The following is a 101461-nucleotide window of genomic DNA, read 5'->3' on the forward strand; positions in this document are numbered from 1 at the left end:
AAGTCATGTGTATAACAATTAGAATTTAGTTCAAAAAACTACTAGTACGAAACACTATTGACTATCAGCCTGGATTTGTTTTTCCATTCTAGCCAGTTCTTGCTTTCTCACAAATATCTGTCTAATAACTTTGTGCTAGTCGTGAAAATAAAATGGAAAGATAAGTCGACTTTGCTTACCAGTTAAAAATAACGCCCTTTATATCGAACAGCAGAGGTTTAAACAGTAACTTCATTGTAGTCAAAATAGTCTTGGGTCCTTATAAATATATATATATATATATATATATATATATATATATATATATATATATATATATATATATATATATATATATATATATATATATATATATATATATATATATATATATATATATATATATATATATATATATATATATATATATATATATATATATATATATATATATATATATATATATATATATATATATATATATATATATATATATATATATATATATATATATATATATATATATATATAAACCAAGCAAAATTTTGAGAAACCGATTTTGTTCACAGCAATCGAAAATTAAATAACTATGCTCCTAGGAATGAAGACCCTACAGCCGTTGTGTCAAGGGCTGTATATTATATAATATACCCATTATTTACATATAGGTTTTCTTATTGGAAATTAAAGGTAGGTTTGATCCTGGATGTCCGAAAAGGCTAAGTATGTTGAAATGAAACTTTCAGGGAAGGTTGAACTAATTTAAAAGGCACCATATGCATTCAGATTATAAGAAACGAGTTAAAAATGGTTTGTCTGGAATCCTTCAAGAAGTACTAAGGATATTAAGTTAAAACTTTCAGGGATGTTGAGGGGATGTCAAAATGAAATCAAAATATATCTATGTCTATCCTTATTTTCAGAAGGGAGTATCTGCAAAAGGTTAGGAACAATTAAGAGGCTTTACGTTGAAACTTTCAGGGTGTTTTGTTGGGCATGCTGAACTAACTCTAAAGGTGCTTTGTACCATGTATATCAAGTTGAAACTTTCAGGCCATTTTGAGGGGAAGTTGAACCGATTCAAAAGACACGATGTGAATCCAAGTTGTGAACAGGGCGTGTCTGCAAAATCTTAGTAACGGCTAAGGGATATAAACTGCGTTCATTAATTTTTGAAAAGGACGTATCTAAGGTACGTATACTTCAGGAATAGCTAAAGGTATTGAGTTGAAACTTTCAGGACATACTGAGATGGATATTAAACAAAATCAAAATGCTATCTCTATCGCTCAGGTGCTCGTGCCGTTTCCAGATTACATACTTTTGAAACTCTGGGAATCTAGGCGTACCAAACAATTTTAAGAGTTTTTGTACCAAAAGTAATATGTTAACAATGGCTAATTTATATAATTTATGATCATAATGTGGGTTGTGTTGAACCCGGACTGATACTTATTAAAACTTTTAAAGTTTTTAATCAAAACAAGTATCTCAAAACTTGGATCTAATATAATTGGGCTTAGTGACACCGAGGGGGGGGGGGGTGTAGCGGTAAAGGGTAGGGGAGCGATTTTTTTTAGGGCCGTTGAATAATGGGGAGGAGTCACGGACTTTTTTTTCTAAATACATAACGCTGAACGCATCGTAATAAGCTAAGAGAGGATTCATTCGATCGCATATTCTGGGATCTAGTAGCCTTTTTGAGTGATATTAAGCTGAAACTTTCAGGGATGTTGAGGAGGATATTGAACTAAATCAAAAGACATTACATGCATCCAGGTTGTCAAAATGACTTTTCCACGCCACACCAAGTCTATTTTCGCGTCAAAGAGACAAATATAAGAGCTTAACGATTCCAAAATGAAGAGAGCTGAGTGATGCCTCATATACATATGCATAAAATTGATGTAATTGCAATAACAGAGGTTCAAGCACATAATCCTAACCTATTCAAAATTAATAACCACCCCTAGTTCATAAAACTTCGTCCTCATGATCATCCCTTAGGCAAAAAGGGATTAACCGAAATCATAGTTATCATTCCTGAATCAACTCCAGTTGGTAATTTCTCCTCATAAAACGGTTTTCTATAAAAAAAAAATGGCTGTGGTTTGTTCTTTACTAGGTTGCAGCTGTCGCTACAACTTTGAATATCTTAGTAAAGAGCGACGGCGTCAAAAATAGCCTTTAGGTTGCGAAGATACTAGATTCATGCATTTCGATTTCACAAAATCGAAGGGAGAAACTTGGAGAGACGCAAAGATTTGAAAGTCGAGCAAAAACAGTAGCTGAAAGAAAAAAGGCACTACGAGAAAGACAACGACAATGTTGTCAAAATGAGGAAAAAAATAAACAAACGTAAACAAGATGAAAAGGTGGAAAGGGCACTTATAAGCGTCAGGTTTTAAAAAGACATACCAACGACGACGGGTTTCAGAGTTCTACTGTCATATCTGCTTCAGCAACAGTTAAACACAATTATGAAAATGATGAGACATATCAACCTAAACCTATTAAGTAAGCAGCGCTCCATAGAAACGACAAAGCAATCGCCATCGTTGTACTGGTATTAATTTCAGCTCAAGTCACCATTACGTCTATAGACGAATGATATGGTGTATCTGCAATAATTCGGATGTAAAGATTAAAAACAAACAATGTAATGTTCAGACATGACTTTAGCCGTTCTTCAAAAATGTACCTATAGCAAAAATGTTAATTATAGCTTGATTATAACTTGAAACAAGTCCTTGGTTTCCGAAGTTTTACGGAAGAAGGAGCTCAGTTTTACAACTATTTTCTTTTATTGATTAATTGAACTTTATTTTCAGATTTATCCTAGCTAATCTTTTGCCACTTATTTAATTATTTATTATTTTTTCAATGCACACGGTCGCTTTTTCACTTGTTATTTCATGAAAGAAATTAAGTGCCAGAGAAATTGTGTTAATCCTCATGAAATGTTTACTCTAATAAAATGGGATACTTCCAATCAACTTAAAAGCATGGCTCTATACAACTTAATAGAACACAGTTGGGAGGGGGGCGGTAGCCTCCATTATGTTTTGGATAGGTATGGGCATGATTCGAAAAACGATCGAAAATTAAATTATAATTTTTTTTAACTTGTTTAAAAAACAAATAAGGAGCAATATTGAACACTAAAACGAACAGAAATTATTCCGTACGTGAAGGTGCCAGCTGAACCCCCTGCTCCTCACGCTAAAGTTTCACTGTGTCTCTCAGCTCTTTAAGAACTATAGCTCGAAAAGATGGCTGTTGGTGTGAAATAAAAAGTAATCTTACACCACTACACACTTTTTGTAGTTTAGCGGCAGCCTCCTCCTGACCCCCACTCATTATGCTAAATCTTGTACTTTTTACCTCAATTTCTTAAGAATGACTGCTCCAGCACAACCTTACGATATAAAACACAATATAAGACTTCATCGAGAAAAGTTGGGGTTCCAGAGGGGCAGCCACTAATCCATTAAACAACGAAACGTTTCATTTGATTCTAATCTTAAGGTTCTAATGTGACATTTTATCCTTGGTAGTTCTTTGAATGATTGACGAATAGTTCGTGGATTTAAAAGTTGTGTGTGAAATGATTGCATTTAGTGGAAGGTTGCTTCTAAGAGTCCATGACCACTGGTCCTGTGATGAATACTAGAGAGTAGAAAATTGGCTAATTTAAAACTCTATCTATTATGTTTCTGAGAATAGTTTAAGAATATTTTGTAAACTTAAAAAACATTATGAGGATTAAACGCATTGCGTGCAAAAATTTTGATTTGCTTCAGCAGTTTGAGTAAATTCTCTGCTGCTACTATTTACAGGAGGTACATGTAAGAAAGATTGCCCATATTTCATTCGCTTGTCATTTTTTTCCTGGCAAGGAGTTTCAAAATTTTGAATGACTCTCGAAAATATTCAAAGAAAGCTGAAAGATTTTGTATCAGGCCGTAGCAGTGGTTGGAATGGCTTGATACCCATTGAAACTGGTGAATAAATAATTGATACAATAGGACGAAAGGGAACATTACTCTTATGAATCTTGGGCAAACCATAGATTTGTTATGCCGAACAACAGAAGCGTAACTTGCTATGAGGCAGGGGGGGGGGGACAACTGCCTTCCCAGACCTCAGTTTGCCCCCCCCCCCGCTGAAATTTGGTTTCTTCTAAATTCTTGACAAAACTAAGATAAGCCTGCATAAATCAATCATCCATAGATTGATTTTCTTTAATATATCTTTACCTTTATGGTACTATATGGCTAATTTTTAATATTTTCAGGCATTTTCACTTGATTTGGGAAAACTGGCTCCAAGGATTTTGACAAAATTTCGCCACTGCTGAACAACCTCTTGAAAAAAACCTATTGTAAAATTGAATATATTGAAAAAATATTGTAAAATATGTGTTGGTTCTTTTAGTGTCTCTAACGCATTGGGTGCTTCTTTCGTGAATTTCTTGGTTTTACTGATCATAAGCTTAAGTAAAGAACAGACTCTAGCCCATAATAACCAAAACACTAAAATAAAATGCAATTTTCGACAAAACTCAATCATCATACACATGATCCCTTACGAGGTTGCAGCTATCTGCAAACAAGATGATACAACAAACGCATCAAGAAGACAGCGCTACAACAAAAATGAAAATAGGAAACTATAAAATACGAAAAAGAGATTGAAAAGAAATAAATGAGCGGAACCACTGCTCATAGTGACCAAATTTTAAAATCACTTTTGGAAAAAGTGGTTCTCATCAATCAGGATTAAGGTCAAAAATACTTTCACGAGGCTTACAGGACCAATCTACAAGTCCAAGCTAGTCCATCTGTTAAGAAATATCAATGACACCGTGTCTGACAGAAAGAAGTAAGGAAAAAGAAAAGAAAGAACAAGGAAAAAAGAAAAGGAATAGAAACGAAACAGTAAGGAAAAAAGAAAAGAAAAAGTAAGGGAAAATATCTTGGGAAAAGTAAAAAAGAAAATTTTAGAGAAAAGGAAAAACTCTAGTCCATGCTATCTGAAATATTAAATAAAATGTAATTTTCGACAAAAACTAAATCATCATATGCATGAACACACCTATCTTTTGACAAGATAATGTAACACAAGTATCTTTTGAAAAATTTGACTGACTTCGCTTCCTGATTCCCTGTGGTTTGTCCTTTACTGTTCCAGCTAAGAAAAAGTCATAGGCTTTTTCCTATGTGTAATGTATAAGGTAGCATCAAAGTGCAAGATTATCCGGGTTGCAGCGGTAGCTGGCAACCTAGTAAGAGACGATCACATCCCATAATAAAAACAAAATAACCACAACTCCTGAAACTAGAGTCTGATCAAAAAAAGAAGTACACTATTGAAACCGCCTTGTCCAACACGCCTATATAGGAAACTAACTGTACATTGGCTTAAATAACAAAGAAAATATAACGGTTGGAAAATTAAGAAAATTGACTGCCATCACGATATTCTGCATCGAGGGCATCTTTTTCTTTTCTTTTTTTTTCTAGTAAAGAACAAACCAAGAATCTACTAATCGGGATTGCATAATATAAAAGAACCAAACTGGAGCCACTCAAATATGACATCAAACCAAACGTAACATCATTTTTATACGAAGATGCAGTTTTTTGTTAAAAAAAATCCCTTTTTAACACTGTCTTTCATTAATTACAAAAGCATACATGGCCATTTTCTTTAAATGAACCCTTGAAAAGATCTCTATGACGTCTAGTGCCCCGCTAGCAGGAGAGGAAAAAGAAAATAAGATGGCAAATCAATGATACTCATTCAAATAATTTTCACTCTTAGAGTAATAATTGAGAAGTAACCAAGTCATCAAACCTCTTTAGTCCTCAGTTTTATAAATTTTGAGTAAGCGTTTGATTCACCAGAAGAGCTTTAGCAAAGGTTCTATCCTTGTATAGTATCTTGGTTTGCAGAGTTATCTTCCTATTCTTCCAAACTTTTTACAACTGTGAAAAAATACCCTGAGCCTTGGCTATTGTACTTTTAAGTACAATTTTGTACTGAGCCTTGTACTTTTAACATCTCCACTTCTCCCACCGTCTTTACCAATAATACTAACAAGGTAAGTGAAGCTGCCCACCTGATCAATCTTTTCGTTACCCGACGTGACCCTTTCATCTTCACTTATTCCTAGCCTTAGTGACTTAGTCTTCTTAACAGTAATTTTCAAACCTATTCTAGCACCCTGAACTCGCAAAATCTCTGAAAAATCATTCATTTTACTCATACTTTCATCTAGGATGCTTAAATAATCAGCATAATCTAAGATCAGCAGACTTTTTCCTCCCACTTTGATTCCGTGGTCTCCCACTGCCTTTCCTGTGCTCCTTAAGGCAAAATCCATCAAAATAAATCATATAAGGGAGGATAGAACACAACCCTGCTTAACTCCTGATTTAATACAAAACCAGCTGCTAACCTCATTTTCTCCTTAACCGCAGCAGTGTTATTCCCGTACATAGCACTAATCACTTTAATGTATTTGTTTGGTATACCATACAAGGATAAAACTTTTGCTAAAGCTCTTCTATCAACAGAATCAAACGCTTGCTCATAATCTATAAAACTGAGCACCAAAGGTGTTTGACAACTCAAGCAATTCCCAATTATTAACCTAAGAGTAAAAATTTGGTTGACACATCCTCTACCTCTTCTAAAACCACACTGTTCTTCTCTTAAAACTGTCTAGAGCATCTCTCAGCCTAAAAAGTATCATATTGCTAAGTGATTTGCTACCTACAGAGACCAGGCTAATGCCTTGATAATTACCACACTCACTCTTATCACCTTTCATATAAAGTGGTTTAATTAAGGTTTTCCTAAAATCGTTAGGTACTTCCCCTTTTTCAAAAATTATATTCATAATCTTCAGTAGCTTATTTCCAACCTCAGAGCTAGGTAAATACATTAAAGTGATTAGTGCTATGTACGAGATTAAATTTGCTACAGTTAAGGTAAGAAACAGGGTTAGTAGCTGGTTTTGTAATAAACCAGGAGTTAATCAGAGTTGCATCCTATCCCCATTTATATTGATTATCTCGAGGAAGTACGTCCTGAAAAGCAAAGCAAAGGCAATGAGAGGACATTGAATAATTGGGAAAATAAAACCCACCCACCCTTAGATTATGCTGATGATTTAAGCATCCTAGATAAATGTCCTAGCAAAATCAAAGGATTATTAAAGGTTTTGAGTGTTCTGGGTAAAAGAATAGGTTTGAAGATTAATGTTAAGAAGACTAAGGTGCTAATACTAGGAATAATTGAAGGTAAAGAAGCTGGGTAACAAGAATATCAATCAAGTGGACAGCTTCACTTACTTAGCTAATATTAATAGCAAAGACGGTAGGTGCAGTAAAGATGTTAAAAGCAGAGCAGCCAAGCCCCTGGATGTTTTCTCACAGTTTCAAAAAGTTTGGAAGAATAGGAAGATAAGTCTGCGGGCCAAAATATGAATATTGGAAGGTACAGTGATGATAATCATCAAGTATGGTTGTGAAGCATGGCTGCTTCGAATGATTGAGCAGGATTTGTTGCATGTTTCAAGAGAAATTGTCAGCGGGTTATTTCGAGTACCCAACTGAGTGACTGTTTCAAACAATGAGCTGTACAAGAAATGCAGTTGAGTCCTGCTTTCTAGGGTTATTGTGAGAAAAAGGTTAAGCTGTTTTGCAGACTATATTCCTAAAATTACTCCAGCATGCTGTACGTTGTCATTTCTTCTTCTTTTTTAAAATAAAAAAGATGCAGAATTTTTGTTCGGGGGGGGGGGGGTACCCGATTTTTTTCCGTGGACTTTGTCTAACAGCATCGAGTAACATTACGTTAGCTCGAGACCGTTAGTCCGCCCCTTGCGAACGAGGACGCGTCCACTAGGCATACTTTCGTATCTTTAAGGGACTTTTTTTTTTTTTTTTTTTTTTTTTTTTTTTTTTTTTTTTTAGTAATGCAAAAACAAGACATTTACATACAGTTAGAACTACAAACTAATTTTTTTTTTTTTTAGACAGCAAAACAGTTAACCCAAAACGCAGCCAAATAGTAGAAGTAGTCTATTTATTTTTTAGTTGTTTTTTTGAGCTAAAAGTAAGGGTGAAGCGAACCAATAGTACAGCCAATATATATAAAATGAACTCCAGACGACGATTTTTCTTCCCTGCAAAAATGTCGATGACCTTGTCAGGGCAGATGTCAACGTCCCTATGGATTGCAAGGAGATCTATGCCACTCAGTCGTCCTTCTCCTGTTGAATTTCTCAGCCAGGTTTTGAGCCCTCTGAGCGTTGAAAAACTTCTTTCCGGAGTAGCAGTGCTAACAGGTAACGTCGCAAGAACAGCCAGAAGAAGAAAAACATTTGGAAAAAAGGTGGCGTAGCATGCCTGAAGCGAAAACGCAGCACAAGTAGGCCTCTCTGATACCCGAACATTCTCCCACTTGATGCGCCATAGCTCAATCTCTTGCTTCACACAGTCTGGTTTTGCAAAAATATGGCCGTACAATTCAACCAATGACTCCAGGTTTAATGCCTTCAGATCGACAGAGACAATTTTGGCAGGAGAAAGGACGCTGAGATTTGACAGCAGTTTCTGGTGAAGCTCAAATCGTAGTTTCAGCTCGGAAGTGAAGCGATCCAGGAAAGGAATAAAGAGCAAGGTTCTAAAGTGGTTGAGGAAAGGTCTGGATCGTCTGCATGCATACTCCAGCCACCTCTCGTCCTTGGAAGAGTCATCTCTAGTCCTAAGTCGCTGGCAAAACGCTGAGCTTCGTCGAAAATAGACGTGAAAGCAGTAACAGAATTTCCTCGAATTTCCTTTGCTTTTGAAAGGAAGGTTTCCAAGTACCTGCATGCAGCTGCCAAATCACAGTCAACTGACTGAAGAGTCTTACACAGTGGAAGCGCAAGGCAGAAAACCTCTTTGACCACATGGAGACACACAACAAATTGCGACTGGTTCATCGTGTCCAGCAACTGTGCCGCTTTTGGAGACGTTTTTGCATTTCCGTTCTCTTCAAGAGCCTCCAGGGATCGCAGGATTGGTTGGTACAGCTTAAGAAAACACACGACTGAATCATGGCGCTCCATCCATCTTCTTTCGCAGAGTCCGGTTAAAGTGTGTTTCCTCGAATCCAGTAGTATTTCGTTGATCTTTTAAATTCTGTGTCCTGAGTGGGGAAGTATGGTAAAAGCTGCAGACTTGTGACAAGACACCGAAGAAATACTAAGCGCCGGAATCAAGCATACAGAAGAGATGACCAAGTTGAGACTGTGCGCACTACAATGGACGTAAAGCGCCTTCGGATACTTTTCACGTATAACGACCTGGACACCCCTAAGATGCCCACTCATCGCTGCTACATTATCATATCCCTAACCAACCATCTTGTACAGATTAAGACCAAGGCTTTCGAGAAATTGCAGGCTTGATGAAGCCAGACCTTGCCCAGTCAAATCAGAAACTGGGGTAAAACCAAGGAATTCCTCGTGCAGGTTCCCTTTGAAAGTGTAGCGGACGCAAACAGACAGCTGCTCAGTATTCGAAACGTCCGCCGTTTCATCGGCTAGCACCGAAAAGCATGGACTTGCGTTTACTCTTTCCACAATAGAACCTCCCCGGATGCGGCGATAATACCATTCTGGATAATAGAAGAAAGATATGTGGCATTTCCGGCCGCAGAAAGAAGATGGTTCTTCAGAACATCGTCACCGTGTCTCGCCCTCAGCCGCAGTAGTGCTCGGAAGTTGCCATCATTGTGAGAAGGTTCTGGATTCGAGACCAAAATGGAGCCGGAATCGTTGGTACCATGAAGGGCAAGTTGTTGCCACCCACAAAATATCAGCGTCTCAACAATTGGTCACAACTTCTGGCAATTTTCTTGAACCAGCGCTTTCTTCGCCATGTCTAGCTGGTTCACGATATTGACCTGCCTTTTCTCCGAGATAGAAATAAAGTTTTCAGCCGTTACGGTGCAGTTTCTATGAAACTGTGCTTGTTGATGAGCTGTGAAGCACTCTATCGCATCCTTCCAGTTCCTGAATGGTTTGGTGACTAGATTCCCCAAGCGCTGGTGGCAGCCTTTGCCAGCTGTCTCTGACGAGAACAGAACGCAAAATCTGCAAAAAGTAGCGTCCTCAGACGGAGAGTAGGACAACCAACTGAAACGAGCTAGCCAAGTTAACTGAAACTTCAGCTTCCGTTTTTTAGATACTGGAAAAACGTAGGAGATATCTGGAGTCCAAGGGCTCTTCAGCAAACGCAGTTTAGAATTTGCATCGAGACTGGATGATTTGTTGACAAAACGACCGATGTCATTTGCAAACGACGACAAAGACTTGGTTGGTGCAGATGCGTCGTGGTTGGTTTCCATTGTGAGTGATTCAGCAGCTTCAACGATGGCTCCAGTGCCCTCCACATCCACAGGTGTAGATGAATGCTCCGCAGACGTCCCGCTAACACCATTGTCAGAAACAACCCTGGTCCGCTTGGGCACGAAAAACGACGTAATGTCACACTTCCTCTTCATGTTGAAAACCGCTCTTCTCTTATCCAAGTCCGAAATTGAACTGAACTGAACTGACAATCTTGCACCCTCCTCTTATAAAATTTACCTCGACCACCCAATAATCATAATTTACTATGCAAGGTCAAGTGAACATGGGGTTACCTAATTGGCAATTAGGTAACCCCCTGTTCACCTGACCTTGCATAGTAAATTAGGAACGCAATTAGTAATTGCGTAAGCGATTGCACAACCATTTACTTACAAAATGCAATAGGATTTAGTGTGTGAGCGTATTTTGTTTTCTGGTAAGGTTTTGTCTTTACAGGTATTTTTTAGACTAATTTTCGACTCGGTCAAAAAATTTGGGGGGGGGGGAGAGGGTTCAAACCAAGTACACCCCCCCTCCACCCTGGATACGGCCCTGAAAAGATGAAAGCTTTATATAGCAGTTTCCTTATTTACAAGATGAAAATCTTGGTATTTTTTTCCATGACCACACCACCTTTTCTATGACGAAATAAATAAGAGATCCAAATAGCGACAGGTCCTTTTACTAGAAAGTGGAACAAAATATAAAACAAAGGCTGTAAATATTTCTGTGACACAGTCGGTCATCATCATCAAATTTAATAATCAAAATAATTAGAAGAATATTCACCGCAGTATTACTGAATTCAAGAACAATTAATGAACTTTTTAATCAATGGACCGGTATATTGCTTTGACCCTAAAGTGATTATTTTGTTTAGTACAAATATAGTTTCTTTAAGTTTGATACGTTAGTAACTCTACTGATGATGATGACCGACTGTGTCATCGAAATATTTAGAGCCTTTGTTTTGTTTTTTATTTCTCTGTCTAATATAAGGACCTGTTCCTATTTGGAAATCTTATTTATTTAGATGAATACGGTAAAAATACAAAGACAAAGTATTAATAGCCAATAATTGGCAACGAATTCGTGCTGCTACAAGCTTTTCAAACCAACGCAATTTTTCGTTTCTGTACTACAAAAATGATGCTAAATAAAAAAAAAATACATATAATCCATAAATCTTAGCCTTTATCAGCATGCGTAAATACTACCAGGCAGGGGCGACTTATTTTGAAAGCACTGTTTCTAGATTGTAAATAAAGTTTATTATCCCCCTACCCCTTAGCTGTAGCCCTGCCAGTCGTAGAGAACAGTCCATTACCTAATAGTATTCTAGAATGGCTGTGGTTACGGAAATTATTTTGAAACTTTGTTTTGCACACTAGATCCTTCATCCGGAGCAAGCAAGAAACTAAACCAGACCTGGGTCTTCCAAATTGAATTTGAGAATTCCAGAATTTTCTAAATAACTGTAATTAATTTGCATAGGAAGTGATTGATTTATTCAGATAAAGGGTTGAATAATGTTTCAAACAGTATGATTATTTATTAGCTATCTCATAATGCTTCTAGATTACAAATTAACCCTGTTGACTATAAAATTCGTTAAGAATATTTTATCCTCAATATTTTACAGATTTACAATAATTCTAGCCAACTGTCGCAAGCTTAACTAATTCTATAACAATAGTAATATAATGTACCTTCTGTAATAATAACATAATGCAGTTCATGACTGAATTTTTTAGTGAAAGATGGTGATATCAAACCAGATATCCCTGAAAATTTGAAAACTGCTGCACTTGGTTCAGTATTCTACCGCAAAATCTCGGCGGTAAGGTTGCTGTGATATCGTCATTTCGTACACATGCAGACTGCAGCTTGGTTTTATGGTATGAAAAACATGGGATTCTAATAATGTATGTGTTACTTTCGTCCCGAAAAAGCCGGTCACACAAAAATAAAGATCAAAATAGAAATAGTCAAGTTTTAAGCCACAAGCAATTTGTAAAACTGTTTACACCAATCGTATCCAAAATAAGCCAGTTTGACGTAAAATAAGCCAATATGGCAACGCTGTTTTTGTTTTTTTTGCCACAAACTAATGTGAGAGTGCGTATGTTAAAAGCTAGCATAAAAGAAATGAAGAGAGGTATTTCAATATAGTTCAAATTGTGGCAAAAATGTAATTTTCGATAATAAAACCATTTCAAGTTGGTTCCCTTCATGAACAACCGAAATATCTTTGTGAACTCCCAATTTGTTAGGTTCTGCCTATGGAACTTCTGGTGCATTACACAAACCGCATTAATCTATAGACCCCGGTTGAGAACCCCTGGTAAAAGCTTAGAGTTAGTTCAGACGTTTGGGGGAAACGCATGGGATTCCCTATAGGGAGATTGTTCACACGTATCCGAACTGCAAATATTGGCAAAATATTCAAACATCAGAAGCCATGACTGAAGATGATCATACAAGCTAGATGAACTTATAGATGCTAGATGACTGATACAAGCTAGATGACTGAAGATGAACGGATCATACAAAAGTTGATAATTCTGTACAAAGACAATCAAATTGGGTGTTTTATAATGCCTGACAATCGACATGTTTTTCAAATTATAAAATACCACCACAAATTCCCAATCACTTCGGCCCTCCGTATGGAAATGCTGGAAAAAAAACAACAAAAAAAAAACCATACTCTGAATGGGAATTACGAAACTCCCTATCGAAATTCCCATAGGGACAATGGGAATTCCCAAACGTCTGAACTAACTCTTAGACACAAACTTCCGATTTTAAGATTGAATCAAAGAGAAAAACTAATCCAAAGAGTAATTATAGTTCCTTTAATGAAAAATTTATCAAAAGTGAAATGCCAAAAAGCTTGCTGAGAGTTACTTGAAAATCTTCATTAAATCCAGCTTGTAAGTAAAGCTCTATTTCGAACACATCATTTTCACAAAATCTGAAAAAAAAAGAATTTAAAAAGTCTATGTTAAAACCAAGACACTAGCAAGAAAAATCAGACATTTCTGGACATTTAAGCAAATTGGGTAAAGAGTAGCCATTTAGAAGCGGGGATTCTGCCTGAAAGTCCAAAGGCAAACACAGAAATGCCATTTAAGGGACAATACTGAATTGCACTTCTCTCTTGGTTATTGAATATGAAAGTCTTTGAAACGTGTTGTTTTAGCAAAGAAAAAAAGAAAATAGGTGGTCGTATTAAAAATTTCTGTGGAAGGGAAAGCCTGTAAAAATATTCGAAGGATAAGTTTTTTGAAAAAGGTAGAAGAAATGTTGTTTTCGTTCCAGAAAATTAAAGACACATACACAGGGAAGTGGCTTTCAGGTCCATGATCCTCTCATTTCACGTTTGTCCACAATCTCAGTTAATCAATGCAATAATTCTTTTAATTTCTTAGTTTAATTTCTTAATTTCTTAGGGTTAATTTCTTAGATTACCCCCCCCCCCCCGAAAAAAACACATATATATTTCTGCATTCATACCTAGAAAAGCATCATATTAGAATATTACACAATTTTTCACTGCATGTGCTTTTACTATACCAGAGGATCTGGTCAATTTCTAATTCCCCCACACCACACCATTAGCATCAAGGAAATTAGATAACTTTGTGGGTAAAATATTTCTTGATCATTCTCATACTTTTTTAAGTTGGACATCCTAGGTCCCCAGACTTAAATAAAATAGCTTATTTTAAAAAAAAATCAAATAAAAATATAAATTAATTTAAGTCTAGCGGTGGACATGTTATATTCTCCTGAAATCGGTATCATGTGTATATATTCACCTGCATAATTACTGGGCCCAGGGAACTCTCTTTTCTCTTAGCCGTACAAGCAGAGATGTGTCCGACTCTCATAATTCGAGACTGTTCAAAAATCAGACAAATGGCCTTGACTTTATCAGATGACTATCCCAAATCAAAATACAGTACTTAAATATAAATCACATGTTCGAACATATATCTGAATCAAAGATCTGTATAACTGGAGCACCTAAATCAGGTTTGTACGGCCCTCTGGTCCGCTTTGTAATTTTAGGCATGTTGTACATTTTGCAACATGCCTAATTTTTTTCGAGATTTTTGGCAGAACTGAATATCAGTCTTTCAACTAAAACGTGCAATTTCAACGCCCTTGTCGGTTCTTAGATGGTTTACGGAGCTGAGACATGGCATGCATCAGCTACAACCCTAAAGGCCAGCGATATATTTCAGTCAAAGAGCCTGAGAAGAATCGAAGGTCTGCGGTGGCTTGACGTCGTGAGAAGCAATAGCAGCTCACCAAGCAGTATCGGTTTTCCATCCAAGGAGCCAAGCGTACTTTACGATCGTTTAGAAACTTACTTGAATGCCCATGCACTTACCCGCAAAGATGATCTTTGACATTGACTATTAGAAAGCCGGTTGGAAAGTAACCTCGCGGCCGACCGAAGAAATAAGAGGCTGGCAGCATGTCCGAGTTCCTGGTGATGGCGAACATCAGACTGAGCAATTTGCAAACGCTTGCCACGGACCGAAGCAGACGGAGGAGAGAGACCTCACTCTTTACACCGAGCAGCGCCCGGAAGAAAACCTAAATAAGTAAGTCAAGTACGTTTTACGACGCACAATCGTTCAGGGGTCATATTAGGAAGATAATTAGATAACTAACATCGAGTACCGTAAGATCAATTCTCTTACAGCCCCCCTTCTGACCGTAATAAAGAAAGGTATATTAAACTACCTTGGATTCGTAATTTTTTCACAATAATTTAGGATGTGGTGTTAAAAGATCCTATTGCTGTATCAAATCATAACATGGTAAGTATATACCAAATGATGATTGATTTCCCCCAAAGTAATTACAAGTATCGGTCTAGAATTGCTATTTTAGCACTATAATTGCCGCAGCCCCTTGGATGGCGTTCCCACATTATGAAGATAGCTCATTTAAAACAAGGGGTTTATCAGTTACTATGGTAGATCTAGGGGTGTGTTATAATTTTGAAATTGGAGTCATGTACAAACTGTGGTCCTTATAGTTGCAGGACCTTGTAGCTTAAACCCTTTTGTAATTGCTCCCTCCCAGTCAGATCCCTAAGAAAATATAGGTTGTATACCCAGACAATTCTCTGTGGTCCGTCAAAAGTTGAAAGCAGCGTTTCAAGTTGCTAAAAAACCAATTTTTTGAATTGGAAATTTGCGTATTTATGCATCAATCGTCTGGCAGAAACAACACTTAAGATTTTTTAGAGTCTATTTATTGCATTCTTCAAGTACAGAAATACATTCAAAATTTAGTCTGACTTCAGGTTAACGGTTAAATCTGACAGCAATATTTTGCCAAATCTATTCTTTATATAGATACATATCTATGGATAAATCATTTATATAATCATATAGAAAAAACATCCCTATGATTTTTAACCCACTGTAAAATTATGTAACCATTAGAGACTATTTTGTTTGTGGAAAAAAAAAATTAATTTACGTCTTAACCACAGTATATATAATATTTATGCTGCGCTCTTAACACATTGAGAAACGTGGGTTTGCACCTTTATTTGGCAATAATACCTCTCAATACTAATATGTACAATCTGTCATTAACTTAAATCATGTATGAAATCAGTGTCATTCAACAATAATACGCATTTACCGATTTAGTCCCATTTTCATGAAGTAAAAGCCTTTATCTAAACTTAATACAGCACCCGGAGCCAGGGGCGTTACTAGCGAAAATATTTTCCATTTTTCCCAGTAGACTTCGGTATGCAGGCTGCAGAAAACAAGAGTTGTCACGGATTGCATCGTCCAAGCCGTTCATTAGGGCTCTGAGGACGTCTCAAGAGTTCTTTGGCATAGATAAATTTCCAGTCGTCCAGCGGATCGGCTCAGGGATTAAAAATTACCTCTTAATAACAAGCAGGTGGACGCCTAGGATGTTGTTTAAGTTGGAACTTGTATTTGGCTAGTGAACCTACTTTTTTTCACTGCTGCTTTTGGCGTCTCGATTTTTCTCTCTACCTGATCAGTCTGAGAAGAGAGCATATAAGATCTCACGTTTCGCCCTGAGTCTTGTGTTTGCAATCATCATATCAAGCTGTTGAATCTGAAGCTTTTCTGCAAGAATCTACGTCTTAAAGAGAATCTACGTCTCTACAAGAATCTACGTCTTAAAGAGGACATGGCTTATGAACATAGGAATCAGAGTAAAATAAAAGCAGGTATTGTAGAAGTTGGACTTTTTTTTTATTACCTTGTCTTGTCTGTTCTATTAGCTCTTTGAAAACTTCAACAATAGTGTCACAGCTGGTCCACAACGCTATCAAATTCTTTGACCTGGACAACCATATTGTCATTGACAGATTCTTGAGCTTCAATGTCGATTCAGCACTCTCAACTGCTCATTTCTAAGCAATGGCTCGTTTTATTCAACCCATAAAGAAGACGTACAGTTGCTGTAGGATTTCAAACGTTTATCGAACTGTGTAGGTGTTGCTGCGGGCGTGTTCCACAATGAGATTCCCTCTATGAGCCATGGATCAAATTTAGCGTACTCGGATCATATGTGTTCTTGGACACCCTGTCGAATACCAGACATATTGCTTGCATCATCACAGCTCTGAAACATATATACCTCTCTGGTTACGCCCTTCTTTTCCAAGACTTCTAGAATTTTTTAGACAGTAGTGTATGACCAATTTGATTCTTTTGGTTGCTTTTGTGGCAAGCGAGTTGCAAACAACCTGTTCAGCAGCTAAAATCCATTTAGACTCGTTGTTTCTGTGAAAAATGGCATTGATCCGTTTACGATGGTCTTTGTCGAATATTAAATTAAAAAAAAAAACAAAAAAAAAAAAAAAACGAGCGAGTTTAAAAAAAACTCGCTCTTTACGCTAAAGTTTGAATTTTGTTCGAATCACAAATCCCTGAATCACAAAGGTTGTTAATCAGAATAGATAGCTCTTTTGAAAGCAGTAAAAAAAACATTAGTTTAAAGAGCGAGGTATTGACTCATATACGTGATAATTTATGTTTGTTTTTAGTTTTAATGTTGCTCTTTACTTTCAGTTGAAAAATCTTGTTTTTTTAAATTTTATTTCTGATCGTTTTTTAAACAATACTGGGAAATCAGGCGCCCCCTTCATAGAAATGGCCCTTCCCCCAAGGAAACGTCCTCCCGCGTACCCCCCTCCTCCGAGCCTCCCCCCTCCTACCAGAAAAAATCCCTCCTGAAAACGTCTGTATACTTCCCAATAACCAATTCTATATGTAAACAATTGGCAAAGTTCATAGCTTGCAGCCCTTCTCCCGGGAACTATGGGGGACTAAGTCATCCTCAAAGACATATTTATTAGATTTTTAACTATGCTGAACAAAATGACTATCTCAAAATTTTGATTGGGTAACTTTGGGAAAAAAATAAGCGTTGGAGGGGGCCAAGTTGCCCTCCAATTTTTTTGGTCACTTAAAAAGGGCACTAGAACTTTTAATCTCCGTTCAAATGAGACCTCTCACGATATTCTAGGACTAATGAATCGATACGATCACCCCTAAAAAAAAAAAAAAGAAAGAAAAAAAAAAACGCATCTTTCTTCTGGCAAAAAATACAAAATTCCACATTTTTGTAGATAGGAGTTTGAAACATCTACAGTAGGGTTTTCTGTTACGATGACTCTAATGGTTTGATTTTCATTAAGATTCTATCACTTTTAAGGGGTGTTTCCCTCTTTTTTCCAAAAATAAGGCAAATATTTTCAGGCTCTTAACATTTGATGAGTTAGACTAAATTTGATGAAACTCATATATTTGAAATCAGCATAAAAATCTGATTGTTTTGATGTATCTACTGGTATCAAAATTCCGTTTTTTAGAGTTTCGGTTACTATTCAGCCGGGTCGCTTCTTACTTACAGTCATGGGCGCCCATATGGGGGGGCAGGGGGGGGGGCCCCCGCCCCCCCCTGGCTGAATGATGCTGCCTTATTTTTATATTTTTGTTCTGAGATTTCTATTATATAGCATTAAAAATACCAATTAGACAAGGTTTGCCCCCCCTGGAATTCAGCTTATGGGCGCCCATGCTTACAGTTTGTTACCACGAACTGTTTGATATTCATGCACCTTAAAACTTTATTTCTGCTCGATTTGTCCTTAAACTTGACATATCTAATGCGTTTCGTTAACCTATTCCTTTGCACTTGAGATCAATCATCCAACTCGCGTAATCTGTGAATTTTGAAACTGACATGAGGTTCACTTGGATTGGCGTCGCTCTTTTACTATCCACAGCTCTTAATCTACTAACCACTCAGCCAGTCATAAAACGTGACTGCGACCTTAACCCCGTTCTGGAAGTAACTGGTACTAGTTTCCATCGAATTAGGTTTTCACCCATTCTCCCCGGTTAGTAACTGGTACATTTAACGGCTGAGATCGGAATCTTCGAAGATGTCATGTCAGTTTTTTCGTGTTCTTCATTTAGCCGAATGAAAGATAGTGGCGCCATCCGTATAATTAGGGTATGCTTTGGTAAAATCCCTGCATTTACCGACCAAAACTGAGATTTTGGTGGATGTCATGTTATTATTTTCATGTTCATTATGTAACCGAATAGAAAAGTGTGGTGCCGTCCGTAAAATCACTGCACGGGTTGGTGCAACCGCTATATTTACCGAACGAACGGTACACGTAATGTCAGCACTTTCTTGTTCTTTATATGACCGAATTATAAAATATGGCACCGTTCGTAAAGTCACGACACAAGTCAGCAAAACCGCTGGATTTACCGACCTAGATTGAACTTTCGTTAGAAGTGATTTCACTATTTCCATGTTCTTTATTTATCAGAATGGAAAACTATGATGCCATACGTAAAATCACTGCACGAGTCGGTAAAACTGGGGCATTTACGGACCGAGTTTGAAATTTCGGGATGTGTCATGTGAGTATTTTCATGCTCTTTATTTAAACAATCGGAAAATGGTGACACCATCCGTCAAATCACGGTAGGAGTCAGAAAACTGCTGTGCTTACCGACAAAGTTCGAGATTTCTGTAGATGACATATCAGTATTTTCGCGGTCTTTATTTAACCGAACAGTAAATTTTGGTGGCGTCGAAAAAATCGTGGCGAGAAGCACCACGATCTTACCGAGTGGCCAAAAAATTGGGTGGGATCGACCACCTCCTCCCATATGTGAAGGCCAAACCTGGAGTAGGGTAGCTACATACACCCAACTATTAAACAAATCATTGGCCATAAAAAACGGTATAAAGAAAAAAAAAAGCAAAAAAAAAAAACAATCTATCGTCAACCTATGCCATAATAATAATAATAACGACAAAACATCCCTAAGTGCCATCCGTCCCAATTTTCGCTACAATAAAGAACCATACGTCAGGAGTGTCAAAATTTCTTTTCAAAGTGTAGCCCGTGTTACACTTTTATGCACTTGAAGTCAGCGAAATTTATGATGAAATACTAGTCAATATATTGTCAACTATCAGTAATAGCTGAACAAACGTATCAGCATAAAGTGAATTCAAGAAAAGAATACCTTTAAAATTTACTACACCATCCCCGTCAAAATCAGCTTGCTTGATCATCTCAGCAATCTCTTCATCAGTTAAGTTTTCGCCCAAATTCACGCTGACGTGTCGGAGATCTATGGCACTTACGACTCCGTTGCCATCACTGTCAAATAGGTTGAAGGTGTCTTTGACTTCCACGTCACAATTATAGTCCTTGATTGTTTTAGCCATAACAGTCACAAATTCAGTGAACTCAATTGTGCCATTTCCTAGAATTTCTGTTTGTTTAGTGTCAAAGGGGATTTTAAACTCTATACTCTAATTTTTTCAATCACTTTGTATATAATCATGCAGCCTTTGATTAATCAGTTCTCGTCTTTATATCTGAATGTTTCTCCATCTCCCCCACCCTATAACCTCACTAACTACTTCCGACTATGGATTTCTAGCCATAATCTGGTCATTTACTGTAAGGGGGGCATCCACGTTGGCAAAATTAGAAACTGGCTAACGTCCCTGCTTAGCGTATTACTCTAATGTATCTGCAGAATGCGCTAACGAATACTCTATTAAAGCTTCTTTTAAAATTCAGAGCCCCAGTGATTCAAATTCTCATGCATTCTCATAGATTCAAAATCTCACGGGATATGCATATCCTTTTCGGCATTACGATGTAATTGAGTTTTTAAGTTGACTTTTGCTGTTTTCTTTTATTGATATTAGAGTATTACCTTAATTATTGGGAAGACAAATGCAAGTTTGGCAATACCTGCTACTGAGGGCCAATTTTTAGATAGATGAATCAACAAGTATATAGATTTATTCAAGAGCAACAATAATAATAAAATTTAGACGGTAAAAGACAAACTCATCCTCATATTTCTCTGCAAGGCTCTGTGCCTTGAAAAAAGCCGCTACGGCTGAAAACTACATTATCCTATACTATAAGCTTACAGTAGCTTCATTTTATTTTTTATCTATACACAATTTATCGTAAAAAAGTGATGTTTTTCAACCATCAGGCTACTTAAACTAAATTAAAGAAAATTCCCAGATTTGCTGCTCAAATCGTATATATATTTACATAAAATTTATAATAATGCTGATTTCTCGTTTCATGGGCAATTTGAAAAATGGCTTTGTCATAGACAATTTAAGAGAGAGAGATAGAGAGAGAGAGAGAGAGAGAGAGAGAGAGAGAGAGAGAGAGAGAGAGAGAGAGAGAGAGAGAGAGAGAGAGAGAGAGAGAGAGATAGAGAGAGAGAGAGAGAGAGAGAGGGGGGGGGGGGAAGGACAGGGAAAGAGAGAAAGAAAGAAACATGAATTTTATAGACAGATACCTTCAGGAGATGGTTATTGTATTTTCAATGATATTTGGATCAAAATAGGTATGCTATGCCCAAATTATTTAATAAAGCACACTAACAGTACTTTTGATTTTTTTTTCTGTAATAATATTGTATTTAATCTTTAATTTGAATTATTCACAGAAAACCAATTTCTGTGAGAGAGAGAGAGAGAAAGAGAGAAAGAGAGAGAGAGAGAGAGAGAGAGAGAGAAAGAGGTTGGAGGGTGAGAGAGAGAGAGAGACCGGGGGAGGGGTCCAACTACATGGTTTTGCTAATACGGGTTCTTTTTTACGGCATGTGCAATGTACATGGAGTATAATCAGTGTGTTAATAAGTTTATTAAATAAACAGAGTGAAAGAGCTTGAACGCTAGTATCCCCAAACTTTTTTCGTGTGCGTTCGATATGGATAAGAAGCTCCAAATTTTAGAAGCCACAATCTTCATTAGCGTTAAATCAAAATCAACCGAAAGGTCAAGGTGGCTGATCAGCTGCCCCCTCCATAAAAAAAGATTTTGCCATGCCCATTGAAAAGTGTTTGAAAAAATACTTCTAGCTTAGCCATTCTATAAATATTAACAATTCATAATCTACATGTAGGCTAATTCTAAAAGATCTGCTAGATCCAAGAAAATGTCACTCATTCTTCTTTTATTCCAAACAGAAAAACGATCAAGTTAAAGATAACAATAAAGTTTTTTTAATAAATGTCCTTGGACACACAGGAGATAGTGAAGGGACTACCTCAACGAGAGTTAGACCCTAGACGCGCCTATTCCGTGTTTTCATCCCCCGTAAGAATAATGGCCTGCATCCCTCCACATAAGCGATCTGACCTGCCTGCAGCTTATTAGGTGGATACCCCGTGGTTGGTCTTAAGGAAAATGCAAGAAATATATGACTTAAAAGAAATAAATGATGACTCCAATCCTATTGAACAAGAGCCCGCTTTCATGTCACTATTTAGCATGAAAATTGGATATAATAGTCTGGGCCAGAAAGTATGTGGCCATTGGCTCCAGGCTTTGCCAGATATTATCAAATTTGACTACAGTAAATACTATTTTAAACATGACGAAAAGAAAAATAGGAAGAAAAGAAAGAACAGGAATATGAAAAAAAAACAGGGAGCTCAAAAAAGTATAACATAAATCTTCCTACCATCAGTGTCTACTTCTTTTATGATGTCCAGAATTTCGGTATCCGTAGGGTTTTTTCCCAGAGATTTCATAACTGCTGTCAATTCACTGGTAGAGATTCGACCGTTTTCATCTTTGTCAAAAATGTCAAATGACTCCTTTAAATCATTCATTTCTTCTTCGGTAAATTTTTTTGGCTGAAATAATTTGAATTTTTAGCACATCTGATAGAAAATTCATCAAATAAATACTACCGAAAATAGTTTATACAACAATTAAAAGGATGCGAAAAAACAGAATTCTAAGGTGTTGAGTTTGAAGTTGGTCTGAGACAGTTCGACATAAATCGTTTTTAAGTTATCCCTGTTCAGTCCGCTGACGTTTTTTAGAAGGTTTTAATCAAGACACGTCGCAACATTGTCCTTCTATTCTTTTTTTTCACTCATGTAGGCCTATGTCCGAGATACAATTCAGACAATTTAAGAAAACGTCCAAATATGAGTAGTGTAGAGCGTGAGTTTTCAAAATCATCCCTAGGGAAATTAACATAGGGACATTAACATATGTTTGATGGTTACTGTTGTTATGTTATGTTGTTGTTATGTTATTGCTGGTTATGTTTTAATGTTGATGGTTATGTTGTTTGATGGTTATGTTTTTATGTTGATGGTTAGTAGTAAGCTAGAATGCACTCCAGCCAGTGATTGCGTAATATGCCTTACCACGGGCCAGGCATCTATATATTTGAACCCTACGCCTGAGGCATGGATATGTGTGTAGGTTTTAAACGAATTGTACGGTTACCAGGGTCATTTGCATAGAGGTATCATTTCTATAGAAGGTATAGTAATTTGAAATATCATATGGAATTTGCTTGAAGGTATATACTTTGCGTACGTGCCCCTACCAAACAGGTTGGTTATAATCTGTTCTGGTTCAAGTTTTCTCTGGCACAATTAACTGAATTTCTATTTCATGATAAACAAGTTTTTTTTTAGGTTACATCCGTGTCGGAAAAACAGCTGTATCTTTTTAGTTTTCTTTACATTACATATTAGTAAGAGAATTGAATTCAAAGAGAATAGTTTTTATTTGCAAGGATATTAGTAGATGAAAAAAATGAGGGGTGCATTTAAATTATTGGAGATTAATGATGGATCTAACAACAGTGATGTAATTAATTCTTTAGTTTACGAGATTTGCGAATTTTTTGCGAAGAGGTATTGGCGTAAAGGTATTGCGATGGATAAGAATGTAAGGTATGAAATTTGCCTATTGTTATCATTATTTCATTGTACTTTCCAGGATTTGTCGACCTTTCTCTGTGGCGACTCAATTTGACCCCGGGAGATCTCCCCGCGGAAGTGTCCGGGGGAAATCGTCCGCAGGGGTGGCAGCGGCGGGGGGGGTTGTGCGGTGGGAGATGGGGTATTTTCTGCAGAAGAAATTCTCCGCGGGGGAATTTTTCATGGGAGAATATTTCTGTTGGGAGGGGAGATTTCCAGGAAAAGTTTTCAGTGGAGGGGGATTTCGCCAATGATTTGAAAAACAATCACATACTAATATAAAAAACAAACCTTTCTCAAGTGAAAGTAGGCTTAGGAGAATATCCCAGGCCTAATTGTGCGCCTGAAATTTTCCTGGGGAAATTTTAAGTGAAAATAGAATTTTTTAAGGGGAATTTCCGGGGGTGGGGACTTTCAAAGGGGGGGGGACTTACCATGGAGGTATTTTTCGTGGGAGTATTTTTCATGGAAGAGGGGGGATTTCACGGCATTATCTGAAAAACTATCTGAAATCTAATAAAAAGTTTTTTCAACTGGTAGTAAAGAGAAAGATTAAAGCCTGATACGAACAAAAATCATTTCGTATATGAGGAGCGATCCCCTCCTCAATACCTAGCTTTTTACGATAAAGTGTGACACCCAAATTCATTAATAACGACTCGCCTGAAACACCACGCCCTGAAATTAGATTAACAAGCATTTTCGAACTACGAATGTTGCTCCTTAATTTTAGTTGAAAAAATTGCTCTATATTTAATAGATTAACGGTTAACCAAAATATTCTAATTATGATGATAATTAAAAATTGTTTTCTTTTCAGTTTTTGACAAAAACTTTTGCATTTTTCTGTTAACCAAATGGAAAAGGAGGAAAAAATCCGTCGTCAAAATAATACCAAGAGAGCGTACATACATACATAGAGTTCGATGGGACTTTAGGTTTTAATTGACAATAGCTGAATTAGTGTCGACTTAGTGTTTTACCCTCGGCACCAGGGTTGGATAAAATTTTGCACGCTCCTGTTACCGCATAGATTAATCCCACTTGTTTATGGAATAGCAACACGGGTTTTGACAAAGAGAGAAATTGCATTCTAGTATAATTAGACGAAAGATATACTATTTTAAAATGTATTCCTTGATTAAGAGAGTTTTACGATGTAAAAAAACAAACTATTTCGTCGCTTGGAAAGTAAGGGGGAGGGAGGGGGCAATTCTTGGTGAAGACTAATTTTTCGTCTGTAAAAAAGGGGGGTTTCCAGGGGGTGTGGAGGTCAGATAGACATTTTAAAAGTTTTTTTTAAGGAAGCGTGAGTTAAATTTTAAATTAAATTTTAGGTCCTTTGTCTTAGGGATTTGCTCCTCAAATTTTAAATTTAAAAATGAGTATGCTGTTCTATTATTCATTAGAATCTTTAATGCTTTAATAAAAAATAATTTCTAATTTTGTAGTTTTGACAGAGTAGAAGGATTTTGTACGGGAATTAATTTTGCATGAGGAGGAGGGTTTCCAATTTTTTTTTTCCGGAAACGTGAGCTAACTTTTAAAATATATTTTAGTTCTTTTGTCTTAGGGATTTGCACCTCAAATTTTTAAATTGAAAAATGAGTGTGCAGTTCTATTAGTAAAGAGAATCTTTCAAGTTCTTATCATAAAAAATGTGGACTTTTGCAGTTTTGAGAGAGTCGAAGGATTTTGTACGGGGATTAATTTTACATGAGGTAGGGGGTTTCCAGATTTTTTTTCCGGACACGTGAGCTAACTTTTAAATTAAATTTTAGGTCTTTTGTCTTAGGGATTTGCTCCTCAAATTTTTAAATTGAAAAATGAGTGTGCTGTTCTATTAGTAAAGAGAATCTTTCAAGCTTTTATCATCAAAAATATGGAATTTTGCAGTTTTGACAGAGTAGAAGGATTTTGTACGGGGATTAATTTTACATGAGGAGGGGGTTTCCAGGGGTGAAATTTTCAGGGGTAAACTTTACAGATTTTTTTTCCGGAAACGTGAGCTAACTTTTAAATTAAATTTTAGGTCTTTTGTCTTAGGGATTTGCTCCTCAAATTTTTAAATTTAAAAATGAGTGTGCTGTTCTATTAGTAAATAGAATATTTAAAGATTTTATCATAAAAAATGTGTACTTTTGCAGTTTTGACAGAATAGAATTATTTTGTCCTGGGATAAATTATACAGGAGTCGGGGGGTGGCCTTAGGTGAAATTTTCTGGGGGACAATTGAACGATTTTTTTTTCAGGAAACGTGAGCTAACTTTTAAATTAAATTTGAGGTCTTTCGTCTTAGGGATTTGCTCCTCAAATTTTTTAATTGAAAAATGAGTGTTCTGTTCTATTAGTAAAGAGAATCTTTAATGCTTTTATCATCAAAAATGTGGAATTTTGCAGTTTTGACAGAGTAGAAGGATTTTGTACGTGGATTAATTTTACATGAGGAAGAGGGTTTCCAGGGGTGAAATTTTCAGGGGGAAATTTTACCCAAATATTTCTAAAGCACTACAAATAACATAATCAACTTGAGAGGGCAATTTATCTCTAAAAGAGGGGTTATTATTTCCTTACTAAATTTTTCTTCTTTTTTAAGGAGGAGGAGGAAGATTCATACAATAACAGACTTTTTATTTTTACATCTCTAAATCAGATCAGAAAAATAGAATAACATTTTAAGCTTTCATACACAATCATACGTTCACTAATTTCTTTTCTTCTGTATCAGTGAGTCATTATTTTATACTAAATTGTTTCTTCTTTTCTAGGAAATCCCCGATTTGACAGACCCAATGAAAAGGGCAAGGAATGATAATGCCACATCACTAAAATGGTCGACGATGCATAACCCATCTATACCTCATCACCCCCCTTCCAAGCCGTTAATGCCAACGCAATATGCAACTCATCATGAGATGCCTGACCCTTTGGGTGATCATATTGAGTTAGAAATATCATTTGTTTGTGACTGTTCAATTTATAGGTGACATTATCATGATTTTGAGCTTTCTAATGATTCTACTACAACATGCTTAGACAGTGTGGACATAGGGATAGACGAGAAGAATCTGGAGGAAATGAGGAGAAGAATCATACATGATATGGAGAGAAATTTATACAAATTGCAAGTAAGATCGCATAAAAAAAGATTAAATGTGAAAGAAAAGGGAGAAGAAGATCGAAAGAAGAGACGTGGTAAAGAGGGCTATCTTTACAGAGATATCTCAACATACACTTTAAAAGACTGTGATGAAAACCCAAAGAAAAATGCGCTTAGTGCTAGATATAACATTGAATATTATGATAAAGATGATCAAAGAGACGAGAAAAAGTGGTTATTAAAGAGACAACATAAGAGGTTATTCAATAGAATGGATATGCCAGTGATCTATCAAATGACATTGAGAATAAGAAGGAGATCCCTAATATCACCAAGGAAATTAAAGACATTGTGTTATAGATTTCATAAATAAAGTTTCATATATTTATTATTATTATTTTCTTAGGCTTAAGGGTCGAGGTTTGATAATTTTAAGAGACTATTGCCACTATTTTAATATATTGAGTCAGCTGACGACTGACTCACGACGGGGTACACTCAGAGAAACACAGTCAATATTTGTTATCTAGAATACCCTAAATGTAAAATGAACATATCAACAAAAAAATTTCTATCGATTGATCACTTTAATACTGACAATATAAATAGATATAAAAAATTTTTATATATTATACTGAAAAATTTAGAATATAACTTTAAATTTATTTATGTGTTGATGAACTTAAAAACTGATGTGGAAGATTTTTATTTTTCTCTGGAGAAATTAGAATTGAAATGTAAGCTCTTTAATAAAATTCGTAATTGAGTTAACTGGTCATGATCACAGAATAACTTTTTCTATCTTCTACTAAAAATTTGGATCAATACTTTAAATATGTCCATCTCTTTGAGAAAATCTGAAATTACGTGAAAAATTTTTAGTTTATCTGGGACAATATATACTTGATCTGTAAGTTATTTCTTTTTTCATTGAGAAAATTCAGAAGAGAACTTGAACTTTTCTTCACCTCGTTGAGAAAATTAGAAATTAAATGAAGCTTTTTATCTTCCTGGAAAATATTCACATTCATAGTATAACTTTTCGTATCTTCTACACTAAAATTTAGAACATTACTTAAAATTTGTTTATGTCTTTCGGAAAAATTACATAATTATAGTGGATCTAGGGATCGTCTTGGTTAAATATTAATGATCAATGTGTAACTTTTTATATGTTCTACAAAAAAATTTGTATTAACGCTTTAAATTTATGAATTTGGGGTAAAATCTTAATTGAAGTGGAACCTTTTTATATTATTTGGAAGAATATAATTGATCAATAACTAATTTCTTTTTTTTATTGAGAAAAATCAGAAGAGAAGTTAAACTTCTCTTCACTTAATTGAGAAAATTTAAAATTGAAGTACAACTTTGTCTTTCGGGAAAATATTCACACTGGAGTTTTTTATATTAATTTAAAATATTCACAATCAAAGTATAACTTTTTCTTGCAAAATACAAAATACTTGTTACAAAACCAAAAGATTTCTAACAATATTAAAAATAGTTCTTACAGAATATAAAAGTTCAAAAAAAATCCAAAGCAGTTCTTACAAAACAGAAATAATTCTTAAAAAATACAAACATTTTTAAGAAATCCAAAATAGTTCTTACAAAACAAAAATTATTCGTAATAAATACAAAAATACTTTACACAAATCCACATTAGTTCTAACAGAATAAAAAATACTTGGTGCAAAATACCAAATACTTGCTTCAAGACACTAAATTTCTAACAACATCCCAAATAGTTTTTATAGCATACAAAAAAATTCAAACATATTCCAAAAATAATTCTTACAAAGCAGAAACAATTCTTGCAAAATACAAAAAGTTGTAAGAAAATCAAAAATAGTTCTTAAACAACAAAAACTATTCTTAAAAATAGAAAAAATCCTTTACACAAATCCAAAATAGTTTTAACAGAATTAAAAATAGCTTCTGCAAAATATGAAATACTTGTCACAAAGCACGAAAATTCTAACAACACCGAAAGTACTACTTACATAATACGAGAATTTCAAACAAATTCCAAAAATAGTTCTTAAAAAACAAAATCATTCTTACGAAATACAAAAATATTTTAGACAAATCCAAAATAGTACTAACAGAATAAAAAATAGTTGTTGCAAAACTTGAAATACTTGTTAAAAAAAAAAAATTTTTCTTAAAACATCAAAAATATTTTTTACAGAATATAAAAAGTTCAAACAAAATCAAAATTGTTCTTACGAAACATAAATAATTCTTAAAAAATATAAAAAGTTCTAAGAAATCCAAAATAGTTCTTACAAAACAAAAATTATTCATAGTAAATACAAAAATACTTTACACAAATCCACATTAGTTCTAACAGAATAAAAAAAATACTTGGTGCAAAATACCAAATACTTGCTTCAAGACACTAAATTTCTAACAGCATCCCAAATAGTTATTATAGCATACAAAAAATTCAAACATATTCCAAAAATAATTCTTACAAAGCAGAAACAATTCTTGCAATATACAAAAAGTTGTAAGAAAATGAAAAATATTTCTTAAACAACAAAAACTATTCTTAAAAATAGAAAAAATCCTTTACACAAATACAAAATAGTTCTAACAGAGTTAAGAATATATTCTGCAAAATATGAAATACATGTCACAAAGCACTGAAATTCTAAAAAAACCGAAAGTAGTTCTTACAGGATACAAAAAGTTCAAAAAAAATCAGAAAATAGTTCTTAAAAAACAAAAATTATTCTTACGAAATACAAAAATATTTTAGACAAATCCAAAATAGTACTAACAGAATAAAAAATAGTTGTTGCAAAATTCGAAATACTTGTTACAAAACAAAAAGATTTGTATGTCTTTCCTTGGCACCTTTCCAAACGAGCGGGGACTCCCCACTGGTTCCTACACATTGCAAAAAAGTGAGCAGTACGAAAACTCCACGTTTTCAACCAGACTGGTTTTTTAGGGACCAATCAGGTGAGATATGGAAAGTCGACATAGCGTTATTTCATTTTTTTAAGGTTCATTTAGACGAGGTTACGTGCGCGCACGTAACCTCGTCTAAATTAACCTTAAAAAATTAAATAAAGCTATGTCGACGTTGCATATCTCTCCTGATTGGCCCCTAAAAAACCAGTCTTGTTGAAAACGTGGGGTTTACGTACTGCTCACTTTTTGCAATGTGTAGGAACCAGTGGGGAATCCCCGCTCGTTTGGAAAGGTGCCAAGAAAGGCATACAAATCTTTTTGTTTTGTAACAAGTATTTCGAATTTTGCAACAACTATTTTTTATTCTGTTAGTACTATTTTGGATTTGTCTAAAATATTTTTGTATTTCGTAAGAATAATTTTTGTTTTTTAATAACTATTTTCGGATTTGTTTTGAACTTTTTGTATCCTGTAAGAACTACTTTAGTTGTTGTTAGAATTTCAGTGCTTTGTGACATGTATTTCATATTTTGCAGAAGATATTCTTAACTCTGTTAGAACTATTTTGGATTTGTGTAAAGGATTTTTCTATTTTTAAGAATAGTTTTTGTTGTTTAAGAACTATTTTTGATTTTCTTACAACTTTTTGTATTTTGCAAGAATTGTTTCTGCTTTGTAAGAATTATTTTTGGAATATGTTTGAATTTTTTGTATGCTATAATAACTATTTGGGATGATGTTAGAAATTTAGTGTCTTGAAGCAAGTATTTGGTATTTTGCACCAAGTATTTTTTTATTCTGTTAGAACTAATGTGGATTTGTGTAAAGTATTTTTGTATTTACTACGAATAATTTTTGTTTTGTAAGAACTATTTTGGATTTCTTAGAACTTTTTACATTTTTTAAGATTTATTTATGTTTCGTAAGAACAATTTTTATTTCGCTTGAACTTTTTATATTCTGTAAGAACTATTTTTGATGTTTTAAGAAATATTTTTGTTTTGTAACAAGTATTTCAAGTTTTGCAACAACTATTTTTTATTCTGTTAGTACTATTTTAGATTTGTCTAAAATATTTTTGTATTTCGTAAGAATGATTTTTGTTTTTTAAGAACTATTTTTGGGATTTGTTTGAACTTATCGTATTCTGTAATAAGTACTTTCTGTGTTGTTAGAATTTTCGTGCTTTGTGACAAGTATTTCATATTTTGCAGAAGCTATTTTTAATTCTGTTAAAACTATTTTGGATTTGTGTAAAGGATTTTTTCTATTTTTAAGAATAGTTTTTGTTGTTTAAGAACTATTTTCGATTTTCTTACAACTTTTTGTATTTTTCAAGAATTGTTTCTGCTTTGTAAGAATTATTTTTGGAATAAGTTTGAATTTTTTTATGCTATAAAAACTATTTGGGATGTTGTTAGAAATTTAGTGTCTTGAAGCAAGTATTTGGTATTTTGCACCAAGTATTTTTTATTCTGTTAGAACTAATGTGGATTTGTGTAAAGTATTTTTGTATTTATTAAGAATAATTTTTATTTTGAAAGAACTATTATTTGTTAGAACTTTTTGGATTCTTTAAGAATTATTTCTGTTTTGTAAGAACTGCTTTGGATTTTGTTTGAACTTTTATATTCTGTAAGAACTATTTTTAATGTTGTTAGAAATCTTTTGGTTTTGTAACAAGTATTTTGTATTTTGCAAGAAAAAGTTGTACTTTGATTGTGAATATTTTCAATGAAGATAAAAAACTCAAGTGTGAATATTTTCCCGAAAGACAAAGTTTTACTTCAATTTTAAATTTTCTCAAGGAAGTGAATAAAAGTTTAACTTCTCTTCTGAGTTTTCTCAATAAAAAAAGAAATTAGTTATTGATCAATTATATTTTTCCAAATAATATAAAAGGTTCCACTTCAATTCAGATTTTTCCCCAAAGACATAAATTTAAAGCTTTCATCCAAATTTTTTGTAGAAGATATAAAAAGTTACACATTGATCATGAATATTTCACTATGAAGATAAGGAGCTCCACTTTAATTCTATAATTTTTCCGAAAGACATAAACAAATTTAAAGTAATGTTCTAAATTTTAGTGTAGAAGATAAGAAAAGTTATACTATGAATATGAATATTTTCCAGGAAGATAAAAAGCTTCATTTAATTTCTAATTTTCTCAACGAGGTGAAGAAAAGTTAAAGTTCTCGTCTGAATTTTCTCAATGAAAAAATAAATAACTTACAGATCAATTCTATTTTTTTCACAGAGAAACTAAAAATTCTTCATTTCAGTTCAGATTTTCTCAAAGAGATGGAAAAATTTAAAGTAGTGATCAAAATTTTTCGTAGAAGATAGAAAAAGTTATTCTGTGATCATGAAAAGTTAACTCAATTCCGAATTTTATTAAAGAGCTTACATTTCAATTCTAATTTCTCCAGAGAAAAATAAAAATCTTCCACATCAGTTTTTAAGTTCATCAACACATAAAGAAATTTAAAGTTCTATTCTAAATTTTTCCGTAGAAGATAGAAAAGTTTTTATATCTTTTGATCTTTTCAGTCTGAAAATGATCAAGCGGTAAAATAGTTAATGTTGAGCTGTTCATTTTCCATGAAGTTTCTGGTAGATAACAAATATTGAATTTGGTTATCAGGTTGTATCCCGTATTGAGTCAGTAGTCATCTGAATAAATATATTAAAATAGGGAAAATAGACTCTTAAAATTCTAAAACATCGAACCTTAAGCCTAAGAAAATAATAATAATAAATATATGAAACTTTATTTCTGAAATCTATAACACAATGTCTTTAATTTCCTTGGTGATATTAAGGGATCTCCTTCTTAGTCTCAATGTCATTTGATAGATCACTGGCATATCAATTCTATTAAATAACCTCTTATGTTGTCTCTTAAATAACCACTTTTTCTCGTCTCTTAGATCATCTTTATCATAATATTCACTGTTATATCTAGAACTAAGCGCATTTTTCTTTGAGTTTTCATCACAGTCTTTTAAAGTGTATGTTGAGATATCTCTGTAAAGATAGCCCTCTTTACCATGTCTCTTATTTCGATCTTCTTCTCCTTTTTCTTTCACATTTAATCTTTTTTTATGCGATCTTACTTGCAATTTGTAAAAATTTATCTCCATATCATGTATGATTCTTCTCCTCATTTCCTCCAGATTCTTCTCATCTATCCCTATGTCCACACTGTCTAAGCATGCTGTAGTAGAATCATTAGAATGCTCAAAATCATGATAATGTCCTTTACAAATTGAACAGTCACAAAAAAATGATATTTCTAACTCAATATGATCACCCAAAGGGTCAGGCATCTCATGATGAGTGGCAGATTGCGTTGGCATTAACGGCTTGGAAGGGGGGTGATGAGGTATGGATGGGTTATGCATCGTCGACCATTTTAGTGATGTGGCATTATCATTCCTTGCCCTTTTCATTGGGTCTGTCAAATCGGGGATTTCCTAGAAAAGAAGAAACAATTTAGTATAAAATAATGACTCCCTGCTACAGAAGAAAAGAAATTAGTGAACGTATGATTGTTTATGAAATCTTAAAATGCTATTCTATTTTTCTGATCTGATTTAGATATGTAAAAATAAAAAGTCTGATATTGTATGAATCTTCCTCCTCCTCCTTAAAAAGGAAGAAAAATTTAGTAAGGAAATAATAACCCCTCTTCTAGAGATAAATTGCCCTCTCAAGTTGATTATGTTATTTGTAGTGCTTTAGAAATATTTGGGTAAAATTTCCCCTGAAAATTTCACCCTGGAAACCCTCTTCCTCATGTAAAATTAATCCACGTACACAATCCTTCTACTCTGTCAAAACTTCAAAATTCTACATTTTGATGATAAAATTATGAATGATTCTCTTAACTAATAGAACAGAATACTCATTTTTCAATTTAAAAATATGATGGGAACATCCCTCTGAAAAAAGTACTCATAATTAATGTAAAATATAAATCACGTGTCCGGAAAAAAAAAATCTGTCAAGTTTCCCCCTGTAAATTTCACCCTGGAAACCCCCTCCTCTTGTATAATTAATCCCCGTACAAAATCCTTCTACTCTGTCAAAACTGCAAAATTCCACATTTTTGATGATAAAAGCTTGAAAGATTCTCTTTACTAATAGAACAGCACACTCATTTTTCAATTTAAAAATTTGAGGAGCAAATCCCTAAGACAAAAGACCTAAAATTTAATTTAAAAGTTAGCTCACGTTTCCGGAAAAAAAATCTGTAAAGTTTCCCCTGAAAATTTCACCCCTGGAAACCCCCTCCTCATGTAAAATTAATCCCCGTACAAAATCCTTCTACTCTGTCAAAACTGCAAAATTCCACATTTTGGATGATAAAAGCTTGAAGGATTCTCTTTACTAATAGAACAGCACACTCATTTTTCAATTTAAAAATTTGATGAGCACATCCCTAAGACAAAATACATAAAATTTATTTTAAAAGTTAGCTCACGTTTCCGGAAAAAAAATTTGTTAACCCTCTTCCTCATGTAAAATTAATTCCCGTAAAAAATCCTTATACTCTGTAAAAAATGAAAAATTACACATTTTTTTATATATATTAATTTATTTATAAAATTTATAATATAAAAGCAAACTAATTTTTCAATTTAAAAATTTGAGGAGCAAATCCCTAAGACAAAAGACCTAAAATTTAATTTAAAAGTTAGCTCACGTTTCCGGAAAAAAAAAATTGGAAACCCTCCTCCTCATGTACAATTAATTCCCGTACAAAATCCTTCTACTCTGTCAAAACTAAAAAATGCCTCATTTTTGATGATTAAAGCATGAAAGATTATCTTTAATAATAGAACAGCACACTCATTTTTCAATTTAAAAATTTGAGGAGCAAATCCCTAAGACAATAGACCTAAAATTTAATTTAAAAGTTAACTCACGCTTTCGGAAAAAAAAAACTGGTAAAATTTCCCCTGAAAACCTCACCCCTGGAAACCCCCCTTTTTTACAGAAGAAAAAATTAGTCTGCACAAAGAATTGCCCCCTCCCTCCCCCTTACGGTCCAGTCGAGGAAATAGTTTGTTTTTTTACATCGTAAAACTCTCTTAATCAGGGAATACATTTGAAAATAGTATATCTTTATTCTAATTAGACTAGAATGCATTTTCTCTATTTGTCAAAACCCGTGTTGCTATTCCATAAACAAGTGGGATTAATCTATGCGGTAACAGGAGCGTGCAAAATTTCATTCAACCCTGCTGCCAAGGGTAAAACACTAAGTCGACATTAATTGAGCTATTGTCAATTAAAACCTAAAGTCCCATCGAACTCTATGTATGTATGTACGCTCTCTTGGTATTATTTTGACGACGGATTTTTCCTCCTTTTCCATTTGGTTAACAGAAAAATGCAAAAGTTTTTGGCAAAAACTGAAAGAAAACAATTTTTAATTATCATCATAATTAGAATATTTTGGTTAACCGTTAATCTATTAAATATAGAGCAATTTTTTCAACTAAAATTAAGGAGCAACATTCGTAGTTCGAAAATGCTTGTTAATCTAATTTCAGGGCCTTGTGTTTCAGGCGAGTCGTTCTTAATTAATTGGGGTGTCACACTTTATCGTAAAAAGCTAGGTATTTAGGAGGGGGTAGCTCCTCATATACGGAATGATTTCTGTTCGTATCAGGCTTTAATCTTGCTCTTTACTACCAGTTGAAATAACTTTTTATTAGATGTCAGATAGTTTTTCAGATAATGCCGTGAAATCCCCCCTCTTCCATTAAAAATACTCCCACGAAAAATACCTCCATGGTAAGTCCCCCCCCCCTTTGAAAGTCCCCACCCCCAGAAATTCCCCTTAAAAAATTCTATTTTCACTTAAAATTTCCCCAGGAAAATTTCAGGCGCACAATTAGGCCTGGGATATTCTCCTAAGCCTACTTTCACTTGAGAAAGGTTTGTTTTTTATATTAGTATGTGATTGTTTTTCAAATCATTGGCGAATGCCGCCCTCCACTGAAAATTTTTCCTGGAAATCTCCCCCTCCCAACAGAAATATTCTCCCATGAAAAATTCCCCCGCGGAGAATTTCTTCTGCAGAAAATACCCCATCTCCCACAGAAAATCCCCCCCCGACGAGGCCCCCCCTGCGGCCGCGTTCCCCCGTCCGCGTCCGCTGGGCGCGCTCGACGGGTAAAAGTGAGTCGCCAAAGAGAAAGTTCGACAAATCCTGGAAAGTACAATGAAATAATGCTAACAATGGGCAAATTTCATACCTTACATTCTTATCCATCGCAATACCTTTACGCCAATACCTCTTCGCAAAAAATTCGCAAATCTCGTAAACTAAAGAAGTAATTACATCACTGTTGCTAGCTCCATCATTAATCTCCAATAATGTAAATGCACCCCTCATTTTTTTCCTCTACTAATATCCTTGCAAATAAAAACTATTCTCTTTGAATTCAATTCTCTTACTAATATGTAATGTAAAGAAAACTAAAAAGATACATCGGTTTTTCCAACACGGATGTAACCTAAAAAAAAAACTTGTTTATCATGAAATAGAAATTCAGTTAATTGTGCCAGAGAAAACTTGAACCAGAACAGATTATAACCAACCTGTTTGGTAGGGGCACGTACGCAAAGTATATACCTTCAAGCAAATTCTATATGATATTTCAAATTACTATAGCTTCTATAGAAATGATACCTCTATGCAAATGACCCTGGTAACCGTACAATTCGTTTAAAACCTACACACATATCCATGCCTCAGGCGTAGGGTTCAAATATATAGATGCCTGGCCCGTGGTAAGGCATATTACGCAATCACTGGCTGGAGTGCATTCTAGCTTACTACTATGGTTATGTGGTCTGATGTTATGTTGATGTTATACCCTGGGCCAGAGGCATTCGCAGAAATAGCAAACAATATCAGCAACATTTAATTTGCTATTACCAGAATAAGATGACAGATTCAGTATTATTACAATTTTAATTAGAAGAATATTCAACGCAGCATTACAGAATTCAAGATTAGTTAGTGAACTTTTTAAGTCAATGGACCGGTAACTTTCTTTGACCCTGAAGTAATTATTTTGTTTAGTAAAAATATAGTTTGTTTTGATTTTGATACTTTTGTAACTCTACTGATGATGATGACCGACTGTGTCATCGAAATATCTAGAGCCTTTGTTTATATTTTTGTTCCACTGTCTAATAAATGGAACTATCCCTATTTAGAACTCTTATTTATTCAGATCATTTTTTGGAATATTACACCCTCCCCCTACATACTATAGCACAAATCATATTTTGCATACTAGTATACAAGAACGCAAATGTTCTAAAGCTTTTTTGCAGCATATCTATTTGATTTAATTTTTTTTATTCATTTTACTCAGCATATCAACTTTATTTCATTACTTAATGTTCTGTTACCAAATGAAGACTGATTGTCAACAAGAGAGGATTACAAATCCTTTTGAACCTTGGTTTGCTCCAAAGTAAAAATTTACGTAAATTAGGTAGGAAGAGGAAGTACTTCAATTGGATTGTGAAATAAATGGAAAATGTTTAGATTTGTAAAGAAAAATCTGATCACAAATACAATTTCGCATCGGACTCCTTGGAGGCACATGTGCTGGGGTATTCACCCTCGCACCCCCACCTTCCCATGGTCCAAAAACCATAAAATTTTGGTACCCCCATCTTTTAGCGTTAGTGTGGCAAACTTTACTAAACACAGCTTATTTCTACAAAAGGAAATTCAATCCGATAAATTAAATCTTTTGGTTCAAAAGCACAGATAGTACCGTTATAAATTTACTAAAGAAAGGCAATGAAGCAAGGAACATAAGAGAAGATAGAAACATTATACATTTTGTTAGATGACCTTGTCGTCAGGCTTAAAACCAAAAGGCGTATCCCAATCTTTTCCTAATAAATGGACTTATCCCCGTTTTAACGTTTATTTTTACGTCATAAGAAGGCAGTGTGGTCTCGTAAACATGAGGAGATGTGACTAATCAAGTACGTAACTATAAAGTCAACAACATTTCTTTTGCTATTAGAAGATGAAAAAGATTTTGCCACCTTCATTAGAAATTCAACTTAAATTCAGGCAATATTAAAGAAGAAAATTTACAACTCAAGACTTCGGATGAATCTAGTTATTGAACTCTCTCAGACAAATATAGTGAATGAACCAGAAATTTTTATTTTGTTCTTTATAAATATATTAGTTTTAATTTTAATGCTTTAGTATATCTGCTTATGACGATTGCTGTATATGTGGTCGAAATATCCAGATTTTTCTATCTGTTTTCACTGTCTAATAAATCGACCTATCCCCATCTGAATGATAATTTATTGATCCTTTCATAAACTGTTAATTCTTTTTACATGAGTAGCTAAGACATTTGTTTCGTTCTGTCTTATTTATGTGCATCAATCCTTAATTTATATTCATTGTGGAAGGTGGTTTCGGCCAACAACGCTTTAATTTTGATGTTTTTGGGTACCGTACCTTAAAGTAACCACATTCTTACCTTATATCATAAACTCTTCTTCATTTTATGATCCTCTTAGGGCACTTTAGAATTTGACATTAGTTTGTTAAAATAGGTTTCGAAGTTCACTTTTCTTCACTTGCTAAAAAAAACAAACTACAAAACAATGTGTACGGTGGATTTCCCTCTACATGTGTTATGACGAATAGCAGACCACATGGGAAAAAAAGATAAAGAAATACAAAAACAGTGAAAAATTTAGCCGAAGAAGCAATGAAACTTGAATCAACTTACACACAAGTAAAAGGAAAGTAAAAGGAAATTTAAAAGGAAAGTAAAAGGACATTTACAAGTCATAGTGATAAGAATTAACCAAGAAAAGAAATAGATTTTTACTAGTTACTTCCGACTGGAAATAGCGTTGTGGAATTACCGTTTGTCATTTTCCAAGCCAAAGAGTATGTGTAAATCATAAGACTGGAAAATAGTGCTAGGGTAAAAAAAAAAAATATCAAAGCCATCCAGTATTTGCCGACACTTGGCATTTTTTCCAAGCTTTCTAATTGTTTTTCTGTCAAGAACTCAGATCCGACACTTATTACTACACTAATTTTACCAATTACACCAATTGAATTAATGGTTCTTATTAGTACACAGAAAAAAAATGTCAAGTCTCGCCAAACACTAGATGGGGTTGAGGTTTTTTTTCAACACTAGTGCCAGTTCCCACTCTTTTAAATTACCCATACTCTTTATTCCAGCCTTTTAGAACCTACTCGGCAGAAAAACATTAAAGACCTATTTTCTGTATTGTTGAAAGGTACTAGAATATTGGACGCGCTCTTTTTCGATGTGTAAGATAATTTAAGAAGGGTGTAATCTTAAACTTACTTTAGGAATGGGAACGAGCACTCTCCAAAATGAGGGGTCTTCCTCTGCGGCGCTTCGGACTGGAGGTGGACATTCAATTTCAATGCATTCTTCTTCCAACAGGCAGGAGGCCTTTTTGATTATAGGTTCAGTGCTAGTTTTCTTGAATTTCTTAGCCACAGCAGCCACAAATTCAGAGAACTCAATTGTACCATTTCCTATAAAAAGTTCCTTTTTAATACAAATTAACAGTAATATCCCGTCTAATTCTTTTATAACTTTATATGCTTGATGAACAGAATAGCAAATCCAGAATCTACCCCGTATTGTTCCCTGCTTCTCTCTACTATACCCTGTTCTTGCTGTATCACCCCCATCTATTGCTTTACCTCAAAGTACGAAAAAAAATTCGTTTCCTAAGTAACTGAAAACATTCATACTCCATCACCATAGTTTTCCGATTTTTCCCTTTATTTTCCTTATTTTTGTGTCTATTCTAATTTTTTTTTTTTAATCTGATATGTATGGATTTTGTTTTAAATGATTTTTATAAAACATGACATCGCCACACTCATTTGACTTTTAAATTTGTTACGTTTTTTTTAGTTTCTTGTTTGTTTTAGACTTCGAAATGCAATTTTGGCCAGCCAGGGCTGGTATAAATTTTTCGTCTTTTGCCTTTCGTCTCCCTAGTTATACCAGGATTTTGTGATTTTTCAGTTTATACCACTGTTGACGTTGTACCAGTTTGATTGACGTTGCCAACTTTTGTTGCATTTTTTTTTAGTTGTTGTCTTGTATTAGATCTAAAACTGCAAATTCGACCCACATTAGCTAGCGATAGTTGATTTTTAGAAGAAATATTATCTTATTATCAAAGGAAACTTAAAAGTAATGCTGCATAAACTTGGTTTTGGGGCAATTTTACAACAGTTCGTGGAAATCAACTGTAAATAAAGAGCGATACATGCGTATAGTAGACCAAATTCTACAAAACAGAAATTTGGGAACAATATCTATAGGAAATTAATATCTAATATTTATTAAGTTTAAAGGTGCTCACTGAAAGCTACTAGCATATTAAATTTACTAATAATGAAAATACCCTTATTAAGAAGTAAAATGAGTGGAGGTCAACTAGGCCCCTTCTCGTGCTGTATTCCACTCCTTGAGAGCAAAAAGCGGCCAAACATAGCGTCACATGAAAATTTCAAGAGAGTCATTTTAATCAAAAAGTACAAATATAAAAAAAGCACATATAAAGGTAGCGTGACCAATGCAGCCTCAGAGCAATGACAAAAGTTATGAAGAATTTCTCATTACGACCGATAGTCCTAGAATAGAAAACGAGTAAAGAACGACAGGTCTTCAGGGATGTAATTTGCGCCCTCGTATCTCATCATCCCCTTACTCAATAGGAGTATCTCCTTAATCCCCTCTTCTTCGTATCTCCTAAATCCATACTTTTGTGCCTTCTCTACTTCCCCTTATTCTAGTCAGACATCTTACTCAGAAATTTCTTATCAAAAACTCTTATCTCTTCTACCAAGCTTAAAGGATTTTCACTAATGCTTCTAGCTACTCAACTACCTTTCCTCCATCCTCCATAAAAAAACATCTTCTTCTACTTTGCAAACTATCTTTATAAAGTTTTTCAGCACATATTCTCCTTATAAAATTCTAAACTCTCCAATCTTATCCTATCAAACTTTCCTAGCAAACGAAACTCTCATGCTGAAGTCAATCAACTTCACACCAACCTCGTAAGCACTTACCCTCAATAAATCTCAGCTTTGGATTATGCATCAATACTAACTTTTGTGAAAATTCTACTTTCATTACCCTTCTCTACACTTTAAAATGTATGCGGATAAATATATGCGTTTTGCAAATAAATTCGCAAGTGTTTACCATACTTATTTCAAAATCTGCAGGAGTGACAGTGAATAACTGAAAGATATGGCTTTTATTACTTGTTTAATCACATTAGTTATGCTTGGTGTTCTTTGAGGTAGAGATTTCAAAACTTTTTTGGGTCCTAATCATGGCAGTAGATTGCTAATATTGAATTCTATGGAAGCTATACACCTTTCCAAAGAGAGTGAGTATCCCCTCGCAATGTCGTATGGATTCTATGGAAGCTATAGGAAAAAATTTCTATGGAAGCTATACACCTTTTTAAAGATAGTCAGTACTCCCTCACACAGTTTCACGTGAACATTGCAAAAAAGCATACAAAACCTATAAAGTGATTAAACACGTTTTGAAACTATAGTCAAGGTTGTATAAGAGAATTAGACTGTTTTTTTTTTTTTTGGCAATTGACATTTTTTTTTCTGATAACAAGTACCATTCATTGCGATCGTAGCTCTATGGGGTGGATGACTTGAAAATACAATTTTTAACGAGAAATGTCTGAATAGTGCATAGATGCTACAATCAGAATTGTTTGATTGACATTTGCAAAAAGGGATAAGGGATTCGCGAATTGGACTGTACGAACGATCTTATTTGAATAATAGGGGAAAAAACAGAGCTAGATAACATTTGCGAATTGGATCGTATTAAGATGGAGAAAAAAAGGGATGGTCTTATGACTTGACCTAGCTTTACTTCTTCGATGTTTACTGTATAATACACAGGTGGTGTTTGAACAGTGTTGTCAGTTTAAAATTGAGTTTAACGTTATACTATACTAAAAAGTTGATACTAAGAGAGATGTAGATATCAAAAAAAGAATTTTATTAACGTATAGCTTTACTTCTTTGATATGTACTGTATAATACACAAGTGGTGTTTGAAAAGTGTTGTCAATTTAAAATAGAGTTTAACATTATACTAAAAAGTTGATAATAAGAGAGATGTAGATGGCAAGAAAAGAATTTTATTAACGGATAGCTTTACTTCTTCGTTGTTTACTGTATAATACACAAGTGGTGTTTGAACAGTGTTGTCAATTTAAAATAGTTTAACGTTATACTAAAAAGTTGATACTAAGAGAGATGTAGATGGCAAGAAAAGAATTTTATTAAAGGATAGCTTTACTTCTTCGATGTGTACTGTATAATACACAAGTGGTGTTTGAACAGTGTTGTCAAGTTGAAATAGATTTTAACGTTATACTAAAAAGTTGATACTAAGAGAGATGTAGATGTCAAGAAAAGAATTTTAATACGGGATAGCTTTACTTCTTCGATGTGTACTGTATAATACACAAGTGGTGTTTGAACAGTGTTGTCAATTTAAAATAGAGTTTAACGTTTTACTAAAAAGTTGATACTAAGAGAGATGTAGATGGCAAGAAAAGAATTTTATTAACGGATAGCTTTACTTCTTCGATGTGTACTGTATAATACACAAGTGGTGTTTGAACAGTGTTGTCAATTTAAAATAGAGTTTAACGTTATATTAAAAAGTTGATACTAAGAGAGATGTAGTTGGCAAGAAAAGAATTTTAATAAGGGATAGCTTTACTTCTTCGATGTGTACTGTATAATACACAAGTGGTATTTGAACAGTCTTGTCAATTTAAAATAGAGTTTAACGTTATAGTATACTAAAAAGTTGATACTAAGAGAGATGTACATGGCAAGAAGAGAATTATAATAACGGAAAGCTTTACTTCTTCGATGTGTTCTGTATAATAAAAGTGGTGGGGTGATGGGAGCGGGGCGTCTTAGAGCACTTATAGTGCTGTACTGTGGGCCGAATTCCTAGTGAAAAACCCGTGTGGATGACTTGAACATAAAATTTTTAACGAGAAATGGCTGAAAAGTGTTTTGGGGGAGATGGGTTGATGGCAGAAGGATAGGTGTGTGTTGTCTGAAACCTACAATTTGGGATGGGTAGTTTGCTATTTCTGGCTTTTATGAGCTAGGGGTGTGTAATTTGTTATTTTAGACTTTGCTGAGTTAGATTTCTTAGCCTTTCATAGGTGTGTGTTGTCTGAAACCTACAATTTAGGGTGGGTAGTTTGCTATTTCTGGCTTTTATGAGCCAGGTCTCCTAATATTTCGTAGGTGTGTGTTGTCTGAAACTTATGATTTGGGGGTATGTAAGTTACTATTTCGGGCTTTTCTGAGCTAGATTTCTTAGTCTTTCGTTGGTGTGTGTTGTCTGAAACTTATGATTTGGGGTGTGTATTTTGATATTTTTGACATTGCTGAGTTAGATTTCTTAGCCTTTCATAGGTATTGTTTGTGTGAAACTTATGATTTGGACTGTGCATTTTAACATTTTTGACTTATCTGAGCTAGTTTTCTTAGTTTTTCTTAGATTTGTTTTGTCTGAAACTTATGATTTGAGATGTGTAATTTGCTATTTCCGGCTTTTATGAGCTAGGTCTCCTAGTATTTCGTAGGTGTGTGTTGTCTGAAACTTATGATTTGGGGTATGTAAATTACTATTTCGGGCTTTTCTGAGCTAGATTTCTTAGTCTTTCGTTAGTGTGTGTTGTCTGAAACTTATGATTTGGGGTGTGTAGTTTGCTATTTTTGACTTGTCTGAGTTAGATTTCTTAGCCTTTCATAAGTATGTGTTGTCTGAAACTTATGATTTGGGGTGTGCAGTTTACCATTTTTGACTTAGCTGAGCTAGTTTTCTTAGTTTTTCGTAGGTTTGTTCTGTCTGAAACTTATGATTTGGGGTTTGTAATTTGATATTTCAGGCTTTAATGAGCTAGGTCTCCTAGTATTTCATAGGTGTGTGTTGTCTGAAAATCATGATTTGGGGTATGTAAATTACTATTTCGGGCTTTTCTGAGCTAGATTTCTTAGTCTTTCGTTAGTGTGTGTTGTCTGAAACTTATGATTTGGGGTGTGTAGTTTGCTATTTTTGACTTTGCTCAGTTAGATTTCTTAGCCTTTCATAGGTGTGTGTTGTCTGAAACTTATGATTTGGGATGTGTAGTTTACTATTTTTGACTTAGCTGAGCTAGGTTTCTTAGTATTTCGTAGGTGTGTGTTGTCTTAAACTTATGATTTGAGATGTGTAATTTGCTATTTCCGGCTTTTATGATCTAGGTCTCCTAGTATTTCATAGGAGTGTGTTGTCTGAAACTTATGATTTGGGGTATGTAAATTACTATTTCGGGCTTTTCTGAGCTAAGGTTTCTTAGTATTTTGTAGGTGTGTGTTGTCTGAAACTTATGATTTGGGGTGTGTAATTTGCTATTTTTGACTTTGCTGAGCTAGGTTTCTTAGTATTTCGTAGGTGTGTGTTGTCTTAAACTTATGATTTGAGATGTGTAATTTGCTATTTCCGGCTTTTATGAGCTAGGTCTCCTAGTATTTTGTAGGTTTGTGTTGTCTGAAACTTATGATTTGGGGTATGTAAATTACTATTTCGGGCTTTTCTGAGCTAAGATTTCTTAGTATTTCGTAGGTGTGTTTTGTCTGAAACTTATGATTTGGGGTGTGTAATTTGCTATTTCCGATTTTTCTTAGCCAGATTTCTTAGTATTTCGTAGGTGTTGGTTGTCTGAAACTTATGATTTGGGATGGTTAATCTGATATTTTCGGTTTTTATTAGCTAGGTTTCTTAGTCTTTCGTAGGTATGTGTTGTCTGAAACCTATAAAAATAAACTATTTCCGTAAAATCTGAGCTAATAAGGGTTTTTGACCGTAAACTCTAGTTTCATGTAAGAAAATTATGGAAAATACAATTCTCTAGTTCAAATGTGGAACTTAAGTCCAGTTTTGGATACTAATAATGATGAGTACTGATGGTTTTAATTCAATATTTTTTTCATAAAAACAAACTAATTTTTTTTTTAAATTCGAAATTATTCAACTTTTTTTTTTTTTTACGTATATTAAAATGACAAAATATGCTTACGACTCTACTAATTGTACTCTATGATTGGTCAGAGACACGATGTGGCTTTCCAACTGGTATTCTATGTCCGGTTATCGACACTACCTAGTCTATTGCATGTATTAAATCAGTATTTTTTATGCAGTGGAACAATAAACACATAAGTCATATCTTAAAAAAAAAGTGAATATGGAACGTTTTAATAAAGTGTTTTCAAATAACCAGGTTATTCTAGTATTGAATGCCAACAAGGAGAAGTATATAGATTATGAAACAAGTACAAGTTGTAGCACTATTGTAAATGTATGCATGCATTGTCATGACAGTAAGGAATTAAATTTATTTGGAATAACTAAAAAATTCAACTCTTATGGTTGTGTTTATGCGAGATTGATATCTCCAGAGATGATTGCACTCTAAGAGAATGACAACATAAAAATAATCCTTGATGATAGAGGACAACTCCTTGCTACTGTTGCAGTTTACACATTATCTACTGATACAACCAATTGTCAGCTTTTGGGTATTAGCATTCAATGGAAGGTCAATAAAAGAAAGGCCTACTTTTCTACTAATATCTTAAACCATATCTTGTCTACGTGCCGAAACTGTTACTTGTGTAAAAATAATGTGATAATAGACAGTGAAATTGCCAGAAAAATAAAAAGGGCATTGTCAGAAAATATCACTATGGATTATAAAGATGAATTGATGACAAGCAAAGCACCAGCAAACGTTACCGGCATTGATCAAACAGTCAATGAACCAAATAATACCAAAGACGAAAAGCATATTGAGCCTGTTGATGAGACACCAGTAAAAATTGTGGATGACTCAAAATGGAATAATGATTATTCTACTGATTATGAACTAAGAGAAGACAATAGCTACAATATCAAGAGAGAACATGGTGAACTGTTTTATGGAACAGATTCAAAATGTCCAAAGTTAATCATTGATATTAATAATTTATCATAATGTATTTTTGTATCGACATTCTACACAGCCTTATTTCATTAACTATATTACACTGTTGTATGTTCATTATTTTTAGAGTAAGCTAGCATATAAAACGTTTAGACTGTCTATTAAAACATCGGAGATGTAAGAAAAGGAATTTGCATACATCTATTGTCAGACACATGGGTTAACATTGCCAAAATCTAGGTATCAGAATTATTAAATTCTTTATCAATATCCATTGTTGGATATGTCATTATGTCATTATGAAAAAATTGTAAGTAAGTAAGTAAATAAGTAAGTAACAAACTCTTTCTTGAATTCACCTTTTGGATACACAATACAGAAATTTTATTCAGGAAATTATGAAAAAAAAAATTGAAAAAATTCATTCTTAATATTCTTTATCGATTAATGTCACTTCCTAGACAGACAATACAACAATTTCACAAATTGTAATTCTAACTTTAATTAATCGCTATACCTACATTAATTTCTAGGATACATAGTAAAAATTAGACAAAATCTAAGTGTTAGAGTGAATAAATTTCATTTATCAACATCTTTTGTCAGATACATCGAATAAAATTGACAGAATCTAAGTGTCAGAGTGAAAATTTTTTTTTTATCAACATCCTTTGTCAGATACATCAAATACAATTGACAAAATCTAAATTTCAGAATGAGTAAATGCTTTAACAACATCCTTTATCGGATATGTTGGATAAAATTGACAAAATCTAAGTATCAGAGTGACTAAATTCTATAGCAGCATCCTTTTCTCGGATACATAGGATAAAATTTACAAAATCTAAGTATCAGATTGATTAAATTCTATATCAACATCCATTTCTCAGGTACATGTGATCACATTGACAAAATATAGGTCTCGTAATTAATAAATTATTCATCAATATTCATCTTTGGATTTGTCACTATGCCATTATGAAAAAATTGTAAGTAAGTAAGTAAGTAAGTAAGTAAGTAACAAACTCTTTCTTGAATTCACCTCTGAGATACACAATACAGAAATTTAATTCAGGAAACTATGAAAAAAAAATTAGTTTCGCGAGAACAATCTTTTAGCGTATTTTAAGTTTATATGCCAAGTATTAAATACAAATTCATTTTGATTTTGAAATTCATTCATTTTTATAGAAACTGCAAAAGTTTCCCAGGAAGCATCTTTCAGCGTGTTTTAATTTTAAAAGAAAAGCATTGAATGGAAATTCATTTTGATTTTGATGTTGGGTAAAAATTTAGTCATTTTATAAAAACTGCAATAGTTTCACAAGAACTATCTTTCAGCGTGTTTTAAGTTTAAATGAAAAGTATTCAATGAAAATTAAATTTGATTTTGATGTTGGATAAAAATTTATTTATTCTTATAGAAACTGCAATAGTTTCACGGAAAACATCTTCTGATTTAATAAATGCAATAAACTAGCTAGTGTCAATAACTGGACAATTCTTTTTTTCTCTTTTCTATCACAAATAATTTTTAATGTGTGCAAGGCAGAGCAATTTCTTCATAAATTCAACTATTTAATGCCCCCTCCGGCGCGCGGGGCCCGCTGCGACGAGCCGGGAAGCGCCACGGGGCCCGCTGCGGCGGGCCGGGAAGCGCCATCGGCCAGGAAGCGCCACAGGGCCTTCTGCGGCGGGCCAGGGGTACGTAAAAAAATAAAAATAAAGTTGAATAATTTCGAAGTTTAAATAAAATTAGTTTGTTTTTATGAAAAAAGTATTGAATTAGAACCATCAGTCCTCGTTATTATGAGTATCCAAAACTGGACTTAAGTTTCACATTTGAACTAGGGAATTGTATTTTCCATAATTTTCTTACATGAAACTAGAGTTTACGGTCAAAAACCCTTATTAGCTCAGATTTTAAAAAAAATGGTTTTATTTTTCGATCCAAAAATAGACTTAAGTTTCACATTTGAACCAGAGAATTATATCTTCCATAATTTTCTTACAAAAAACTAGAGTTTACGGTCAAAAACCCTTATTAGCTCAGATTTTAAAGAAATAGTTTATTTTTCGATCCAAAACTGGACTTAAGTTTCACATTTGAACGAGAGAATTGTATTTTCCATAATTTTCTTACAAAAAACTAGAGTTTACGGTCAAAAACCCTTATTAGCTCAGATTTTACAGAAATAGTTTATTTTTCGATCCATAACTGGACTTAAGTTTCACCTATGAGTCAACAAATTGTATTTTCCATAATTTTCTTACACAAAAAACTAGAGTTTACGGTCAAAAACCCTTATTAGCTCAGATTTTACGGAAATAGTTTATTTTTATAGGTTTCAGACAACACATACCTACGAAAGACTAAGAAACCTAGCTAATAAAAGCCGGAAATAGCAAATTAACCATCCCAAATCATAAGTTTCAGACAACACACACCTACGAAACACTAAGAAAACGGGCTAAGAAAGGTCGGAAATAGCAAATTACACACCTCAAATCATAAGTTTCAGACAAAACACACCTACGAAATATTAAGAAATCGTAGCTCAGAAAAGGCCGAAATAGTAATTTACATACCCCAAATCATAAGTTTCAGAAAAAACAAACTTACGAAATACTAGGGTACCTAGCTAATAAAAGCCGGAAAGAGCAAATTAAACATCTCAAATCATAAGTTTCAGACAACACACACCTAAGAAATACTAAGAAACATAGCTCAGAAAAGTCAAAAATAGCAAATTACACACCCCAAATCATCAGTTTCAGACAAAACACACCTATGAAATACTAAGAAACCTTAGTTCAGAAAAGACAGAAATACTAATTTACATACCCAAAATCATAAGTTTCAGACAACACACACCTATGAAATACTAGGAGACCTAGCTCATAAAAGCCGGAAATAGCAAATTAGAAATCTCAAATCATAAGTTTCAGACAACACACAACTACAACATACTAAGAAACCTAGCTCGGCAATGTTAAAAGTAGCAAACAACACACAACAAATCATAAGTTTCAGACAATACACACCACTGAAAGGCTAAGAAATCTAACTCAGCAATGTCAAAAATAGCAAACTACACACCCCAAATCATAAGTTTCAGACAACGCATACCTACGAAAGACTAAGAAACCTAGCTCAGAAAAGCCTGAAATAGTAATTTACATACCCCAAGTCATATTTTTCAGACAACACACACCTACGAAATATTAGGAGACCTAGCTCATAAAAGCCAGAAATAGCAAACTACCCACCCTAAATTGTAGGCTTCAGACAACACACACCTATGAAAGTCTAAGAAATCTAACTCAGCAAAGTCAAAAATAACAAACTACACACCCCAAATCATAAGTTTCAGACAACACACACCAACGAAAGACTAAGAAATCTAGCTCAGAAAAGCCCGAAATAGTAACTTACATACCCTCAAATCATAAGTTTCAGACAACACACACATACGAAATACTAAGAGACCTAGCTCATAAAAGCCGTAAATAACAAACTACCCACCCCAAATTTTATGTTTCAGACAACACACACTTATCCTTCTGCCATCAACCTATCTCCCCCAAAACACTTTTCGGCCATTTCTCGTAAAAATTTTTATTTTCAAGTCATCCACACGGGTTTTTCGCTAGTAATTCAGCCCACAGTACAGCACTATAAGTACTCTAAGACGCCCCGCTCCCATCATCCCACCACTTGTGTATTATACAGAACACATCGAAGAGGTAAAGCTATCCGTTATTAAAATTCTTTTCTTGCCATCTACATCTCTCTTAGTATAAACTTTTTAGTATAGTATAACGTTAAGCTCTATTTTAAATTGACAACACTGTTCAAACACCACTTGTGCATTATACAGTACACATCGAAGAAGTAAAGCTATCCCTTATTAAAATTCTTTTCTTGCCATCTACATCTCTCTTAGTATCAACTTTTTAGTATAACGTTAAACTCTATTTTAAATTGACAACACTGTTCAAACACCACTTGTGTATTATACAGTACACATCGAAGAAGTAAAGCTATCCGTTAATAAAATTATTTTCTTGCCATCTACATCTCTCTTAGTATCCAATTTTTAGTATAACGTTAAACTCTATTTTAAATTGACAACACTGTTCAAACACCACTTGTGTATTATACAGTACACATCGAAGAAGTAAAGCTATCCCTTATTAAAATTCTTTTCTTGCCATCTACATCTCTCTTAGTATCAACTTTTTAGTATAACGTTAAACTCTATTTTATCTTGACAACACTGTTCAAACACCACTTGTGTATTATACAGTACACATCAAAGAAGTAAAGCTATCCCTTATTAAAATTCTTTTCTTGCCATCTACATCTTTCTTAGTATCAACTTTTTAGTATAACGTTAAACTCTATTTTAAATTGACAACACTGTTCAAACACCACTTGTGTATTATACAGTACACATCGAAGAAGTAAAGCTATCCGTTAATAAAATTCTTTTCTTGCCATCTACATCTCTCTTAGTATCAACTTTTTAGTATAACGTTAAACTCTATTTTAAATTGACAACACTTTTCAAACACCACTTGTGTATTATACAGTACACATCGAAGAAGTAAAGACTATACATTAATAAAATTCTTTTCTTGATATCTACATCTCTCTTAGTATCAACGTTTTAGTACAGTATAACGTTAAACTTAATTTTAAATTGACAACACTGTTCAAACACTACTTGTGTATTATACAGTACCCATCGAAGAAGTAAAGCTAGGTCAAGTCATAAGACCATCCCTTTTTTTCTCCATCTTAATACGATCCAATTCGCAAATGTTATCTAGCTCTGCTTTTTTCCCTATTATTCAAATAAGATCGTTCGTACAGTCCAATTCGCGAATCCCTTATCCCTTTTTGCAAATGTCAATCAAACAATTCTTATCGTAGCATCTATGCACTATTCAGACAATTCTCGTTAAAAATTTTATTTTAAAGTCATCCACACCATAGAGCTACGATCGCAATGAATGGTACTTGTTATCAGAAAAAAAAATGTCAATTGCCAAAAAAAAAAAAAAACAGTCTAATTCTCTTATACAAACTTGACTATAGTTTCAAAACGTGTTTAATCACTTTATAGGTTTTGTATGCTTTTTTGCAATGTTCACGTGAAACTGTGTGAGGGAGTACTGACTCTCTTTGAAAAGGTGTATAGCTTCCATAGAAATGTTTTCCTATAGCTTCCATAGAATCCATACGACATTGCGAGGGGATACTCACTCTCTTTGCAAAGGTGTGTAGCTTACATAGAATTCAATATTAGCAATCTAATCATGGCTGACCTTCCCTAACTCCTATACAGTAAGCATGCCTATGCAAATGACTGTTTCTAACTCATTTAAAAAAAAGGAGCAAAATGCGCTTCCTCATTTACAGAAAGACAATATTATTATTGGATCAACCCAAATGATTCTTAAGAGGAGGGTGAAAATCAGAGTCCCCAACATCACTAATCCAAATCCCTCATCAAAAGTAGCGAAGAGAAATAGACTAAAATTCAGGTTAAAAAGATAACTAAAATTACGAGATCATTGGTTGGCATTCTTTTTCTAATTGTGTACCTCCTCATCTATAAAATATTGCTAACTAAATTTTCTTGTTATTTTTATCATCTAAATTCTACATTTTGGGGAGTAGCCTAAGTTCTTTAATCTCATGTTTAGTTGAGATATAAATTGCGAAGACGTTTCGGAATTTTTATGCATTTTTTTTAATGTAAACTAATAAATATAGAATTATGTTGCCACATTGAGCTACCTGGTTTCTAGATTTCTTGCCCCCTCCACAGCCCCTACCCTTTATCTGGCACCACTATATGCTGTGCGAATTAAAATATTCTTCGATAAAGTAAAGTTACAGTAAAAAAGGAAACTACCTTATTTATAATTATTGGCAATAAAAAACAGGCATTCTAAAAAAAAAGCAGAAACCTAAAAAGGAAAAAAAAATGCCTACCGTTGGTATCGACTTTTTTGATTAAATCAAGGATTTCAACAGCCGTAGGATTGTGTCCGAGAGATTTCAAGACTGATGTTAATTCAGAAGCAGTGATTTGGCCATTACCATCTGTGTCGAATTGATCAAACGTACTTTTCAATTTAATCATTTCCTCATCAGTGAACTGATTAGCCTGAAATGAAAGTTGTCAATAGGACCATGTTGTGATATATATATTATTCTGTAGACCCAGAAAAACTATCAGGTCCCAAATTTGTCAAGGTAAAGACCTTATCCCGATAGGTGAAAACTCTGGTGTCTACAGAATTCCTTGTTCGTGTGGTCTTTGGTATATCGGAAGAACTGATCAGCGACTAACGGATAGATTAACTCAGCACTCTAGTTCAATTAATAATACAATTAAAAAGCGGAAAAAACCATAAAATTTTGACTCTGCCCTTGCAGAGCACATTTTTGAAAAACCAGACCATACTATTTTGTTTAATCAAGCTAGCCTAATTTCGCATGACAAAGGTATAGTCCAGCACTACAGAGAAGCTGTTGAAATTTATAAATACCAACATTTAGGTCTAGCCTTAAGCAAAGATTCCGATGATTTAAGAATAAACGAGTCATATTTCGGTTTTCTCAAAAGAGAAGCTGATACTTTAGTAATCCCTGAAATAAACCTTGAACCACTTTCCCAGTCATCTAATCAAACACGTGAACAACCCCTTAGGTCTCAAAGGCTGTCTGCAAGAAATGCATTAATTAAAATCCGAAACCAAATGACATAGTTCTCCAACTTATTTAATTGCTGGTTCGTTTTGTTTTTTGAGTGATGATTATTTCTTATTCTTTGTCAGTTGTTTGCTAGTATCCGTTGATGGCATTTCATATCTTTTTGCATTTTGTGCAAATCGCGGATATTGGCGAATAACTCATTTTTATGGTTGTTAGGTAGTTGGTTTTAATTCTTTTAAATTTTGGCTTTTATTGAATTTTATTCATGTTTTAAGTTTATGGTTTTTTGGTTCTTTTCACATTGAATTTCCGCGTTTGTTTTTTGTTGTTTTTTCGTTTCGTTTCGTGCTGAAGAAGAGAGGCGTTTGTCCTCTCGAAATATTCGCTTTGTTTTTTCAGTATTTTCATTTGGCCTATAAAAACCCCATTTTTGCTCGTTTTTCTTTCTTTATGTGATGTCAGGCCAATGGGGTTTAAGAAATTATCTTTATAAGGAATAATAGTATAGTAAAGATCGACCTCTAGCTTATTTAAATTTTAAATTAAACGATTTTAATTCATTGTTAAATAAAGGATCGATATATGTTGTATAATCAAACAGTTCGTGGTAACGAACTGTAAGTAAGGAGCGACCCGGCTCAATCGTAACCGAAACTCTAAAAAACGGAATTTTGATACCAATAGATACATCAAAAGAATCAAATTTTAATTCTGATTTCAAATATATAAGTTTCATCTTACCTATCAAAAGTTACGAGCCTGAGAAAATTTGTCTGATTTTCGAAAAAAGGGGGAAAGACCCCCTAAAAGTTATAGAACCTTAATGAAAAACACACCATCATATTCAGACTATCATAGAACCCAACTGTAGAGGTTTCAAGCTACTATATAAAAAAATTTGTATTTTTCAATTTTTTTCACCAATAAACAACACGGATGCTTGTTTTTTTTTTTTTTTTTTTTTTTTTTTTTTTTTTTTTCACGTGTGTTGGCATTAACCCAATGGTCTTAGAATATGGTGAGAGGGTTCATTGGAACGGAAATTAAAACTTCTAGTGCCCTTTTTAAGTGACCAAAAAAATGGAGGGCAACTAGGCCCCCTCCCACGCTCATTTTTTTCCCAAAGTCACCCGATCAAACTTTTGAGATAGCCATTTTGTTCAGCATGGTCGAAAATATTATAACTATGTCTTTTAGGATGACTTAATCCCTCGAAGCCCCCAGGAGGAGGGCTGAAAGTTATTAACTTTACCCAATGTTAACATATAGTATTGGTTATTGGGACCCGGCTCAATGGTAACCGAAACTCTAGAAAACGGTATTTTGACACAAATAGATACATCAAAAGAATCAGATTTTAATGCTGATTTCAAATATATAAGTTTCATCAAGTTTAATTATACCCATCAAAAGTTGAGCGCCTGAGAAAATTTGGCTGATTTTCGAAAAAAAAGGGGAAAGACCCCCTAAAAGTTATAGAACCTTAATGAAAATCACACCATCATATTCCGCGTATTAGAGAACCTTACTGTAGAGGTTTCAAGCTCCTATCTACAAAATGTAGAATTTTGTAATTTTTACCAGAAGAAAAATCAGGGCTGCATGTTTATTTGTTGTTTTTCCCCAGGGGTGATCGTATCGACCCATTGGTCCTAGAATATCGTGGGAGGGTTCATTGGAATGGAAATTAAAAGTTCTAGTGCCCTTTTTAAGTGACCAAAAAATGGAGGGCAACTAGGCCCCCTCCCACGCTCATTTTTTGCCGAAGTCACCTGATCAAAATTTTGAGATAGCCATTTTGTTCAGCATTTTCGAAAATATTATAAGTATGTCTTTTAGGATGACTTAATCCCCCGAAGTTCCCGGGAGGAGGGCTGAAAGTTATGAACTTTACCCAATGTTAACACATAGTATTGGTTATTGGGAAGTATACAGTACAGACGTTTTTAGGGGAGATTTTTGGGGACGCCGGACTTCCCAGCACTATTTAAAAAAGATCAGAAATTAAATATAAAAAAACAAGTTTTTCAACTGCAACAGCAGCAACATCAAAACTTTAAACGAACAGAAAATATTACACATATGATTGGGTTCACCCCAGTAGTAAGTATCTATTGAATTTGCCCAGGTTATGTTCCCTGACAGCTTTCCAAGACAGATTACCAGACTAGTTATTCGGCAGTGTATAATGTGGTCAAACAGGTTTTTTTCTGTTTTTGTTGTCAATTGCTCAATGAATGTACGTCATGAGTTCACGTGCACATTCTTAAAAAAACTGGTATGATATAAAGTAGTCAAACATGTTTTGAGGGCATGCATGAAATTATGTAACACAACCGAACTGTTTTTTCAATGTAACATCCGTTTTTTATGATCCAATCAGAGAGTGGAGATTACTCCATATACGATAACTTTATTTGTGGTTTGAATTCGAATAAAAGGACTTATTGACCTTTAAATTAATATTAGCATGAGAATTGAATTCAGGCAGAATAACTAATTTGAGAGGACATTGGTGGAGAAAAAATGAGTGGTGCATTTACACTATTGGAGATTAATGATGGAGCCGACAGCAGCAGCAACGATATAGGAGTACCCAATGTGGCTGTGGAAATAACCGCTGGCTGTAGACTATGCCTTGAATGGGACACTATGCATGCTAGATACGTGCTATCATTAAGCAAGTTCAAACAGGAGGGGCAACTATGTTTTGCTGGAAAAGTGAATATTATCCATATAAATAAACTTTGGTCAGCATTAGATGTTCTAACAAAATATATTGACGAGAAAAAAATGTATCAGTGAATACTATTATTGTAATTATGTTCAATAAAATTATTTCTAAATCAAAGGTATTTTTCTTACTATACCAGATTACTGTATATTTTTAGAGTACAAAAAGAAATTCTGGTTAGTCTGTAGTTGGCTATGAGAGTATTAGGACTCTAAAAAATGGATAGATCAAACAGTTCGTGGTAACGAACTGTAAGTAAGGAGCGACCCGGCTCAATGGTAACCGAAACTCTAGAAAACGGGTTTTTGATACCAATAGATACATCAAAAGAATCAGATTTCAATTCTGAATTCAAATATATAAGTTTCATCAAATTTAGTCCTACCTATCAAAAGTTATGCGTCTGAGAAAATTTGGCTGATTTTTGAAAAAGGGGGGAAGGCCCCCTAAATGCTATAGACCCCTAACGGAATTTACACAATCTTGTTCCGCACACCAGCGAACCCTACTTCATTGGTTTCAGGTACCTATACAGAACACTGTGGACTTCTGTATTTTTTGCCAGATGGTGTATTGCGGAAGCGTGTTTATTTGTTTTTTTTTTGTTTTTTTTTTCCCAGGGGCGTCAAGACCAAACCGTTTGTCCTAGAATATCGTGAGAGGTCTCATTCGAATGGAAATTATAACTTCTAGTGGTCTTTTTGATTGACCAAAAAAAATAGAGGGCAACTAGGCCCCCTCCCACGCTCATTTTTTTCCCAAAGTCACCCGATGAAAATTTTGAGATAGCCATTTTGTTCAACATGGTCGAAAATATGATAAAAATGTCTTTTAGGATGACTTGATCCCCCACAGTCCCCCGGGGGAGGGCTGAAAGTTATGAACTTTACTCAATGTTAACATATAGTATTGGTTATTGGGAAGTATACAGACTTTTTCAGAGGAGATTTTTTCTGGTAGGGGGGGGAAGGAGAGGGTCGGGGGCTATAGGGACGGAGCTGTCCATGAAGGAAGTTTTCAGGGGGGAAGGGAAAGTGCCATGAAGGGGGCGCCGGACTTGCCAGCATTATTTATTGGTTATTGGGAAGTATACAACCATTTTCAGGAAGGATTTTTTCTGGAGGGGGGGGGCTAGAGGAGGGGATGACTCTGGAGAATATTTTCATGGAGGATGTTTCTTTGGTGTAAGGAACATTTCTATGAAGGGGGCGCCGGATTTCCAAGCATTATTTAAGAAACGATCAGAAGTTAAATAAAAAAAAACAAGTTTTTTCAACTGAAATGTAAGAAGGAATATTAGAACTTAAAACGAACAGAAATTATAACATATGTGAGGGGGTTCTCCCCCAAGTCAATACCTCGCTCTTTACGCTACAGTTTTTTTTAGTGTTTTAAAAAGAGATATCTATTCTAATTAAACGGCCTTTGTTTTTCTGGTGTTTTTTAATCAAAAATTTTATTAACTTTTAACGTAAAGAGGGTGTTATTGAATAAGGGGAGAACCCCTTCATATAAGTAATAAAATATACGTAATAAAAAAAAAACAATAAAAAAACAAGCGATACGGCTCAATAGTAATCGAAACTTTTAAAAACGAAATTTTGATGTCAATAAATGTATCAAAAGAATGTGTTTATAATGCTGATCCTAAATATATAAATTTTATTAAGTTTAGTATAACTCATCAAAGGCTACGAGCCTGAGAAAATTTACTCGATTTTTTAAAGAGGGGGAAACATCCCCTACAAGTGAAAGAATTTTAATGAAAATCACACCGTCAGATTCAGCGTATCAGAAAACCCTATTACATAGGTTTCAAGCTCATATCTGCAAAAATCTGCAACTTTGTATTTTTTGCCAGAAGAAAAATATACGAATATAGAAGTCAGTTACGTAAGTTAATTTGTAAAGACATCCATTTAGCAAAAGAAAAGTAAAATTTTTATGCAAATAAAAGCTGCATTAACTAAAAAACGATCAGAAATTAAATAAAAAAAACAAGTTTTTTAAACTGAAAGTAAGGAGCGACATTAAAACTTAAAACGAACAGAAATTATTCCGTATATGAAAGGGGCTGTCCCCTCCTCAACGCCTCGCTCTTTACGCTAAAGTTTTTTATTGTTTTAAAAAATAGAGTTGTGAGAAAGTCAAACTTTTTATCGTTTTAAAAAATAAAGTTGTGAGACAGAGTCAAACTTTAGCGTAAAGAGCGAGGCGTTGAGGAGGGGACAGCCCCTTTCATATACGGAATAATTTCTGTTCGTTTTAAGTTTTAATGTCGCTCCTTACTTTCAGTTTAAAAAACTTGTTTTTTTTATTTAATTTTTTGAGAAAGAGCGAATCATGGGGAATCTAGTGCTTATGGAAAAACGTTTGATTCTAGATGACGATTTTCTAGAGTTGTCTATTCAAAGGAAGATTTTTTCTCGGGGAATGCTTGTCTATATAAAGAAAAGTGATTCTCCATCATTAGACTATTGTATGAAGCTTCTACATCGTGGTCCAAATGCATTTACACAATTTATTGATATATTGATCACGACACGGCAAAATGATATTGTGGATATGCTTTTAAACATTAGTTTAGAAATTTAGGACTTTTTTTCATGAGAAACATGGTGCTCAAGGATGATTTACTCCTCTCTCTTTCAGACAATTTTTGTTGTTGCTAGCTCAGTTTCATTGTGGCAGTGATAGTGTCAACACATTGAAAAAATGTTCTATAAACGTCCGCTATGTATGTACACGCTGGGCGGTTGGTCACCATGTGAGAATTGCACAATGATTAATGAGTATGATGAAAAATGTTGATTATTCAACCCTTGTAAATTGCATAGAGGATATGCTATACAAATTAAAGGTTGTAATTCCTGTCTTGAAGAGATGTGTAACACTCATCCAAGGGGGCACCTTTGCTCCAATTGCCATTATGATAAATGTGATAAGTGAGAGAAAACATATCTTGGTATGATTCGACAGAATCCTAGGCGGGATTTTAGTTTACTGCTATGAAATTGGTATCGTCGTGGTTTTAGATTGCTCTGGGAGGAAGAGCCAGGTCAGCGATTCAACTGCTGGAGCAGCAAAAGAATATGGTTTCTACGTCATCGTTGTGAAGATAATGGGTGTTATGATTATAAGCCCACTGATTCTTATTTGGCTGTGACAGAATGTGATTCGACACTTGAGGACACTGTTTGTGAAATTAGTTCAAATAAGCAAATTGAAACATTTGAATTCTATAGAATGAATAAGAATAGTACAATTGACTATACAAAGAGATATGACAAGAGTGAAATTACACTCTACTGTATAAAATGTGACACTGACACTGCAGTACATCAGGATCAGTAAACTGTCAATTAAGATAATCTATTTGCACTAGTTTTTGTCGACAAATACCTATACCTAGTAGAAGATGAAATCTAAAGAGTAGAAAAGTCGTTTTATCATGTATATAAGTTTTTATTAATAAACAATTTAACATACAAGTTTTGAGAACATTTTATTAGTAGGGCACTAAAATAAATATTAAATACGCTTGTAAGTATATTTTCCACTAAAAAGTCGTTCAATCGAGGTAAGTCAACGTAGATGTCACGAAACTGCTTGTAGGTGTAGCCACGACATCTGAACATGAAAAAGAGTAGTGCATGAAAGCCACATGTCTTAGTCGTTAATTCTTGTACTTGTCGTTGATTTTGAAAAATGATTGCCCCCTTGTTTCAATTAAGTTGCTGATATATGGCGTGTAGAAATCCTAAGACAGGCCTAGAGGATCAAAAAATTGGATATTCTTTGCCGCTTGAAAAATGCATAGCCAATGGCCGATCTTCGAATTCGATGGACTGCTATTAACAATGATTAAAGTATTGTTAATACTTAGAATTTTTTCAATGAAGTCCGAAGGTATGCAATAGGACTTGTGCTGGGACATGTATGGATCCATACTAAATACGTTGATTATTTGGTTTGTGTTCATGGTGCTAGGTCTAGTCGAACACTGCCGTCGGATGTGTTTTCCCAATAGGCCTCATATTGACTCAATTATATTAGCTTGATGCTCTCTGTCGAAGCATCGGCAAATGTACACTCTAAACGCACATGCCCTGTTCGTACTATGCTCATGTCCTGAGTTCCCGACAAGTCCAAAACAATTACCCCATGATTTTTTGAAAACATTGAATCGGTTATTCCATTTTTAAATAGTTGAGAGTCATGATCAAGGGATTGCAAGGTCAACTCGTGCAGAGTTCTATAGGATTTTTTGTCAAATGATAGAGTGCGTATCAGACTGCCATTCACTTCATACACAATAATAAATATGCCAAAAAATTGAAGTCTAAGAGGGAGTCACTCCAGGATCAAGTAGCACTGTCACTCTTTACAAAGGCCAAAGCCAATTTTGATGGGATTTCTCCATTGATAAATGATGAATTACTATAGCTAAGAGAATCAATTGCAATATGATATTGATTAGTGATTGTATGGGAGACAAAAAGTTTAATGTTAATGAGATTGGCTCCTTGATTCTCCACTATCAATACAACAGAGATATTAAACAGTGGTTTTCGGACATGAATACAAGCCACTTGGATAATAACATTTGCATCGGGTGCTGCAGGAAGTGTTTTTCTCAAAATGAAATTCGATGGGACCAGCTGTAACTTTATGTCAATCTTGACATTGGGGGGTAGCCATTAGGATATATTGAATATCTCATGATTTAATTTTCCAACCAGATGATACTCCTGGGTCACTGAAGTAGTCAACTCGCCGTCAGTATCAACACCTGATCGATATTCATAGCCCAATGATTGTCCTCTCAACTCCTTGTATGCCTTTGGTGTCATCATCATAAATTGTATGTAGCTTGCATAGTTTGATAAACTATTGCTAGTGCTCACCAATGTTCAATTAACGAATACATTAATTTGTTTTAACAGATTGTGTAGAATAAAGTTTTCATAGGAGACACCATTGCCAGCATTTGGAGTTGTATTATCTGACTTTTTCTTCACCACAACATTTAAATCAATAAATGTTGATGACAAATCAATGAAATAGTCTTCATTGGAAAATATTTGAAAGTGTATATTTTCGAGAGGGGTTGTTGGGGGTGAAATTGTTCATAGTAGCCATACTTGACACGACATCAACATTTTCAGCATTGAATAGATTCAATGAGGAACAAATTGATAGATATGCTTCCTTATGGGAGAGATAAGTCATTTTAAGAGAAGAAGTCGTCCTTTGATCTAACATTCACATTCTTCTTTTTCGTCTGCTTATTGATTGTTGTAGTTTTATTCCTCAATGTCCTTCTTGATGTTCTTTACGTTGTAATTAGATTAAAACTACTGAATGAATGATGTGAATATATGCTTTTAAATTCTTTCCCTTTTTTTCGAAATTTCTGTTACTTAACAATAGATCTTGGTTATTATGTTATATTTTCCTTAACAATCTCCTTGAAATTCCTGCCTAAACCCGACAAATGTTTTGTAAAGGCTGAAAAATTTGATTCAGCAGGCACAAGATATTTTCTGGCGAGCGGTAGTGCAGAACGAAATAGCCTAGCAAACCAGCTACCAAGACCATAGCCAGACATTGTAGTACGCCCCTTGTAGTAGTCCAATCCATTGCCAATTTGACGTGGCCTCAAAGCACCAACATAGCAATCGATATCGGGACAGACAAATGGAATTCTTCTATTGTTCATTTTAGGTGATTGTGCTGTCGCCGACAATGACGACAAAAGCCGACAATGGTGATTGTGCTGTCGTCGAAAATGACATGTAATCACTGCTAAGCCTTTTGTTATTGCTAGAGGATCACCCAATTCACTTCTTAGTGTTAACTGACAGAGTTCCAAATACGAAGTGTTTACAGTATCATACTTGATATGCTTTATACTATATGTATGAACAAGTTCCTCAGATGTTTTTCGTTCACAAGCATGTAGAAGAGGTACATTTGAATTACCAACCCTCTTCGTTTCCACAAAGAATTCAGAGTAATATGCAAGAGTCCGAGGCGAGACAATTTGAATAATCAGCAAAAATAGCTTGATCAATCATGTGAGCGGTGCCAACATTTTTCCCATTGTTAATATTTTGTTTAAAGTCAAGAAAGTCTCTCAGATTATCATTGAAAATGATCATTTTAGGGTCAACAGATGAGGTAATTTAAATCCTATAATGTTCTAATAAATAATTAAAATGGAATTTACCATTTCTACGATATGAGATTTTTCTATTGATTGTACGACACAAATCTGTCATATTATCATATTCAATATATTTCAATTTAGCAAGGGGATATTCGCTAGATTTGAGTGCTTCAACCCATTCATAGTCAACAAAAAGTGTCCAATGAATGGCATAATTTTAAATCATACACACGATGCTTTCTGAGAATGTCATAAGTATTTTTGAGAATACAGTCGACAAGAGCCACTTCATACGCACCGTCAAATTTGATGGCGGGGGAGAGTTTTGTCCAAAATTCACTTGTCGTATTCAAGTCGTTGTAGAGAGGATCGGAAACATTGGACATAAAAGTTACATAGAAATCATTGGGCATTGTCAATATCTTCTACACCGATCCAAGAATCAAAATCAGAGTTGTATCCTAGCCACCGAACAAGTAACTGTTTCTTACCCCTGCGAGTACGTGTCTTTAATATCTTTTCAATTTGATAGATTTCACTATTATTTTTAACTTTTTGTAGTTCATAGTCATAAAAGCCGCCGAGAATCTCTTCATCTTTGGTATCGCGCAAACGATAAGTTATGGGTTTAGTGTCTAGGATTTTTGCCACTTTAAAAAGTTCGGTGGACCACTAGTAATTCCCCTTTTCAAAAACATTAGTTGTCCTATTAATTCGAACAATATCACCAACATTGAATTTATTTTCTTCTTGACAATCGTTTCATTGGAATACTGTTTAAGAAAGGTGTCAATTGTATCATGATCAGAATGATGAACTTCCGTTGGTGTAGAGTTGGACAATCATCGATGAGGTCGTTGATTATAGATCAGCTTGATTTTATCTAAATCATAAAGAAAAGCAGGTGTATTTTTCAACGTAAAAATCTAGAAATTAAAATTCAAATAGTTCTTATCAATCGTTCGACCAGTGCTTTATAAGGACATGACGATGATAGAGTATTGTATTATAATTTATTAGTACTTTTTCAACACGGGGATTAACAAATTCACTACCACGATCCGTTTGAATTTTTTAATATGAATCCTGTTCGAAAATACTTTCAATGGCCTGAGCAACTTCAACGCCTCTCTTTGACCGCAATGGAATGGCATATGCAGAGCGACTAAAAAAAACACTGATTGCATGAAGAATATACTTGTGCGGTGTATTGTGACATCGTTGAACCTCATCTAGAGTCAGGAGATCTGCTTGCATTATATGTAGTGGGTAAAAGGCTTTAGTTTTTCGATATTGATTAGCACGAAGTCTATGATTTCTATGCAGAGTGTAACTTGATTCATTTTGTAGATAGTCTTGTACACTTTTAGTGTGAACACCAGTGACTTTGGAAAGAGTGGTGGGTGAACTTAAACTCCCCACTACACCAGTATTTTCATAAACACCTTTCAGAACTTCAACCATTTTGAATGTAAACACGTTGTGTAACGTCCACTACCCTTTCGTATACTGGCGGTTGGTGGTGGTGGTGACGTTGATTTGATACGTCTTCGCTTTTGTCTAGCTATCAGTGATGTGCTAGTATTTTCCAAAATTGATTTAAAATCTTCTTCTTCTTCTTCATATTTTAATGGTGGTGGTATTGACAGTGATGCGAGTTCATTTAATTTTTTTAGAATTTGTCTATTGCTAATAAGACTTTTGTGGAAGTTTAATGTATTTAGAAAGTTGTATAGATGAGCGTCAAATCATAATAGTCCTTTACGACTTGTAACCATATCATAGATTAATTCAAGTAGATTATAGGTCTTGCCCTGAATTTTAATCCCTTTCTCATTGCTTTCAACTTGAATATGATCTTGACCACTTTCCATGAGATAGGTTAGGAGTCGTTTTATTTGTTCACGAAATGATTGGGGGAATATAATTCCAATATTCAATACAATTTAAACAAATTCCTACTTAATTAATTGTGTTTCAGCAGCAGCAGACTACTTAGGAGATGATTATTTTTTGTGATCAATAGCAGCAGCAGCAGTGGCCTTCACACGATGGGGCTTATGTTCGTCCACTCGGCGAATTGCATCTTGAAGAAAAAGCAGTTTTTTATCATCCTCAATATTCTCATTGTCAAGGAATTTACTCAGATTGTTCTCAAAGTGTTCCACGGGTGAGAGAGCGAGTTCTATTGGAGTCAATCTATAGGGTTTTTCCATCTAGAGAAAACTGTTTACAAGTCCTGCAATTATTGGCAGTAAAAGTGTGAAAAAGCTACCGCCCGCCTGAAGAAGTCGTTTCTTTTTAAAATTCTTTCCTTTGCTTTTAGAGGCCAATGTACGTACAATGGAACGATATTACTTTGCCTGTTGCTTATCTACTTCTGGCAGTTGAACCTTACCCTCGGTCAAATTTAAACAAAGTTCAGATATCAGATTAATGAAATCATTGTCAATACCATGTTTGAGTATGGCTTTTCTAAGAGGCGGTTTTGAAATGCTTAGAACAGAAAACAGATGTCTATTTTCATGTAGTTTCTTCAGTGTCATGATAGCAACTAATAGGTCTTTTTGGTGTTCACGGGGAGATATACTGTGATTTTGTTGTCAAAAATATCTGTGACTACACGCAAATCCTAGGGTGTATTTTGATTAAGATCCAATAGCATATAAGCGTAGGGTTTATTAGTTGTCTGATTGTACGGTGAAAGCAGAAATTTAGGTGCGCCTTAATAGATATGTTTATTTAGAGTTATGAGGAAGCGAGAATCACGAACAACTCTTTAGATGATATAATAGGTGAAGCTCAATGAAAGTTTTTGCATACATTTTCTCAGATGAAAGAGATTGTGTAGAACCAGAGTTATGGAAATCTGTTAATGATGAGAGCGAACAGTGAACAGTTTTAGCATTTCCTGGGACCATTGTTCAACAGATTCAGCCAGATAGTCAATGATCAGCCAAGAGTTTGGTTCAATAATGTTGAAAACATCAAGTCCCTGTATGAATTGTATCTGCACCAATCCCGTGGTGGCAGCAATTGCTTTTATTTTATCGTATGACTCCTGCTAAATACTGTAACAATAGTAGATTTTTTTCGGCTTTTCCACAAACATTTTATCGCAATTTTTAATTGTTTTAGTTAAGAGTGTTGTTTTGCCTGACATTGACGGCCCACACATAAGCGATCTTAATGGTGTTTTAAATTGATACATGTTCCTTTCAATAGTTCACCTGAACAACTAACCGTAGACTATAGTTGTCTAATGACTAAATAATTTCCCTACTCCGTTCAAGAACAATAAATCAATAAAGAATCATATTTCTTGTATTAAAAACAGCAGCACTTTACAGAAACAAAAGAAAGAAAAATACACTTTTTAAATTTATTTATAAAAAATGCACTAAGCACTTAAAATAATATCACTTTTTTTTAATGAAACATGTACAAAAGCACAAAAAAAATCTGCTCTAAGTAAAAAAGATAACTTTGGTAGTGGCGGGGCGCCCCCCGCTGGCGGCCGCCCCCCCAGGCCTTGAGCCCCCCCCCCCCCAAAGGCCGCGAGGCCCCCCCCCCAAAAAAAAAAGGTTTTAGGAAAAAATTTACTGGACTTTATTCAAACCGAGACTTTCCCTATGGATAACACATTCGGCCCGGTCTGAAGTTAAATAGTGCCCAAGGGGGAGGGTAGTCACACCGTCTTGACAAACATAGACCTTGTCGGAGATGGTACTCATGGCAATTTTTTCTACATTTACAGTAAATTTCCTGTAGTTGAGAGAACGAATTGCCAGTAATTTAGCTCGTGGAGTTGTATTTTGAACAATACAATTCCTATAGATGTCCATGTCGAAATTCTTATCCACATAGCCTGTGGGTACTCCTTTGCAACGTTTCTTGATTTCCTCGTCGTGTGTCTGTATAAAGTACACCTTTGGACTTAAAAAAACACCACTGGAAATCATGTCAATCCCCGTTTCTGATTTAAAAAATAAAATCTGATTTGGTGCCCGACGTTTCACTAGCTCTGGGTACAGCCCACTCCAAGTGGTGCAGTCCATCCGTGAGCTGATAATTTCACCGTGCGCCAAATCATCAATTAGATTTGGGGTTTTTACTTTTAACAGTAGAGAATCTGTGTCCCCGTAGCAGACCTCTACTTGCCCCTTCTCCGGCCACTATACCCTAGCCACATTGTAGTAGAATTCCAACATGAGCTTTTTAGAGACCTCCAAGATCGCACTGCCTGCAGCAATATTTTTATTTAATACAATGCTTCTTTTTTTTCTATTCAATAGTACCATGTCCGGGCCAATGATTGTGAAGGAAGTGTAGTTTGAATCGGCAATAATTCGAGCACATTGTTTTGGGGTCGGTCACGACGTCACAACGATTCCTATTGTGAACGCTCTCACAAATTTTAGCAAAAGTCGTATTCAAAATGAGTTTAAAAATGCCTTGGTCGGCTATCATTCGTACTTCAGAATTTTTCCTGAACCAAGCTTTGAAACATAATTATAGATATGGTTTTTGAGTCATCATGAGTGTTCTTCCCACGTTTGGGATATTGAAAGTCGTTTCGAATTATTTTTAGAGCTACGGGACGTAAAACAATATTTTTTTCGGAAGAAATTCATCAACAATTTTTTGCTTTGATGACGACGAATGTATTCCGCAGTCTTCAAATAAACGATTTTTGCAAGTATTCAAAAAGTTTTTCTTTACAGTTCCACTTATGCATGAAAAAACGAAATCCTTAACTGCCTCGTGACTCTCGACCGGTATCTACCCATCAATTTCAAAAAACCATCCAACCAGCCCATTCTCCTCAACACAGTCAATGTTGGGGAAATGGGGAGCTTGAGGGTCATTGAGCCATTTATAGTCACCGCAAGGTAGCGCATAATGGGACATGGCCGAGGGGTAGAGAGAATTCATATCAAGGAAAACTGCATCCGATTTTGTCCCCTTCTTCTCTCCTGTTGGATCAGTTTCCAAGATACGATCCCCGTGAAAAACATATCCACCCCTCATCGACCTTTCGATGAACAGATACTGATCAATGTCTGTGATTAGCCCAATTTTTTCCCCACTAATTTTTAGGATGATGTTCATTACCAGATGAGGAGATGGAAAATAATAGCACAGAACAAAATTAAGTTCCCCATAGATTTTGTCCTTAATTTTACAAATAATGTCTTACAAAGTTAACGCATCACTCGATAAATACCGCTCGCAGAAGTCAAACCCATTTTTACACCCTTGCTCTGCCCACACTTTTTTAGCAAAACTGTATTCATCGGGGGTGCACCTACGATCGTGTAGACTGTCGTAAAACAATTCAATCGAAGGAATAGTTTCTTCGGCGAATCTCGACATGGAACAATAATAATCATAAAAATATATACCCTTGACCGTCAACAAATCATATAAATCATTTGGAAATTGTTGCTTGAGAAGGGGGAAAGCGTTGCAGCCGTCATTGTTTTTCTACACCTGAATTAGTTCACTCAATGATTTGAGGAAAAAACTTTAGGAATCTAAGAAACGAAATTTATTCGTGTATTCAACGTCCTCTTCAACAAATTTCCACATAAATTCCAAAAAGAGCAGGTTTTCCGACGATTAGGTATGATTTTGTAGGAAAAGCTGTCTATCACCCATAAATCATCCACTGTTTCATTTCTTTGAAGATGTGCCATTGCTGTTAGCACATACTTCAGATCGTAGTTAGAGTTATGTTTAAAAACCGGAAGAAATAGTTGCTGTTTAATTTTTAAATTACATGAATTGTGAGCCCACCCCCGAAAGTTACTTTTTCCCGTTGAATTAGGATCAATAAGGTGATAATGATCCTGGACTGCGTCTTTTGGGGCAAGAACACCTCTACAAACCCAGAAAATCGACCCCTTTTCTAGTGCCAGTTGCCCTTTATCAGACAATTTCATTGTATAATTGGTGTGACGCAATCATGAAATTCCAGTGTTTGCTGTTTTTATTAAATGTACCAATAGCTATTCCATACTACCCTCCCCATCCATAGCAAAAAAAACTCTTCCAACTGCATTTTATTGTTGGAATCGCGACGGGTATGCGCATAGGAACACGCAACTAGTTTGTGTTCCTTGACTATATTTGGCTTTGATGGGTCTGATACCTCCACTAGTCTTGATTCACAATCCAAACATACTTTATCAACTTGTAGCAGTAAGTTTTGGAAATTTTTAAATTGTAAAGTATCTCTGCCTTCTGCCGGCATTTCAATTCTTTGATTCCCATGAATTTTGCAATGCCCCATGTGATCCGAGACTATTCACTCAGATCTAAATGAGGAAAGGCACATGGGGCAATAGAGACATTCTCCTTTGTTCTTGCTTCGGGATAAGAGTCGACTTAATGCCATAACGGGAAAAAATGACCATAGGAATTTACATCTTTGGGAGGCTCGTAAATAACCCAAACCCAATTTTTAACATTATCCACCATCGGTGTCCTCACTGAATATAAAACCCCTTTTTTATTTGGTTTCTTTCCCCCATTTACAAATTCTGTGTCATACTGGAGAACAACCACCCCCAACCAAAGATTTTCATTTGCTCTTTCGAATATGGTTATTTTTTTCAATGACACCGAATACTTCCCCTCTAACCAGTCAAAATTTACTTTAGGGAAATTTTCTCCACCGTTACGAGCAAGGCTGTCTAGATTTTTCATTGTTGAATATTTAGTAAATGTTTTATGGGCTGCTGCTAAAAATGCATATTTAAAGCATTGTAGCCCCGTTTCAAACTTGAAACCCTGAACCCCTCCTGTAGCCGGCCAATCTGGGTGGCATTTTATTTTGTTACCCCCTGCCCCCCTTAAAATTAAGTTTTTTTTAAATCTACTGAGATTCAGATCCATGTGTTCAATGTATAAAATGGTGGAACCACTTCCCCTCTCGTTAAACGTGTCCAAAGTCGATATAAATTTATTTACCCAGTTGAAAAAGTTGCTCTCAAATTCATTTAGACCAGAGTAAAAAGTTTGATTGCTAGTTGAAAAATGAAAATAAAAAGTTTCCCCATATGTCCCTTTTTGTAAATAAACTTTTTGAGTTACCGCCTATTTAATCCCCCATAGACCCTCCCAGTTCTGAATCTGAATCTCAACTTGTGCTCAAATTCTGTCAATGTAGCTGTTGAGAACATTCACAGGGTCAGTTGAATTAACGCTCCCGTTAACCGCATTTTCTTCAGGAGGGTTAAAATCTACCCTATATGTTTGTAAGTGACCTAGAGCAGACTCTAACAAGTAAAATTCACGTAGTTCCGGGGACGTGACACTATTCTCATGTCCTGCACCTATTTGCACAGGACCCAATTCACTAATTATAAATCTATCGTCAAAAATGTCCCCGGAAAAGTTAGGTCCAACAATTTGTATAAGACTGTCCATTTCTTCAGATCTAAATTGAAAATCCAGGAGGGTATTAAATGGTGTACCTTCACGATCATCATCATCCGGCGAGAGGGGACAATTACCAATGATACTTTCAAAACCCGTGCCAGGGAAGGCAGAAGTTTTCACAGCTTCCCCATGACACTAGAAAATGAATGGATTAAGTTTTTTTTTTCTTTAACGAGAGTTTAAACACAATTACAACACACTTTTCTTCTTATTTTTTATCAAACAATTTTTTTTTTCTTAATTGGATTAGAATTTATCAAACAAATGCATAATAAATTACAAATTTTTGCTTATAGTTTTATTTATAAAAAATGCATAATAAATTACAAATTTTGTTAATAACACACATACACACGCACACATGCGCACACACTGACACACACACACACGCACACACACACACACACGCACACGCACACGCACACACACACACGCACACACACACGCTGAAATATTCTTACAGGTTGAAATTATGTTTCTAACCCCTTAGCCTATATTGCATTAGTCTATAACGCAATGCGGAAACAGCGTCAGATAGAATGTCTCTGAACGCGCTGCGGAAACTATTTATAGGACGTCATAATTTTTACTTCAAAGATTCTTAATTTTCTCATAACTTTTGATGGATTAAGTTAAACGAAATAATTTAAAGATATTCGAAATCAGCATTAAAATACAATTCGGTTGATATGTATATTGAAAAAATTACAGCACCCGGATCAAAACATACGAAATAATGATAAGGAAATATATGCCATTCAATCATTACATCGATATTGAATTTGCACTATCTCAATGAATTATCGAGTAGACGCGGCGCATGCACCGCAACACACAAACACACACACACACACACACACACACACACACACACACACACACACACACACAGACACACACACACACAGACTGAAACACCCACACCCAAACACCTATCCCCAACCGCGCACCCACACACATCAACCCACACACAGTCACACACAGACACACATACACACAACAATCGGTACGCCTCTATTGAATTTGCAATGTCCATTATACTATCTCAATGAATTATCGAGTAGACGCGGCGCATGCACCGCTCACAGACACACACACACACACACACACAAACAACAAACATTACGCCGTTATTGAATTTACACTATTAATTATAATATCTCAATGAGTTATCTCGTAGATGCGGCGCATGCACTGCTCACACACACAAAGACACACACACACAAACACACAACAAAATAATTAAAATCATAACGATTGTATTTAATTTGAAATATTCATTATAATATACCCATTAATTATCGGTTAGATAGAAAAATAAGCAGCGCATGTACCGTTCACACACTCCTTCAAATTGACTTGGGAAAAAGAATCATTAGCGAGAAATAATACTTGAAAACTCACATATAAATTTTCAGCTTGCATGTCAAGAGCTATAAGAGCCACATCATTCTCGCCTTGCATTGGTTGTGAAGGGCCTGGCAATGCTTGATAAAGGTTGACCCCCCGATACTTACTAGATTAGGCTAATGCATTATGATAATCTATCTATTCTCTCTCGAATTGTCTGACAGGTTACATAGCGGTTTGTGCAGAGCTTACACTGGCTTAAGAGGCTTCTAGCTGGTCAAAGGAACATGTAAGGCAGCTAACATATCTGATGATTTGTGGTCTTGCAGCTTGTATTGATGTGGTATCACCCCATCTCGGTCTCTTTTGGGAGGGAGGGTAATTGTATGAATCCACCTCCGCATCCTTAAAAAAGAAGAAAAATTTAGTAAGGAAATAATAAGCCCTCTTTTACAGATAAATTGCCCTCTAAAGTTTATTCTGGTGTTCGTAGCACTCTATGTCTTAGTACCTTAGAAATATTTAAAAAAGAAAAGCTTTTAAAGTAAAATTTTGGAAAATTTTTAGTTTGGGGGGAAAGGGAGATTTCAAAAACATCTTGCCATAAAATAATTTGGCCTATAAGGCCGATTCTGATATTTGTAGGAGTCTACATATATTATCACTTTAGAAATATTTAAAAAAAGGGTTCTAAAGTAAAATTTTTGAAAATTTTGAGTTTGGGGGGAAGGGGGATTTCAAAACATATCTTGCCATAAAATAATTTGGCCTATACAGCCGATTCTGATATTTCTAGGAGTCTATATATATTAGCCCTTTAGAAATATTCTAAAAGGGTTATAAAGTAAAATTTTGGGTTTGGGGGGACGGGGGATTTCAAAAACATCTTGCCATAAAATAATTTGGCTTATAAAGCCAATTCTGATATTTGTAGGAGTCTATATCTATTAGCACTTTAGAAATATTTAAAAAAAGTGTTCTAAAGTAAAATTTTGGAAAATTTTTAGTTTGGGGGGAAGGGCGATTTAAAAAAAAACATCTTGCCATAAAATAATTTGGCCTATAAACCCGATTCTGATATTTGTAGGAGTCTATATCTATTAGAACTTTATAAATATTTTAAAAGGCTTATAAAGTAAAATTTTGAGTTTGGGGGGAAGGGGGATTTCAAAAACATCTTGCCATAAAATAATTTGACCTATAAAGCCGATTCTGATATTTGTAGGAGTCTATATCTATTAGCACTTTAGAAATATTTAAAAAAAGGGTTCTAAAGTAAAATTTTGGAAAATTTTGAGTTTGGATGGATGGGAGATTTCAAAAAATATCTTGCCATAAAATAATTTGACCTATAAGGCCGATTCTGAAATCTGTAGGAGTCTATATATATCATCCCTTTATAAATATTCTAAAATGATACTAAAGTAAAATTTTGAGTTTGAGGAGAAGGGGGATTTCAAAAACATATTTTTATAAAATAATTTGACCTATAAAGACGATTCTGATATTTGTAGTAGTCTATATCTATTAGCACTTTAGAAATATTTAAAAAAAAGGGTTCTAAAGTAAAATTTTGGAAAATTTTGAGTTTTGGGGGAAGGGAGATTTCAAAAAACATCTTGCCATAAAATAATTTGCCTTATAAAGTCAATTCCGAGTTTAGTGTACGGTAAGGCTAGACCCTATTTTAAATTGATGGCATTGTTCAAACGTCACTCATATATCACATTTCAAAGGCTTCATTATCACCTAATTGACCACAACAAGAATCCATTTTTTCAAGGAAATTATTGGCACTATGCTTTGGCATGTGGTAATAATAATTCTAGATAATGAACATATAAAAGGTTGTTTGGAAATTGTCACTCTCGCTTACATGATAAGACACAGATGTCTTTAGGTAGATCGGAATATCTTAAACACACACACAATTGGGAAAAGCCACATTTTGAACGAGATATGTAAAAGTACAGAATTATGCTCCTAACAAAACAATAGGGGAGGGGGTTTTTGTTTTGCATAATAGAAAAAAGCATACTTAGCGTTTTCTATCGAATATACTCATCATATTTTAAGGTTTTGTATTGTTGGAGGGGAGGGGGGCTAAGTCCCCCTGAAATTTGAATTTACTGGTAAAATACCATTTATCTGGAAATAAATTCAGTAAACTATACTCACATTGAAAATAGAAATATCCATTGTTTCAGAGTTAATAAAATTCAGTGTACTATGTTCGATATGTTAAAACATAATGAAAATTAAATTCCAATGCATGAACATTTTATACGGGATTGCAAGGACGAATAAAAAACGGTTGTTGAGTTACATAATTTCGTGCATGCTCCCAATACATGTTTGACTACTTTATATCATACCAGTTTTTTAAGAATGTGCACGTGAACTCATGATGTACATTCATTGTGCAATTGACAACAAAAACAGAAAAAAAACTGTTTGACCACATTATACACTGCCAAATAACTAGTCTGGTATTCTGTCTTGGAAAGCTGCCAGGGAACATAACCTGGGCAAATTCAATAGATACTTACTACTCACCCCCTAGTCAATACCTCACGACCTTTGTGATTAAGCGGTCAGTTTTAAAGAATTGGAACAAAATTCGAACTTTCGCTTAAAGAGCAAGGTATTTACTAGGGGGCGAACCCCCTAATATACGTATTAAAAATATATGAATATAGAAGTTCGTTACGTAAATTAATTCGTAAGTTACGTATATTTATTACTATTAAAAACGTTCGTAAATAAAATGAAACAAGTTTCGAGAAAGCCATTTAACCAAATAAAAGTAAATTAATATGAACATTTTGTTTTAATTATTCATGTACGGTGAGCCAAGATCAAAACCTGCATTTATTCAAAAACGTTCAAAAATTAAATAAAAAAAACAAGTTTTTTAAACTGAAAGTAAGGAGCGACGTTAAAACTTAAAACGAACAGAAATTATTCCGTATATGAAAGGGGCTGTCTCCTCCTCAACGCCTTGCTCTTTACGCTAAAGTTTGACTTTCTCACAACTCTATTTTTTTTAAACAATAAAAAACTTACTTGTTTTATTGATTGGAAGTTAGTTCGTTTTTGAATCGGATCGAATAAGTGTGTGGTTTGGTATATTTCATTATGATTAACCTAACTTCATTTCTTGGGTGCGGTTTATATAATAAGTAAGCACAAAAAAAACGTCTATAGTCTAGGCTATATCCAGCTCTATTAAGGGAGGCTGAGTCCAATCCTCACTAATAGCTACCATTGCTAGTGCGTCCAAGCTTTGGACGCATTGGCAGACGCAAATACAGAATCAATATATTTATTTTTCTTGTATCCGATTTATGTCTTACAACATAAATTTACCGAATGGGCTTTGCCATATTTATGCTACAACACAATATGTCTGCCTTTCCTACTGAAAAAAGTATGTACTTACCCTTGTGGGTCTAGGAGATCCCCCCCGGAAATTTCCCCCCGTAGGAGATTCCCCCCTCCTCGGATATTTCCCCCCGTAGGAGATTCCCCCCCCTGGAAATTTTTCCCCATAGGAGATTCCGACCCTCCTAGGAGATTCGAAGATTCAAGGCAGACGAAGGAAAGGCAAGGCTAGTGTAAGGCAAAGATCAAGGTGAAGGATGGTGCTATGGTTGGGCGTTTGAACGAACATTCACATGCTCCCAACCAGTCTAACTTTCAAGTACAGTAACTCCGCAACAAGATGAAGAGGAAAGCAACCGAGACGCTTGAAACCCCGCTGTGGTAAAACAACTCGGGCACGGTCTTGAACGTTCCGTTGACGAACCAGTGAGACGAATCGAGAAGCTGAACTGATGCGTCCGTACAAAACATTAGGATTTAGCTTTACGTTGGGCACTGCCTGTACGAGGATTGGGTGATTCCATGCGTTTACGCACTGCTACCTAACAAGTCAGAGTACACGTATACGAAAGTTCTTACCGAACTAAAGTCTCATTCGACAAATGAAAGTCCAATATTACTACTATCTGATGTCGAGTTGGGCGTGCAGAATCTCTTCAGGAAAGGTTTTCCAGCCATTTGAAGTGAAGGGCTATTTTTTCCATATAAGCCAGAGTATCTGAAAGATAATATAAGACCTTGCCCGCCCGATGAGGTAAGGAGACGGTGATGAATTTGCTGTTTCCGTCCATATGCTAGCTGTTCTTACAATAGTGCCCATTCCGGAAGTACATTCTGCATTCACAGCTGTCGTAGCTAAACTTAATGAGAATGTTGTTTTGGCCGATCATCACCTACTTTGAAGATAACTAAATCGGTAGAATACGTGGAAGTAGGAGAGAACCTTGCAACTTTCCGCCCCGTGTCTGGAATATGTTCTACACAGCGAAAGATGAACTACCCAGGACAAACAACAATGTTGAGGGTTATCATAGTGATTGCAGTCTTCAGTTTCGGCTCATCACCCTAGCCCTTGGAAGTCCTTGGACATCCTCAAGCGCGAAAAGGCACTTAACAGGGCGGTTGTGATTCAAGCAAATGCGGGACAATCCAGTGAACCAATTAAGAAGAAGTATGTGGATTTAAATGCCAGAATTCTACGACAGATGGGAAACTACGGGAATGTCGGGACGCTGGAGTACCTGAGGCTCCGGTGGCGATTATTTCCGAGAGGGGGAGGGGAGAATTTTCAGCGGGGGGAAATGACGGAGGGGCATCTCCTAGAGGGGAAAATCACCGGGGGGGGGGATCTCCTACGGGGGTAAATTTCTCGGGGGGAAATCACCGGAACCCACGCTTGTGTACTATTTAGCCTAAAGACTGTCAAAGTTTAAACTACTTAAAAGTTTACAATACTGGCTTGAAATTAACATAAGAATATGTAGCTTTGAACAATATAGTCCTAAGGGCATCAACCCACAAGAATTCAGAGGGGGTGGATTTTAAAAAGGTATTTAAAAAAATACCCAAAAAAGGGATTTTTTCAAAATGCAGACAGGAGAGACAATTTTCTGTTTCTATTAAAGTACCAAAAAAGGTGTTTTTCAAAATCTAGAGGGGCATCAACCCCTCTTCTCTTTATTCTGAGTTTATCCCCCCCCCCCGCCACAATTGACACCCCTAAACAGAGCATAATAGTCTTTGAACGCTACCAGTGAAGCAAAAACTCACCATTGCAATTGAAAAATGATAAATCACCACTAAATACTATTTAATTGCCAACCAATTTGATTGACGTCACTGACCGGACTGGTTTTTCTCTTTTGGTCTTTTTAGCATTTCTGAAAGCTGGTCGTTGATTGGCTAAATATTTGCTGCATAGCGTATATTTGAATTCTGTCTCTTACGTCATTTCATTTTCCATACTGGCTGCATTAAAAAAAAAAGGTCAACCTCTAAATAAGTACAGTCCATAATATTTCATTAATACGGAATTCAATGCAAAGATGGATTGGAGGAGAATATGTTAACACTCAAGGATATGAGACCAGCAAAAGAAACCTTAAAAGTTCAGAAAACTGCCATAGAACTCGTAAAGGTATTAAGTATTATACCACCAACACTCAAGTTTACGCTGTGTAAAACTCGAGAACAAACCAGCTTTAAACAATTAGCTTACACTCAGTGGAAAACAAGTGGTGAGTGACAAAATACATTGGAATTATCTAATTTGAGCTACATATTTGCACATTAGGGAAGGGGTAGATCACCCCTCCCCTTATGTGCAGATATATAGCCCAAATTCGTTTATAAAGTATTATGTTTTCACAATGTTTTGGCATTTTCCAATAAGATCAATCTAACTTCACTTCTTGAGTGTTGGTGCCTGGTGGTATAATACATAAGTACCCTCGAAACAAATAACAAATACCTGTTTATCTCATTCCTAAAGGCACTTCAATTTACCCCTCCCCCTCCTCAGCCCCACACATGATGGAGAAACATACAACCCTGTTTATACGGCCTATATATTGGCAATTCTTAAAAATGTACGGATAATATATAAACTGGACTGTTTATTGCTCTGTTAAGGTGAGAAGGGGGGGGGGTAAATGAAATCAAAGCAACTTTAGGAAGGAAATGAGTATTTGTGATTCTTTTAAAGCAGTTTCCAGAACTTTTCATGGTTTCATTAAAATGTGGCTTAGTTCCTGAGTGCCCACTTTGCACTGCGTCCCGTGTCACTGCGTCTATGACGGATCGCCCACTGCGAACACTGCACGGAGTGACCACCGCTCGGAGTGTCCATTCACGGAGCGTCCACTATACGCAGCGTCCACGCTATGGAGCGTCCATAAAGTAGTAGTAAACCATATCCGGTAATATTTATTAGTTCAGCTTTGGCTTCAAATAGAGAGCTAGGTCTACGAGAAGAGGAATCTAACAGATACTGGACGTATTATATTACAAACATAAAACATGTTTCCCAGAGAAACCGGAAAAATTCGCAGAAAAGTCGGCCCGGATTTTCGCACCCAATCCCAATCGAAATTGCGCTGCGAATCCGCACGGAGCGTAGAAAAAAATGAGCTCGTTGGAAAAAAATGAGGGTGGGAGGGGACCAAATTGCCCTCCAATTTTTTGGTCACTTAAAAAGGTCACTAGAACTTTTAATTTCCGTTCGAATGAGCCCTTTCACAATATTTTAGGACTGGTTAGATGTGATTGCAATAAACTGGCGAACTCGGCGAATAATACATGGGTTATATTTGGATGACCTTACGGCTTTAAACTAATTCATTCATTTAAACTGATCTTTATATCCGCAAATTAGCTGTTTATAGTCAACCAGAATCGAAATTGAGCACGGTATTTCATAATTTCCTGAATTTCCTTTTTGCTGTTCCCGACAAATATGCCGCTGCTAAAAACAATTGCACCCTTCCATTCCGTAAGACACAAAAACTTAAGCCTCCAAAAATAAGTAGATAAGTAGATTTAATATTTGGAAATAGAATAGTCCAAAAATAAATATTCTAATACCAAAATAGGTAGAAGTGGAAACACTGAGACCTATGTCGAATCTTTGCTAAGTTCCCTTAGCTATGGTTGAAAGTATCTCGTAAAAAAAAATGTGGACGCTCCGTATGGGGATGCTAAAATCGTGGACGCTCCGTGACAGACTGTGATGAGTAAAAGCTCCGTATAGTGGGCGCTCCGAGCGGTGAGCGCTCCGTCGTGAACGCAGTGACAAGGGACAGTCCGTGGGTGGGCACTCAACTGTGCTACATGTTGCTCCGTTCGGGAGGGGGTGGGATTACATGAAGCAAATCATCTTTACAAATTAAATCATTAAGTATTTGTGATTGTTTAAAACCGTGTTTACAACTTTTTATGGTTTCCTTCAAATGTTCCCATCCTCCCAAGTCCAGCCAAAAAGATTGACGCATTTAACTCTTTTTCTGCTAGTCAGTCCATTTCAACAAGAATTTCTAGATCGGGAATATAAACCTTTTAGGAATTATTTATGTAAAGGGGGATTAGGCCCTAGCTCCTTTGGATACATGATTTTTGCGATTTTATTATAATTTTCACTTAAATACCTCACGACCTGAAAGTGACATAATCCTATTCTGTAAGAAACCAAAATTTGGCAGATCTATTGCCATTTAAGATCCATTCCCACTGAGATTTTACTACTACCGACAATTAGGTAGTGCTGAATTGAGCCAATCAGATTTTTCATAGAATATTCTGGTTGGCTTAGATTAGCGCTAACCAAATCTTGGTATTAGTAAAATTCAATATGAATGGGCTTATAGTATATTTTTTTCCATTCTTGTCGAGCTTTTTGCTATGATTAACAATCTTGTCGATGCTGCTTTTTTGCTATGATTAACAATCGAAGAAAAAACTAAGTTGGTACAGTCCTCTTAACTGGACTATAGACTGTTCAAAATTTATAACCGCATTTTTCTTTGAATATGTTTTCTAGCAGTAGGATAATTTCGCTCGCAAGCTGCGACTTGATTACTAACGTTTAGACAAATTTACCCCCTTCCCCTGAATAGATTTGGGCACACGGGTCAGCAGGGGCGTAAGTTTGCGAGGAAACACAAGAGGGAAAACACAAAAATTTACCCTTATGGCCGCCATTTCATGAAAAAATCGCGGTAGCGATGGATTTCCAACTGCCTTCCTTTAGTGGCAGCCAGAGTTACCATCCAGTAAAAAAAAAATACTAGATTTTAGGGATTTTGTGGTTGCTTTAGTTATTTTCTTCAATAGTCTAGTGATTTATGTAATGATTTAGTGATTTTTTTTTACTAAGATCAAAAAACGAAGGACCCTATTAGAACCACCATTTCCAAAACCCCTATAAAGGAAACTTATAGTCCCTTGGCTTGATCAACAAAGGAAATATATTGGCTTGAAAATAGAAAAAAAGTTGCTTGAACTACGAAATTCCGCATCAACAGCAGGTTTTTTTTTCTCCGTTTTTTTTTCACAGCTACCGGGGCACTGGAATATAATAGAAAGTTGTTTAATGGCTCATTTTAAAGCCAATTGCCGTATTTAGAAAACCTTTTGTAATAAAAAAACAGTTTTTAATATAAAATCTCTTTTTTTCCGAAACAACTGCATTTTCATAGTCAAGATTCATCGTAATGATGTTATGATCGTAGGTATATAATTATCATAATGCAGAGCTGTTTAATGGCTCGTTTTAAAAGACATTGTTGTATATAGAAACCTTTTGCAATTAACAAAAATGATTTTTAATATAAAATTAATTTTTATTAAAAACTGTATTTTTGTATAACACTGCAGTAATAAATGTTACTTCGTATGCATTCCTCTTGCATACGAAGATCAAAATAGTACTTTTAACATTACCAAAGCATGTAGTTTTAGTTTTTTTTAAAGTTTTTTTTTTTAAATCAAGTATATTATACTCACGACCAGGGGATTATGAGACCTACGCTCCAACAACTTAGCTACCAAAGCTTATGTATTATGAAGGATTATACATTTTGCGATAATATCCGGGTTGCAGCGGTAGCTAGCAACCTAGTAAGAGACGATCGCGTCCAACACCAAAAATATAATAGCCCATAACTCCTAAAAATAGAGTCAGATCAACACAAGAAGTACCCTTTAGAACCGCCTTGTTCAGTACCCCTAGATATGAAACTTACCATCCCTTAGCTTGAATAACAAGGAAACTATATTGGTTTGAAATAAAAAAAGTGGCTGAAACCCGGATATTCTGCATCGAGGGTATCTTTTTTTTCCTTTTTTGCTCCTCAGCTAGCTTGGCACTGGAAAACCACAGAGAGCTGTTTAATGGCTCATTTTAAAGGAAATTGACATGTTTAAAAACCGTTTATAATAAACCAAAAGATTTCGGGAAGAAAATTATTTTTTTAAGAAAAACTGTATTTGCATGTACAAGATTGACCTCATAATCTTAGGTTGTAGCCATATATGGCGTAAAAGTAAATGCGATATTATAATGTTAGCTATAATTACATTAGTACAGAATCGCTAATGTTATTATGCAAACTGCAAAAATATTTATGGTGTCTGAGCAATAATATTAATTTTTTAATTCAAACTAGAAAATCTTCCCGACGGTTTGCTGCTGTCAGAATGTTATCCCACAAAGGTTGGATTGACATGTGGAGGTTATGCAGGTCGGTCTGGTACGTTCGTCGCAAGGTGTCTCTGGGTCTGCCTCTGAGGCGTGAGCCTGTTGGTTGCCAATGATTTCTATTGCTGCTAAAAGATTCATGAGATTAGGCTATCAGTGAAAACGAAATTTATGTCTAATCTCCTTACGCTTTGGTATAAACCACTGTATATAAATAATAGCCAGTATGATCTTTCCCTCTCTCAGCCATTATAAAAACCCGGACCGAGATGCAAGTCAGTGTTGCCATTCGACCGATACCAAAAAGCGGTGCCGGTCTATGAAATAAGCGGTGTTTTTGCGGTATCCTTTCTACCGAAACACGGTATAATTTATGGCATACTTTGATACCCGTAATGGAAATACGTCGCCGCTAGTTTCAACAAAAAACTTACTTTTAAAAAGCAATTAATACTTTACTACTATTCTTGCAAATGGATGCTATTCTTTATTATTTTTTTTAAGTTGCTGATTCTGCCACAGAGCTTGAACACAGAAGGTAGAATAAAAATGAAAAGAGACATCCCCCAGATACCCACCCCATATATAAAAGGCTAAAATAGTCCCCGTTGATAAATTCATTTGTTTTCCCTACTTTCTAGAACTCTTACCCGTTCATCTTCACTAATAACTCGTCCAGACCTCCCGTTCTCTGGAAAATTGGAAGCAAGATTATCTACTCTTTTCTGTTTTAAACTAAATTAAATATTTTGTATCAACATTTGTTTTACTTTCGGCGCTTTCTCTAGAAATATTGTGTATACTGTCGTGTTTTTTTCAATTTTCTATTTTTTGATTCCCAGATATACTGGCCTCGAAAACGAAAAAAAGAGACAAATGCGACAGTCTATACTGGCATTTCTCCGCCACATTTTTTTAAAAGAAAGTAGACAGTTTGACGCACTCCAAAAGACGAGAATACTAGATTGAAAAGTTTTTACTGGCTCAGCAAATATATAAATCAACATTTTCGAACCAAATACTCATTTTTTCCTCTTTTAAGTTAAGACGCTTTGCACTGCAAACGAAGTTTTTACAAAACTTATTTCCTTAAAATATATTTGAAAAAAATTAGTGTAAAGAATAATATAATTTGTAGTGACGCTTTACTACTATCTTCAACTTTACGAGAGAGCATATTATTTACTTGCTTAAAAAATCCTCGGCATGGTTCAGTTTTTGATTTATCAGCATATTTTTACTCCTTCTCTCGCCCCAAAGCAAAGGAGGTTGTGACACCCTTGTGTACAGAAGTGCCAAAGACATAATTGTTTGGAACTTTCTTTCTTGACCCCCCCCCCCCCTCCTTCTTTACCGAAGATTGACTCAATCACTGGTACAGACCTTAGTTAGAATGACAGATCGAAATCAATTGGTACTTGAGGAAATGAGACCTAGGCCTGAAAAGATTGCATCTAGTTTCATGTGCACCAACTGGAGTTTTAGTTACCTTAAGGCCATTTTTTTATATCAAAAGTAACTCTTGCACCTTTTATGGGAGAAATAATATATTATGTCCCAAAGATGTGGTATTGTCTGAAAAAAGAGAGGGAAAAATGGAAAATGAAATTGATAGCAAAAGAGCGTTACTATGATCACGACTAGATTTTAATGAAAATTATCATATTGAAGATACTAAAACGTTAAAAGGAATCATTCGCATAGGCAGACAACGGTCACTCGATATCCGACAGCGTGGTCATGCTCGCCGAGACCTACAATGGCTGCACCAAGCAAAACATTTTGATTCGCAGCAGTACTGTCACTTGAGGTGGCCTTACCGTTCACTTGAATTACACGTTTAACAAGTCCTAGTTCTAGCTCCCCCTTGTCATGGCTTGACCTACCTTTTTGCTAAGGGTTCATACCACATTCCACTTTTAATGTCAACGAAAGACTTAGAAAATGAATCTGCTGACTTTTTGATTTTGATGACGTTTTATTGAATGATTTTGCTGACGTTTTATTGAACTAAGATGATTTTGCATGTCAGTTTTGACTTCCTCTAAAAAATAAAAAAGGCGCTCAGTAATGACATTCGACATTGGCAAGGAAAAAAATATTGTATCAATTTTGAAACGTTTGGAAACATTACGGCTCCAGTTGCAGATTTTAGTGTAAGGATGTGGCACTAATGCAACACTATGTCAGAGTCGTCCAAATTTTCAAGATTCAAACCTTCAGATAAAGTTACACTTTATATGAACTGTCATTCCAGGTCCATCTTTGCCTTATTCCATATGCAGAAGGTATAGCACTAAAAGAGTTGCTGATGACTAGGAACTGTTAGCTCGTAACTAGAGGGGTCAGAAAATAGAGGAAGTCATTTATCTTTTCAGAGAAGCGAAAACGATCTAGAATTGGTTTGATGTTCATATGTGAGGGACCTTTAATAAAAAAAAAAATGAGTCCCACAACTCGAGGATACCCCTTGTAGAGTTTTTAAATGAAAGCCAACAGGTAGGAGCCAACGCCAGGAATATGTGTTATTCCACCTGAGTGAAGATTCAAATATATTCATTCCTATATGCATCTTGTCATTTTGCACTTTGTTAAAAGGGATTGCAAATTTTTGCACAAATCTTCTAGACTCTTCGATTTTTTTTTACAATTAAGCCTTCCAATCACTTTTGAATATTAAAAAGGGCAATAGGACTTTTGATTTCCAATCGAATGAGCCCTTTTTGAGTTTCTACGACAACAATTACTATAAACACCTTATATGCCCCCAGTGCAAAAATTACAACCCTTACCCTAAGGGCTGTTAGGGTGGTTGTCAACCTCTAAGACCTAATTTACAGAACTTTCAACTACGTTAAAAAAATGGCTGTCTCAAAATTTTGATTGGATGTGTCTGGGAAAATGGTGGACGTGAGAGGGGTGTTAGTCTTTCTCCAATCACTTTCAACTATTAAAAAAGGCACTAGCCCTTTCAATTTCCAATCAAATGAGCCCTTTTGAAGTTTTTACCACAACGCTTTCAATAAAAACCTTATATACCCCCAGGGCATAACTTACAACCCTTGCCCTGAGGGCTGGGGGGGGGGGGGGGCTTCCATCCTCAAAGACCTAATTTCCAGAACTTTCTACTACGTTGAACAAATGGCTATCGGAAAATTTTGATTGAATGTGTGTGGGGGAATGGTGGGCGTGAGAGGGGGGGGGGTTAGTTACCCTCCAATTACTTTCAGCTATTAAAAAGGGCACTAGCAATCTCAATTTCTAATTGAATGAACCCCTTTTAAAGTTTTTACGACAACTCCATCATTAAAAACCTTATATGTCCCCAGGGTATAACTTACAACCTTTGCCCTGGGGACTCTGGGTTTGTCATCCTTAAATACATAATTTCCAGAACTTTCAACTACGTTGAACAAAATGGCTATCTCTAAACTTGTATTGAATTTGTTTTGGGTAATGATGGGCGTGAAAGGGGGGTTAATTACTCGCCACTCACTTTCGACTATTAAAAAGGGCAATTTCAATTTCCAATCAAATGAGCCCCTTTTGAAATTTCTATAACAACTTTCTATAAAAACCTTATATGCACCCAGGGCATAACTTACAACCCTTGCCCTGAAGGCTTTGGGGGAGTGTCCTCCTAAAAAAATAATTTCTAGTTGGAAATCAACTACGCTGAACAAAATGGCTATCTCTAAATTTTGATTGGACGTGTTTGAGGAAATGGTGGGCTTGGAAGGGGTGTTAGTTGCCTTCCAATCACTTTCGACTATTAGAAAGTGCACAACCCACTCCAATTTCCAATTGAATGAGCCCTTTTCGAAGTTTCTACGAAAACTTCTTCAATACGATGTGCCTTGCTCTAAAGGAAAAAAAAAATAACAAATGATACATTGTGCCAACATAGTTCTTATACGCCCTCAGGGCATAACTTAAAACCCTTGCCCCGAGGGTTATGGGGGAGTGTCCTCCTCAAAAATATATTCTCTATTTGGAAATCAACTACGCTGAACAAAATGTCTATCTCAAAATTTTGATTGGATGTGTGTGGGGGAAGGATGGAGGTGGGGGGCTAGTTGCCCTCCAATCACTTTCGACTATGAAAAAGTGCTCTAGCCCTTTGAATTTCTAATTGAATGAGCCTTTTTTGAAGTTTCTACAACAACGCCTTCTATAAAAACCTCATATACCCTTAGGGCATAACTTAAAACCCTTGCCCCGAGGGTTGTAGGGGAGTATCCTCCTCAAAACATATTTTCTATCAGGAAATCAACTACGCTGAACAAAATAGCTATCTCAAAATGTTGATTGGATGTGTTTGGGGTAATGATGGGCGTGGGGGGGGGGGGGGCTAGTTGCCCTCCAATCACTTTCGACTATTAAAAAAGGCACTAGCCCTTTGATGTCGGTTTTGAGTAGACTTATTTCTATGATTGTTGTTGATTTCTGAAAAATGATATGTTAAGCATTGGCTTTTGTTCATTTGTTTGTTTTTGTTTCTTTTAAGTTAGACGTTGTATACTAATGTCTGCGCAGCATTTTTCTTCTAGTTATCTGGTTTTATTTTTGTAAAAACAATGGTGGAGGATTCCTGGAAAAATATTACTCCAAGTTAAGGCCCCGTATCATATAGTCAAACAGTTCGTGGTAAAAAAAAACTGTAAGTAAGGAGCAACTCGGCTCAATAGTAACCGAAACTCCAAAAAACAGAATTTTTATATCAATAGATACATCAACAAAATTCGGCTATTACGCTGATTCTAAATATATAAGAGTTTTCAAGTTTAGTGTTACCCATCAAAGTTACGAGGCTGACAAATTTTGCCTGATTATTGAAACAGGGGAAAAACACACACTAAAATTCATAGAATCTTGATGAAAATCACACTATCATATTCAACGTACCTGAAAACCCTACTGTAGAAGTTTCAAGCTCCTATATACAAAAATATTGAATTTCGCTTTTTTTGCCAGAAGACAGATCACGGTTTATTATTATTTATATATAACATATATACATGTTTATTATTATTCTTTTTTCGTTTTTCTTTCCAGGGTTGATCGTATTGAAATGATGATTCTAAGTGATCCTAAGAGATGAATGAAGTTTTAGAGGTTTTGCGAGTTCAGGGACCTAGAATAGGTTTGAAAATTCATGTTAAAAAGACTAAGTCACTAAGGCTAGGAATAAGTGAAGATGAAAAGGTGAAGTTAGTAGAAAGGCCTCATGAGGTCCGAACTGGGCACCAAATATGGGCATAGAGTCCCTAGGGAGATGGTTTTCTCACTGAGACTAAAAAAACAGAATTTTTCTCACTTGAAAAAACAGGAATTTTCTCAATTTTATGGATGTTTATTGGACTGTTATGAGTGTTGGTCAATTTATTTGATGTTTTTCATGGATTTCAAAATCAATTTATGTCTGTTTTATGGTTTTTGTCAGTGAGAATGGAAAAACAGTATTTTTCTCACTTTGATGGATGTTTTCTGGATTATTGAGTCTAACGGGGACCGGAGTCAATGACCTCTTCTTTCAAGATCAATTGATTGTTGTTGTTGTTGTTGTTGTTGTAAGTGCAACCCTTGTCCTGAGGGCTGTGAGGGGGTTCTGATTCTCAAAGACCTAATTTACAGAACTCAAAACTACGTTGAATAAAATGGCTATCTAAAAATTTTGATTGGATGTGTTTGGGAAAATGGTGGGTATGAGAAGGTGTTTAGGTGCCCTGCAATCAATTTAGACTATTAAAAAGGGCTCTAGCCCTTTGAATTTCCAATAGAATGAGCCCTTTTTTAAGTTCCTACGACAACGCCATCTATAAAAACCTTATATGCCCCCATGGCATAACTTAAAACCCTTTCCCTGAAGGCTCTGGGGGAGTGTCCTCCTAAAAAAATAATTTCTAGTTGGAAATCAACTACGCTTTACACAATGGCTATCTCAAAAATTTCACGGGATGTGATTCGGGAAAAGGTGGGCGTGGAAGGGGTAGTAGTTGCCTTCCAATTACGTTCGACTATTAAAAAGGGCTCTAGCCACTCCAATTTCCAATTGAATCAGCCCTTTTTGAAGTTTCTACGACAACTTCTTCAATACGAAGTACCTTGCTCTAAAGGAAAAAAATAACAAATGATACATTGTGCCAACATAGTTCTTATATGCCCTCAGGGCATAACTTAAAACCCTTGCCCCGAGGGTTATGGGGGAGTGTCCTCCTCAAAAATATATTCTCTATCTGGAAATCAACTACGCTGAACAAAATGGCTATCTCAAAATATTGATTGGATGTGTTTGGGGCAATGATGGAGGTGGGGGGCTAGTTGCCCTCCAATCACTTTCGACTATTAAAAAGTGCACTAGCCCTTTGAATTTTTAATCGAATGAGCCTTTTTTGAAGTTTCTACAACAACGCCTTCTATAAAAAAATTATATGCCCTTAGGGCATAACTTAAAACCCTTGCCCCGAGGGTTGTGGGGGAGTGTCCTCCTCAAAAACGCATTTTATATCAGAAAATCAACTCCACTTAAAAAAATGGATATTTCCAAATGTGTATGCGATGTGTTTCGTGGTAATAATGGGCGTGGGGGGGGGGCTCGTTGCCCTTCAATCACTTTCTACTATTAAAAAGGGCACTAGCTCTTTGATGTCGGTTTTGAGCAGACTTATTTCTATGATTGTTGTTGATTTCTGAAAAATGCAATGTTAAGCATGGGCTTTTGTTCATTTGTTTGTTTTTGTTTCTTTTAAGTTAGACGTTGTATACTAATGTCTGCGCAGCATTTTTTTTCTAGCTATCTGGTTTTATTTTTGTAAAAACAATGGTGGAGGATTCCTGGAAAAATATTACTCCAAGTTAAGGCCCCGTATCATATAGTCAAACAGTTCGTGGTAAAAAAAAAACTGTAAGTAAGGAGCAACTCGGCTCAATAGTAACCGAAACTCCAAAAAAAAGAATTTTTATATCAATAGATACATCAACAAAATTCGCCTATTACGCTGATTCTAAATATATAAGAGTTTTCAAGTTTAGTGTTACCCATCAAAGTTACGAGGCTGACAAATTTTGCCTGATTATTGAAACAGGGGGAAAACACACACTAAAATTCATAGAATCTTGATGAAAATCACACTATCATATTCAACGTACCTGAGAACCCTACTGTAGAAGTTTCAAGCTCCTATATACAAAAATGTTGAATTTCGCTTTTTTTGCCAGAAGACAGATCACGGTTTATTATTATTTATATATAACATATATACATGTTTATTATTATTATTTTTTCGTTTTCCTTTCCAGGGTTGATCGTATTGAAATGATGATTCTAAGTGATCCTAAGAGATGAATGAAGTTTTAGAGGTTTTGCGAGTTCAGGGTGCTAGAATAGGTTTGAAAATTAATGTTAAAAAGACTAAGTCACTAAGGCTAGGAATAAGTGAAGATGAAAAGGTGAAGTTAGTAGAAAGGCCTCATGAGGTCCGAACTGGGCACCAAATATGGGCATGGTTTTCTAGGGAGATAGTTTTCTCACTGAGAATAAAAAAACAGAATTTTTCTCACTTGAAAAAACAGGAATTTTCTCACTTTTATGGATGTTTCTTGGACGGTTATGAGTGTTGGTCAATTTATTTGATGTTTTTCATGGATGTCAACATCAATTTATGTCTGTTTTATGGTTTTTGTCAGTGAGAATGGAAAAACAGTATTTTTCTCACTTTGATGGATGTTTTCTGGATTATTGAGTCTAACGGGGACCGGAGTCAATGACCTCCTCTTTCAAGATCAATTGATTGTTGTTGTTGTTGTTGTAAGTGCACGCTCGAGGCGAATGTCAAGGTGTCCAGAAATAGGAAACAGTATTTGTTGTTGTTGTTGTTTTGGCCAAGTGCATGCTAGAGGCGAATGTTATGAGTTTCCAGGAATAGGAAACAGTTAGATCACGTGTTTCCTTCTCAGCCAATCAGCGAGTTATGGTTTTCCCCGTTACATAACAATTCACCCTTGAGATTTCGTATGTAACGGGCATTCATTGTGATTAAATTATTAGAAAGTAAAGTAACCTGACAATGGATAGAACACTAAATATTATTGATGAGCTTGAAGCCTTGGCAGCCACAATTAGCAATGTTAGTACATTTTTAATTTTGATTTTCAAAATAAAATTATTTTCCTTGGTCACCCTCCAGTATATCTAAGTCCCCCTACCCCCCCCCCCCACAATACAAAACACCACCCTGCTATCTTTATACTCGATAGAAAACATGAAATATGTTATTTTTACCCTCAAAACCTAACCCCTCCCCCACTGTTTTTACAACGATAATAATCGCAATGGAAATAATTCTCTTTTCGTTAAATTTATACAATTTTAAGCATTCTATATCCTAGCTAAAAGCGACCACTGACTTCCGTCAATTCTTAAGGCATTATGCCGCTCTGTTTGACATTAGGCTATCCAGCGCGAGCTTAAAATTAGCTGTCACCCTTTTTAAAGCACTTTCTGTAAAAGGTTTCACACATCCAAATGGATTGTTCCTCCCGTCAAATTAAAACGGTTTTTCAGACAATTGCAATTTATTAAGCGCAGGCCTATGCAATCTCTATTTGAAGAAGTGAGTCGAGTTATTTTCAAATTAAGGTCTAACAATATTTTTAGGACATTGCTGAAAGGGTGGGGGGGGTTGACATGCCTCAATTCTATCGCCATCATTGTAAAATGAAAACAAACTGTTTCTTCGCATGAAAAGTAAGGGGGGGGGGGGGTCGTTGTGTAGATATGTATACCCTTTGACAAGAAAACTAATGTGTAAATATATGCGTTGCGTCTCTAGACATGTTTTTAATTTTTTTCAAGCTTTCTTTCGATAAAGTTTCTTTTATATTCCCAGGAGGGGGACGTGAAAACTATGGTTTTTAACTTTGATATGCAAGGCTATAAAGAAAAGTCTTTAGGAGTTGCATGAAGCTTATATTATGCGTAAATTGAATAGAATTTAACCTATGTTTGCAAAATTTAGGCCTATAGGATGCTGGGTTAACGATCTTTTTTTTATCTAATTTAAAGCCTATAGACTGGAACATTTAATTTTTTTCAAATGATAAAAATAGAAACATTGATTTCTATCCTATGGCTATAGACTACTGATTTTTTTTTCACAAGTTGTGCAATAAAAACGTTTGATATCTGACTTTAGTATATTTTTACTTTTTGTTTTACTGAAAATGCTGGCGTAGGGGGGTTTTCTTAGTGATAAATACTTTTCTAGACAAAATTATGTGGATGGGGGTAATAATTTTCTTTCTGTAAAAAAGGGGGAAATTATTTCGATACTAACTTTTTTCTCTTCTTTAAGGCAAATTGTGAAGAATGCCCTCCGCCACCAAGTAAGAGAGCCAGGGGTAATAATGCGGCCCCTGCGAAGGCGGCAGATTGTGAAGAATGTCTGCCTCCTCCATCTAAGAAAGCGAGAGAGGACGAGGCAGCCCCCATGAGACCATCCATTATTAAGTATGCTGGCCCTTACACGACCCCAAAACAAGTGTTACCTGCCCAAGCCGCAGCCCATTCTGCGCAGGATTGTGACATCGCTGGTCCATCCACTAGCAGGAAATTCAAAAGTGAATGGGCAGCTTCCTACACGATGGCGAATCCCGCTCCTGGTAAAGTCGATGCCCCACCAACACAAGGTCCGCCGATGGTACATTCCCCTCCTACGAGTTCTTGAACGAAAAACCAATCAAGAGCATATTCACCACTACAATATAAAGCATCTTCAGTATATTCCCGTAAACACTTCCTATTTGGAACTCTGTCAGTTAACACTATGGGTGATCCCATAGCAATATCAAAAGGTTTGGCTGTGATTACATGCCATTTTCGACCCATCGTTTAACAACACGATGTCTAATAGAAAAGTGGTATTCACATGTCCTGATATTGACTGCTATGTTAATACTCTTGGCCCAATACAACAGGGCAATGGAATGGACTATTACAAACGTCACTCATCAATGTCTGACTACGGTCTTGGCAGTTGGTTTGCTAAGCTGTTTCGCTCTTCACTACCTCTGGCTAGAAAATATCTTGTATTAGCTGCGATAGATTTTGCATCCTCTACATTATACGATTGGGGCTCTGGCAAGGATTTTAAACAAAGTGCTACAGAAAATCTTAGGTCCAGTGCGCGAACCCTTGGCGAAAGATTAAAACAAAATGGTAAAGGCTTAAAAAGGTCGAGAAACTATGCATCACTCATCAGTCTCCGCTCAGGTCGGAAACAAAAGACATCATCTCTCTTGTCAAAGAAAGGAAGAAAAAGCCGACACGTAGTGTAAACAGAAGAAGAAGCCCCAGGAAGAAAATTGTTAGATCGAAACTAGATTTCCTCTCTTAAGATGTCCTACCTGCCGCATAAGGATTCTCAACCTTCAATCACCACCTCATTGAATCTATTCAATGCTGAAAATGTTGATGTTAGTGTCAAGCGTGGATACTATGAACAATTTTATCCTCAACAACCCTTCTCCGATAATATCCACTTTCAAATTTATTCCAATGAAGACTACTTTATGGACATGTCTTCAACATTTATAGATTTACAAATGAAAGTCCGGAAATCCAATAATACAATGCCAATTCGGGCCGATGGAATATCCTATGAAAATTGTATATTACATAATCTATTTCGTCAAATTAGTGTCTACATCAATGGCACACTGGTGAGCACAAGCAACAATCTCTCAAATTATACAAGCTATATGCAATTCATGCTGATGACACCCAAGTCATACAAGGAATTGAGAGGCACCTCCAGTGGATATGAATATATTACTAATACTGATAGTACAGATGCACTTAAAAATGCTACAACTAGTGAATACATCTAGTTGGAAAAATATATCATGAAATATTTAATATACCCCAATGGCTGCCGCCCAATGTTAAAGTGGATATAAAACTGACGCTTGCACCATTCAATTTCATATTGAGAAAAGAACTTGCTGCCAAGCCTGATGTAAGTGTCTCCATCACCCCGGCAATACTTCATGTACGCAAACAACAAGTCATGAGTTCTGTTGCTTTGGCAGTGGAGAAACTGAGAGCCAATGGAAATAATATTAAACTACTTGTTCCTCATACAATCAACAATCAACGTCATATTGCCATGGGGTCACGCACCTTCACTGATTCATCCTTTATCGATGGCGAAATTCCGCCAAACTCGCTTTGGCATTTGTAAAAAGCGCCAGTGCAATAGGATCGTGGACTGAATGCCCACATAAATTAGAGATGTTTAGACTTCCATCTCTTTTGTGCAAAGTAAACGGTATCCCACTCTACAATCTATCTTTTGATGAATTCTATAGAATATTGTATGAGTTGACCATGCAAACCCTAAATCATGACTCTCAATTATTTGAAAATGGTATAACAGAAGATATGTTTGCTAAGACACATGGTATCATTGTACTGGATTTGTCTGGTACACAGGATATGAGTAAAGTACGTACGGGGAGTGTGCGTTTAGAGTGTACATTTGCCGACCCATTGGCTGAGAGTATTGCACTAATCTCACTAAATCAATATGAAATCTATTGGGAAATCACTCCCAAAGGCAGTGTTTTACTAGACTTGGCGCCATGAACACCAATCAAATAATCAATGTATTTAATATGGACCCCTACATGTCCCAGTACAAATCCTATTGTCTACCCTCGGACTTTCTTGGAAAAATTCAAAGTGTCAACAATACCTTGATTATTGTTAATAGCAGTCCGTCGCCTGTGCTGCCGGGTCATTGGCTGTGCGTCTTTCAAACAATGAAGACGATTGAATTTTTTGACACTCTTGGTCTACCCTATACATTTTACACACCTCACATCAGCAACTATATTGAGAGCAGTGGGAAAACTATTATTCAAAATCGGAAGAGGGTTCAGGATCTAACGACTAAAAGCTGTGGCTTCCATGCACTACTATATTTTGTGTTCCGATGTCGCGGCTATACTTACAAGCAGTTTCTCCACATTTATAGTGACAATCCACGTCTGAACGATTTTCTAGTGGAAAATATTCTCTCAGACCTATACAGTATTGATTTCAGTGCCCTAAGAGTAAAGTGTTTAAAAAATGTTTGTAAATTTGTTTATTAATAAAATGCACATATATGTACAACAATGTCTTTAAATATTCACCTTAGATTTCTTCTTCTTCGATGTATAGGCAACCGTCGTGAACCACTAATGCCGGTAAATCATTTGGATTCACTGTATATTGATCTTGATTGACTGCAAAGTCAGGGTCACATTTTTTACAGTACAATGTAACTTCACTCTTGTCATATCTCTTTGTATAGTCAATTATACTATTTGCATTCATATTGTGATATTTACGATTTTCAATCTGTCTATTTGAAGCAATATCACATGCATTGTTTTCAAATGGTAAATCACATTCAGTAACTGCCAAATAAAAATCGCTAGGTTTATAGTCATAATAGGCACTGTTGCCACAGCGATGACGTAGAAACCAAATTGTCTTGTTACCCCAACAGTTGAATCGTAGACCAGATTCCTCTTCCCAGAATAATTTAAATCCACGACAATACCAATCTCGTAGAAATAAACTAAAATCACGTTTGGAATTCTTTCCAATCATAGCGGGGTTAGTATTCTCCCACTGATCACATTTATCATAGTGACAATTGGAACACAGGTGCCCTCTACGGTGAGAGTCACACACCTCCTCAAGACATGAATTACATCCTTTAATTTGTACTGCATAGTCTCTATGTAATTTACATGGATTACATAATTTACACTCTTCACTATAGTCATCAATAATTGTAGAATTCTCACATTGAGTCCAACTGCCAAGAGTGTACATGCACAATGGACATGTATAGAACCTTTTTTTGGTTTCCGATGTCAACTCTCTCACAGCTAAAACGAAACTGATCGTCCTCGCTCGATAAATTCAAGGTGGAGGAATGGGGAGAGGAGTAACTCTGTGACGTTACCTCTTTCGAATGGAGGGGGAGCCATCTACATTGAATCCATTGGCAATGTTTTCAAAAGTATATCCACGATATGATTCTGCTTTGTTCCAATTAATATATCAATAAAATGAGTATAAGCATCTGAATCACATTTTAAAAGTTTCATACAATAGTCCAATGGGGGAGAATCACTCCTCATTATATTGTCAAGTGTTCCCTGATGAGAGAATATGCTGTGTTGAAGAGTTAACTCGAGAAAACCGTCATCCAAAATCAAATTTTTTTCCATAAACACTAGATTTGATCTAATTCTCTCTTTCTCAAATTTATTCATTTTTCAATCCTTTCACTCTGACTGCAGACTCTAGACTGACCCTGATTCGTTAGCCCTAACCTAACCTGACCAGAAAAGAAAGGGAACATTTTCGATTTCGAAACAATTTTATTGAATAATTACAACAACAACAATAATACTATACATGTACAATTAGCGATAGAGTTTATTGTCTTCAATATGTTTCACCAATGCAGTTAAAGCACATTGAAGTCTATTCACATTTGCTATATCAACTTTTGCAGTGAAACATAATTGATCCTCCATTTTAAATTTGCTCAAGGATATAACATATCTTGCATATACTTCATCCCATTCCAGACAAAGCCGTGATCCTCTTGTGATTTCCACCGCAATGTTTGGTGCTCTTGTATTATTGCCATCAACTCCACTATCAACTTCTAAGAGGCTAAACATTCCACTCATCATCAGCACAAATATATATATATCCAAATGAGTAAAGTCAAACTGTTCTTCTCACTCCTTTGAATTCTATTCAAAGACTAATAAAAACTATAGCAAAAATCCTTTCCTCATATACCCTCCGCCGCTAATGTGTAAACCGACTCACTGATTGGCTGAAAAGGAAACACGTGATCATGTTTCCTAATTCATGGATTATAGCATTCGTAAGAAGTGTCATTGACACTGGTCCCCGTTAGACTCCATAGTCCAGAAAACATCCATCAAAGTGAGAAAAATACTGTTTTTCCATTCACACTGACAAAAACCTTAAAACATACATAAATTGATGTTGACATCCATGAAAAACATCAAATAAATTGACCAACACACATAACCGTCCAAGAAACATCCATAAAAGTGAGAAAATTCCTGTTTTTTCAAGTGAGAAAAATTCTATTTTTTTATTCTCAGTGAGAAGACAATCTCCCTAGGGACTCTATGCCCATATATGGTGCCCCGTTCGGACCTCCTGAGGCCTTTCTACTGAAGTTGGGTAATGAAAAGATTGATCAGGTGGACAGCTTCACTTACCTTGGTAGTATTATTAGTAAAGATGGTTGGAGCAGTGAAGTTGTCAAAAGTAGAATATCCAAGGCTCAGGGTGTTTTTTCACAGTTAAAAAAAAGTTTGGGAAAATAGGAAGATAAGTCTGCAAACCAAGATTAGAATATTAGAAGCTACAGTGATGACAGTGGTCAAATATGGCTCTGAAGCATGGGCACTCCGAAAAGCGGATGAAGATTCGCTACATGTTTTCCAGAGAAATTGCTTAAAGTTGTTCTGGGTACACAGCTGACTGACCGTATTTCAAACAATAGGCTATACAAAAAATGTGGTTCAACACCACTCTTTAGGGCTATAATGAAAGAAAGATTGAGGTGGCTAGTGCACGTTGCACGGATGAAGGATGACGGACTTCCAAAGATTGTCCTTTTCGGCGAACCGTCAAGGGCCAAACAGAAAGCAGCTCGTCCTCGTCTAGGATGGGAGGACTTCATAAAGAAAGTTTAAAGGAAATGGGAACTTCATGGGCGGGCGTAAAAAGGGAGGCTTTGAATAGATTGGGATTTAGGAGGATCGTGCGTAGCTGTGTTGGCCTCAGGTGGCTTGGTGCTGCGGTGAGTTGTTAGAAGTAGTATTAGTAGTAGATCCTAAGTGATCGGGAGATGGCGCATTCGAACGGACATTAAAAGTTCTAGCGCCATTTTTAAGTGACAAAAAAGGTTGGAGGACAACTGGCCCCTGTCCCCGCCCATTCGTTTCCCAAAACTATCTGATAAAAAAAATTGAGATAAGTCATTTTGTTCAGTGTAATTGAAAGATCAAATAACTATGTCTTTAGGGGTAAAATAACCCCCACAGTCCTTGGGGAGAGGCATGTAAGTTATGGGGTTTGCCCATTGATTACGTATAGCATTTGTTATCGGGAAGTATAGACATTTTTCGGGGGGAGGAATTTCGTGTTTGAGGTGGATTTCCATAGGGAGAATCTTTCTTGTGGAAGGAAATTTCCGGGAAGGAGAATTTTCCAGGGATAATTTTACACTGTGGTGATTTGACAGAATTCCTATACGAAATTCTTTTTAATTGTCATACATTCTCTTGGTCAACTAAATTTTCCATGTGGAGATGTTCTGGAAGAAATATCCGGGGGCTATTTTCCACGTGTTTTCATTTCCTGAAAAAATTTCCATGGAAGGGGCCATTTCCGGAGAATCGAGAAACCGATTAGAGATTGAAGTCTCTTCCAAATGAAAGTATTATAAGGAATATTGTTCATGCTGTAACGTCCATAAGAAATTTTAAGGGGAGGGGGGATTTTCACCGAGGATGAAATTGTCTGGAGGGAACTTGACTAGGAGGAGAGTGTACTATAAGTTGGAAGAGATTTTCTTGGAGGATTTTCCAAGAGAGGAGGGGGGAGGGGGTATATTTCAATGAGGATGATTTCTATTTACCTGCATTATTTGAAAAACGAACAGAAATAAAATAAAAATAAACATTTTTTTTACTAAAAGTAAGAAGCAACATTAAAACTCAAAACGAACAGAAATTATACTGTGAATGAAGGGTTGCCCCTCCTCAATACCTTCCTCTTTACGCTATAGTTTGACTGTTTGTCCCAGTTTTTAAGAACGGTTACTGAAATACAGGAGCCGTTTAATTAGAATAGGAAGCTTTTTTAAAAGTGCTAACAGCTTTAGCAAGAAGAGCAAGGTATTGCGGAGGGGGCAACCCTTCATATACGAAATAATTTCTGTTCGTTTTTAGTTTTAATGTTCCTTCCTACTTTCAGTTAAACAAACTTGTTTTTTTAATTGAATAAATAAAACCTCAAATCTGCTAACAGCTAAACAAAGAATTGGTTGATATTATTATAACCAGTGTTGCCACACTGGCCTGGAAGAATTTACTAAACCTGAGAGGAAAAATTTACTAAATCGGAACTGTTTTTACTAAATGTTCCAAAAAAATTTTGCGCGTGCGGCTATACCGCACGCGCACATCAAGCATCGATTTTATTATATAAGGATAATCAATAGGATTTTCACAATTTTTTCCTTTTTCTCTTTTCTTTCGTTTTCCTTCAAATAAACCTACTGCGGTCGCTTGTCACTCGTATTTTTTTTTTATTATTATTATTAAAAATACTTATGTTGCTACTTAGGCTGACATCTTCGATTAGTTTGAGTTATGAGAAGCGAAATATTTCTTTTCCCTAAAAAGCTTGAAGCTACTTCTGATTGGTTGAAGGCAGGAGTGGGCTTACATAGTAGAGAAGCCGTATCCACCTTCAAGGGTCTCTAACGGTACTACTAGACTATTTTCTTTCCATGGGAGTCGGCCATGACAGTTGGAGAAACAAGAACCTGCTGCGGATTTTCATCACTCGGCGAACTACTGCCATGTTGGTTCAAATCACTTCTTGCAGACTTGACCAAGTCAGACCATAGTTATCCGTTTGCGCCTGGAAGAAGTGAATTCAAAAGGGTAAAAGTTATCTCCCCACTTCTACAGTATCATGGGTATGGCTAAGGCCATACCCAGAGGTGATAGGGGGGTTGGAACCCTCCCTGCTCCACCCGAAATTTTTGTTTGACTCGTAAAAACGTAACAAAAATGGATATAAAAAATTTTGTAGGCGTTTTTTGATGTTTTTGTGTGTGTAACCCCACCCCTCTGTAAAAAAATCTTTGAGTAAAACCCCTTTCGAAAAAAAAATCCTGGGTACGGCTTTGGAGTACGCCCTTTTGACAACATCCATGCACATAGTACGGTTTCGATTCAGTTTAACATTCCCCTCAACAATTCCTGGAAGTTTTACCTTCATACCCGTAGCCTTAGTAATCGTAGTATTAGTAACAGTAGAACTACTAATAGTCGTATAGTTAGCGTGGTAAAATTACTGTAAAATTAAAACTCGGTAAGTAAAATTGGTAAAAATAAGGTAAAATTGGTAAAATAAGGTACTCCCAAGGAAATACAGGGTAATTCCGATTCCGATTTCCTTGACTTAAAAAAGGTAATGTCCATTCATCTAGAGTTTCACCAATTTTTACTAACTGTCTAGTTTATCCCTTTCGTAATCTTATGCCTAGAGTAATAACTAAGCAATCGGGCTGTGCCTGGTTTCAGAAATCTATTTTTTTTTTAAATAAGAACAATGAACAATACAAAAATAAAAATAAATCACATTTACCATTATTTAGGAGTAAACTCACATTCCGTCATTTTTTTCTACATTTAAGCCTAAGAAATGTTACCCTAACAGCCTTGTATATTTAAATAGCCGTGTGTAACACTTAGATGACTGATTAACTGAGTACCGGATCATAAGAGCGGAACAATCAGTCACTTTCACAGTGATTCAGACAGTCTTCAACGGGATTTGCTTGCAAATCCCGTTTAAGACGCTCCTCTCCTTCAGACTTAGATTCTGATTCACGAAACCGTCCTTGTTCCAAAGCCTCACCCCCTAAACGAAAGTCTTATAGATACGGGTCTGAGGACTATATATCAATCTCCACCTCCACCCTCCAATCGTCTCTCCTTTACAGCTATTTCTGTATTTATCTGAAGATTCTTTCAAACAACTGCCGAAACACAAGGGCCGTTAAACTAGAATAAGAATTTTTTAAGACACTAGTCAGTAACAACTTATTCAGTTGTGATTCGTTTAAAAGCAGGATAAATCTTTGAAAAGGGCTATTGAGGATATTGATTCTGCTTTGACCCTCCACATTGTTGAAAATCCAGATCATGTAGTTCTTTTTGATGAGGCAGCTTTAATATCATAGGCAGCGCGCTAGCGTTGCCTAATTAAAGAACGATGTGGGCACAATGTGTTTTTTTTTTCTTCAGCCGGGCAATTCATATCGAAGGAGTTGTCGTAGGAACTTCGAAAGGGGCTCATTCGATTGGAAATTCGAGTGGCTAGTGCCCTTTTATAATAGTCAAAAGTGATTGGATGGCAACTAGCGCCCCCACCTCCATCATTCCCCCAAACACATCCAATCAAAATTGTGCGATAGCCATTTTGTTCAGTGTAGTTGATTTCCAGATAGAAAATATATTTTTGAGGAGGACACTCCCCACAACCCTCGGGGTAAGGGTTTTAAGTTATGCCCTGAGGGCATATAAGAACGATGTTGACACAATGTACTATGTATTATTTTTTTCCTTTAGAGCAGGACACTTCATATGGAAGGGCTTGTCGTAGAAACTTCAAAAGGGGCTCATTCGATTGGAAATTGAGAGTTCTAGTGTCCTTTTAGATAGTCGAAAGTGATTGGAGGACAACTACACCCCCACGCCCATCATTCCCGAAAACACATCCAATCAAAATTTTGAGATAGCCATTTTGTTCAGCGTAGTGGATTTCCAGATATAAAATATATTTTTGAGGAGGACAATCCCCCACAGCTCTCAGGGCAAGGGTTTTAAGTTATACCCTGGGGGCATATAAGGTTTTTAAAGAAGGCGTTGCCGTAGAAACTTCAAAAAAATTTCAGTCGATTGGAGATTCAAAGGGCTAGTGCCCTTTTTAATAGTCTAAATTGATTGGAGGACAACTACCCTCCACCCCCTCCGCCCATCAGTCCCCCAAACACATCCAATGAAAATTTTCAGATAGCTATTTTGTTCAGCGTAGTTGATTTCCAGATAGAAAATATGTTTTCGAAGAGGACACTCCCTCAAATCCCTCAGGGCAAGGATTATAAGTTATGCCCTGGGGGCATATAAGGTTTTTATTGAAATCTGAAATCGGCTCATTCGATTTGAAATTCGAAGGGATAGTACCCTTTTTAATAGTCGAAAGTGATTTGAGGGCAATTAACCCCCCTCTCAAGCCCACCTTTTCCCCAAACACATCCAATTAAAATTTTTAGATAGCCATTTTATTCAACGTAGTTGAAAGTTTTGGAAATTAGGTCTTTAAGGATAACAAACCCTCCCCCCACACTCCTCAGGGCAAGGGTTGTAAGTTATGCCCTGGTGCATATAAAGTTTTTATTGAGAGCGTCGTAGAAACTTCAAAAGGGCTCATTCAATTGGAAATTGAAAGGGCTAGTGCCTTTTTTAATAGTTGAAAGTGATTGGATAGTGACTAACGCCCCTCTTACGCCCACCATTTTCCGAAACATATCCAATCAAAATTTTGAGATATCCGTTTTGTTCAACGTAGTTGAACGTTCTGGAAATTAGGTCTTTTAGGATGATAACCCCCGCAGAGCCCTCAGTGCAAGGGTCGTAAGGTATGACCTTGGGGCCTATAAGGTTTATGTAGAAAGTTGTTGTATAAATCATATGCGATAGGATCGCGCTGCCGAAGTAAAGAACGGGTACATTCGAGAGAGAGACAAGAAACGGGGACTAGGTAAAGAGGAGGACACTCCCCCACAACCCTCAGAGCAAGGGTTTTAAGTTATGCCTTGGGGGCATATAAGAACGATGTTGGCCCAATGTATTATTTATTATTTTTTTACTTTTAGAGCAGGGCACTTCGTATCGAAAAAGTTGTCATAGAAACTTCGAAAAACGCTCATTCAATTGGAAATTGGGGTGGCTTTTGCCCTTTTTACTAGTCGAAAGTGATTGGAAAGCGACTAACACCCCTATCACGCCCACCATTTCCCCAAATGCATCCAATCAAAATTTTGAGATAGCCATGTTTTTTAACGCAGCTGAAAGTTCAGGAAATTCAGTCTTAGAGGATGACAGCCACTCTAACAGACCTTCGGGTTGTAATGTCTGCCTCGGGGGCATATAAGGTGTTAACATAAAGCGTTGCCGTTTCCAATAGGACTCATTCTATTGGAAATAGAAAGGTCTAATGCCCTTTTTAATAGTCAAAAATGATTGGAAGGCTTGACATTTTTATAGTAAAGATCGAAGTGGGCATAATGTATTATTTTTGTTGTTGTTGTTGTTTAGACCAGGGCACTTCGTATCGAAGGAGTTGTCGTGGGAACTTCACAGAAGGGCTCATTTATTGAAAATAGAAAGGGCTGATGCCCTTTTTCATAGTCGAAAGTGATTTGAGAGCAACTAATCCCCCTTCCACTACCACCCTCCCACGCCAACCCTCCCCATTCAGCTCATAAAATTTAACCAAATCAAAGTAGCGTAAGTGTATAAATGCTATCAAAGAAAGTAAACAGATTTTTTTGCGAATGGTATCAAGGTTTCCATTTCAGGTCAACTAGAGGAGGTATGAAACTAAATTAAACAGTACTATTTGTGTCCAGATTTTTAAAAGGGTGTGTGTTGTTAAAAATTGCTGATAATTTTTCTCCAGCATACAAATAGCAGACCAAACTATAACGTTTTAAAAAACGAAAATATTTGAAGCATTATTTTTTTTTCCCCTGAAAATGCTATGTCTATACAAAACGAAAAGAAATTAATTAAAAAAACTGTTTCCACAAATAATTCTTTCAAAGAAGAATAAAGAACTTTATTAAACAAAATATGAATAAATACAAAAGCAAATAATCTACCAAGCGTGAAACTACCACAAACCAGCATCGATAAATAAATGAAACCCAAAACGAACAGAAATTACAATAATTAACCGGGGTCAAACTTAAAATGAGCAGAAATTAACATAAGTTGGGCGCAAAACCCCTATGCCTTCCCAAGGCCAGAACAAAATTTACACTTTACTAAAAAAATACAAATGAATGTGCATTGTCAGTTTAATAATACATATACTGATATTTAGTAATCAAAATTTTACTATTATTTGATTTTTTAAAGTTATAAAAGTAAAAACATTTATATTTTTTCAGTAGAGTGCAAATTTTGTTCTGGTCTTGGGAAGGCATAAGGGTTTTGCGCCCAACTTATATTAATTTCTGCTCGTTTTGAGTTTGACTCGGTTAATTATTGTAATTTCTGTTCGTTTTGGGTTTCATTTATTTATCGATGCTGATTTGTGGTAGTTTCACTATTGGTAGATTATTTGATTTTGTTTTTGCTCATTTTTGTTTAATGGAGTTCTTTACTTTTCTTTGAAAAGCTTATTTTGTGGAAAAAGCTTTTTAAATTAATATGAAGAAAATGGCTTCCCACATTCTTTTAGGAGGCAACTGAAGTTTTAAACAAATCCATATATAGAGACCTTGTTTTTAATACATACTGGAGATATTCCCATAGATCCAATTTACAATAACTTAAAATTAAAGCTTTCAAATAAAAAAAAATTTCTGTTTAAATTAAGATCATCTGTCAACACTTTTAATGAAAACTAGGTCAGTAGACAAGGCAAGTCAATCACTAAACAGAGA

General features: G+C 35.4%; 1 protein-coding gene across 2 annotated transcripts; it reads right to left on the minus strand.

Annotated features, from left to right (window-relative positions):
* Positions 1 to 13234: 13234 nt before the first annotated feature.
* On the minus strand, positions 13235 to 75517 carry LOC148952359 (uncharacterized). Of its 2 annotated transcripts, none has more exons than XM_089088948.1 (6): positions 75452 to 75517; positions 51870 to 52044; positions 39142 to 39338; positions 22452 to 22626; positions 19969 to 20211; positions 13235 to 13367 (listed from the first exon to the last, which is right to left on the minus strand). In XM_089088948.1, the coding sequence occupies exons 1-6, from the start codon at positions 75452 to 75454 to the stop codon at positions 13339 to 13341; spliced, it is 822 nt and encodes a 273-aa protein (XP_088945074.1). In that variant the 5' UTR covers positions 75455 to 75517; the 3' UTR covers positions 13235 to 13338. The 2 variants fall into 2 exon arrangements, with proteins under 2 accessions (XP_088945074.1, XP_088945072.1); XM_089088946.1 differs by having other exon boundaries at positions 19969 to 20220.
* Positions 75518 to 101461: the final 25944 nt, after the last annotated feature.

The sequence above is a fragment of the Artemia sp. Qi Xiang Cuo genome, chromosome 5, assembly GCF_049724085.1.
Source record: "Artemia sp. Qi Xiang Cuo chromosome 5, ASM4972408v1, whole genome shotgun sequence".
NCBI classification, from domain to species: Eukaryota; Metazoa; Arthropoda; class Branchiopoda; order Anostraca; family Artemiidae; genus Artemia; species Artemia sp. Qi Xiang Cuo.

Bases quoted from the DNA above. Each gene is read 5' to 3' on its own strand.
- LOC148952359 (XM_089088946.1), bottom strand. The intron at 20,221-22,451 runs GTAGGAAGATTT...CTAAACAAACAG, and splicing joins AAAAGAAGTAGACACTGATG to AAATTCTAGGAAATGGCACA. The intron at 13,368-19,968 runs GTATTCTTTTCT...TTTTTTTTTCAG, and splicing joins TGGTGTAGTAAATTTTAAAG to ATTTTGTGAAAATGATGTGT.